The 105709-nt window shown below is 36.6% G+C and overlaps 12 protein-coding genes across 17 annotated transcripts; 4 read left to right on the forward strand and 8 right to left on the reverse strand.

Moving 5' to 3' along the window:
* Window positions 1-2307: 2307 nt before the first annotated feature.
* LOC113693580 (replication protein A 32 kDa subunit A) lies at window positions 2308-5435 on the reverse strand. 2 transcript variants are annotated; one of them, XM_027212116.2, is made up of 10 exons: window positions 5279-5435; window positions 5066-5176; window positions 4862-4959; window positions 4195-4236; window positions 4043-4120; window positions 3581-3656; window positions 3362-3451; window positions 3201-3280; window positions 2830-2898; window positions 2308-2718 (listed from the first exon to the last, which is right to left on the reverse strand). In XM_027212116.2, the coding sequence occupies exons 1-10, from the start codon at window positions 5360-5362 to the stop codon at window positions 2634-2636; spliced, it is 813 nt and encodes a 270-aa protein (XP_027067917.2). In that variant the 5' UTR covers window positions 5363-5435; the 3' UTR covers window positions 2308-2633. The 2 variants fall into 2 exon arrangements, with proteins under 2 accessions (XP_027067917.2, XP_027067918.2); XM_027212117.2 differs by having other exon boundaries at window positions 2308-2750.
* Window positions 5436-6018: 583 nt separating this feature from the next.
* On the reverse strand, window positions 6019-8554 carry LOC140008481 (uncharacterized). Of its 2 annotated transcripts, XM_072052937.1 has the most exons (3): window positions 8390-8554; window positions 7482-8217; window positions 6019-6731 (listed from the first exon to the last, which is right to left on the reverse strand). In XM_072052937.1, exons 2-3 carry the CDS (start codon window positions 8058-8060, stop codon window positions 6156-6158), a joined length of 1155 nt encoding a protein of 384 aa, XP_071909038.1. In that variant the 5' UTR covers window positions 8061-8217; window positions 8390-8554; the 3' UTR covers window positions 6019-6155. The 2 variants fall into 2 exon arrangements, with proteins under 2 accessions (XP_071909038.1, XP_071909036.1); XM_072052935.1 differs by having other exon boundaries at window positions 7482-8554.
* A 772-nt stretch (window positions 8555-9326) lies between these two features.
* LOC113693579 (uncharacterized) lies at window positions 9327-15588 on the reverse strand. Its single transcript, XM_027212115.2, has 17 exons — window positions 15221-15588; window positions 15096-15130; window positions 14755-14863; window positions 14532-14629; window positions 13456-13552; window positions 13270-13359; window positions 13111-13173; window positions 12908-12982; window positions 12764-12829; window positions 12613-12690; window positions 12040-12150; window positions 11886-11963; window positions 11661-11780; window positions 10661-10704; window positions 10507-10564; window positions 9777-9828; window positions 9327-9706 (listed from the first exon to the last, which is right to left on the reverse strand). Exons 1-16 carry the CDS (start codon window positions 15254-15256, stop codon window positions 9826-9828), a joined length of 1161 nt encoding a protein of 386 aa, XP_027067916.1. The 5' UTR covers window positions 15257-15588; the 3' UTR covers window positions 9327-9706; window positions 9777-9825.
* A 15221-nt stretch (window positions 15589-30809) lies between these two features.
* LOC113697310 (NADPH--cytochrome P450 reductase) lies at window positions 30810-36887 on the forward strand. The gene is made up of 18 exons (XM_027216885.2): window positions 30810-31483; window positions 31804-31863; window positions 32004-32080; window positions 32208-32265; window positions 32402-32485; window positions 32595-32631; window positions 33100-33169; window positions 33275-33469; window positions 33593-33685; window positions 33833-34058; window positions 34145-34228; window positions 34311-34462; window positions 34807-34903; window positions 35125-35274; window positions 35365-35442; window positions 35549-35671; window positions 35787-35900; window positions 36381-36887. The coding sequence occupies exons 1-18, from the start codon at window positions 31124-31126 to the stop codon at window positions 36459-36461; spliced, it is 2139 nt and encodes a 712-aa protein (XP_027072686.2). The 5' UTR covers window positions 30810-31123; the 3' UTR covers window positions 36462-36887.
* A 5681-nt stretch (window positions 36888-42568) lies between these two features.
* LOC113691892 (auxin-responsive protein IAA33-like) lies at window positions 42569-43740 on the forward strand. The gene is made up of 2 exons (XM_027210220.2): window positions 42569-43152; window positions 43453-43740. Exons 1-2 carry the CDS (start codon window positions 42692-42694, stop codon window positions 43529-43531), a joined length of 540 nt encoding a protein of 179 aa, XP_027066021.1. The 5' UTR covers window positions 42569-42691; the 3' UTR covers window positions 43532-43740.
* A 2857-nt stretch (window positions 43741-46597) lies between these two features.
* Window positions 46598-50517, reverse strand: LOC113691534 ((DL)-glycerol-3-phosphatase 2). 3 transcript variants are annotated; one of them, XM_072052938.1, is made up of 7 exons: window positions 50302-50517; window positions 49387-49446; window positions 48696-48920; window positions 47553-47613; window positions 47235-47382; window positions 47015-47094; window positions 46598-46897 (listed from the first exon to the last, which is right to left on the reverse strand). In XM_072052938.1, exons 1-7 carry the CDS (start codon window positions 50399-50401, stop codon window positions 46774-46776), a joined length of 798 nt encoding a protein of 265 aa, XP_071909039.1. In that variant the 5' UTR covers window positions 50402-50517; the 3' UTR covers window positions 46598-46773. The 3 variants fall into 3 exon arrangements, with proteins under 3 accessions (XP_071909039.1, XP_027065505.1, XP_027065506.1); XM_027209704.2 differs by lacking the exon at window positions 49387-49446 and having other exon boundaries at window positions 50302-50515; XM_027209705.2 differs by lacking the exon at window positions 50302-50517 and having other exon boundaries at window positions 48696-48930; window positions 49387-49404.
* A 1635-nt stretch (window positions 50518-52152) lies between these two features.
* On the reverse strand, window positions 52153-58340 carry LOC113693840 (beta-ketoacyl-[acyl-carrier-protein] synthase III A, chloroplastic). Its single transcript, XM_027212577.2, has 8 exons — window positions 57344-58340; window positions 56171-56319; window positions 55275-55411; window positions 54739-54844; window positions 54536-54654; window positions 53249-53313; window positions 52949-53171; window positions 52153-52587 (listed from the first exon to the last, which is right to left on the reverse strand). The coding sequence occupies exons 1-8, from the start codon at window positions 57529-57531 to the stop codon at window positions 52366-52368; spliced, it is 1209 nt and encodes a 402-aa protein (XP_027068378.1). The 5' UTR covers window positions 57532-58340; the 3' UTR covers window positions 52153-52365.
* Window positions 58341-68699: 10359 nt separating this feature from the next.
* On the forward strand, window positions 68700-69551 carry LOC113692932 (uncharacterized). Its single transcript, XM_027211533.1, has one exon. The coding sequence runs from the start codon at window positions 68700-68702 to the stop codon at window positions 69549-69551; it is 852 nt and encodes a 283-aa protein (XP_027067334.1).
* A 5709-nt stretch (window positions 69552-75260) lies between these two features.
* Window positions 75261-77684, reverse strand: LOC113693782 (uncharacterized). The gene has a single exon (XM_027212470.2). It carries the CDS (start codon window positions 77404-77406, stop codon window positions 75493-75495), a length of 1914 nt encoding a protein of 637 aa, XP_027068271.1. The 5' UTR covers window positions 77407-77684; the 3' UTR covers window positions 75261-75492.
* Window positions 77685-78334: 650 nt separating this feature from the next.
* On the forward strand, window positions 78335-79591 carry LOC113692834 (DNA repair protein XRCC3 homolog). Its single transcript, XM_027211413.2, has one exon. The coding sequence runs from the start codon at window positions 78469-78471 to the stop codon at window positions 79360-79362; it is 894 nt and encodes a 297-aa protein (XP_027067214.1). The 5' UTR covers window positions 78335-78468; the 3' UTR covers window positions 79363-79591.
* A 107-nt stretch (window positions 79592-79698) lies between these two features.
* Window positions 79699-85259, reverse strand: LOC113692833 (uncharacterized). Its single transcript, XM_027211412.2, has 6 exons — window positions 84867-85259; window positions 84281-84395; window positions 83333-84016; window positions 82980-83091; window positions 80884-80948; window positions 79699-80102 (listed from the first exon to the last, which is right to left on the reverse strand). The coding sequence occupies exons 1-5, from the start codon at window positions 84947-84949 to the stop codon at window positions 80923-80925; spliced, it is 1020 nt and encodes a 339-aa protein (XP_027067213.1). The 5' UTR covers window positions 84950-85259; the 3' UTR covers window positions 79699-80102; window positions 80884-80922.
* Window positions 85260-95204: 9945 nt separating this feature from the next.
* On the reverse strand, window positions 95205-100955 carry LOC113692933 (uncharacterized). 2 transcript variants are annotated; one of them, XM_072052941.1, is made up of 12 exons: window positions 100590-100955; window positions 99793-99885; window positions 99498-99636; window positions 98652-98952; window positions 98368-98486; window positions 97915-98047; window positions 97670-97746; window positions 96868-97065; window positions 96276-96465; window positions 95930-96111; window positions 95691-95785; window positions 95205-95608 (listed from the first exon to the last, which is right to left on the reverse strand). In XM_072052941.1, exons 3-12 carry the CDS (start codon window positions 99534-99536, stop codon window positions 95473-95475), a joined length of 1470 nt encoding a protein of 489 aa, XP_071909042.1. In that variant the 5' UTR covers window positions 99537-99636; window positions 99793-99885; window positions 100590-100955; the 3' UTR covers window positions 95205-95472. The 2 variants fall into 2 exon arrangements, with proteins under 2 accessions (XP_071909042.1, XP_071909041.1); XM_072052940.1 differs by having other exon boundaries at window positions 99498-99626; window positions 100590-100953.
* Window positions 100956-105709: the final 4754 nt, after the last annotated feature.

Below are 105709 nucleotides of genomic sequence, written 5' to 3' on the forward strand. Positions count from 1 at the left end.
AAATTTCCCTTATGACCTTCATTAATGATACATAAAGACAAATGTGATGTGATTGTTTTTTATTTTTTACTTTGACCAACAAGGTAAAAATGGAATAAAAGAAAATTTTTTTTTAGTGGAGTATACTATGTATAAAAAGTACATATCATCAAATATGACTAAATATATGAGACGGAGGAAGTAAGTGATAAAAATGAATAAATAATATAATTGTAAGCAAAAAAAGTTTCAATGGCGTAACAAAAAATACTTTCTAAAACATTACCTATTCGAACAAACTCTAATTTTTTTAATCATTTTCTCATCTGTACGCAGAAATGTACAATAATCATTTGAAATTGGGTAATTAGGAAATTAATTTTTTTAGAAAATATTTAATGAGGAACAAAAATGTTAAATATAGTGAAAAAGGGCTTTCATTTTTTTTTTTTTCAACAAACGGAAAAAGGGCTTTCATATTGCCTGTAAATTCTTTACGCCCTTCCACAGGAAGAGTTAAAAAAAAAAAACGGAAAAAAGAAAAGAAACTCATACTAGATGGGTGGGATGGGACCAAGAAGTCATTCAAGTAGGTCTAAGGTATTTTAACAAAAGCCCTTTTAGTCTGATGGGCAATGGTCCACGAATGTAGCCCAAAAAGGATCGAAGACCAGAATCAGCTCACCACCCAAAGCTGAGTTAGGAATATTTTTTACTGTCGAATTTTCTCCTGGTAATCTGCTAAGTAAAGCTTAGAGGGGAAGGGAAAAAGTGGGCGGTGGAGTGAAAATCACGTGACTTCTCTCTCACAGCCAAAGTCACATTACACGTGTGATCTCGCCTAGGAATGTGTACGTCCCTGATTTAATCTGCAGCTTCTTGTCCACTCATTGTTCAACCTGAGAAAAAAGAGATGCATGCATATTATTATTTTCACGAGTTTTACAGGCTATTGATTAATTAACAACAGACGGCAGCCGATAAAAAAAAAAAAAAAAGAACATAAATAAAACCCTCCCAATTCCAACACGAGAACAGAAACCAATAATAACCATTAGGCAACCCATTGCATGCTAGTATTGTTTCATCTAATGCTCTGTTTACTCTTTCGAAGAAAACAGGAGACTGCAAAAAGGATCGACAAAGAAATTAACGCTAAATGCAGTACAAATAACACGTACTAAGAAATAAAACTGCAACGTACCTAAACGTAAACTGAAGGAGTATCAGAAATTTATTAGTAGCCATGTGGCGTCGAAAATAAAGTGGTTCGATACTCGTGATCGTTCCATGGGTGCAGCCAGAAATCAGCAATTGCCTTTTGATTATATTTGTAGGATTCGCTTAGGTGTGGTTTGTGAAAATTCTTGCTAAAAGATACTTGTAATCGAATTCAACTCCATTAAAAGCACGTTCGTGGTTCATTGACTAGTCAAACCAAGTGGCCACGAGTAGCAATTTGTGTTCCCACATTTTGTCAAATGATTATTTTTGTCTCTCACTTCTAAAATGATGCTGATTTTACGTCCTTTACAAAATTAAGTCCACTAAAATTAAGTTTCCGACCACCCACTTGTTAATCTGAACCCACTATATAAATCACACATGGTTATAAATAAAAAATAAGAATAATTGGAAATAGGAAGCATCCGGGTTTTAACCATTTGGGCTGGGTATGGCCTGAAAAGTCTTTCAGCATTTTTAAAATGGTCCAAAAATGGGCCTAACAAAACCAGTCCGAGGAGGCCCAATTGATAGGCTGCAGTTGTAAGTCAAGGGCCATGACATTTGCACAAGAATCCAAACAAAAAATACCATATTCCTTCCATTCCTTTCCCTCCCGCTCCCTCAAGACAAACAAAGCCTCAGGTTATCACAAATCATTGGTTGCATTTCAATTTTATCATTGACATGAATAACTCTTTGAATATCTAATGCACTTTCACCAAGTAATAATTTGCCATTTTCTTCTCTTTTTTTTTTTTTGTCAAAATGTTATAATTTACCATTCACATAATAAACAAAGTAAAGGCTTTGGGTGTTTGATAATACCGCAATGCCACCTGCGGAACCAAATGTACTTAGCTAACAAAGGTTCCGACTTCCAACTTTCCACGTGAGGGAAGAAAAAGTTGCGTAACTTCTCACACTCGAATCAGATTGCACTTGCGAAGGATTATGAAGCAATATATGAATAATTGGTCTGGCTCTAGCATTTTGATTTAATGAAGGTGGAGCCCTTTAGCCGGGTTTAACTTTAACTTCTAAAGGACGACAGAATCTAATAATCCTTCGTCCTTTGAGACATCATATTGCGGCTGCAAAACAGAAGCTGCAACGGACTTTAAGTCTTTGATCAATCATTCACTGCAAAGTTTTCAAGGTGAAGTTCAATCCTAAGAGAGTACTAAGTTGTTTTACCCTTTACATCAGAACAGACAGAGCCAAAACACGGGCTATCTAAATAGGGTTGGAAACTTTTCGAGCGTACAAAAGTCTGCTGGATTTTACTTATCATGGAGCCGATGTTCCCTTTTCAACTCTACTACTAAGAAAATAGGACATCCAACCTAAGTAAATGAGTGCAAGCATGGGTGCATGATGATCTTGCTATCAATCCTCGCATTGATCTGGGGCATATGCATGTCATGACTTCAACCACAGGTAGTGGACTTGTAATGACATTCATCAATTGTTGAGTAAATCAGCCCTTCTGATTCTAGGGACTCAATAGTCTCCCTACAACATTGACAAAAGGGGGGGAAAGAAAACTGGTGAGTTGCTTTCATTACTATATCCGCACGCAAGCAGAGAGGCAGAGAGGCAGAGAGAGAGAGAGAGGATACGTACAAGATCTTTTCCAGAGGAATTTTGAGGTGCTGGGCAATTTCATTCCTGTGAACTCCCTTTTCCTGTGCCCTGGAACATGGGAAGAGCTCAAGTCAATAAGCATCAAAAAAGACCATGTATAAACTCAAATTGCAAATAAACGGACTCGGAAGATTATCAAGTATTTATTTAATTTTCAAATCGAAGATGAAGACAATCCATTTTCTAGTGAAAAACAAATTACGCTAGCCATTTCCCTGTTCCGTGCTGTTAGCAATACATTCCGCAGCAAATTACACCGGTCATGCAGCCCATCTAGACAAACTATTCCATTGACACTTATTTACGTTTCTATGCAGTGCAGCCCATTTGCATCAACTTTTATGACTTACACTGAGGAAGGTTGTTCTAAGTACTCTATCACCATTTTATCAATGCCCTTGAGTCCATCCGTGCTATATTCTCCATAGAACTGAGAAGTCCAGAAGAACGAATCAGAAACATTATAAAGATCAAGTAATCTAATGCTAGGCGAGTATTAATGTCAACTGACTTGATTTGAAGAAGAGCTCTTGTGTCCATTCACAGGAGTGCTAACTGCTGAAATTGGATTATGAACTTGAGAAGGGGCAATGACTCCATTCTGCGCCATGTATATTTGACAATATATTGTCTCAGTTAGAAGATGAAATAATTAACGAGTATAACCTATTCAGATAACTGCATGCTACGCACTGTTGAAACAGATAACAAGCAAAAGTTGTATTTATACCCGTCTGGTGTTAAAGCTGTGGTAATGTATGCAGGCGAGAAAGTGGCTTGAGAGCTCATCATAGTTATTCAGAGGCCTGAAATCAAGAAAAAATTCAACCATTGGTATACAAAAATGGCAAAATATTAGTCATCTATGGACACCCTATTAGCTAGCCTATGTGCAATTATGGCATGACAATAGAAAAAATGTAACATGAACATAAAGATTGATCTCCTCAGAAAATACGCAATCCAATTGAACAAATTTCCTCAAGTTTTCACCTCCGATTCCAGCAAAAGAAAAAGCATCCAACACCGAGTTGCTATTAATGCTACAATTAGATAGATGTCATTTTCAAATCGTTTAATAATCTTAAATGAGGACAATATAACTCAACTAGCAACAGCTCAAGCCAAGAATCTTTATTTCTCAGAAAAAAATTTGAATAAAGCTCATATTAAATTGCAAAATGATGCCTACCTGATGGCAAAGACCTGAAGTTGCTTTTTGCCTTGCAATGCTTTCAAAAGTCCATGCACTCGAACATACTTCCCATCCCTATAATTCAAACAAAAAACATGGTTTGAAGTTAAATGTAAATGAAGCAGAACTAACAAAGTCGGAGACCTTACTCTACTCTCCCGACTTCCTTGGTGTCCACGGCGTCATTGATCCTGCAATGTATAACATGAATACATACTTAGCCAAAGATGAACTTCAATATAAACTACACTTGCAGTAAACAACCAACAATGCCATTAGCCATCTGATTCCCCACACTGTCACAGCATTAATGCTTGGTTAGTAACAAACTAACAACCTCTAATACAGGTTGTCAAGATGATCAACTTGACGCAAGACTAACTTATCTAAGGTTAAGCGGTAGTAGAACCTAAGAAAACATAAAGCATATTGGTATATGTTTTTAACATTTCTACACACATAACAGGAATCAGGCATTCATGGTTTACATATCAAATGATGAAAACTGAGGATATTTGACCCTCTGATATAATTTCCTCCTTTTACTTCTGATTACCTTAATTTCCAAGATGCAAGTAATTTCTTGACAACGAAATCAAACATAAGATTCCATACGCCATGAATATTCTAGCTATTACTATTAATATGAAGCACGTCAAGGGCATCCAATTTCCCAAAAGAGTGAATGGCTGTCCACATCAAATTGGAATCTGAGTTAAAAAAATATCAAATGAACATTTGAATTTAGACATTGTCCTAACCCCCTTATACAAACTGACAGAGAGCTAAATGTGAAGTGAATGGTAAATAGTATACCATCTAAGGCAACCAATACGGCCAGTCCCATCATCAATCTCAAATTGGACATCCGTAACCTTTTCAGATTTGTTAAATGCCATTCCCACCAACATCACCTGAAACCCGATACAAATCAGGTATCTTCATATATTAAAACTCAAATCTTGTGAAAAAAAAAAGGTAAGAAAACAATTTTCAAAGGGATACAAAAAATAAACCCACATTTTTTACATCAACTCCGTCGATCTTAAAGCTTGATTTGTCATCAGTTGATAGTACTGCATCGCTTATTTGCTTCACCGTTACCGGAACCATCGGCTGTGCATCTCGACTCTTTTTTTTCAAATGTGTCCAAATATTCAAAAAAAAGAGTAAACAACAAAATAATAAAGGAAATTGTGAAATGAAAGAAAATGGGATAAAGTAGAATTTGACCTTGGCTGAGGAGCGGGATGAGTCAGTGGTTTGTGAAGAAGAAAAGCCGCCGCCGGCGACATCTATCTGGCTGCTGGAGAACATTTCTCCTTGTCTTCTTCTTCTTTGTTATTTTTTTCGTTATGGCAGATACGTCGGTGGACGAATGAAGAGGACTGATCAAAGTTATGGATAACATATTTACGTTCCCGCCATTTTCATTCTGCTTTCCCGCTAAAAATTGGTGGACATGTTTATGGGAGGAAGTGGTTAAACGAGGCCCACTGCTTCAATGGGTTGGCCGGATGAAACAGGCCCGTTTTGATTTGGATAGTGCACCAACACGTTTTGGAAATGATGAAAGTGAAGTTTACGATTAATTGATTGCCTTTTTGTTTGTCATAACTCACAAGAAGAAAGAACGAAAAGATTGCCCCATTCTTAATTTTAGGTACAATGGGATGAAAAAAGTTAGATTGAAGATAATCAAGCGGTAAATGATGTCAAAAGATTAACCGTTTTCTTTTGTACTTAATAGAAAGATCATCTAAATTGTAGAGCTAAGTAGAAACATGATTGAAAGAAATGAAAATATTTTTACTTAGTCAGTAAACACATAAGAAGTGGTAAATTTACAACTTTTTAACCAATTATAGTAAGAAGATTGTATGTACAATTGTGACATTAACCTAAATACATATGATATGACTTAACAAATGGTACAGAGATATTTTCAAAAAAAAAAAAAAAAAAACAAATGGTACAGAGAGACATCGTGGTATATAGCCTTATAAACTCAAAATGCGTTTAATACAATAAATCAAAGTGCAGTCCAAAGAACAAACGTGTACAGAATTTGTGACAGATTAATCTACATTCCGAGAATTGATATTTATGCTCATGGGTTCCGCGGATTGAAACAAAAATGCTTGCGACTGAAGAGATCTCTTCGAAGTTCTGACAATTTCATTAAGCTATGTGACCTGGGCACAACAACTGAGGATGCGGAAGATGACCGAGGAACTGAATCACCATCACTCCACTCAGGTCTCTGATCATCAGAGCAGCAAGATTCTGTTGCATTGAGATCACGTCTAAAGCTGACTTCTCCAACTTTTTCAGTTCTCCGCATTTTCTTCTTGTTGATCCAAAACCACCCCATTCTTGACAGTTTAAAGCCATTGGTAGTTTTCGCTGACTCCTCGTGAGAATTAAGCTTTGGGAGCGGTAGTCCCAAACTCTGAACTGCTGGTGGAGGACTGGGGGGTGGAATCAGCTCATTTTCTGGTGGATGTTTTGGTGTCCCTGGCTGCATTTCCCATCTGAAGGGAACCCCTTCAGAGCTTCGATAATACGAACGAAAAGATTGATCCACAGAAGAGACCCTGCAAAGAATTCTGTTGCCCGCCATAGAGCCATCATTTTCAGCTGTCTCGTGTACTCGACAGTAGTACACCTTCCTGTCCCCTTCATCCTACAATATACATTCCATAAAAGAGTCATATTAATCATAACGAGTAATTGTTGCCATCTCAAGTATTTATGATGCAAGGAATCATATTTTTGCATGGGAGTACGGCACATAATACGTAATTTTAAGTCTTCAACTCAAATTGTGAGGTGGGCTCAAAATATAAAGCAACCAGAACTAAGCGCCTGGTAGTGTCTGAGTTTCTGGTCAGGGAGACTCTAGATCTTACAAGGGCAAAGAGAAGGGGTTTCATGATATTTATGCGCCAAAAAAAATCAACACATGAATAACTAGTTAGAAAGTAGCTGAGCAAAGCTATCCAATTATCTTGTATTCCCAGCTTCCGTTGTGATTTTGGCTTTTGGGGATCACACATATTCTGTTTTCTGCCTGGTTCGCAATCAAATTTTGCAAAAATAAAACATTTCTGAACTTGACTTGGAGTTCAATATTGAAGTGACGAGTGAATTGACCATGCATAGCTGCATCCAGGTTATAAGCAAAATATGCATGAAATATTCTAGCACGCAAATAATAAAATGTATCGCTTAGCTTAGACAATGATTTGGTGAACTTACCTGTCTGTCCATTTGTGCTTCTAGCGCGTCTATACGAAGAAAATGCTAAATTCTACTCGGTCAAAACATGTAATTTACTTCAAACACATAAACACAGAAGAAGGATCAATTCACACAATCACCAAGTACCCCAAAAAAAAAGAAAGAAAAATCATATCCTTCTTGTGACACGAACCAGGATTGGTGAATTGTCGCACTGACTGCAGCAAAATGGACCTTCAACGGACTCCTTTCGATTGCTTGTTGACTCCATGGCTTGACTGTTTGAGGAATATGAAGATGAGGATGATGAAGTACATGACTTGTTAGATGACGCTACAAAATCTCCATCAGATTGATCACCAAGTTGAAATATCTGACCATTTTGGTTTAAACCGGGGACATCAGCGTCTGTCCCTACTGATGTTTGATTCTTAACCTTCCTACTTCTATTGATTATCTTGATTTTTCTCCAAAACCAGATCTTGGAGTGATCTGGATGTTTGGGTTGATCAACACAAGGCTTAGGCAGCCCCAAGCTTTGAACTAGTGGAGGGGGGCTAAGCGGTGGAAGCTCCTCATCTTCAGGAAGATTCTTTGGAGTCCCGGGCTGCATCTCCCATCTAAAGGGAACTCCCTCAGGTCTCCGGTAGTATATACGTGAAGATTGACCAACAGAAGACTCTCTTGACAGAATACGATTGAAGTAGACACCATCACTTTGAAGCACAGAACTTGGCTTCTTTTGCTGGTCATTTCGGATTTTGGAATTCATTCTTCCCTTCAAACTACAAATGCAAAACGCACAAATATATTCCGACCAAGTAGCAAGCTCCAATAGGTTCCTAGTCTTCCAGATGAATTTTTTTAGGTGCAAAAGGTTGTGATTGTTGAGTTGAAGCTTTGACCCCGCAGCTCTCTTGACAAAACTTCTGCAAAAATTCACGCATAATAGTTAGTTGAAGTAGCATCCCTGTTCAATGGCGAAAAATGGGAATTGGGGCACGTTATTTCGAGGTCTGTGAAGATGAATGATTGTTTGAAATCGGGGTTTTGTCAATAAATATCACGTTTTTGTTTATTTGCAAGTTACATGTTCCCTACCCCTATGACCTCTTCTGTTACTATATGTTTCTTTCGAGTGATTATTTCTCCTTTTCTCGTACACAAGCAAAGAGAACGCCTTTGCTCTCAAGGTTACGTTAGCCAAATTGACAATTGGTTTTAGGTTTGCTGCATGTGCCTATAACCCGAGCCTCAAGACAAGACCCACTTTACTAGTGCACAATGGAAAATCAACCGCGCTGGAAATCGACTCCAAAAAATCCTGGAGATGAACTCTTCCAATTAACATGTGCCACGAGGGGCTAAGCTTAGTCAAACTCGCTTTTTTCAAGTGCTCCAGTGACAGCATGAATAAAATATAAATGAATAAACCAGTACAGCACTTGCTTGCCTAAGTTGCCTTGTCAAGCCACCTTAGTAAAAGATTAAGATTTAAGCCCACCGCTTTCGGCTTCTAAACTGTCCATGGCAAAGAAATTCATGATACTTTTTTCTGCATCTCTTTGATTAAGCGGATACATGGGCATGGACGCAGACTAGCGTAGCGTGTGATTGACACCTGACACCGGTGGTGTATGTAAATTCTGTTCTTATGATAGTACTACTGTTTCTTTTCCAGGAAACTGATTGCACTAAAATCCAGGGATTCCATGCTCTCACACCGTTACGAAGGGTGAAGTCAAATTATTTAGGCACATTTTCCTACAAAGCTCTCCAGGTCGCCTGCACAATTCTCATTTCTTAATTTTGGGCAAATACATCCCTCCCGCACACAGCACATTCGCTGTAGCCCTCTTTACTTCCATCCCCCGTTTCCTTCCTTTCATTTTTTATTACAATCCCTCCCCTCGTGCCGATCATTTTTGGGTAAACAAATTACCTGTTGTTCCAAGTGTTATTCAGAGACCGAAAATAACCCCAGCTAGCAAGAAGCCATCATTAAGGAAAAAGCCACCCTTACAAAGAAAGCCAGAGGTGTCACAACAGATATCGTTGACATATATACCGGGTTTAGTGAAGGAGGGAGGCTCACAATGTTGTTGTTGCCAAGGAAATTTGCAATCAGAAAAACATCAATACGTGACAATACAGTAGGTTAAAGGGCACTATCGTAAAGCCCTGCATACGTCGAATAAGCAAATGCATACACAAAGCAAAGCTAGCTACGACGACGTTACAATTACTAGCCCGAAGTAAAACAATAGTTCTTTCAAGCAGCCTGAACAGGTAGCCCAGATGACTTGCGACCATCAATGCACATGTATGCATATGTTGACCCGCCCTAGATATTGTCAGCTTCACATCATTCAACCATAGATCATTGCACGTGACTTTCAGCAAGTTCAACTGTCATGACTTCAGACAGCCCCATATGTCAAACAAAAGATTTCAAAAAGATATACCAGACAACAATGAGCCATCATACCTGCCGCATGCACCTGGTTGCATCCATCATCAAATACTTGTCCTCTCCATTACTGCCAAAAAGTCGTTTTTGACTTGTTAAATTAAACAGAGGCATGCACTAAGTAACTGGGTGCCATAACCGAATAGATTAACTAGCATTTGCATCATTGCCCTCGTAGGGGCATGATAAGAACAAGTCCACCGATGCCAGAACATCAATATCAGCCTCACGATATTTGCTTATGTCAAAGTTCTTCAAAACCACACCCTTGACCATGTTCATCTATGATTATTGTTTTTCTTTTCTTTGGTGACATTTGATTATCAGTTGTATCGTCCAAAAAAATGAGTACAGCAATAGCACACAATAGCATGCCAGGAGAGAATGCATGACAGAGAAACTTAAAAGTCTATTTTCCATGTCGTCTAGAATGTGTAGAACATAAAGATTGCCGCCTTGGCTTGGATGGGATTCATCCAAAGCTAGCATAGCAACAGATGAAAGTTTTCAATACTGACAGAGTTGTAAACTTCAACTCTCATTGCTGTTTAGACCAGGTTAAGGTCTAAAATTCTTTCCATTTTCTCCAAGATTCTAATATGTGAAAAAAACATGGATAACAATGAAAATGATAAGCAAATGAATTTTCCAAGACCATTACAAGTCTATAACAGATGAGAAACATTAATCATCTCAACAGAAAAATAATTTAACTAGTGAAAGAAAGAAAGCTCATGACTGTTTATACCTCAGTTGGCGATGAAAGAATTAGTTCTCTGTCAGAATTTATATTACCACTCAATCTCCTGCATAAGTTTACTTAAAAAATAAGTATCAAGCCTTAGCTGCTTAGATTAGTTTGGGGGAGCTGTTACGTGTTGAGAAAGTTACTTCTTCATTACCTTGGACGTTCAGACTTTGTAAGATGCTTAGACATGATGGAAGCCTGCAGTCCAAAACAATACAGGGGTAAAAATTTCTCATACAGAGGACTATGATCATAGATATCAGAATTGTAAGACAGAATATCAATCTAGCAACAGAAGCACAATGAGAAGCTATATAGTGATGGAAATATGGTAATTTCAATCAAAATAAGGTCCATGGCTCGATCCCAGTTGGAGTTGGAGATTAGCAAATGAACACCAAGTACAAGATGCATTTGAAAATTTAAAACCAGAGGGCAAAAGACTATTCAACCACTACTTGAACAAGTCTACAAATATTTCTTATTGATTCTTCTGAATAATAAGAATCTCTTTTTAATTACAAAACATCATCACCTGCCTTAACATTACTGTTAACTTGCAACACTGCATAACATCTATTGGAAAAGGCACTAATGAATATTTGACCCAACATTTATTGCAGTAAAATGCAATGGGAATCCTGATCTAGAACCCTTCGTTCAACAACCTCGGGAAATTTCCAACCACATTTTCCTGTTCGTCACATGCACTAAAGAATTGATAGATTTTAGCTGCTTTTGGAAATAATTCGATTTCTGTCACCCATGGTCTAGTTTGTGCAAATTCAAGGCATATACAAAACCATTGTATTAATCAATTTACTATGAGCAATGCCTATGCAAACAAGCTATTCCACATTCTGAGAATCTTAATTTAGTTGAACGCGCAACAAGATGGATAAACTTCTTGACATAGAATTTCCCCTACTATAAATTCAATAAAAATTACTTGATTATAGGTTAATAGAGAGGTTCAATATCAGCACCATGCTGGTGTTAAAAATTAACACCCGGAAATACGGCAATTGAAAACAACTTTTGTGTTTGGTTTATCTATTCATTTACTGTTTTGCACATGTGCCATTCGGGAGAGAAGGAAGGGGGAAGCTGGAATCTAGGGTTCGTGGAAGGGGATTGTATTGAATCTTACATACCTGCTCCTGAATTATACTCCTGGCCTCAACAAGTTGAGCTTCCAGCTCAAGTTCTCTCTCTGTTGCTTCAGACGTGACTTCTGCACCTTGTTGTGCATCTTGTAGTTGAACCATGCGCTCCTTCAAGTTTCAGAACATAGAATAAAGACAGTGATTCCTTAGGGATTTAACCATCAGATCACAAAACAATTGTCTGCGTATAGCATGAAAATCTGCATATTCTACCTTAATAGAGGCCATTTTAGTTCGTAGACTTTCTTCAATTTGATCTCTAGCCATATGGAGAGGAAGGTCAAACATATCCTGCAAAACCATGAATGATGAAAAATGAAGTTCTACTTCTTCAAAAAAACATAATTTTGCAAACACTCTGCCATACCGTTCTCCCACCCAAAGGGGATTGCAAGTGGTCAATCTCTTGCCTTCCATTAACTAGAAAAGATTGATTGGATGTACCATTTGGTGCATTCAAAAAGTCGCGCATGTCCACCTGTAGGTAAAATATATCAGATAAGTTAGGCTCAATCAGAAAGAGCTTCTCATGATAGGCTCGAAAAGTTAAGCAATCACTTGGAAGATTATATATCAAATTTTCATCAACCAGATCCTTTCTAAGCAGGCGAATGAAAAGTAACAAAAACCATAAGTTCCTTCACTCTTGGATGTATCACATTGGTTATGAAAAATGAAACTAATTAAGCACCATTTATTTTGACACTTTCTTCAGCTTGATGAGCCTCAATTACACGTGGAATGGAATGCACCATGTAATACTGATTTCAAAGAATTTTGGCAGTCATGGCCATATTATTTTCGTTAGGTCTAGACAAGCCTTCATCTTAATCTTCATTAACTCTCTTTATTGTGAATCAGTTCAGCAAATAGAGCTACAAAAAGCAGTGTGTTTCCTCTTCTAGGAAAAGACAAAAAATTGCCATAATTGAGTGGTCACCTGCATTGAACGTAATAATGCTCTCAGATCAGCATTCTCTGCCACTAGTTCTTGGTTTTTTGCTTCATATGTGTCCACCTAGGAGGAGCATATGGTGAGAAACGAACCAAAAGGATGGAAAAAGTTCAAGAAACAAAACCAGGTGACTTACAATCTTTTTGTAGAAGTCATTGTCAGCTTTCTTTCCATTCCATGTACCACGCTGCCGCCCTTCTTTCTGTTTGCAATATGTTATGAATGACAATAAACAAACATTTTTATTAACTTGCATAAGATGCTCTGAATTTACAATTACCTGAAGCAAATTCATAATCTCCATTCCTGATCTAGATTCCTTCTTCTTCTCCATCAGAACTTGGTTTAGCCTTTCCTATGAAAAATAGAAAAGTAACAACTGTCTTACCATCTAGCTAGCCAATTACATGGCATCAATTACTGTAATGTATTGCATACACTTAGCATATCCAACTTCAAGACCAACAAAAATTCATATCATACCTGCAGTTTTATGTACTCTTTTTCCTTTTTCTTCATCTCATGTATTTGTTGAGTTTTAACTTGCTATTCAACAAAATACTAGATTTGTTAGCATCAAATTTTCTAGGCAAAATTAAAGAAATCCTGTAATGAACATCAGATGAACTGAAATGTCCTGACCTGATTCCCAATCACCATTCTTTGAAACTCATCTCGTTCTTGCTGCAACTTTTCAATTTGCGCTTTAAAAGCTGCAGAAGCTTTTGCTTCCTGGCCATAAACTCTTAGTTAAGCTCACAGAATAGCTCAATAGGATAAATTAACCAATACAAGACAAAGAATAATTCCATGTGGTAAAATACGAACTGTTCTAGTCATTGTTGCTATTTCTCTATCCTTGGATGCAAGTTGGGCTTCCAATCTCTCCACTTTAGCCTCGAATCTTGAAATGTCTGACAAAAACCTTGAGGAAAATAGGAAAAAAACTGCTGAGCGATTAAGATCCCTGGACAAAGCCCAAGAGTAATAACTGCCAATTCATTTCAAGAATTAGTGATTCATTTTAAGCATAACATTTTTCTAGCAATGACACTAGATAGAATTGATAATTCATTTCAAGCAGAACCATATTCTATCTACAATAAACTGAAAACTTCTTTGGGTCCTCAAAAACCTGAAGTAGAAAATTGACATATGTACTTAAAACTGACAATTAAATACCCAGCAGTTATATAGAAGCGAGCAACTCTAGTTCACTCAAATCCTCTCACAACTCTAGCCTCCAATTTCTTTCAGACCACATGTTTAAGTCAAAAAATTCCTCTTACTCCACTAGTCTCGTAATTAGTAGATTATACTAGGTCTTCCATCCATGAAACTTCTGATCAAGTTAACAAAATTCAAGAGCACTCAATTTAACCCTCGACATTATTATGGTAATTTCAACTCAAAAATGTCGAAACTTACATTTTAAACCAAAGTAATGTTAGTCCAATTACCAAAAACAAAAAAGAAAAGAGGAAATCACAAATAATTGTCTGCAAATGACAGTTAATTTCACAGAACGAGCCACTTCCTTTATCATGAAATTTGTGACTGTGGCGTGCCTGTAACCTTAGGCACAAATCCTGAAACCAAACACCACCGCTGCTCACCTCTCTCTCTCTCTCTCTCTCTCTCTCTCTCTCTCTTCGCATTTATTTTACTTTCTATGACTCCACAAACAAAAGAAAAAAAAACAAATTTATTTCTAAAAGTGTACATATAACCAGACAAACTAGACTTTGTGCACATACAAGTTAACCGCCACAATGCAGAATGACAACCCGTAAGAAAAATGTACACAGATTGAGAAACCATTTACATTTCCATTCTTCATTCATATTCATGTAACCACACAGTCCCCAAACAAGCAAAATTATATGGTAGAGGAAGGGCCATACCGTTGTCTCTGCTCATTAGCAGACTCTCTAAAATCAATGTCCCTCTGCCTCTGCTGTAACAGTGCATATATGCAATTGCAAGTCCTCGCGATTGAAACCTACTCAAATTGCACTCAGAAAACCAAACGAAGTAAATTCACTTGCCTGTGCGCGCGCACACGGGGGAAAAAAAGTTCATAAGTTACTGAAAAGGGGGAAGAAAATGGAAAATGCGATGACTCACTGGATCATTGGCGAAGAGATCAAGCGAAGCCGGAAATCCGAAGGTGACTAGGGTTTGATTCAAGTACTTGGCACAGTGCTCGAGGTTGTTAACGTCAGCAAATGCGTCACTGAAAACTCACATCACAGCCGGCCGAGGCCATCTTTTTTTATTATTAGCATATAAATCGGACCATATATCAACCAAAATTCAACACATTGTACGATAACCACAGAAATCAGAAACCTAAGACAACTAGTGCAAATATAGTTGTGCAAATATATAAATATATATATATATATATATATATATTCGAGGAATTAATAGTAGTTCTTTTCCATTTTTTCTTTTTTTAGTGGTACCTGATCCCCAAACTTCCAGGCGGCGTAGATGCTCGCTGCAAATGTAGTAAAAATGAGCAGAAATTACACAAAATTTTGAAATTTTAACCTCGGAAAGGGGGAAAAAAAAAAGAAGAAGTTCATACTCGGAGATCAAAATCAGAGTCAGTCGGAGGCGGCATTGTCAGCAAAAGCAGCTTCACTTTAATAACAACAGAAATCCACACCAATCTAAACGAACTCGATCAACCGGCAGCGGGCGTGTGTTTTAGGAGTAGGAGTTGAAGAGAGAATGCGTAGATCTAAGGGGAATGGGATCGTGCCAGGAATTTTTGAAATTTGGAGTGAATAGTGAAGTAAAAGCGGAGAGGAATGATGGCGCTTCAAGTAGATTCATTTCTCAATTACTACCAGAAGAGAAATAGAGAGACTTGTTGCTTTTTAGTACAACTCCCTCCACTTTTTCCTCTTTTTCTTTTTGTTGGTCTTCGTTGTTTGGATAAATAATAAATAGCAGCAGTGCTTGGAAAAAAGAAGTGGGTAGCAATAAATAAAAGGATTTAAAAGAAGAAGGGGACAATAACGGACAGATAGATTTTGCAGGTCTGACTTGTTTGGATTTGATTTGGAATTCGTGAGTGAAGTCGGGGGAGCGGTCTGACGAGTTCAAACTTGTGGTTGACCAATAGTACACGACTCTCTTTCACGAGCAAGCAAACAGGCGCAGGCGCGCATTTTTTAGAAGTAATACCCACTAACTGACTACTAATTCTTATGAACCTCAGATAATTTGCTTCACAGTAGTGCATTCGGAAATTAAAAAAGAAAGCAATGTGGAACAAAAAGTTTGCCACAAGAAAATTATTGGACTCAAACTATTTATTTAAAGCCTTATCTCCCAAGCACTTCCAGAAACAAGCAAACGTAGCCTTTAAACTCAATCAACCGTCTCGGGGAGATCAAGATTGGGCCAAAAGCAAGCAATTGATTTGCACCTACTAAAAGAAAAAAGAACAAAAAACGAAAGCAGCGATGAGCCTGAGGAGAGAGCTAGTGTCTCGTAGTTGTGTTTGGATTGCATTTTTCTAAGTTTTTTTTGTAAAAATTTACTGTAGCAATTTGATATATGTGATGTAAAAATGTGACTGAAAAATGAATTCACAAAAAAAAATAGTAATTTTTCTTTGAATCAAAATTGCTATCCAAACAAGAGGCCTAAACTCATATTATATAAAGATTGCAGTTAACACCTTCTAAAAAATATATGGGTAAAAGTCCCATCACTTTAGCCAGTCACTTGAACGAGAAAACTGGCTTCCTTCCACCTTGTAGGGCTGTACGCTTTGATGATGAAAGTTTGGTCATTATTAATTAAGTATACTAAAAGTGTCAACAATTCACATCCTGGCTGGCAATTACAATTACTAAATTTTGAAAGTCCAGGTAAACAAACTCAGATCCAGTTCCGCCCGCATCATTAACAATCACTAACATGCGTGAAACATAATGGTACGCAGCAATTCAACAATATATTGTTGGATTTTGGCACAATATTTTTTTTTGGTCCAAAACGGTAGAAATGTATTGCTTGAACCAAAAATATTTACAAACGAGCAAAAGCTTGATACATACATTGTGCCTGTTAGCACAGTAGATTAGGATTAACCCATTCTACGTCTTGATAACTGCTCAAGGCTTGAACACTAAAACAAATACTAAGATCATTACAATTATATATAACGTACCATTTTTTATAAACATAGTTCATCCCTAAATAAATGTTGTTTTGTCTGGACAAACTATTATGTATTTCAAAAAAAAATCTTTAGAAAAACGCTATAATCTTTTTCTTTATATATAAATATATATATATATAATTTGATATTTGTGAAATAAAAATGATAACAAGATGATAGAGGGAAATGCTTTTATGCAGCAACGTTCGAAGCTAATTGTTGATTTCATTCGTCGGCTCAAGTGCCTTGATCCACAAGGCTCTAAACAAAGAGACTCGACGAGCTTCTTCTTATAGCGAAGAGGCAAAAGTAGTTAAAGAATCTGATGATTTGCGCGATGCAATTAGGCTTTGCGAGTGACAACGTGTTGAAGCCATGATGATGATCATGGTAACAACCCAATAAAACCTCGTACAAACGTCCAAACCCCACACTCCCGAAACCGACAGAACAAGCTTCCTCTGCTTGATGTTGATGGTGCCCTGCCAGTCCAAGGGAGGGAACTCGTACAAAGTTATGTGTTTTTTTTGGTTTCCCCATCTAGAATGTCAAAAAACTTTCAACATTTTCCTTATAAACTAAAATCTTTTCTTTGGAAAAAAAATCATAAAGTTTTTATGTTGAATCCAGAGATAAATGTGCGCGAAATTCGCCCACCCAAGATAAACATTCTGCCAGTGCCTATTCCACCTCCCCAAAGTCCAAGCCCCAAACAACCAAGTAGAATTATTTGCAATGGTACGTTTCGGTGACTTTTCTCTCTCTATTATTTTGCTTTATTTCTCTTGTTCTTGTTGTCAATATTATTAGATGGTAATTGATGATCGTTTTCTTACAAAAAAAAAAAAAAAAAAGGGATAGAAAATGAGAGCTGCCATGCCATTCTAAAAATGGAGCCTCTTTGCCATAGAACTATTTTATATGTCATCAGAAATAGTAAATTTAATTGTAAAAATTAAGTTAAAAAAAAAAAAAAAACAAATACCATACTGTACGGTTTGTGAAGATGCCCTAGCCGAGAATCCGTCACGAAAAGGAACCCAATGAACTGGAGGGATGATTGTCATGTTGTGGGCTTTTCGTATTAATTCTGAGCCATAAATGGAGATACCAGTTGATACGGGCTTGGCATGCTTGTGGTTCGAGAAGTTGTCCCCCTGTCGAAGCAAACCATCCATTTGCCTTCTTGGAAGATTTGGGCCAAAAGCCCCATTTTGCTTAAAGCTGTTACCCTCTCCAGTCTCCAGGAAAAGAAAAATCTGTTCATCTTCCACCTCCCAAATCCCCACTGAAAAATATTATATGAAAATTTAAGTATGGGACTGTGGCTAAAAGAAAAAAGAATATTTTCATTTGTTGTTGACAAACTCAAGTAATGCAGCAATCAATCTATTAGCATACACAAAAGAAAAGGCCAGGAATCGCACAACGTCGGCTCCTGACTACTGGACCATCAGTGGGCCACGCAAAGGCGTTATTAGTTTTTTTTTTTTTTTTCTTTACGGCAACGGTAACATTATTATAATCTAATTTACAAGGAGACGAGTCTAAAGAAATCATGTATAAAGAATCTAACTAGATTAAAGGGGTACTCTAACGCCTCTTTTGAATTTTTTTTACTAGAAATGGGATTCGAATCCCGCAACGGATCTTTTGTCCCACATCTTGTGCCACTCTCTGTGCCACTTTTTATTATATTGGTATTTCTCCTACACAAACATCATATTTTAGTTCTTTTTTGTTTCCTTAAGACCCAATAACTATTAATTGAGTAAAAATAAATACAACAGCTTCAAAAAAGTAATATATAATAGAAAATTAAAAAATATAGCAGTAAATTCATAAAAAATCTCATTTTTTGTGCATTTTGATTTTTTGAGTTTGTTAAATTTTGTGTATTACTCAAATAATAGTTATTGCATCTTAAGGAGACAAAAAAGAACTAAAATATGATATTTATATAGGAAAAATAATAATATAATAAAAAAATGAGACAGATAATGACATAGAGCGTGAGATAGATGCGTTCGAATCCTTTTTAGTAGCCAGTGAGGCTCATGGTTGCAAAGGCTTTATTCGGTGGAAACGTCATTTTCAAATTTCAGCGCAGGAGCAAGTGAAGTCAAGAGGAAAGCTATCAGTAAATACAGGTCCCACGGCTGGGGTCTAAACTCTGAGGCCAGGCCGGGCGGCAATAGCATCGTCGTCTTATATTAAATCAATGAATGGATCCGAAGAAAAAGACGGTTGTGTTTAATATTTGTTGATGGCTTTGGAAGGTGGAAGTTTATACCCGTAGATTGTAGTTAACGCGGGCCTCGTGCGAAACTGAACTTTCTTTCTTCTGTTGTTCTTGTTGTTTTTTTCTTTTCTTTTCCTTTCTTTTAAGGTTCAAATGTCGAATGAATTTTTATCTACCCATATGTTCTTCCCAATTCTACCCCCCAGACTTCCTGGAGAATATTAGATGAAAATTGGTTGTGTACATGTCTGTGGTTACTAAACCAACTCAACACTCAACCTAGTTGAGTTGGCCGGTAGTGAGAGATTTAAACCATTCCTTCAGCGTAATTGAGTTGGCCACTATGGAGAGACTTAAATCTTTTTTTCCGGTGTAAGTTGATGGATCAAATCTTTTTGCTTGCATTCTTGTCCATTTTTAAAAAAAAAAAAATTTCACTAGTGAATGTCTATACACTCGTCTAGTCCAATGAAAGTTCAATTATCACCGGATTCCCTATTGACCACTTTGACTCCACTATTTTCCCCTAGTGCAGAGTATGAGCAGACGTATAATAAAAATTATCGCATCAACAATAAAAAAAAATGTTTCTGGTTATTGTGAGAGAAGTTTGTAGGGCTTGGTAGTGATTATTTGGAAGTTTCAATCATCGTTTGATTCTTAGTTATGATTATGCTTGATTCTGATGTTACAAGTTGTTGCTAGGAATCAAATTATGTAGAGTATTATTTGAAATATTATTTAGAATAATTATCATAATATTTTTTGTGATGTGATGTACACGAGATAAAAAAATGATTGAAAATATGAAAAAATGGATTGAAAATTTTGTTTATGATGCTAACAAAATATTATTTGAAAAATTTTGATATGACTGCCGTGTGTATATGAAGAGAAGACAGGAACACAGCCAGATACGACCCGTGTGTATATGAAGAGAACAACCTAAATTATAGTATTAGTAGAAAAAATAGAGACAAAATAGGAAGTACATACGATTCCATGTCTACTGAATACCCGAAGGAGAAGCTGTTGTACTTAAATGGACAACACGACATGCAAGTTATAGGTGGAGGATCCACGTCCAAAGGATTAAGGGAACCCTGCAGGCACGACACATTTGGTTAAATTGAAAAATGAAGTCTGGAATTTGAAAAGTATATGGCACAAATTGTTATTGAATATTTTATGTTTCTTTATTTTTGTCTCTAATCTTTTTGTTTATTATAATTCAAATGGTGGCGCGTATTTTCTCACTCAACTCATCAAAATATAGATTTTTTTGTCACTTAACTGACGAAAACGTGCATTTTTTCATTCAATAATGTAGGTTATAATTAGTTGAATGACCAGCATTTATGTTAAAGAAAAACTTTATTGACTACAAAAATAAAAGTTTAAACATTTTGGAACCATTTATGCCATTTCCTCAATTCTGAAAATTGAAACTTTGCTAAAGTCTTGTTGAATCCAAAAAGTTATATTTGTTTGATGATCAATGGAATTTGAGTATTAATTGGAAATCCAATTTCAAGTATATTACACAATTTAATATCAATGTTATAATTTATTTTTATATTGAATTAGGGTTCAAATATTGCTTTTCAGTATTTAAACTATATATTAATGCAAAAGTCTGCGTATGTAAGACATAGATTTTCATTTTTTGGGGTGTAAAAATGCGTTTATTTGATAGAAGAAAGAATCCTGTAGAAAGCATCATGTCTTTGTAAGATATGTGCAAAGTTGTTATATTGTCTTTGTAAGCATTTTTTTTTTTAAATTAGAGTAACTCTTTTTGAAATTTATAGGTATTGCTAACTATAAAGTTATATAAGCTAATTATGGCACGATTCTAATACTTTTGATTCCAATTAAGGGAAGAAAAAAAATCAAATTCTCTCAGTATTTCCAGGATAGACTATTAGATAGAATTGTCAATGAGATCGGTTCAACTCAAGCTTGGCTCATTCGACTTGAGAAAAATATCCGATGAGCCTGACCTTTCAATGAACAAGTTTGAGTTTGGGCCTAAAAAATAAGTCCGAATTAAATATGAATCGAGTTTGGGTCTCATTAGACTCAAATTCCATACAGGTCCGACCCTTTAATTACATATATGTATATAATATATATAATATGAGTAAATCTTATATATATTAATAGTGTATACACTATCACCATTTAATTCATGACACGTGTACAAAAATTGAATATCAAATTCAAATTTTGCATAGTTGTCATTCATCCAATGTTGACAGTGTATACACTGTCAGTGTAGGAAAGATTAATACATATAATATTTATATTTTGATATATATATATAATTATATATTCAGAAAATATTATTACTAAATACTAAATATATACAAATTACAAATTACAAAAATACATCCGAAAATTTCTTTACTATCTTTCTTGAGATTCAATATTGATAATGCATAAGTGAAATTCTAACTTTTCTTATTGGTCAAGTAAATTTTTATATTCGCATAATATTGGTTGATTTCTTTTTTATCTAGAAACACAAATCATCAAGTATGTTTGGATTTAAGTTACAAGGCTATGAGGAAATTTCAACCTTTAAAGATATATTAGTTTATGACAGCATGTTTTATTACTATTTTTCATGTATTTTGAACGAATTAAATATTGTTGAAAATTTTTTTATATATGTACTTTTTAAGAACTATTACTTGTTCATGTTTTATTTTAATGTTGTAGTCCTATGAATATTATATTAATTTTATAATTTAATAGTTATACTAATTATATTAAGAAAATTGATGAGTAATAATAAGTGAGTTTGGACTAAACCCGAATAAGGCTTAAAATCTAAATATTTTGTGAGTTGAGTATGATCTTCACATTTATTAAAGCTAAACTCATGATTTGAAACCCAAAAGTGTCACAAATTAAATGAACTAATCCTAAACGTATAAAAGTCTAGCCCATATGTCCTGATTGCCAGGCCTACTGTTAGATCCACTTTTGACAAAATTTTCCTTTGAAGCTCCGCAAGTCTAACCAGAAAATAATTTCAGGTGAAAAATTCCTTATGCATGTAAAGTCTGGTAAAGTTCAAAGTATCACTCTAAAGTTTGCATCGTCCTTGATCAATTTAGGCTAGCAACATACAGGGTTGATGCCGAGCTGGTCAATATAATGCATGTTCAATGCATTTCTTGAAAAATGGACCGGTGGTAAGACTACGTTAGACTTTACATTAAAAAATTACTCCTATCTATGGACCAAGCCAGACACTTTGACTCTGCCAAACTGGAAATTTCCCTAAGAACTGGCAACGAGAAGAGCCACCATCGTTTTCTGAAGAGCGATTACAATAATAATAAGGGAGCAAGAAACGTAGCATTGCAGCCGATTTACGTTCCTTAACTCAGGTACGTACCATGGTTGAAGAGCGAAAAAGAGGCAGCCAATTGTGATCATTAAACTGGTCAAACGAAAACGGAAGTCAGACGCGGCAATTGAACTAAGAAGATATGTTTTAGAGCCTTGAGATTTTTCTTCGTCTCCTTTTTTGACCCTGTTCACTGGATCTGCGCTTTTGCCTTTCATAAACTGTTATTTTCAAGCCCATTACCTCATTGTAATCTCAGATAATGACTCATAAAATACCAGCTACATTCTTTCGACTAAAAGGCAGCTGATTTTCAAGTCAAAATACAACAGAAGGACACATGGCATCCGATGCTGCATGGTTCTCTTTCTCTTGGCGAAAAGTATTTGGGCTGCATTTGTTTACTGGCCGTTATAACGTAAAAATTATTAGCAGTTAAAGTACTGCAAATTTAAAGCTAGGTTAAATTACTTTGATTGCAACCATAATACCCTTTTTTATTTATCAGGAAAAATTAAACTGCAGCAGATATTTAATCATCAGTAGAATTTGTTTTCTTAGTAATCACTTCCCGTTTATTAGGAGCACATGCAGTTTTTGGGCATAGCCCATCAAAAGAACAGAAGGCCTAGAAACAAATGGGGGAAAATAAATAATGTGAGTTTCTGACCAAAAAAAAAAAATCATCAATTGCAATAGGGAAAATAATATTAAAAATCATCCGGATCCGATTCATTTATTTACTCAAGAAAACCATTTTGAAATATTGGTGCGGTTCCGCGAGATCCATTCTGTTAATTTGACAGCCTGGATTAGAGATCAGAATATATGGTTGCAAGGGTATGGTGGAGTGGTTAATTATTCCTGCACATGGTCGCTCTGGGCTTTTCTGACCAAATACCGTTGGATTCTCAGAATTCCCAGCCACTCGCCCCACTAATTAATTGAGTCGTTCATTATTAAACATTTCTAATTATATTTTCCTCTTGTAATTTGCTTTACATTTTTTTTTCCTTTAAAATAACTATAACTATAACCAAACATTAACAGTACACGACTTGACTAATTTGCCATTGGATGATGCTGTGTTGTATATGCTTTACAAATTTGACATAAATTGCATCAGTACAATGGATGCATGGTCCGGGAAATGTCTCAATTCTTCGTAGTTTTCCATACAAACACGCTTAGATCTCCCATTATTATGTATTGTCGAAAGAATTATATTTTTTGAAAACAAAGGTTTATTATAATACTTTTTAATATGTGATGTATGTGAATTTCAAAAAAAATATTTTCGAAAAGCTCAAAATATTTTCTCAATAAAATGGCAATCCAAACAAGCTCAATTCTAGCTTCTTCTTTTTTTTTTTTTTTTTTAAGCATGCATAGCAACACTTAAACAGACGGAAGTGGGAAACAGAGGGACTACACAGCTGGGAAGTCAAGCTTGTTTGTCTTCGAGAACTTTAAGCCCCGTCTAGTGGCAGAGTGGCGGTTGCATGTCCAAAATTCTGAATTTTCTGGAGAAAACATAGTGAATTGGTTTTTTTTTTTTAATAATAATGGGAATAGCGGAGGCTCCTACCACTTGGCCCTAGACTGGTCACAGAATCATCGATTCCGATTTAAAAATCAATAATTCTGATTTTTTGAAGGTTACGATTATAATTCTTGAATCTTCGATTTTGATTACAGTTTCATTTTTTTTCCGATTATTTTTTTAATCATGCTTAAACACTTTGTTTGTTATAAAATTGATTCTAAGAAAAAATAACAATAAATGTTAATAAAAAAGGAAAGAAAGAACTTTATTGTATCATCGTGTACAAGGAAAAGAAAAATTGATGCAAATTTTATTTTAAAAAATTCTCATCGTCGATTAGATTTTGTTTGTTCTGGATTTAAATTAGTCATTTGATATAAACTTACTAATAGAATGGAATAATGGGTTGTTGGGCTAAAATTGGAGATGTTGGTATTATATACTAACCATTGATATGATATCGAATTCTAAATTGGTCAAATATATTTAAATAGCAAATATTTTTTTAGACGATTTGAACGGATCATAAATCATCGGTCATGATTCCGGTTCGAAAACCTAAATATAAATCTTTAATCATAATGATTATGGTTCCGATTTCAATTTTCAAAATATGTTTTCGATGCCAATTCAACAAATTGCTAAGTTAGTTTCAATCCAATCTCGATTTAAACCTACAACGTAGCCACCCTATTTGGCGGCCCACGTGTCCATGCAATTGGGGGTGAGTTCTATAATTTTGACCTGCGAGAAATCTTTGAACGCGTGAATTCAAAGATTCAATAGTTCTTGGATCGTATCAATGTGTGGTCAGCAGTATCAACAGAACCAGTTATCGTTTCCTTTTCATTTGACTTTATCATTAGATGCTACTTTTTTTTTTTTTTTAATTTCTCCCAGAAGAATTTGTGATATATCGAATATGGAATACGACTATTAGCATGAAAAATACCTTATTGAATAGAAATATGGAACATCTCTTGACCATCCATCAAGTCATATTTAATAATGAGATGAGAAAAACATTTCAACCAAAGTTAATTTCTGTTCCAGTATTAGGCATCCGAAGAAAGAAAGCCCTCAAGGCTCTACTTCCTCGACTCTTCTCCCTCTCCCTAACTAAAGCCGATGTAGAGCATATCCTCTGACGTACAACTACTTGACGAAATACTCCCTTCCTTTTTTTATAACTGACGTTTAAGGTTTTGCACACCAATTAAGAAAAGTTTTTCATTATTTAAATCTACACACTACTTTCCTTTTGTATCCTCATTAATTATCCAATTCACTCATGTTTTCTCTCACTATAGTATTAAATGGTGCTGTTTTACTAGGCCAAAAGCAAAGAGAGAAGTAAAAATTACTAGGAGTAGTAATTAAGAGCCCTGTATTGGTAGAAAGAGATAAAATGGTAAAATTGTGAAAAAATAATTAATGCTGCATGGGAATAATATAATGACAGATAAAAGTACTTAAGAGCAAATTTCTTGAACGTCAGTTATAAAAAAAGAGAGGGAGTATATAATATAACTGGATGCTTGGAACCTGCAGTTGCAATTATACATCTAGAGGTTAGTTGGAAGTTCGGAATACAAACGTAGGTGGATGTTGGCCGATAAGAATGTAAATGAAGAGTGCCCAACCAATTGGTTGATAGCAAGATGACAAAATATTGAGCGGTATATTTCACCGCCTTTGTGACCAACAAAAACGTTTGCCGTCTCCCAACGAATAAACAAGAAATAGTTCCTTTTTCTTTGAAGGAAATAAACAAGAAAAAAGTTGTTTTCAAGAATTTAGACTTGCGTGAACATCTATTAAAGATGCCCTTCTACGGGGGCACTCCTTTAACGTATGGCTGATAATGCTAAGGAATCCCGCGGGACAAGCAGCTCTGTATAATGCAAGACAAATGTTCCGGCAAGCATCACTATCAATTTCGAAAACCCATTTTTGATTTGAAGAAGCATAATAAAACTTTAAAATAATTCCTAGTAGTTAAGGGCCCAAGGTTATTGTTTTCACGCCCAAGAGAGCTAATTGGTTACCGTTCAGAAGAGGTTTTAGATTCAAATTTCTTTTCTTTTTTTTTCATTTTTTTAATTTTACCTCTTTTTTTTTTTTTCTTTGGTTGATAAAGGAATCTGCAGTCGTTACTCTAGAGTACGCGCCGGATAATTCCACCATTTATTTACAAGAAAAAAAGGAATTTTTAAAGATAGGTCACTGTATTCAAAAAGGTGAACACTTGTTCACCATTTTTTAAAGAAATGGTTGCATGTCAAGACGAAACCCTTTACCACGTAGTCTTACATTAATAACTAGACACTCTTGCCGTTCATGATTTTGATGAGCTTTATGGACTTGGAAGGATCTTTATGAACCGAAGACACAAGATGTTACTTACTCAATCAGCCAAAAGCAAACCCCAAGAAGAAACAAAAGATGGGGGTACTGGTTGCTGCTGGACGTTCTATCCAAGAAGTACGACTAAGAGTTAATATTGCTATTTTGCTGCGTTCCAAGCCAAATATTGAAAGCATCAAGCATATGAAAATATAAGAAAATTTGCAGCAGCAAAAGGCAGTTCAATCTTCCATTTTTTTGGTAAAAAAGAGAAAAAAAAAAAAAAAAGGAGACTTACGGAACTACGTAAACTTAATCAGAAATGGTAATTCGATGCATCTTAATAGAATGCACCAAAAGTTTAAAGAAGACAAATTTGGTTGTGTTTGGATTGCATTTTCCATGATTTTTCATGGAAAAAATACTGTAGCGATTTGATGTATGTGAGGGAAAAATGTAATAGATAAATTTGATCACGAAAAACAACGTAATTTTCCGACGAAAAACTGCAATTCAAACAAGGCCACATCATCCATTTTTATTGTCGCGATACAGGAATGCACTAAAACAGCGCAATTCCTGGTAGCAATCTTCGTCAATAGAATAATAATAGGATTTTAAGAACCATGGTGTCCAAGTATATATTCTTCTAAAATACAAAGCTCGTTAATTGATTTTTTTAGGTTTTGTTTCTGTTTGTTCCTCTGCGCTTCTCAAAACTAGTAGTCATACGCGGACCGAAAAATGGAGTTTAATCAAATTTCTAAAATAGCAGTAGATATTCCTTTATCAGCAGTTAATATCTGGCCGACATAATTGAAAATCGGCCAAACATGGGACAAATTATATCTGGCAATGCTCCAACCAGTGCTTCACCATCCATGTCCTCACAAAGAAGTTGGATAGAGCATTCTTCCGAGTTTTAAAATTTTCTAGAAGAAGAGTAGCCGTTCAAATTGGTGGTCTTGTGAGTTGTGGGGTCTTGTGGCTGATGGGATTCCACATTTTTCATATCATTTGCAACATGAATGCTGGCGGTTCTGCGCAATTAACCATCATGATATCGGGTTTGTTTGGATTGTGTTTTATTTCCCCAATTTTATCTGCTTACATCATCATTACAATTTTCAATACACCTTTTTATTTTTCTAATTATCTTTTTATCTCACACATATCACATCACAAAAAGTGCTACAATAAAAATATTCCAAATAAAACACAATCCAAACAAACTGATAATGGATGTGATTACAATTGTGTTTGGATTGGGTCATTATGTACAAATTCTCTTTCACCCTTCTAACGGGACAAGGGTGAGATTTAAGAAATCGAAAAGGAAAATGACGATTTTTATTTATCCTTATGTATAAATGTTATTCGATTCATGATATAAATGTATTTTTTAATTTTCTTTTATGTTTATCGTCGCCTTTATTTTTTTTTATATGACATACATCATATTATATAAAATAAAAAGCTACTCTACAGTGTTTTTTCTAAATAATTTCTATCCAAAAACATACTAGATGGACAAAAAAGGATGGGAGGGATAATTCTCATGAGTAAACTATTTCAGCCATCTTTGAATACACGAATTCACTCGTAACGCGTGATAATTGTAAATTTCTTCGGGGATTAGTTGAAGTGCTTCGTAATGGTTACATTATTATTATCTTTTAAGCTAAATTCAATTGAAGGGAAGACGAGACTTTCAACCCATTGCCCAGGCCATGTTAGCCATGCGCCCATTTAGGCATGTATTTCATAAGAGATGTGCAAGACAAAACCTTTTCATTTTTTCCTTGGGTTTGTTCAGCCAATAATAATATATGTTAGAAAAACCAAAGCTTTGGTTAAACTCCGGGACCACTATCCAAACGTTCAAGGCAATAATTAAAGAAAAAGAATCTAGGGTCCACTTAAATTGTTTATTTTTTGAGTAGTAATCTAAAATTTTATTAATTATTTTTATTAAAATATTGTTGTTTGTACAAATTTATTTATATTTTTCAAAGCAATCCCTTTGCCCCTTTCCCCTGCTACCGATCTCCACTATTGAACGTATTATTATTATATTTTTTTTTTGTATTTTCGAGTGTTATTCTAGATAGTATATTAAATAAAGTTTATTTTTGTTGAAACAAACCATATTAACAGATTTTTATTCTTTGTTTGCAAGGAAAAAAATGGAAAAGTGAAGAAAAGTTAATTATTTTGTCCTTTATATACGTTTAATTAGGAGGTAAAGTTGAAAAATTTTGTTGCAGGGTCTTACATTTTCATGTATTTTGTATCTTGCAAAATTTGCATAATTTTAAAGCAAAATAGTTAGTTCAATAAAAGAATTTGCTCCTAACTATTACTAACTTTCTAATTTCCCTTGAAATTTTTATGGATGACTAAATGCATAATGACAAATAAATTTTGTTTTCTTTACCTTGCTTTCGGATGCTTCACTTTCTCGCAAAAACTTTCCATCTATTCAAGTGACAACAAAAAATTAGACCCATGTAACCTTCGAGGTTCTTGTAAACCATAAAATATCAATTACTGTGCAGTACATTTTTCTTTATTGTACAAAGTTGACTTTGAATGGTTAAAAGCACAAAATTTCAATCTCAGTTCTTATTTTCATTCCTTAGTCTTGCTGATTATATGCAAGCACAAAACTGCTGAAAATGTTTGTTCCTTGAGTCCGACGTAGGATTGTACTAATTTCAAGACGCAATTCGCATCAAATTAAAATTAGCCTCGGGAACTCATATAGCGAATTCGTAATTAAAAAAAAAAAAAAAAAGTCTCTCATACACCAATTTTCTTGGTATCGTTTAGTCGTAAAACCACGTGTCCCAGAACGAGTGGTACGCAAACCACCGCCACCACCACGCGATCACGTATGACCGCACGAGATGCATGAGGGCATTTTCTGCCCATTATTCTTCAGTACAATGAGACAGAAAAGAGCATTTCTGAAAGAAAAAAAAAATAAAAAAGAAGACAGAAAAGGGCATTTCTGATATTCAACAACTTGAAAAAAAAATTGAAAGAGAGTAATCATAGTACTTAGCATACTTCTACTGCTGCTAAATAGTTGTCAAAATTGCGATGCAGATCGTAGGATCCTACGATCCGGATAATCAAAATCGATCCGGATCGTATTCAGAGTCGCAAATCATATTAATCTATGTAGAATCGCGTAGGATCGTAGTAGGATCGCTTAGGATAGTACGATCTTACAATTTTTTGTAAATTTGTGAAATACGAGACTCCATTTTGCAAGTAAATGAAAATATTTGTGATATATTTGTAAGGGGAAATGATCGATTCCATCATTCACATTTCACAAAAATATTCTTTTCGTCCCTCACTTTTAAAATGAAGCAATTTCATCATTGACATTTAAAAACTAAAATTATTACATCCCTGAACCCAAATTTCAATCTGAATCAAACCACCAATCAACCTGATTATAAATTTTGGGAGTGTAATTGGTAGATCACTTGGTTAACTCAACTTGATATTCATGTAAAATTTAATAAATCTAAAAATAAAAAAAAAATTATAATATAAAAAAGAAAGATTAATTTTTTCTACATTATCATTGTATACACTGACGGTTTTATATACCGCCATATCATTTTAATTTTAATTTAAACACCAAATTTTATATTTATGATACACATATAGATTCGCAAGCGGATATACTAATGGTGCAAGAAAAGATTTATAAAAAAAAAACTCTACTATTTCAAGACAAAGAATGGCCTTTTATGTTATAATTTTTTTTTGGGTTAATAAATGTCATGTGAATACGATGAAGTTGACCGAATGATCTATCAATTCTATTTTTGAAATTTATTAATAGGTTATTAGATGGTTTGACTCAGATTGAAAATTAAGTTCAGGAATGTAATAGCTTTAATTTTTAAATGTTAGGGACGAATTTGCTTCATTTTAAAAGTGAGGGACGAAAAGAATATTTTTGTAAAATGTGAGGGATGAAACATGTCATTTTCCCTATTTGTAATTTATCAAAGAATTACAGCCTTTAATTGCAATTAGGAGCTTTTGGTAGAATCCTACTATCCGATTCCGTGAAACTAATATCGATCCTACGTAGGATCCCGATTTTACAAACCTTGTGCTAAAATCCAAATAGAAAAAAAAACAATTTTTTAATTTTTAACCCAAAAAAAATCCATGCATTAATTAGTCAATCTAAAAATTATAAACAAAACAAACCCATCACCCGGTCCAGTCCCGAGGCAAGCAGGCAGGATTGAAATTTGGAAGTCTTCGTCTTGCAGTTCCTCCTTCGTCCTCCCCCTTCCCTTTCCCTTTCATTAATTTCATTTAACCATGGTTAAGATGTGTTAGGTGGGTTTGACCAGTCTGGTTTGGCAGGCTGTTTAATTTTTTTTTTAATTTTCTTTTATTTTCCCCATTGCTTGTCTCTCGCTTGCGTTGGTTGTCCATATAAAGTCAGCTCCCTTTCTCATTTCCCACATTATTAGATAGTAGTAATTTGGACGGGCAGTTCTCGCCAAACCTCACCAATTTTCACCAACCCCCCTAAAGCAATCTGACCTGCGAGAAAATTTAGCAAAAGCAGCTTGATTTTTTCAGCTAAGCATTCAAAATTTTGATATATTCGTCGATTTAACTCCTACCCAGTTGAGAAAATTCCAGTTTCGGTGGGGAAAACTCAAGTTTTCCTCACTTTTGTAGCATTTCTTGAACTGGGTCTGCCTGGCCGGCGAAAAAGTTGGAATTTTTTTCTTTTAAAGTTAGTTTTAGCTTCCACCCAGTCGAGAGGAGATGGATTCTAGCCCAGAGAAGTTGTCACCTTTCGATTTGATGGCTGCGATCTTTAATGGAGCTAAATTTGACGGGTCTAATTCGTCGGAGTCCGGTGGTCCGTTGCCGCCGGCGGTGGTGGCGATGCTGATGGAGAATAGACAGTTGATGATGATACTGACGACCTCGGTTGCTGTGCTGATCGGATGCGTTGTTGCATTGGTCTGGCGGCGGTCGTCGGCCTCTACCAAGAAAGTGGCGGAGCCGCCGAAACTTATTATGACAAAATCCGTGGAGGAGCCGGAGGAAATTGATGATGGAAGGACAAAAGTTACCATCTTTTTTGGAACCCAGACTGGTACAGCTGAAGGCTTTGCTAAGGTGTGTTGTCACCTGAAAAATCCACCTTATTATTTTATGAACTCCATTTGATTTGATTCTCCGGAATATTCAAAAATAAGGGCAAAAAGAAGAAATAGAGTGTCATAATCAAATCAATTCTGATGCCTAGACAAAAATTTGGATGGACAAAATTGGCCTGCTGAATATGTCAAATTTGGTTAGTTGGGATAAACTTCCCGTAGGAATTTGTGAATTGCGAAGGGTAATTTGGTCATCTCAATTGTATAAAAAAAGTAGAAGTGGGAATGCTCTGCCTTTTTCTTTAGTTTGGGTAATTGAATCGTTGATCCCTTTTTTAGGCACTTGCCGACGAAGCTAAAGCTAGATATGAAAAGGCTGTTTTCAAAGTAACTGATTTGGTAAGCTATTCTTCTGTTTCCTTCCTTCATTTATTTTTCTTACCTCATGTTCTTTCTGGTGGCAAGCTTTTACTGCCATGTTTCTGTGTTTGACATGATATTGGCTTCGTCTAAATGACTGAGTGGCTGATGCTTGATAGGATGATTATGCTGCTGATGATGAGGAATACGAGGAGAAGTTGAAAAAAGAGACTTTGGCTTTTTTCTTCTTGGCCACGTGAGTTATAGTAATTGGTTGTTACTGATCACTGCCGAACTGCCTCTTTATTGCTTAAATATATCACCTTTTTGGGAGAGGCTTTTTTTTTTTTCACATTTTACTAATTGAGTATGGTTGATTTCAGATATGGAGATGGCGAGCCAACTGACAATGCGGCGAGATTCTACAAATGGTTTGCCGAGGTAAGAAAAAGGGGAAAAAAAGAAAAATTAGATTGTTGAGATGTATATATGCTCATTTTCTACACTTAGTGCTATTTTGGAAACTGAGTTGGGATATGATCTTCCCGTTGATCTTTTAAAATGTGGTTGTGCGCAGGGAAAAGAAAGAGGGGACTGGCTTAAGAACCTTAGTTATGGAGTTTTTGGTCTTGGCAACAGACAATACGAGCATTTCAACAAGGTCTGGACTGGTTCTCTATATCCCTGCTCTGTGAAGGACTTGTATTGTGCACTTATGTTGTATATAATCTTTTACTGACGGTTATCTATCTTTGATAACTTGGGAACAGATTGCAAAAGTGGTTGATGATCTTTGTGTTGAGCAAGGTAATTTATATTCTATGGACTTACACTTTTGAGTAATGTAATGGGGGATGTTGGGACTGCTGTTATGATCCTTGAATAGGGAGAGTTTAACCCATTGACTGCCATGAACTTTTGATGATTCCAGTTGTGCTTTTGTGCTCCGTATCTTACCATTGTGTAAATGGTATAGAAATTAAAATCCTGGCCACGCCATCCTATTTTCTGCTACAGTATTCGCTGCACTGTGTGTTAAGTTGAAGATTAGGCTGTTAAAAATGCTGCTCTTTACATGTACGACCACAGAATGTATGACGAGAGAGCATGGCTGTTCGCCGCTTTTTTTCAGTGAACTTTGCATGTTGTGTCAAATATGTCTTTGTTTTCCTCTCTGTTACAACTAATTGTGATAGTCCGTTCTTTACTTTTCAAAACATTAATCATGTCAGGAATTTTCCACCTCCATAATTTCCTCTCCTTACAACTTTGCAGGTGCTAAGAGGCTTGTTCCTGTTGGTCTTGGAGATGATGACCAGTGCATTGAAGATGACTTTGCTGCATGGTATGACTGTACAAAGAATCTGCATGAACACAAAATTCAGTATATCATGCCTTGCATTTGTGCTCGTACAAACTTAAACCATGTTTCTTAATTTTGCTTATCCAGGCGTGAAAATGTGTGGCCTGAGTTGGATAAACTACTAAGGGATGGTGATGAAGCATCTGTTGCTACTCCTTACACTGCTGCTATTTTGGAATATCGGGTTGTGTTCCACGACAGATCAGATTCACCAGTTTTAGATGATAGAGCAAATGGACACGCTAATGGTCATGCTGTTATTGATGCACAGCATCCTTGCAGGTATAGATAGTGCTTCCAAGATCTTTTGAAGATGAAAAATAAAAAAGGAGTAGGCTTGTATGACGTTACCAAAATCATGCTTTTCTTGTCACAATCTAATATATCTGCATTTCGTGGTTGAAGATCTAATATTGCTGTAAGGAAGGAACTTCATACTCCTGCTTCTGATCGTTCATGCACACATCTGGAGTTTGACATTTCTTGCACTGGAATTAAGTGAGTTGATATTTCCTTTGCAACTTAGCTTCTGTTTTCATGTTTCTGAAGTTCCTAGACAGCTGTTACATTGACCATTGCAGCAATAAGGCTATTATTCTCTATTTCTGTGCTAGTGTTGTTCACTGATGTGTCTGTTGTATCTAGGTACGAAACTGGAGATCATGTTGGTGTGTATTGTGAAAATCTAAGTGAAACTGTGGAGGAGGCTGAAAGGTTACTGAATTTGCTGCCAGAGACGTACTTCTCCATTCACACTGATAAAGAAGATGGCACACCACTTGGTGGAAGCTCCTTGCCACCTCCCTTCCCACCCTGTACATTACGAACTGCTCTGACTAAATATGCTGATCTTTTAGGTTCTCCTAAGAAGGTATGTCAATAATTATGTTAGTATCTTGGGCATTTGAGAGTCACATTGAACTATGATGTGTTAATGCTCAATCCCATGCTATGCAGTCCGCTTTGCTAGCTCTGGCAGCTTATGCATCTGATCCTAGTGAGGCTGATCAGTTAAGGCATCTTGCATCCCCAGGTGGAAAGGTATCAACCTGTTTCCTTGTAACTTTTATTCCCAATGTGATTTTAATTGCTCCTCATGGAGATGCATCATATCATTTTCCAGGATGAATATGCACAATGGGTTGTTGCAAACCAGAGAAGCCTCCTCGAGGTGATGGCTGAATTTCCATCAGCAAAACCTCCACTCGGAGTTTTCTTTGCTGCAGTTGCCCCACGTTTGCAGCCTAGATTCTATTCTATATCATCCTCGCCAAGGTATGGTGGGTTATTTTTCTACTCACAATTGCAGCATCACGTATTGGTGAATTTGTGTTAGAAAGGCTGTCACTTGTAAATGTGGTTGGAATCTTCTTTCTTGTCCTTGGTGGACTTTGTAAATTGCCACATCTCCTTTCGTCATACGTCTAATTTCTTTCTGTACCTTTTTCCAATGGTACTAAAGCTAATTTAAATCAGTTTCCACTTAAGCATTGTAAATGGGAATTGTCCTTGAAGAGTTAATTACCTTCTTGAGTTGCTTTTTATTCTTATTTTTATTTTTGTTTTATTTAAAAAATGGATGGCCTGATGGCCTCATTGTTTGCATGATTGTCATGCAGGATGGCACCCTCTAGAATTCATGTCACTTGTGCCCTTGTTTATGATAAAACACCAACAGGAAGAATCCACAAGGGTGTATGTTCAACATGGATGAAGGTATTGGTTATTTTAGTTTAGCATTTTTGAAATTTCGGGCCCTTCTTCTTGCATCTAAGAGTGTGTTATGTTTATGTGATTTGGAGATAATTTCATATAGCTGAAATATCGAGCTCACTAAAAGTATAATTTTTGGCATTGTTTTGTCTTTGGCATGTATTTTTCAATCGTTGTAGCTCTGCATTCTTCTCACTTCTCTATTGCCCTATTTGTTTGCCCAGAATTCCATTCCTTCGGAGGACAGCTATGACTGCAGCTGGGCTCCTATTTTCGTCAGGACATCTAACTTCAGACTTCCTTCTGATCCTAAAGTACCCGTTATAATGATTGGCCCTGGTACTGGTTTGGCTCCTTTTAGAGGTTTCCTTCAGGTTTGTCTCAAAGCACCTAATGTTTCATGTACCTGGTTGGTATATAGCACTGTCAAGTTTAACACATGGTGTATTTGAATTGTATTTCAGGAAAGATTAGCTCTGAAGGAAGAAGGAACTGAACTTGGTCCTGCAGTCTTCTTTTTTGGATGCAGGAATCGCCAAATGGTCAGTGACTCATTTATTGAATTGCTACAATATCTGAAACTGTATTTGCATGGTTTCCTTGTATACCAGTTTCTAAGTGTTCTGACTTTTATCACCAATCTTGCAGGACTACATCTATGAAGATGAGTTAAACCACTTTGCTAAAAGTGGTGCACTCTCTGAGCTAATTGTTGCCTTCTCCCGCGAGGGGCCCACTAAGCAATATGTACAACATAAAATGGCAGAGAAGGTAGTAGAAGAGTGTTGCATGCTACATACTGTGTTTTTCAGATTTTGTGTGTTCAGAGAGTTTTTGAGTACTATTTTTTGAGATGTTAATCCTAAATTTTCATTGGGTGTTGTAGGCTTCCGATATCTGGAGCATGCTTTCTGAGGGAGCCTATGTGTACGTCTGTGGTGATGCCAAAGGCATGGCCAGGGATGTCCACCGAACTCTCCATACCATTGTGCAAGAACAGGTATCCTAATAGGATTAGCTGCTATTATTTGGTTGAAACTCTTGGCTGGAGTATTCCTTCGTACCTACCACCTATTTGGTGAATCTTGCACTAATGCACCCACCAACCATTTGTGCTCCCATATGGCTGGAAAACCGTTCACAACTTCTTTTTCCACGTGTTGGCATGCATTCGTGGTCGTGGAGGCTTCTGAAACTTTGAAAAGAAGAGACATCAATTATGTAGTAATGTCAAATGACATTTTCTTGAGATTGTGCCCCGCCTACAAAGTTGGGCCTCCCCTTCCCCACTTAAAATATATGAAAAGCTAAACTAATAACACAAGGAATGATGGATGCCCTTCATGTATTTTACTGTAAAGTGCATGTTTTTCCATTTTAAACCAGGAGGCATAGGGATTATAAGCTGACCCCTACAACCATGTCAAAAGTTACAGTGTGACACAGAGCTAACGGGTCTGCCGATTTTTTTTTGTTTCAGGGATCTATGGACAGCTCCAAGGCTGAGAGCTTTGTAAAGAATCTGCAAATGAGCGGAAGATACTTGCGCGATGTATGGTGATCAGCCCCTAAAAGATAGTAGGGAAAATGACAAAAAAAGATGGCGATGCTTTTATAGGTTAATTAAGGGGAGGCATTGTGCAAAAGGTATCCCCGCCTTCCTCCGCCAGCGTGAAAATGGAAGTGTCCTTGTCGTGTTATTGTAGCAATTCTTCTTTTGTTTTTGGAGGATTTTTTGGTTCATGTAAGTTATAAATACAGTAGTAATACATGCCATATTTATGTTGAACATATATACACACACATATATATATATATATATGTGCCAATAATGGTTGGTAGCAACTTTTTAGAGGCAGGCATAGCTGCCGGAGACTGGGGAGTCTGTATTATTACTAATGAGACAGGGAGATGGTTTTGACCGACCCACCGACATGGATTGATTTTGAACTCGTATATATTTAAAGTTTTTATTTCCAGTGTTAAACGTATTTTGTCAGGTCAGTCTTCTCTACCGTATTTTTTCTTTCTTGAATCTGCTATTCTTCCTCTGCAAAGGTAAACAACTAAAGTATGAAGGCGAAGTTATTGGCTTGTCCCTATGGAGCATACTTCAGAAAATGTCTGGGAGGAAAAGAGAGGACTAGGACATTGCAGTTTCTGTAGCAACTAGCAAGGCACATGTTTGTCTTTGGACATGACTTGATACTGAGGAATTTGGTTCGTAATTTCGAACCACCAAAAAAAAAAAAAATAATAAAAATAATAATAAAGGGATGCTATTAAATGGAAATAACTATGGGAGTCGGTAATGAAAAGAACAGATGAGCCCAGCTGTCAACTGTTGCGTGAATCGCTGTCTACTTAATGTGTCGAATGCATGAGAAAGTTAACACCATCATGCATGATTTGCTTTTGCAGAATGTGTTTTTTGGACAGTCATTGGCTCAAAAATGATGGGTGCCACATTTTGGGACAACCCCCAGTTGAGTTATTTCTCCCATCTGCCAGGAATTGATAGTTGGTGAGTTCATGATGCTCAATTGTCCATTTAATTGAGTAGGCCTATTTAAGGGTACGTTTGATAACATAAAAAAGTGCTGAATTTGAATTTTTTCATACATTCAGATGTTTTGAATGTTTGATAAATGAAAATCTATTTGCTGAATTTGTTAAGCAATGCTGAACCTGTGTGTATTTTTTTCAATACAAGAATCCTAACTGAATGCTTAATTCTGATAAGAATTAATAGAATTACTTCAGCTACTTTATCTTATCTACCAAATCTACCATTGTTTGTTAATTATGTTCAAAATTCTTATCTAATTAAACAATATAATATTCTCTATCTAACGATTTTTAGTTTCTCTTTTCTCCCTTTCTAATGACTTTCACATCTTCTCCATACTCCTCATATAATATATTTCACATTTTATATTAATTTGATTTAAAAATAAATATCGTCATTTTCATACCTAACAATTTTAAACCAATTAAATCATAGATTCTATTTCTTTTTTGAATGAAAGGATATAAGGGTAAAATTATCAAATTAAACTTATTAAGCATTCAGCTATAAATATTTATCAAACAGTATAAATAGATTTAACATTAAAATTCAGACATTCATATATTTTTTTCAGTGCTTAAAATTCAACAAATTAATTATTTTAGTATTCAAATTTCAAAATTCAGACTTCAGAATTCAGATTCAATTTTATCAAACGGAACCTAAGTCTTGTCAAATTCTAGACATCATCATATAGAAGATGCAGTAATCTTCCAAAAAAGGAACAGAAATGATTGAGGACGAAAAATGAAGTCTGCGTTTCAGCTTGGCCTGCTAATCAACATCCTTACCCTTCTATCCTTTTTTTGGAGAGGAGGTTGGGGGGTCACGTAACGTAATCATCACAGTATGGAACTCGAGCTTTAGCCACACAAGATAAGTAATATACTAAGCAAAAAGTTAAATTTCCATTCCTAAGTAACTTAAATTTGTTGTGTTTTAAGGCTCAATACCAAAATATCTCCTTACTTCAATAGCAGCACGTTGCCTCCCTTATTCATGAAACATGCAAATTGCCCTCTCTAAATTATGAAAAGACAGTCATGCCTGTATACTTTTTTTTCTTTTTAGTTTTAACCTTTTGGCAACAAAAAACTAAATTTGTTTATTAAAATTTAACCTTTTGGTTCCAAAATTAATTTTTTTTTAAGCAGAGAACTGTTATATTAATAAGGGTAAAGTCTCATGAATGATTAATTAAGATGCCCAAAACATCTTATAGTTTCTTTTGTTAAAAAAAAAAAGCTTATTGTAATTGTAATCTTAACAAAATTTGTTCCTGCTTTCTCATACTCAAAACTCAAGTAAAATCATGAAATTTAGATTGAAACTTTAGTTGGGAAATGTTTCTTTCAGTTTTTGCTTAAAAAAGAACTATTTTTGGCATCTAACTGCATCATTCATGAGACTTTACCTTTACTAATCCAACAATTTTTCATAAAAGAATAAAAATAACATAATTTTGGAGCCAAAAAGTTAAATTTGGTGTACAAATTTAGTTTTTTTTTAGTGCCAAAAGTTTAAAACTATTAAAGCAATAAGTATATGAGAGTATGACTGTCTTTTCATAATTTAATTTAGAGGGGGCAATTTATGTGTTTTGTGAACATTAGGGTAATTCACTGCTGAAATAACATTACAGGGGCACATTTTGGAATGAAGCTTTGTTTCACCTACCCAAAAAGATCCTTGATCAAAGACAGCACGTGACTTTAAGACAAAGGCCAGATGTCAGTGATGCACTTAAAGGCCGAATTTCTGTTGGGCCGCGCAAATATGAGTCTGGTTGTGATCCTTCCTTGCTTAAGGGTTACAAACGCACAAACAATTCTAGTTGTTAATCTTTCTTAGTGAGAAGTCTTATCCTGGTCAGACTACTATTTAGTGAAATAAAATTGTGAAGTCCATTAATTCTACATAAATTAAAATTTAATAAAATAATAAGGTCCTTATTTATCTAATTAGTACTTTCTGGTTTGTCAAAGACCAACTATCATGCTTGTCAAGTAGTTTGTATGGACCAAGATAAAATTTCTTTTTTGTTGGTTGAGATTTAAGTAAACCACGCAAGTGTATATAAGCTAAGAATAGATATATGTAAAATTTACAAATAAGGTAAAAAAATAACGTCAAATTTGAGAGGTTAAGGGAGCAATTTAATCATTTTGAAAAACAATTAACAGTTAATAAACATTTATAACTTTCAAAACAATAGCGTTATAACTTCACCATTTAAAAAAAAAAAAAAAAAACAAGCCATGGCCCTAGAGCTAGAGGTGGTAATGCCTATAAGTTGTTCAATAATCACCACAATAATCTGTGATACCTTTTCCCTATTAGCAAGCACGAGCAAATTGGAACAAGCTCGTTAGAGAAATAACCAGCCAAATGACCCTCGTGCAAGCACAAGGAAATTGGAACAAGAAGCTCATCCTAAAGCTACTTCCCTGTTCATCATGTGAGATTTTCTAGCATCTTTTCGTTCGGTTTTTCTCCCCCCCTATCGTACGATATACTCCCAAATAGAGGCTAAATCGATGGTTTTCATTGCTTGATGTCTGTACTTGGGATTGTAGCTCATTAACCATGCATGCACGTTTTCGTTAATTTTCCTCTCAGCGACCGTTATGCTGATAATGGCTCGGTTATTATTATAGATGCCCACATGTTAAAGTTTTTCACCAGCGCTTGGTACGTACGGCAACCAGAGTGCAATTTGTGCCATATTCTTTTGCATCGAGTATGCCAATATATATATAGCCATGGCACGTAACTTTTCCGATCTATTCATTTGCCCAAATGAAATTTAGTGTGCTAATTGCTGTTGTACTAATTAGAAAGGATTTAATCCACAAAATAAAGAAGCAAAACTTCATGAGTTCTATTTTCTGATTTTATCAGAAATAAAATGTCATAGGAAAAGACCGAGAAAGGTACTAGCCTAAGGTGTTTTTGTAGAGCTGTGCTGTATGTAAAAATCTTAGAAGGCACTAGACTTGAACTTCATCAAATTAAGTGCTTCAACTGAAAAGCTGTCTCAATATATAGTTGACATAATGAAGTTGCTGATAAGCGAGTAGTTCCTTCGTTTTGTCAGTTTTTCATCACACAAAAGTTTCAAACACATAATCAAATATTAACTGCGTACGTAAACGTTATTAATTAGGCACCCTGGTGCCTAGCAGAAGTTTGCCAAACGCCTGACACGGCCGCACAAGTTAATTGATTACCTGCCAAATCATATTTAAGGAGCTGCCCGAAGTTGCAAGTTCTAAAGTTAAATACAGGTCCCAAGCTTCCTAGACCATCTCCTCCTCTAGTTTAGTAGTACAACCTAATAAGTTTCCTACAAAAAAAAAAAAAAAAAAAAGGGGTCCCAATCTGATTAAATCAGTGCCATCCTACTCATACAAATTATAATTCTCAGCAACAAAGCATCAGACTGTTATTAGGACGAGGATCATAAGGTTATTGTCATTTAATTAGTGCTAGTTAATTAACTTACTAGAGAAAAGCTGAATGGTAGCTAGCTAGGGAAGGATAAGTTATTCTGCCATCTAAAATTTATATAATTATTTAAATCCCATGTATGCTCTCGATATTCTCTTATAACAAATGCAGACCAAATGTGTATCTTAGCGTACATTCCTTCAAAAAAAAAAAAAAAAAAGCTCATTTTACTGTACGTGGTGAAATGTAAACTTACATGCATGCAGGAGTTCCTCAATTAAAGATTGTCTTTCTCGTCTAATCCAATTTTTAGTTGACTAAATGATTGTCGTACTCCCTGCATTCAGATCCAATTGAAAGACAAATTAAAACGACTCTTCATTTAGCCATTTTATGCTTTTCTCCTAAATTGTTAAATTGACAAGAGCCCTAAAATATATATATTGGACGTCCATGCTGCTTGCCGGACAATTATGGGTTCAAATGGCAATAATTATGACCCATAAACGTCCATCATATACTAAAGCAAACGACAAGGAAGAATACCTTGAAGGAAGAAAAAAAAATGAAGTTAAAAAGAGAGAAGTGGTTTTGCTCCAAAATCACATAATAAGCTAGGACATGGATGTCCCCGACCGTCAAGGAGTCAAACTAGCGAACCCTTCGCCGACTGCAGCGCGGTCGTCTCCACAGTCCATGCAGCTCCAATTTACAAGACTTTCCCCCCATTTATATAAGTTTTGTAAGAAGTTTTTGATGCGTTAAACCACACTTTGTTTATGTTCAAACTTCCCCATCTTGCTTTTTCTTGACGCATCATACAAATTTACAGTCACATTCCCAATACAATATTACTCGAGGACATGCGTGCCTCAGCGTACCTGATGCAATGTGTCTCTATATTTATGTGTCATAAGAAAATAGTTAAGATGAAAAAGGGACAACCCCCAACCTCTTTTTCACTCACAAGCAAACATCCCCTTGCTTTCTCTCATACCACAAAGTCTAGTGATCATGTGGCAAAAATTTTCTAACAATTGCAAGGTTTGAGTTCGATCTTCTCTTCTGTACAAAATCAGTTGCGCCATATAGGAAACTGTACAAAATCAGCTATGATACTAATAAAAGAGGATAAGAATAGCTAGTTCTGAGCTCTGATTTTAAAATATGAGGGAGGCCTAGACGTCCACACTAATGATGCTTTCAATTCCTCGGCCCCGGATCCTATAAGCGGCCAACTGTTACAATTTATGATTCTTAGCTACCAGAAGAGTAGAAAACTTCATACGGAGCTGGACATACAAACACATAACTACATCGTACTTATAAAATGTTTGCCTAAAATCTTTTACAAGATCCAATCAGATCAGGGTCTGAAAATCTAGTTGATACTTGCATCATAGCTGTCTTCATAATGTATTTTATACATGTCGTTGTGGAAGACTTGAATCAGATTTCCAGTGAATTGATTGATTTCACAGCCAATTAATAGCAACAGCTTCGAAATTTGAAATGCGTAGCTAGAGTTTAGGGCCGTTTCAGACACCTTACTGACCATCACCCGACATTTGTGCTCGCAATCTTCTATATATAATTATATATACACATTACTGATTACACACACACACACACACACACACACACTCATGCCTCATCACAACTTCAACAAACGCGAACTCTACTTCTACTCAAACTCTCTCTTTTTATGCCACCTCTAGCTTTAGGCTGAACCCTTTTCTTCATTTTGTCTACAAGCTTAAAAGCTTGAGAAAATGAGCAATCTTGATTCTCAAAGACAAGAGTCTTTGAAAATGAGGTGGCAAGAGAGGAGACTCAAGGCAATAGAAGAAAACCAAAAGATTAATCCCACGGCCTCTCCCAACTTCTATACCAGACTACTTGGTGGTGGTGCAAATCCATCACCATTAAGGGCAAACCCTAAAAACAATATCCAAATGTTTCCTGGTGGTTTTGATGATGATCTTGTTTCGGCATTGGTGCCACCACTGACTGTTGTTCTTGAAGGCCGTTCCATTTGCCATCGGATTAGCCTTGACAAGCACACAAGCTACCAAAGCTTAGCTAGGGCCCTGAGACAAATGTTTGTTGATGGGGATGCTACTGGAGTCCCATCAGATGGTGAACTTGATCTTTCCAATGCGATTCCTGGTCATCTCATTGCTTATGAAGACATGGAAAATGATCTACTTCTTGTTGGTGACCTCAACTGGAGGTGAGTCTCTCTACAACCAGATCCTATCAAACTACTGTACATAGATGAATCTTGAAAACTATCTTAAACTATACTAATATTTTTTCACATTCATCCTTGAGATCCCACAATTTTTTTTGCAATGCGAAGTTTTTTTTTTGCTTGGATAAATGCAATGCTGAAGTTAGCTTTCCTAGGATTCTTGCAGTGAGTAAGAGAATCCTAAAATGCACTATACCTATTGGGTCTAAGTTTCTAACCGTATTATATTTTTCTTTATTTATATGTTTAAATCGTTTCTTTCCTCTGGGTATTGTGCAGTGACTTCGTTAGGGTGGCAAAAAGGATCAGAATACTGCCAATAAAAGCAAATTCAAGAAAGGGAAAGGTAGAGAACTAGCCATTGCGGGTTTTGAGAATTTTGCTTATGTTTTGGGTGTTAAAATCATTTTGATTTTGCAACGCACCAAAAAAAAAAAAAACAATTTCTCTATGCTTCTACCGACTCTGGTAACGTGGAGTGAGGATGAAACGCTGTTGTGGTCAAATATAGTACTGCGTGTTCCTCAAAATTAACTGAAAGACATAGTACTATGTACTTTTTCTGCTGTCAAGCTATGTTTTCAGAACCGGACCGGATAGCGACTCGGCCGAGGTCAGGGGTCAGGGGTCAATGGGTTCGACCGGGGGTCGATAGGGGTCGAACCGGATGACGTCATAAATAAAAATTATTTTAAAATTAAAATGTTATATATATAATATCTAATAATATATTGATATTAATAAAGGCATATTCATATATATTTGATGTTTCAAATATATTTAACAAGAAAATACAAAGAAATTAGAACAATCAAGTAGCAATTTATATTATTTAATAAATATTAACAAGTTTAGAATTAAAATTATGAATTTAATTGAAAAATAACATCAAATTTTAGGACAATATTTATAAAGTATCAAATATTTGAGGTATATCAATAAGTTTTAACAATTTAGGGGGTCAAAACATAATATTAAAAAGTTTGAATTTTTTTTTTAAAAAAATACTGTTGAACCGGAAAAACCGGTTTTTTCCCGGTCAAACCCGGTCAAACCCGATTTTTGACCGGCTTTGACCGGGTTTTAAATTTCCGGTTTTCTAATGTGACTCGGACCGGCTACCTGGCCGGTTCCCGGTTCAACCGGTTCGACCGGCCGGTCCGGTCCGAGTTTGAAAACAGAGCTGTCAAGTCCATGAATAAGATGATCTTTGCCCTAAACTTAGCTGCTAGAAGGAAAGTTCATGATTTCCATGCACGGCTCAAAATTCTTTTTTATTTTTAATTTTTTTTGGCTTATCCAAGGAGAGAAATAGCAAGGCCACTAAGACAGAGATGATTTCTGACAAGTACGTTTTGGTGATCTATTACACGGAAAATTATAGTCCATTCACATGCTGACTCGGGATGAAGAATGGAGAAAAACAACCACCAAAGGCTTAATAATAATTGAATCCCAGAAAGAGAAGAAAAGAAATTGCAAATAAAAGAATATCAAAGCCTTAGATATCATATATGTTTCCCTTGATATATGCTGTTGCTTCTTCTTGCCTACCGGAATGGACAATATTTATTGATCGGTACAACCTGAAAGGATATTTAAGGACAGATCATCTCCAAACCTTTTTTGTTCCATTCCACAAGAAAGTTTGACTGTGGTAATTACTAAAACAAAAACAACAAAAGCAAAAAATGGGGCCGCCACTAATAAAAGAACCTTGAAAGATGTGATAAAACAAGTGGAGGAGCAAGAGTTACTAGCAACCTTCGTGAGTTAATTAACCGGAATTAATTTGAAGTATAGAACATGTGAGGTCACCTTACTACGTTAAACAATAACGTTTCAGAATTAGTCTTTTTTTTTTTCTGCAAAATCTAGCAAAGAAGACACCGGAATTGCCACGATTCCAGAGTCCAGAAACCGGAAAAGAAATTTCTTCATTTGTATCGAACCAGAGTGTATATATGCTTTTTCTTCCTTGATAGCTTATTGGCTTACTTGTCTAGCCTCAAAGAGATTGCATTCGATGATGACTGGTGTTGTACAGAAAACTACCCCATGCCTTACATGTTTACGAACCATCTAATTATATCATACAATCATAGTGACCTATCTGTACATGCTCAATTATAAATGAACTTGCAACGACTTTAACAGCAATAATAAATTGAAAAATGTGTCAAATTCAAGTATACATATGATCCTGACCGCTGCTCATGAATCATCATAACAAGCAAGTGCATTGGAGATTCTCTACTTGGTACGTCTTGGCTTTAGAATAGAAATTTCTGAACATTTTTACGGAACTCTTTTGTGATCTTTTAATAATAACATTCAAGATTAATTGATAACTTTCTGAATATCTAACCCTGGTATACTTTTCCATCCTTATATTGGTATTAGCTAGTGGACAATATTGTACGTACAGTCATGGGTAAAATGGCTTAATTAGTTCCATTTCACCATGGTTGCAGTTTAGCCAGAAGGCAGGCATCGCGTAGAAAACATTAGAGATTTGTATCGTTTTGGTTTCTATAGTATACATTCTTTTTTCGAACGATTTCCCTCGCTTGAGTAAGCTCACTTTGAATCAGGTGACTTGACAATTTGTTACTTATCGAGATCGAACTGGACTGATCTGAAATCACGCATTTGAAACTAGGGAAGAAAGAGAAAGAAAAGGAAAAAGATGCCTTCGAATTTTACAATTCAGGTAGACCCACATCAATGCAGGCGGAATTAAACCGCAGATCCGTTGTTTGACAATAAAGACGGCTAAAAAGGGTGGCGTTGGGTGGTCGGGAGCAGATATGCATGCATGTCGCGGCTTGCTATGAACCAGGAATGTCGGCTAATACATTATTGCAATTGCATTCCCAAATTGGTCAGAGAAGATTCCAGCTTGACGTCTAGAGTGAGGGCAGGCATTTATTTTCCTATGCCAGTCCTCCTGCTCCTGTCGTTAGGGCATAGGACCTAGTAGTTCAAATACTAGGACTTTAGATTAGACATTTAAAAGACTTGGGAGTAATATTATTCAGGCCTCTTCTGCTTTCTAGTCCTCTAATTTAGTGCCAATCTTACCAGTTTTTCCAGCCGGGCATTTATGTCTAGAGCATTAGTTTTTTACGCTAGGCCACGACACTCATCCTAGCTCTACCAAGCCCGCCACTGCTGCTTCACTCTTTCTTGCAAGGTTGCCTAGCTTTTATTCTGTGCTCGAATCTTCATTGGTTTTAGATGGCCTAGTAATTTTCAAAATTTTTTTTAAAAAAAATTTCTGTAGTTTGGGGGAATGAGCAATTCTTATATTATTTACTTGAGTTGCAATTCCGTTAATTTATTTGTGAGAAGATTGTCGAGAGAGAGATGCCTTTGATTAAACATGGAGATGCTTTAGACTCGTGGTTGCAATATCTGGACGTATTGCAAAATTTTCAATAATATTTAGACGCCAACAACTGCATTAGTTAATTCTCATGACATGATCATCACAAACACAAAAGAATTCCTATAGCAATTAGAAGTGATACCAATAACCAAAAACTTCTCTTTTCTATGACAATCAATCATTGCTCAACTTGACAGTGTGTGAATCCTTCAGTTTTCAAATGGAGGCAGCCCCCAATCTTTGGGGTTGAAATCCAGTAGGGAACTCAGAACCTGATCAGCAATTTCATGATATGAGTTGTCCAACCTAGGATCAGGAACCATAACAACAGACCTGCAATGATTTGTAAACAAACTTAACCCACAGAATCTCATGCCATGTTGTACAAGCATTATTCCAACTTTTGTTTACTACATCCACAGATTATAGGGGGAAGTAATGAGGACTTACATCCCAGCATTTTTAGCTGCAAGGACACCAGAAGGAGCATCTTCAAAGACGAGTATGTTATGAGGATCAATAGGTCCGCCCTGTCCATATGCAAATTGATGATCCAATTACAACACTTTCTTGTTGCAACATAAGAAAGCAGTGACAGAAATTCACCAACACAGGATGCAACCTTAGCTTTTGCCTTTTAGGTACTAACTAAAATTTTGTCTCACAGTACCTCAAATCTTCTAGCTGCAGCAAGGAATCCATCAGGTGAGGGTTTGCCTTGTTTTACTTCAGGATCGTCACCAAGAACAATATGATGCATCAGTGAAAAAAGTTCACCATGCCTTCGTGTTTTCAACTCAAAATGCCGTCTGTGAGAACTGTAACCAGATTCAAGAGGATTGCTGAGTCTCCACATTTTAACACTTGAAATTGCAGATTATAATGCATAAAGACAACATCCAAAGATCTAAAAGCTTAGATCATCAGTTATGTGAATGTGACTCAAAATCTGAACAAGACAAGAAGAATGAAGGTCAAAGTATTGTACCCTGTTGCAACACATATTGGTACTCCATTTGCATGGAGGTGCCTAATCAAGCGGCTGGCTCCTAAGATCATACGAAAGAAAAAGTTAAAACAATGAAATAAGAGCATGTAACTGAAAGCTTTAGAACAATAAACTAATTATTACCCAAAGAAAAAGTAACTAAAAAAAAAAAAGAGGAAGACTCCAAGATGACAAAACCATTCTTGAACTATTTAAAAAGGTCAGCTGCCAATTCACTTCCCAGTTTGGAAAGTAACCAACATCCAGAACCCAATAGAACTACATTCAATAAAATTCCAAGGTGGAAGGAGGAGAATTTAAGAAGAAGAATGAGCAGACTCCAAGATAAAGGGTGTACTCCACCATCTACTAAACAAATACAGAATAGCAAGCACAGGAACCAAATTTCGGAACCTGAAACTTGAAATTTCCATTTTAAGATTAAAAAGGGTAAAAATGGACAATCCCTTCAGGAAAAAAGCTACAATCACACACAGCAAAATGACCTGAGTATTAGAAATGCAAAGGAGATTTGCAATTAAATTGGTGTTAGGACGTTTCATCATTTTATCTGCAATTCTCAGGATCATTCCATAAACTAACGAATCACCAAATAAGAAACTCAGAAAACATGATTTTGTACATTTTTTTTCATCTTGACATGAATATTTCGTTGAAGTTCAGTAGACATCTTTTTACTTATTTTGCAGATCTATCTCAGAACATACTCTCAAAATCCATTAGAAACTTTGGCACACAACAGACTTGTATTTCCATGTCAAAAGGAATGGAAACAGCTATTGATGAGAATCACATCAAACTGCTGTCAACGGTCGCTAAAATAACTTTATCTCATGATTTCCTCGGTAAGTGCTTTCAAACTGACATGTAGGAAGGCTTTCCACAGATTCGAGTGTCCCATGTAAGGGAGTAGTACTCCCCTTCTTCTTGATCTTTTCATGATACTCTCTCGTATGTGTTTCCCTCTAAAAAAAAAAAAACTGACATGTAGGAACCCAGATGCAAGATTCTCATGCCGACTCTGACATCTAGCATATGAGAGCAAGAACCAGGAGTATACAGGGAAAAAGTTTAGGTGCAAAATAATGTAGAGTATATTACGTGTTGGAAATACAAAAATACCTGGCATGAGTTCGCTAGTTGGAAACATGTCCCGCAGCATATCCTCTCTTTGCACAAGGAAATCTTCAGCTGTCAGCTTATCGTTAATACCAGTCTCTTCAACAAATACTCGAGCAGCTTCAATTGCCTTCTTACCCATCATTTTTGCCTTCAAAGACCAATCAAAAGTCTTGTTGTATCTTGCAAGTATAGTCTCCTGCACCTCTGTATAGAATTTTTCTGTATCTGTAGCAATCTAGAAACTGAATAAGTTTGTTTCTTCACCAATTAAATATCTCTAAGTACCCATTAAGACAAAGATCACTACAATCATCCTCAGATCTAAGAATGGAAAGTAAAAAGATCCAAGGAAACTAAATCTTCCTGACCTAAGATCCTTTCAGATATTTCAGCACCAGCTTCCAATGCATAAATAAGCACCAATTCAAGGAAGACATATTCAGGTCTTATTTTATATAAAATTGGACATAATCAGTATTATCAGGGAAAATTAAAAAAAAAATGCTTAAAGTATCATAAAAGAAGAAATAAATCCAAAGCCCTGATCCACCGGAGTATGCTAGGGATTTTGATTGCTATGGCTTGCAAAAGTCTGTTCTTGGTGAAGGATTGAAAATATAAATATCAATAACAATTGTTAACAATACATCATGAGGCTAAAAAGAAAGGGACAAGTTAGTATTTTAAATACCATCTAAAAGTTCTGTGCAAGTGTGCTTCAAATCCTCTCCTTCAATATTTTGATAAGCAACTGCACAAATCCACCTCAAGACATTTTCAGAAAGAAATTGCATATTAAAAGGTACACGAGGCATAGAAGAGCACCCAAGGATGTAAAAAGACACAGATTCAATAGTTTGTGAACTGAAATTAACACACTGCAAAGTGGGATAGATCCGCACACTACTCCAATCCACAGGAAGATTGCTAAACCAACACTCTGTTCCTCTCCTATAATTTTTAGGCTTCACAAAGTACCACAATATATGGACTATAGAAAATCAGGTGGTCCATACATGTGTATCTGCCAATCAAACTTGCAAAATTCATTGTATCTTTCACGAGAATGCTTTTGCAAAACCTCAGTCTCAATCCTTTTCCCATGAAAGTCCTAAGCTACAAGAACCACAGGCGTTATAATGAATTTTAAGAACAAGCCAACAGCTATTGATCCCAAGTATTTGTCAATTATTTGCTTACTCCTCCAAGGAGAAAAAGTGTCACCCCAAACTTACCCTGCCAGCATCAATTGTCATATAGGACCCACATTGGTAAAATTACAACAGCTAAGTATACAGCATTAAGTATGATTTTGGTCCAAAAACATATAAACTTAACGAACAATTAAGCTTCTCCACCAGTTATGGAGAGTATTAACGTTAAGCTACTCAAGAAATTATCTTTTTGCTGTTTATTTCGCGCGTTAATTGACGAACAAACCAACGAAAAAAGGCAATTCAATTACAGGGCATGAACAGTTTAAGGCTTTAAGCCAAAAGCTCAGGATGCTAGGACAAATCTGTCCAAAAAAAACTTATGGGATTCAATACTTAATCGCATTAAACTCTATACAAGTAGTGACTTTGTCAGCGAGAAATAAATATACCTAGTAAAAGGCCATCCATGTCGAAGATGACATGAGTTACTGAGCCTTTTCTTTGAGAGCTAGAAGAGTCAACTTCACTGCCTCCATTGATATTCACCATTGTCAGATTTGCTTGTTTGCTTTGACCCCAACCACAGATCTTGAGAGCACACAGGCAGTGTCAGTATGCCGTTTTTCTGGGGGCTTTTACAGCCTTAGATGAAAATTGCTGCTGATTTTTTCTGTTCGTTTTCCGTTTTCAATTGGCTATTTTCATATTGTGAATTTACAATAATGTCCCCATAAGGCAACTTATTTGCCCCCCTCAATGTTTGGAGTTAACAAATCTTTTTCTACAGTATCCACAATGGTTTAAACTCTTTAGAGTGTAATTCACATGCCACGTTAATATTCTACTTTCTCCTTTTTTATTACACTTTCACTCATAATGGATTACACTCCACAAGCTGTAATAGCATGGGTTCACAACTAAATCAAATATTTATTTTAATAATGCATAACTCATATCCCATAAATAAATAAAGTAATTTTTAAAAATAATTTTGTTATTTTTAAAAAATAAAGTATTAACTTTCATTAAATTTGGAAAATTTTGGGGGATTTGATTTTGTGAGGATGATGAATTTTCTATATACTGAGCATTTAACATATTTGTAAAACTACTAAAATTTTCATCCATAATCACAAAATATTGAAATTTTAAAAAATTGTGCACAAAGGTTGAGGAAAATGAGTGAGAGAGTAAAAGAAATAATAGAGTAGAATAGTGGGAAATGAAAAAAAAAGAGTGTGTTGTGTGTTTATATAGAGAATTAAAAATTTAAAATATGACTGTTGGAAAAAATGAACGTTGAAACCTTCAAGTTTGCTGGGCAAAATTTTGTCAGACTGCTAAATTTTGTAATGGGTGGCCTATCCATTACACGCATCATTCTGATGATGCGTGTAATGGGTATTACACGGTCACAATGGATGGCAGTATAATGAACCTATATTTTGTCATGCATTGCACTCCTTATTATCCTCCGTTGGAGATGCTCTAATGGTAAGTTTTTAGAGAACTGGTGAGATTTATATAACAAAATAAAAAACTTTAAAAAGCTTATTCATTTTGTTATATGTTAATATGAGGTTCTCTTGCATTAATATAAATCTTCATTTTTAGATACAAATTTTCAGCTAGTCATAATTGGTCATATGCTGATACGAAATTCTCTTACAAAATAAATGTCATTCGTATTTTGTTGTAATACAAAACACAGGAGTTCAAATTCTTGAAGTTTCAATATTAATCACTAAATCAAGACTTCATCGGCTTTTGCTATGTAGTTATGAGTTATCTTTGAAGCAAAAGATCTATCCTCGTAATTCTCAGTTTCAGAAAGAAAACTTTGCATTTGGTTCATGGGCTTTTTTTAAAAAAAATTTTTATTTTGGTCATTTGGATGCCGTTATGTGAACTTCTAAGGAAACTTTCATGTGGAGATCAAGGCTCAACACCATTCCCGGCCATATTGAAAGGGAATCCTTGTGATATATCAGGTTTCAACCAACGATTCTTCCTTTATTCCTCAGCGTTAGGAAGAACATGAGTGCATTCTACACCTGAATGAAGCATTAGGAAGAAGAATATGTTATCTGCCACGAAGGCAAAGGCCCCAGCAAAGCCGTACAAAAGCTGGGTCATTTGAATTTTGAGGTCGAGTTCAGTTCACTTATTTTGAGGTGGGTCAAGTTCAAACTTCAACCGTGTCAACTCCACTGCACCACCGGGGAAAAAAAAAAGGTCGGATAGTTCCTGCAGTCTAGTACTTGCCTAAGAGTTGAATATTACCAAACTGGATCAAAGGGGGAAAAAAGTCAAAATTTATTGATGGTGTTGAAATTTAATACTAACAAAAAGAGGACAAGGGGGAGCTGAAGGAGATTATGCCATTGCATATTTGCATCTCCCAGTAACTGCACCGCATTACAAAATTTGGAAGTAACAATTCTAGTATCACAGTATCAAGCAAACTCTACTACTTCTCCTCCTGCTTATACTCGGTATAATTAGTAGCCTTTTCATCCCCATCTCACAATAGCAGAACCCCAGGTAAGGCCAGCCCCAAACCCAGCAGCTGCAATTGTATGGCCAGCCTGCACCTTGCCGCTTCGAACGGCTTCATCTAATGCTAATGGAATGGATGCAGCACTTGTGTTGCCATAGTTGCACAAATTGGATATGACACGTTCAGATGGCATCTCTAAACGTGATGCAACTGCGTCAATAATCCTTTGGTTTGCCTGCACATAAAACAGTACCACTTCAAGGAGTTACACGGTTAGCCTCCATGAGAGATGGACCTTGAGGATCCATTTACTTGCGCTAATCGGGAAAAAGATGAACCTTCATCAAGATTTCTACTCCAAATATGATGATGCTTATTCGAACTGTATGAAAGTGACACCACAATCAAGACTGCTAAACGTATACAAACGCCAAGCTGTTTCTGAAGCTACTATGTACTCAACCAGACAACTGCTGGAATCTAAGAAGATGAAGTTATGACTTTCTTGTAATAGTGGGGACATCATACGAAAGATTCAAAGATCAGTGAGAAGGACATCCACTTTAATGACATCTTTTGTATCTTATATTCCATACCTGATGAAGCAACAACCAGTCAATGCTGGATCCTGAGAGACCTGCTTTCTCCAGTGCGGATTCAATTGACTGTGGCACAGCGCGACAAGCAAATCGGAATACTTCTTTGCCATTCATTTGGATACAGGAATATGAGGAAATTTTGGGGGAAAATCCTAGGACTGAACCATTTGAACCCAATGCATGATCCACTTCATTTCCTTTGATCGAAGCATTTAAGTGCCTGCAAAAGGCAGATTCTATTAAATGCTCATTAAGAATTGAAATGGGATATATTTCTCAAATAGAAGATATACACACCTTTGACCATCACCATCACTATGCATGTCGAAGGCAAATAAACCATCTTCTTCACCATCACAGGCCTACAAATATGTGTCAACATTAACATGGATGCAAAAGTTTAAGCCAGTACATCACTGACAAACAGTTTTTAAAGCAGTAACGGTTTTGATAGAAGTATATTTTAAAACAAAAAAAAAAAAGTCGAAGAAGAAGAAGAAAAAGAGGTGCAGAATTGCTGCTTCTGGATAGCAAAAGCATCTCACACTCATGAAGGCACATAGCTTAGCTTGAGAGGGTCTGATCTAAATTTCATCTTCCCAAACCCACAGTACAAGAAAAAAAAGGTAGAGAAGCAGAATAAATAGCTAAGAGAACATCCACAGAGTCAAACTTCCTTCACTCAATTATGTCAGACGGTGGCACTAAGTCCGATCATATATACTGTCTCCTTGATGCAAGTTTGTGCACAAGCCTGACAACAGGCAAGACGCAAAAAATCATGTTGACCATTGTACGATTTGGTTGAAGAAAAGGAACACACGGCAACCACAATTATATGCCTGCCAAGTTCCATGATGGAGAGAAAGGAAAATGGCCAAAAAGGATACAGGATCAGCAGCATACTGAAACAAATTCTCCAGGAAGGTTGTGAGGTGGTTTTCCTATATTTGAAGAGTCTCTGGTGTGTATTCTCCCGCTCAAGAGTAATAGCAAGCTACTGCTTGTGTTTTCCTTTATAGATCGCACATCTTGTGTTGCAAGGGCATAGATACCACTAAACGAACAATTGCTAAACTCTTGCTTATGTTTGAACAGACAAGGACATCTACAGCTCAAAAATCCCAAGGTCAACTAAACCATCAGTACATATCATATATTTGTTTCCTAAGTACATCCTCAAAATTTTCTCACAGGCCCAGAAAGGTTATGGTCTGTTTGCAATTCTTTAGGTGGAACAAACTAAGGTTAACTATGACATTAGGCAGTTCAGGTAAAATAATTGATGACTTACCTTGAGCATAACACTACCAAAACAATTGCTTCTCAATTATTTTAGAAGTTACCATAGTGTCTCTCTGTCAAGACAGCCAAGTTAGAACTTCTAGACCATCAGTTTAGATCATATTCATGCCCTAAGCAGCTCTCAACAATCTCTAAATAGTCCCAGAAAAATTAGGGTTTGTTTGCATTTCACTTAGGTGGAAATAACTAAAATCAAGATTGGCATTTAAAAGAAATCCGGTAAGATCTTTCCAAATTCACCTTTCATGGTACCTAGTTCCAGAAACATTAAATCACTACCTGTACTAACACGGCACCAGCAGCATCACCAAAGAGAATACAAGTCCCTCTGTCAGTCCAGTCAACATACCGAGAAAGAGCATCAGCTCCAATGACAAGAACGTTGTTAAAGCCTCCACCTGTGCGATAATGGAGCAGTGTCAAATATCAAATAATGTCTCTGCAAACAACATACTCCGGTACAAAAATTAAATTGTATTCACCTCTAATGTAGCAAGCGGCTGAAACAAGGCCCAGCACAAATCCACTACATGCAGCCGTGATATCATAAGCCAACGGATTATTTTTGCAGCCAAGTGCTTTTTGGATCTGATAAATAAAAGCAATCATCAATTAGCTTTCAGACTTCATTTGCTAATGGGAATGTATGTGTATAATCATAAACGTCATAATCAAAGTTGGAAGCAGGATGAGAAAAGTTTATTCTGGTGAAAGATAAACCAAAGTCTTTTATATTTGAGAAGTCAAATTGATGCCAATTGCAACAAAAATGCTACACAGCTCAAATCTTAAGAACACAAAAAATAAGATACCTCAGACTGGGAATCCCAATGTTGCATTATGCATTTAATGTAAAATTAGATATTTACAAGGCCATACTCAGTGGTCTCAGTGGTGTTCTGCAGACTAGAATTTTTCAAGATCATTATGTTTTCAGAGACCACTGCAATCATTTTCCCCATTTTGGAAGATGCTACACCAGAAATTATTTAGAAATTAGTTTTTTTCAAACTCATACCTGTGGAGCACTGCCAAAGAGATCCTCTGGAGTTGATGTGCAAAGAAGCACAAGGTCTACATCAATGGGATCAACCTCAGCCATCTCAAGAGCTTTTCTTGCTGCATCTACAGCCAGAGCATTCAAACTATCTTTCCCTAAAAAGGATGACAAAAGACCAATTAACCACTCATGCACAGGTTCCTTCCACTGGTCAAAACAGCACGCAGTCCACAATGCCAAAACCAAACAAATGAAAGGCAAATAAGGTTGATAGGCATTCTAAGACATGCCCTGACAATGATGACTACGTTCTAAGAAGCAGGACACTTGTTTAGGCTCCAGTGATCTATTACCAAATTGCAACTTCAAATTGTATATGGGAGGAACTCAAACATTTGATTTAAGCACAGAATAAGAACTTTTGCTGAAATGACAATCAAATGTTTTAAAAAAAAGGGTAAAAACAGACTTCTACAGCTACATGGGGAGAAAATCCAATCACTGAAAGTATTGAAGCCAGCAATAGCGATCCATGATAATAGAGTGCAATGCAATGTAAGCATCAAAAAGAAAAATAAGAATTTGCTTAATGCAGGTTGCTGGGCTTATAAATTTCGAAAAGTAATTTAATGCAGCCTCTTGGAATTAAATGTTTCAGTCCTTAGAGAATATACAACAATACCATTAGCTGGAAGACCATGATCGCCACAGATATCAAAGGCACTCATAAGATTTACAGAGTCAGCCAACAAAAGACTTAAAGGTAAGGCTCAAGAAAATATTTAAGCAGTTTCCTCCAGTATAGTTCTATATTTGTTCCTGCATTCATGTATAGTGTGAGCTTCCAAAAAGGACCAACTAACTCCTCATAGCAACAAAAAATATGGTATCTTTCAATGGAAGCAAGAAATCACCTGAAAGAACTCTTCGATTACGAATTCCAGTCCGAACAGATATCCATTCATCTGAAGTATCAACAATTTTTGCAAGGTCATCGTTTGAAATCTGAAGACTTGGAACTGCAGACCCACATCCAACTAGCTTGCAACCTCTGTTAGAAAGCCTGCAAATTAAGCTAGTGTTGAGAGTGTAGTAGGCCTTTCAAAAGGATACTTTTATTCCATTAACACCAAGCAATTATGTTCTAAGAAACCAAAACCAATGGGAAAAATATCAATTATCAAGACTCCATTGACAAAAACGAAGGGAAGGGGAATGCTGTACAAGCCTTTCACTACATAAAAGGAATACTTCTCTTACCTGGTAACTTTTACATGAAGTTTGGTGCTTCTTACATGATGCCCATAGGGCAAAAGGTAGAACAAATGCATGGTGATGATAATCATTTAACTGAATGGACAAACCTTGAATAGCAAAGTTGATTTATACTGCTCTCACATGATGAACATGCAAAACATTAATTCCGAAAGTATTCTTTCATGCGTACTAATAATCATTTAATTGAATAGACAAACCTTGAAAAAGGTATACTAAACATTGGAAGTCCTACATTCCATTTTTTCCTACCTTTCCCATGTCATCCAACAAAAACGTATGCCCCATTAATTTTCTGGTAACTCAAACTATAGCACCTTTATGATTATTTTATTTTGCTAACTTCAGTTACTGTATTTCTCAACCTTAAGCTAAAAACCCACTCCAAAATGAAGCACTTCTTGATCTATAATCAATATCACAAAGAAACCTTAAAATCTGTACCGCTCAAATCTCTGTCTGCAAATTCTCAGATGCTAATTTGACCATGCGACGGTCGTCTACTCACGTTGCAGCTCAACGAGAATGACCCAAAAGATTCATCAATTTCAAGTGAAATATGTTCCAGGAAAGGTACACGGCATTCACACCAATCCTATCAAACGCATATAAAGATCCTCATCCATAAATAAATTGACAGAAAGAAAACAATCATCTATACGGCCATTCCAGCGAACATAAGTAACTTAATTCCAACAAATTGCATTAAGAAATCATTTAACTAAAAGAAGAACGTAACTGCCCTTCACCGCTCAAAAAATTAAACAGAAACCCACAAAAATTGCGGAATGAAAACTAAATGAATACATTACCTGGGCACTCGAGATTGAGACGGGGAAATGTTCTCTGCACCTTCAACGGTGCTGGCACAGAGGACCCTTCTCGTGGAGACTCCCTCAGAAAACCAAAACCCAGATCGATGTATCCCTATAGATGCAGAAAATCTACTCCTTATACCACTAGGCACTACAGGTGTAAACAGCCCAGATGCATTTGCCATCTAATTTGAATAGAACCCAAAAGGGTTATCAAGAAAACTTGCAAGTACCAATAAAAACGAGATCTTTAGCTTATGATGCAAAGCCAAAAAATGAAAATATGGAGCTTCCTCTATAGAGCAGCGAAAGATTACTACTTTAGTATCAAAAGAAAAGAATGAAATTCAATTTGAATTGAATAAGAGACAACTAAATTAGGTTGGAATCGTTGGGGGGTCCGAAGATGAAATTTGGTTTTGAGTGTCAGGGGGCGATCTTAGCAACCCAATTTGGAGAAAATTCCAATGCAAACAGCAACCAGCAAAACTCCCTCTCTTTCAGACAGTGTTACGAACACATGCAATGCAAGATTCAAAATTCTTGCACAGAGCAGCACCCACTAGGATTATCCTATAAATCTATTTTTTCTTTTTCCTCTTTATTGAAATGAATTGGTCATATTTAACCAAGAAATTTACTCACGAAACAACGACATTTCCATTCTCGAGATTTGATCATTGCCCAGTCTACCTATAGACTATTATAGTCTCTAAACATTTCTGACTTCTGATGTATTGGGGGAATTTTATTTTTAAGTATTGGACATTTGACACGTATCAGATGAATATCTCAGTACTGTGAAATGACAAGAATGCCATAGGAGTAGTGTAGCGGGTATCATGCGAATGGGTGGAGGAGAAAAGAGTAAAAACGCAGAAGCTCTTGTGGCATCACCTGTGACCTGTATATACTAGTGTGTTTTAATGCCAATTATTTGTTTGCCTCTTTGGTGGTGGGTGACTTTTTACTTAAACTTTCTTCTAACCTAAAAAAAGGACGTGTTTAACGTTTGTTTAACTAGATTGCTTTAATAAATGATGAATGTACACTTAATCCTGGCATTTTCGCCTGGAAGCCTATGGGCTATCACCAGGTTTGCCTTGTCACCACAATCATCAATTTTTGACTTCCGTTCTTTTCTTGTTTGTGAACAAGAACACAAGCCATGGGTGCTTGGACCGTAGTTTTCTATCAAAAAACATTTTATATTTTTTATGATTATTTTTTAAAATTATTTTTTTATTTTACAAATATCAAATTGATACGGTGCATCTTTCTATAAAAATTGTAGAAAGTAGCATCCAAACGGAATGAACTGCATGAATTCTATTTGTGAATAAAAGTTTAATTCTGAATATTTGACTATGTTAATTTTTTTTTATATATATAATTTAAAGCATGTAACTTGTTCTATAATCATGGAAGTGGGATGAAAAAGAAGCATCCTAATACTATGTGATTATGAGATGTGGTCCTGTGCATTAAATGCGTTTAGAGCTCCCGTAGTGTTGCTTTTCTCCCATGAAGAAGAAGCAAGTTTTGGTACTTAAGCCTTAAATTAAATGGCATTCCTTAAAAAGTCTTAAATTAAATGTCTAGATACATACAAACCGACACAATATTTGAGTTGGGGAGAATAGGGTTGGACAGGCAGGTGGAGTTGGGCGGAAACTTTGGCAATGGATGGCAGGTAGGGATGGCAATGGGGGCGGGTGCCCGCGGGGGGCTCACGGGGCGGGGGGGAATTTTTTCTCCCCGCCCCGTCACCCGCAAAACAAAAAAAAATGTATATATATAAATATATATATAAATGACTATATATTATATGTAAGTTAATTAGTTATAAACTTATGATAATGATATTATTAGTTAGATGTATTATATAATGTATATTAGTTTATGTAATATAATTGATATTATCAATTATATGAATAATTATATATGTCTACTAATAGAATTTATTAATTAGTTATACTAAATTTACTAATACATTTATACTAAATTTCTAATTGTCGCGCCCCATTTTTCGCGATGGAAAAGAAAAATAAAGTGTGAGGTTTATAAAAGATATGATTTTATTTTTAAACAAGTTAAAAGGGACCTAGAATGGGACTTAAAAAGAATGCGACAATTTGGGTCCAAAATTTAGTCTAAAAGGGTTTTTAAGAAAAAACAGGAGTCGCCACTTGGTATGGAGTTTTGGTGTACCAAGTCACCCAAAAAATAAAGTAAAACAAAATAAAACCCTTTTTGACAACTCCAGGTCTTTGAAAACAAGAGAAAATGGATTCGGGAGTCACGGTTGAAGAAAGGGAAGGCAAAGATTCGATTAACTCAAATCTAAGGCACCCTTTCAACCTAGTCTAAGCTAGTTGCGAGGTTTAGTCAAAATTTTCCTAATCTAACCCTTAATTTATCACATTTGGATGTTTTCTATATGAATGCAAATCTAAAAAATATCGCAAGGGACAACATGTTCATTCAAGGGTTTAATTGAACCAATCGCATTAATTGCGAAGGTCAAAATAAATCCTCGAAGGTGTCACAAGGATGCAAATGATGAAAAAGAAAAGAAAATAAAAGAAAAGAAATTAAATTATATACATATATATAAGTGATCAAAGAAAAAGGGAATGCAACATAAAGGGTACGGGAGGCAAAAAAATTCGTGACATAATTTTCTTATACATGGATTAATAGGGTATTTAAACTAGAAAGTTATAATCACCCATTTCCCATGTTTGAAAAATAATTATCCTAACATGAACAAGCAAATGAACTAGCTTAAATGGGATGCAATTCTAAATGACATGATTAGCACCTATAGCGAGTAGGGGATAATAAAATAGGGAATATCATGCAAATGAGAAAAGATGAAAATATGCATGAAAATGTGGTGAATAGCATACAATGATGAATCTAGCGCAAGATGACCTAAAGGGTCTAGCGTTGGACTAGCCCATTTCTAAAAATCCTTGCTAGCGTTGGACTAGCAAGTAAGCGGAGGGAGAAACCACAACTAGCGTTGGACTAGTGTGGTGACGTCATGCATTAACAATTCATAGCGAAACAAATAAAACATAAATTAAAACAAATAAACACATAAGAGCACGTAGCACATAACACGTAAACATAATATCTAGATGCCAAAATCCTAAGAAAAGCGGACAAAACACATAACACATAAGCCACATAAACACGCAACATATCTATTACATCGGGGGCGCCTAACTACAATCTAGAAGGGAAAAATATAATAAAACAAATCTAATTATCCTATCTATTACATTTTTGAGGTATTTAAATGCCTCTTGAATCATTATAAAAATTAACCAAAACATATATAAGAAAATTTGAATGAATATTTAAATCAAGTAAATAAAGCATATAAAAATATATAAACACATAGGAACAAATAGGAGCACATAAGAGCACGTAATTGACATTGAAATAATAAAATAGGGGTACCTACCGTTTGAAGTGGTGACTAAATGGAGTCAAATTGTCCTATTTATACTCACAATGAACAAAAGAATCATGGCACCACTTTAATTGAAAATAATAAAAATGTTAAAATACTAAATTCACATTAACATGTCAAACGCAAAGAAATTTAAGAACATCTAAAAATTGCAAGTTGAATATGTTCAAAAATAACATAATTAGTTATTAAAGAAAAGAAACAATCATAATAAAGAGAGTCAAAATTCATCAGGGACTGAATTGCAAAGATTGAAAACTTTTAGGGACAGAAGTTATATTTTTCCAAAGTTTAAGGGTCAAAATTAAATGAAAGATAAAATTCAAGGACCAAAGTGCAATTAAATTAAGTACCTAAGTGAAAGGAATTTAAAATATTCTGGGCCGAAGTGAACTACTCCAGAGATCAGGGGCTAAAGTGCAAAATTTGATTTCTGATTGGGGAGAAAAAGGCCATTGGGCCATTATTTATTTCTTTGGGCCGAAAACTGCCTAAGCCCAACCGAAAATCCATAGAAACGAGCAGGCCAGCCCGTCATTTTATCACTCAAACCCGACCCAGAAATGCATGGGCTCCAGCCTCCTAGCCCATCCGAAACCCAAAAGAAAAATAAACCAAAGCCCATTTCCAAAACCCAACCAAAACTAACTCCTGGCCCAACCGAAGAAAAAACATTAGCCCAAACCGTTTTCTTTCTTTTCTTTTCTTTCTTTTTTTTTTTTCTTCTTCTTCTTTCTTTTCTTTCTTCCCCGTTCGTTCCGTCTCTTCTTCTTCCCAGGCGAGCTGAAGCTTCAGCTGGCGGCCATGGTGGTCGCCGGTGGCGCCGCCGCCGCCGACCGCTACCGCCGGTGACCTCTTCGGTTACCAAAAATCCTCAAAATACACCCCCTCACTCGATTTTTCGCGTAGGTTCCATTTCCGGAGTTAGTTTTTACAAAAGATGATCTGAAAGTGGCTAAAAAGTCAAAATACAGTCCAGTTTTTATTTTTAAAACACCCAAATCTTTCACCAAAAATCATAAAAAATATATTACAATACTCCTTATAACCTCTATAATACAACTATGATTTTAACTAACCAGAAAACAATAACAAAAGACTACATTAAGGCAAAACAGTCCCTAAAAATCTTTTTTGGCATTTTTTCAAACAATTAATATGCATTCACAGACATCATTTCCTTTTCCTTCATCTAGTTCATGCCATTTCCCAATTTTCAGCAATGCAACAACAACAATACGAGGCAGCCAGCAGAAATGAGAGAAAACTAAACAATGAAGCATTGATTTAATGTGCTAGACAAAAACTAAAAAAAATACCTCAATGTAGGTGTGTGTGAGGTTGAGATGGAACCGAGAGGAGTTGGGGAAGATTTTTTTTTTCTGTTCTGTTTGTTTCCTCAGCCCAAGTCCGAGAGAGGGAGAGTGAGGGGTCAGGCTGCAAAATTCCGAGAGCTTCCCTTCCTCCTCTCTCGTGCGTTTCTTTTTTTCTGCCTCTGCCAAGTGAGTCCAGAGGGATTGGAGTGCTTTTTTTCTTTTTGTGGCTTGTCTTTTTGGTCTCCTGAAACTAGAGAGAGCCGAGGGATGTCTTTTTTGGGGGAGGAAGAGTGGAGTGTTTTTGTGTGAGTTGGCCTGTCCGATTTTTCAGAGAGAGCCGAGTGAGGAAATTTTTGTAGCCAAAGTAGCTTTTTTTGTCTGTTTTCTCCTCTGCACAAAATGTTGAGTGTTGGCAGAGCCGAAAGAGTACATATTTTGAGCCCCAAAGCGCCGTTCCCCCTTTTTTTGTCAGTCCCCCGAGAATCAGGAGAGAACCAAGGGATTTTGTCAAATGGGTTTAGTTGTGTTTGTTTTTTTCTTTTTTTCTTTTTTTTTTTTTCAAATCATGGCTTCTCTCTCTCTCTCTTTTTTTTTTTTTAATCTGCAAAAATGAGACAAAAACATACTTAAAAATGCAAGAAAATAAATTGCTCATCAAATAGAAAATATTCGAAAAAACACAAAATTTGACAAAAATTTGGTGTCTACACTAATTACACTTAATAGAATAACACTTTTTTCTCAAAAAAAAGGACAAACACAATGATGAATTAGTGATTGCATTTGTACTAAAAGTGAAAATTTGACTATTTTAGTTATATTTATTTCATCATATTGGATTGTAGTCAAATAACTTCTGTTTGATTGTTTTTATGAGTTTCAATTGTAAAATTATAATGAATAATAATTTGGTGATGTGTTGATATTTTAGTACTTGATTATTTATTAAAATTTAATTATAATAAAATTTTATTAACCCCGCGGGGACACCCGCGGGGGAAGCGGGGGAAGGTGGGGCGGGACGGGGGGAGCAGGAGGCGGGGGACGGGGGGAACTAATAGGCAACAGGGCGGGGGACGGGTCCCCCGCCCCAACCCCGCCCCGTTGCCATCCCTAATGGCAGGCATGGCTCCAACTCCAAGCGTGCCTCAACGACGAAACTCCAGTATGCATCCTACCTTGTCTGGTGTAGCGTACGCGTCAGGAGTCGGGTATTAATCGTTATTATCTATGAACGGTATATTATGCCAGTAATCACTTCCATCTAGGTCCTAATTTCTAAAGCACTCTTTTGTAGGTATTTATTTGCTTAACTTGTTCTTTGTGGGATCCTAAAACATCCTCCTCGGCACTAGGTAGCAGGGGCATCTCCTGCTACTCTCCCCCTTTCTTGCTTCTTAACAGTTCGAATGTTACGTGATAAGATTGACGGGACAAAAACTGTTTAATGTGATCTTTAACATGCTTATCTGACATTCGTCGTCTTATAAGGACAGATCGGCTCGCATAGAGTGTTCGGATGTGAACGAATCATACCCTATTTCATCCTTTAAAGGTGGTTGAATCTATTTTAAACTTACTAACGATTGCTCCCAAACTCTTTTATCTTCTATTTTGATAGCTAATTAAAGCATCAAAGTTGCATTAGGGTATCGGCCAAGTCTGTGACCCCGGTCTCTGTTGTTGGCAAAGCAACCGTATCGAGGCCTTTGCATAAACTAGGGAAAAGGCTGAACCGTGTCTACACATTTTTCTTGTATAATCTCTTTGTTTGTGTGCCCGTTGATTTCAGTGTTATTGACGGGTACGTATCTTCCTGTTAATAGAAAGCAAGAGCGCAAAGTGACATTGGCTGAGCCACATGTTTATAAGTGGCGGTGGGGATCACCAACGCCAAGAACAATTAAAGAAAACTTTGCTGCATTTGGATTAACAGATTTGATGAAAGATTTAAAATCTTCTTAAAATTCTTTTTTGTTAATTGGATTACTTGATTGGTATTTGGTTTATAATCCATCAATTATTTGATGAATTATAAAATCAAATGCCTCCCAAATCATTCACGCTATCGAAAATTTGAAAATTTTTCATCAAAGCCCTCAAATCAAACCTCTAGCCTGAAAGAATTTCTTGGAAAGTTTTAGAATTTATAATTTCTTCTAATGCTATACCCCTTAAATTATGTACTACAATTTTTTCCCCCTTGCCACTGGCTCCTAACCGCTTCCAAGTGTCAGAATTGTCTTCTGTTATAACAATGATGAATTACCTACCATTAAGGAAACAAACAAGTTTGTGAAACTTCTGTGCCAAGAACAACTGTTGGGCTAGAGGCTGTGCTAATTAAGCTTGGGATCCATTACTGTGATAGTATTTCTGATCCATCTAGACAATTGTCACTAACACCCTACCGTCTGGAATGATCGACCATGGATGTCTCAGAAAACTATATGAGGCTTAAAAAAAATTCTGCATGATTAAGGGTTCAAATTTCTTTCCATAGTTTTGGATATGCGGAATTGTACAGATTCTTGAGCAATCCTACTTGCTTTCGGAGAGATCCATTGTAGACTCCGCAGAGTTATGTGAGATTGTATTACAGGGGTCACATCCCTGTAGGTTTGTGCTGAGTCCTTAGAATTGGGCCAAAAATGGCACTGCATTGTGCCCAATTATGGTAGAATTTGATGGTGTAAGGGCCAAGAACTAACCTTGCCACGCCTCAACTGTCAGCATGTGTTAGGACTTGGCTATGGTTAGGGACATATATATACAAGGTATAGTTATGCCCTATAAACTACTACATTTGCTCCATGCTCTTTAAAAAAAAGAAAAAAGAAAAAAAGGTTAGTCCTTGTTTAAATTTGGTTCATGAGATTGGTACAACAATAAACGGCATATTGGGCCTCTCTAACAGCCCAAAATCAGATTTAGTGCTTTCTATGATATGATAATTAAAGTATCGTTTTGCTTGGAGTTTCTTGGACTAATAAATTATCATATATCAGCACGTACCAGCATATCATTCGTAAAATCGAACTAGAATTACGAATCTGAAATACATAGGAAGGTCCGAAATGAGCAAGCTTTACTACTTGAATCAGCTCACATTGGTGACACCCGTACGCATGCACTTGTCATTGTTCAACAATTTCTAGGCATGCACTTTGATCGTAGATTTGGAAAGAGCTTTATTTGCCAACTATCTTTTTTTCAATCACTTTTTTTTTTATTTTCTCAATTATTTTTTTTTATTTTACATACATACATACGTCAAATCACAAAAGGTGCTATCTTGTTTATCTAATCTAGTCCAGATAATTACGGCTCTTGTTCGCCACAAAAAATCGTCAGGTTTTGACCTTGTATTTTTTTAGCAGAACCATCATTTTATTCGTAACCAGTGTCCCATATTGATTTTCTGCGGGTTCGAAAGAATGTACGTAGGCAACTATAATTAGAGGTTCGTGCAGTTGTGATTATTTTGCTATAGGTTTTCATGTCCAATAATCTAATATTGTTATTTTTGTGCAAAAAATGGTGCACAGAAAATAATATATTAAACATATTTTGAGTGCCACAATACATATTATTATATGTAAATAAACCAACTGCACACAACCTAGCCATTAACAAATGTACCTTGCTTACCCAAGTCCTGCTACTGCTATACACGTGATGTAGTTTAATTGCAGTATATATATATATATATATATATATATATATATTTTAGTTTACGAAATATAATATTCCAAACAAATTCAGTCGCAGTGCACATTTCTATTCAATTAAAATATGTTGGAGGTGGGTAGGTCTAAACTGACATCCATAATTAATTTTTCCGTTAAGCGATTCTTATCAATCTTCGGCCGCCTCGTTTCTTTCAAAGATGATGCGATTTTTGGTCTTAAAGCAACGGTGGTGCCATTTGTACGGTAAATGGTTGATCTGACGATTTCAGACTACTTTTTGTCGGATCATGCGAAAGGAAAGGACAGAGGACAGTATGACAAAGTTGGGAAAATTTAGAAACAAGAACAAAAGACAGGAACGATGTTTGTGAAGGATAAAAAGAGACAGCAAAGATTGACTGGGATAGTGCACATTAACAATGATAGGTCTATATCCTCCAAAATTCATAGATCTTGATCCCATTCCCAGGTGACATTTGACAAAGCAAGATGCAAAACCAAGCCCGGGAGATTGCTTGGGCTTGGAGTCTGAGAATTTGTGTTTTGTATAATTTCGTACAAGTTGACCCTCCGTATGAAGCAGTAGGATTTTGGTACAAATTAGGTTCAGGTGCGGTTTGACGTGTGTTGATTGTTATCCTTTGGTGTAAATCAGGTATAGTTCGATTTCCAAATTGGAAAATGATCATGGCAACCACTTGAACTGACACAAGATTGCAGAATGCAAGCATTTCTGATGTATTGCCAAATGAGATCACAATTCACAACAGAACAACTTCCTCTGGACAGCTGCATGTAAAATTCCAAGTCTGGATTGCCCTCATCTTTATCACTTAAAATTCCTTTGTCATTCCTGACAATTTTTTTTTTTTTTTTTTTTTTTTGTTGTCATTCCTGCCTAAAGATGTTATCGTTCTTTACTAAAGAATTGTCAAAGTAGGGTAAACCGTGGGTGTCCTTTTGTCAGCATTTCTGGATTAACAACAATATAGGTGAGCATGGACGGATACACCCACAGACGCATTTGTAGAAACGTGTATATCCAAATATGGGAGTGCAGGAGATCCATCTATATGTTTCTTTTGTAACTTTGCTTTTAACTTTTGACTTGGCTACAAAAGTACAAAATGGTAAAGCATTAGGTACTTTTTTTTTTTTTTTTTTTTAATTTTGGAAACGTAGTCCTAATGTTATTAGTATAAAATAGTGGCAACTAGCGAGGTGTTTATAGCTAGGAAAAATTGAACTAAAAGAAAAATGAACGACTTGGGGTGAAAACGAGTCTATGAACAAAGATGAGAAGATCCAACTACCTATATTTCTTGTAGTTTTTTCTTTCATGGCCATATTATTTTAAGTTCCCTCGACTATCTTAAAACGTAGCAATTACAAATTTTCAAAGCTATTCAGAAACTTGTACTGAATAGAAACTGTTCATAATTGTTCTTTGCTGCACCAACTTGCTCCATCGAGCAATTGAGTTTTATTGGGGACTAGTAACAGTACAACAGTGTAATGGTCAATACCCAAATGAAAGTAAAACAATAATACCAAAACTGATCCACATAGCTGAAAAGCTAGGCATAGATAAAGTTAGTGAAAAAACATGGAGGCAAAAAACTTCCTTTATACCTTTAAGAATAGAATTCTGCCAATCGATCCGACCTCAAGATACAAGACAGACTTACCAGCAGCTAACAGATAATCCCTTGTGTATAAAGCCAAAATGATTATTGATTTGTGGGTACTTATCAGATGGGGACTTCAAACGCGACATCTGTTGATTATCTTTGAGGTGTAAAAAAAAAAAATAAGAATCCTCTTTTGTAATTTTACTGTCCTATCCCTTTCCTTTAATCCAGAATGAGGTATGTCATCTTGTTTACAATCTTTAGTAGTTCTCCAAAATAGCTGATTTGTGGAATCAATCTCCATTGTGTGTGTGTGCGTGTGTTTTTTTTTTTAAGTTAGATAACAAAAAATGAAAAAAAAATTGGTTTAAATAAGTAAAGTTGAATTAAACATTCAGCTTCATAAAAAGTTAACTGCCAATTTTCTCTCCTTAACTTTTTTACTCCTTTATATACATGAAAAATTGATCAATCTTCTACTAATGTTTATCCAGAGCCGGCCTGAACTAAAACTTTCCATATGCTTTCTGCAGACTGCCTTCTAATTTTTTTTTTTTAAAAAAAAGACCCTCCTAACACGGTTAATGGTTTCCCCCCACACCCCCCCCCTCCTCCTCGCTAGTTATATTAGAAGCAGGATTTCCTTTTTCTAAAACTGCACAAGCTAAGTTTTGCTACTGTTCTAGAAGACTAGGAACTTATGCGTGTGTCTTATTCGTCCCATCCGTTTGCTCTTTCTTGTTAATTCTAGAAGACATTGACGTGAAACAAAAGTAGCACTTAGTATAGTAAGTAATCACGCACTTCACTCTTATATTAGGTTTCACACTATAAATACAAACATTGACATTTATTGACCCCCAAATAAATGCAAATACAGTTATTTACACAAACCCTTTTTTTTGCATGCATATCCACCAACTTTTCCCCTAGATTCTTTTCTGACAGGACATACAATAAATATATCTAACTGAAACACATTTTTTCTTTCTTTATTAAAATGTTCTTGATATCATCTTGCTCTAGAAGCATTTGATCCAGCCATTGTCCTGACCTCTTGTTCTTTCCCTTCTTTTCCCCCAGTTGACTAATACGCGGCTTAAATACCTACCCGTCGTCTAGACATGCATATTTATTAAATCCTCCCCAACAAGAAAATCATCATTTGCGTCCACCAAGCATTTTATCCTTCTCCTTTCTTATTACACTACTCTCCAATTCTCAACCAAAATGGATGATGATACCAAGAACAAAACTCCTCATCTCCAAGATGATCACCATCAGCTAGCTGCGGCAGAAACAGAAGAAGCAGATGAAGCCCTTTCCCTTAGCGGGCTTATCTTAAACTCGGATGAAATCGAGGTCCAAGATCGAAGAAGATCATCCTTTTCTGATCCATCAGAGCTTTTCGAGTTCTTGAGCGACAAAAACTCCCAGATGTCGCATGCAGAAGATATCATTTTCTGCGGTAAGCTTATGCCATACCAAGAAAACCCCTCTCGTCTGCCCAATGCTCACAATTTCCACAAGCATCATCAACTCACCAGACATGAGAAACAACAAAGCTTCCATCGTAGAAGATCCGAGTCGTTAAGTGACCTAAAAACCAGCCTGTCCAACAGTGCTAGAAGAAACCAGCATCAGTTCATGAGGGCTAGCCGGTCTTTAGACTGCCGAAAGTTGTATGGAAACAAGTACAACTCCCCCTCGGCAGCGGGCGGTTTCGCCAGGGCTGAAAAAGTAGAGATTGAGCGGAGCTCGTCGACGAGAAGTTCGAACAAGGGTTTTAATGCCACTGGGATGAAAGAAAAGACTGCAAGACCAAGGTGGTACATGATGTTTGGGCCTGTGAGGTTTCCACCGGAGATGGCTTATCAAGATATAAAGAGCCGGCAAGTGCGGCAGAGTCCCGGAAGTTTGTTTACGTCATTGGAGTCCCGCGAGAAGGCCATTGTGAACCGGCCGCAAGATCGGAGATGGTCGGGCTCTTGGGATTTGCTTAGGGTATTAAGCTGCAAGGGCCATGCAAGTGTAGCTGTAACGGCGTCGTTTGGCTGCCTGCAGGCGCAGCACAGTATTTGAATAGTTGACATTGCCTCTGTCATGTGCGTACCTCACGTGACTACTAATACTTTGACATAATTGTCCATGGGGGACGTGGATGGAACTGGCTGATTGGGCTGTGAAGAGGAAGGGCAAAATGGGGTGTCTAGAAAGAGACATCACGTAGAAGAGAAGATAGTGTACTGTGAGACCACATGGTTAATGATGATCATGACGCCTCAGATGTAATGAAGAAGGGTAGAATATTTTGTCCTCCAATTTGTGTAGGGCCATTTGAAAAAATTAATGGGGATCACGGGGTCCCAATGACGACATGAATTTGGTATTTATTTTGGGGAGTACAATTTTTAAATTTCTAACTTATTAGGGGAATTTTTCCAGCCTTGGCAGTTTGTTATTTGGAATGTTTGTGTGTTCTTGAAGTCGGCCATTTTTTTTAAAAAAAAAAAATCTATTGTGTATGGATGTAATTTGTCCTTCAAGTACAGTACTACAAAAATTATAGAGATAAACGTTCTCATCTCAATTCCAACTTGAGATAGGAAAACAAGTAGCAGCAGTAGAATATTTAAATAACGAGGTTGCTGTATATTGCCATGCGCTATATGGTGATTGTTGAGCCTTTACGCATTCTTGCGATAAAATTATACCTCTGATTTGAGCACTAATGTTTCAGTGAGGTCCAGAAAGGCAAAGGTAATATTTGTCGAAAACCATGATTTAGAAAAGGAGCTTATAGTACATCATATAAACCGACAACTACAGAAAAAACTACAAAGATGTCCCCGAAGACGGATATTCACAAGGACATAAGTGAAAATTTCTAGTGTTTGAAGGGGATAAAAGGTACTTTCAAAATCTTGGGACGCAGAAACTAATTCCTACAAGAACATATGAATAATATTTACAGTTAATTTCTTAAGAAATATAGAACTGCTGCTGATGATGATGCAAGTAAAATAAAAAGATAGTTGAAAAACGTGCTGATGATGCAAGTAAATAAAACTCGGTAAATAATTCATTAATTGTTACTTTGACAGTGGCCTTCATATTATTGTCTTCCTTGATCAAGTAATATGTGATCCTCGATCGTTTATCTCATGCAAAATGTCTAGGGCTGGTGGGGTGAGTGGTGATGGGTATACGGGTGATGCCTGTGAACACTTTAACAGAAAAATCTCTGTTCAGCACGAAAATGAACCCATTCATTTCATTGTCAATGGATCTGCATTAGCAGCCTACCCCTTCATAATTCACCATTGACGTCAGTGCTGTTATCCTATTATCTTCGTCATGAAGATAGACAGAATAAAGGTCGAAATCCCTAAAAGTTAATTAAATAGCACTAGATTTAACTTACATAATAAACTGTTGTTTTCATTCTAAGTATTTTTCACGTAATTTTGAAATGTCACATGTTTCACCATTTTCAGGAATTATGTATAAGAAACGTATGGTGATCATATAGATCGTAGGACCAAATATGAGTACTACAAACAACGTGCAAGGAACATATTTTAGACCCCCGTCCTACGTTAATTGGCCAAGTTAATTAGATCCATTTGAGTAACAATACTCTCTGGCAATATTGTTAGACTTCATATTCTGAAGTTTTATTCATGAAAATTTGGATCGAAGTTTATTTCCAAGATATTATTTGCTTCCATTTAGAAACATGTTTTTCAATCAATCAATTTATTTTTTCAACTACTTTTTTATCTTGTACACATCACATCATAAAAAATATTACAGTAATTATTTTACATATATAATCTCATATCCAAACAAATGTTGTCATAGGGTTTTAATATCTCCAATTTTAGTGACTTAACTTTTGTATTTGGGTGAAAAGTCTGGAGTTGAGTAGCTGGGACATGTGCATAATCGCGTGCACTAGAAGTTTTTGTACCACATTAAACAGTTTGGATGCCTTCTTCAGTTTGAAATTCTACAGCAAACCAATTTGATAGTGATTGGATAGCCAATCAACCAACGAGACTTCTTATGATGTAATGTATGCGAGATAAAACGGTAGTTGAAAAATATATTAAGTGAATACGAGGTCTCCACAATATCCAGAAAAAGTTTTCCACAAAACTAACAATCAAAACAAGCAAAGTGGGAAAAAACAAAAAATTTTTGTTACTAAAAGTTTATAAAAACCAATTCAAGAGCATTATGTAGAAAGCTAACAGTAAGGTGCGTGGCGTACTTTTCTCTTGCGGTTGAAACATCCATGATTTCCTTTTTGCTGGCTTAATTTGCTTCAATGAGTAACCGAGCATTATGTTTTGCTTCACATTGAAGCTTGTTCTCCGTTGATATTTCTCTCTTCATCTCTTTTATTGCATTACAGCTCAACTACCCTAGTAATTAAAGTGTCGTGCATCTTTATAATGACGGGACAAAGAAAAACATCGGAAGTGATAAACTAAATAGTACGCTCTATGTCAATTGTCATGAAAAAAAAAAAATCAAGACATTCGTTACTACACTTCACTTATCTGCATTGTTTGGATTGTAGTTTTCTATCAAAATTCTTTTTCATAAATATATTTTTCAATCATCTTTTTATTCCACGCTCTATGTAGTATATGTATGTATGCTTTTGACAAGATTTATATATTGGAACTTCATTTAAATATGCACAAGATTTTAACACTCTCTTAATTTTTGTTTGAAAACTAAAATTTTTTTAATAAACATGTTTACTTTTTTATTATACAATCAATCTTTTTAGCTTTCAAACTGACAATATTTGAATAGTTAGAAAACTATTTTGTTCTAAAACATAAATAAAATAGTGATAAATAATGCTATATTTTTAAAACCAGTGACATATTTTTGTTTTATATTTGACTATATTATTTATTTATGTAAAAGTAAGATAAAATTAAATTAAATCTTCGATTAATACCTATATAATCATTATATATCTTTCTAAGTGCAATAATTACAGTCTAAAAGCATTTTATTAGATATTTTATGTATATTAAAATTACTATCTTATATTTATAAATATTAAATTAATACTTACCGATTCATTCACTAATTGAACCAGTGACCAATTGACTCAATTCCTTCGTGGGAGCCCTTGTCCCACCAAATTTAATAACTATGGTTTTAGCAACCCTAGCCAGCCCACATTCCTTTTTTTTTTTCGGGCTAGACTAATTCCACTCCGGCCTGGAAAAGGAGGTCCCACTCCACTCCAAGCACAGTAACAAGGGGGCTCGAATCTTGATTGTCCAGATAAATCTATCATATTCTAAAGAGAGAAAGCTGACCGCTCGAGCTGATCCTCGTGTACGTTAATTTTGTAGTATGACATATGGAATGCGCAGAAGACTCAGAACGGATAGGATGTCACGCGATTTGCATGAAATGAGGGTCTGCTAACGTTAAATGTGAACAGATAGCGTCCATTTGACGGACTTGTCAGCTGGGGACAAGTCAAGGAGGTCAGCTTAATTTGGCACCGGTACTTTTGGTTTAATTCTAGTGTGGACAGATGCAATACTACAAAAAATGAGGTCATTTTTTCATTTTGACCTAGCTCCAATCCATCAGTCTTAAGAGCAACAATGGCGTATGTTAAAAGAGAATTTAAGAATTCACCTAGTACTTAAATGGAAAAATTCATATCATTAGATTTCAAAGTGAATAAATTTACTCATTAAGCTGTTATAACATAATTTTTGTGTTTTTTTTTTCTAACAACTGAATGAGGTTCAACTCTGATCTGTGCATCTAAGAAAACTCTAAGAATTAACTCATAAGGATACTTGCCAGTGTTGGGTGCGTTGGGTTAATTTCATTTTGTACCCTTGAACAATATCCGAATTTTCACTTTGATTTCTAAATTTCAAAATGGGACGCATTAGTTTAATCCCTATATTATAAAATTTGTCATATTTAATCCGTAAAGTATAGTACTTTTGCCCAATTTAGTCCCCAAAGTATACCCGCTAAGGTATAAAATCTGTCCCACTTCCTTGAGTAAGACAAATTTTATAGTGTAAGAACTAAAGTGTCTTATTTTAAAGTTTAGGAATTAAAATGAAAATTTGGAAACAGTTGAAGGGGTGCAAAATGGAATTAACCCGGGTACGCTTGATTGATTAGTTATCCATCCTTAAGAATGGAGGGGCTTTCATGCCTGCATCATTCACGTCAAACTTCATGAGAGCCGGACTGGGTTTGTATTATTTGGGGCTTCCAATAGTTATGACCAATAACAAAATTACCCAATTAGAGACTCCATCTTCTTCCTATATTGCCTAAAAAATGAAAGGAAACAAGAGTACAGTGGTAAAAGAGCATGAAACTCAACAACTAGAAGCACAAGATAACCATCTAGAATGCCAGGCATCCAATTTAGAAAGGGAGCATGCAGCAAGTTAAAGGTAAAACAAGTAAAAGCATGTGGTATTTCAAAATAATGCAGCATATACCATCCACAGAATTTGTTTACTAGAGATGAGCTAAAATATCTACCATGAAAATACACCAAGATTAAGGAGCTAATTCAATACAATGCAAGAAAAGTAGCAATGTGTCCATATAAAACACTAATGGAGACAATAACACCTCTTTTACAGGCAAAAAGTGGCCAAGAGTCCAAGATTCGACATAAACTTTAACAGGTTCCTTTACTCAAAGTCTCCTACACAGAAACTGTGTTCTCATGTTGACCAGTTATATCATACAGTGCTAAATATAAATCATTGGTGCAGAAAAGTCGGTTTTTGGGCTCATACTCCCATTGAGAGCCATCACGGGACATGACTCCTATACCAGTATGTGATATACATAAATGTAAGTACCATTCAATGCTGAGACAACTAATACAAAATTTAGACTAACTTGGATGCACCACTTGACCAGTATATATCTCCACAAACAATAAAAGAATTTAAGTAGCTGCAGATATCCTAAGAAAAACCCAGAAACTTGGATTGCCATTGGAAAAAAAGAAGTCAACAACTTCAAGATAAATGGCATATCTCTGATTACATAAAGAAGCAAGAATCAGGGAAAATCAAGTCAAAGGGTGGTTCCTTGGTTTCTCATCATCATCTTCTTCTTCCTCCTTTTTTCACTTCTCAGAAGAAAATTTTGGACACTCAAATGACAGTAGAAACTACTACGGGAAGCATACACATCTTATCAAATGGACCGAGCTATGGCTCTAACATTTCAAACATTAAAGATGAAAAATTGAAATCCTGAAAAATTAGATCAGCAGCAAAATAAATCTTTCTTTAGGGTGATTAAAATTAAAATCTTTCCTAAGATGAGGGAGTACAAAGTAATCAACTGTTTAAGAATAAGTAGCAAATAGATCTCTAGATTTTCTCCCTACTTTGAGAAGAGTTTAATTAGCACATTCATTTGTAAGCTTGAAACCATCTTAAGAGTTATTCTATTGGCATTATGTCACCTCATAATCTTCAAGTATTCATTTCATTGACTCACATGGAGCATGTACAACATAAAAGCAACTGCCGCATATTTTCCAAAAATGCATCGGATATAAAAGCATAGCAGCAATGCAAGAACAAACATGTGATGGCTAATCGAGGTCCAATTCAACAAGAAACTTATATTGATAGCGATTTTCTATCTACGTTCAGTAATTTAATTTTTCCGTCATGTTCCTTGTACATATTTACTATTTGCAGGTGTTAAGATCCAGATAGCATGTATTTTAATTGGAAAAGCACGTGAAACAGTATGTATACGCTCAATTACACAAAGCAAGTGCCTTAACAATGTTTGAACAGAATATTTCCTGTCAGAATGGTGAATCAAGGTTACAGGCAACTGATCAGGAAATGCTATAGGGTAAAACATCATAAACTACATATCTCAGCAAACATACAGGAATGTAAAAGAATTAATTTTCTGCCGACCAGAAAAATAAAAACCTGAAAAAGAAAAACAACCAGTTTCATGCTTAATTGCACATGTAAACCCCACTTGCAAACCTGTCATCCACCTCATAAAAATCTGTCTTACCCTCAGAAGCAGGACGCAGAGAAATTCCAGACAAAGATTTACTTCCTTGTCCTGAAAATTTAACATGGCAAACCACTTCAAAATCTATATCATCATCTTCATCACCAATATCCACAGGCATCCTCACTCTTAATCTACCAGGATTGCCCTTAAGGGGAATCTCAGGAACATGCCATTTGATTTCCTTCTCAGACCTATTCAAGACTGCTTTTGGTGAAACCTTCAACAGTGTTGGGTCTACAGGCAGTTTCAGGACAAATGTCACATCGTTCAGCGGTGCTGGTAAATCTGGATTTGACACATATTGTATCATTACAGAAAGTAAAGTCCCACTGAGACGTTTGACAAGTCTAACCCTCAAAGGCAATGGAGTCAAACGTGGTAACAAACTATACTTGACAATTGGAATAGGTTCTCCTGATGGAGCAGTCCTAACATGGAACAAACCATTTCCAAGGCTACTTACACGTGAGCTTTGCAGTACAAACCTCTTAACACTGCCTGTATTCTCAACTTTAAATGAAAACTCAGTCTCTCTATCATCAGAAGGCTTTGGAGGTAATGTCCTCAAGTAAACAACACCCGTCAATCCAACTCTAGCAAGCAATGATTCCCTGAACTCTGCACTAATCTCTTCTGCAATGTACATTTCCGGACCCTTCATTTCAGTTTTCTTTACCAACACATCCTCGAGATTCTTACCAGCACCGTCAGCAGCAGCTGCAGCAGTCTTGACTGGCGGATCACTAGTTTCTAACAATTCAAGCCCACCAAGCCCCTCATGTTTCTTGACCTTCTTTGACTCCACATAATCAGAAGCATCCAATCCCCCACCCCAAGCATCACTAAACCCTTCGAAGTCTTCGCGTAACGTTGACCCGTCATTGCTAAACTCAATTCCGCCATAGTTCCCTTCAAAGCCTTCAACACCTATATGCGTGGACTCAGTAGCCGCAGCAGGTGGCAGTGTAGTAACCTCAAGCCCCGCCAATGCCTTAGTCAAATCTGAACTCTGATCCTTGTCCTTCTTAAACCCTTCCACAAGAGACGCAGGCTGGTTAATCTTCTCACTGGCTGCAAAAGGATCCTTCTCTTCCTCCTCCTCCTCTACCTCACCTTCTTCCTTCTCATCACCCTGACCACCACTGAACGCCATCGTGGCAGCCACTTCATCCCCAGCCTCCAAAGTCTCCTGAGGCAATTCAAACACAGCCTTGGAGAATGCTTCCAAGCCACCCTCATGTTCCACAGAATGCACCTCTAAATTAACCCAACTATCCGCCCCACGGATTTTATTCTCCGTATTGATAGCAGAATGCACCATTTTAGCAATGCTATCACCGTGCATGGTGGCAAGCATTGCCGCAAGCCTAATGCTACTCACACCCCTCAAAACTATATCCAAAGCCATATAAATTTCAGCATATTTCTTACTTAACTTCTCAGGGGTAACATCTACACCCCGGCAAGCCGTGACAACAACACTAACAGCCTGATTAACAATACTAATGCATTCAAAAACATTATTATTGGTCTCATCAGCAGTAGTAATTCCCAAAACATAAATTGAATTAACTAAACGGTAAACGACCCGATACCGGCTTTCGACGCCCACAATCACTTGACCGCTCGAGGCGGCAAGTGGGTCGTCACCGAGGGATGAAGGGTCGGCGGAGGAGTTGTCAGAATTGGAGGCGACGGCAGCGGATTGTTGTTTAGAGGAAAATGCTAAGCGGGTTTTGCGGAATGCTGAAAGGGCCATCAGGGCCCGAGATGGGGGAAACCATTCACGGGTTTGGAGCAAAACGTCGGGCCCATTTGTGGGTTGAAGGGATAGTGCTAAACAGGACATCGGGGTTTAATCTGGATTGGATCAGATCTTACGAGGTTTTTCCTTTGTATAATTCTTTTTGAGTTTGGAAATGAAATCAAAGGTAATGGGGATTGAATACTTACTTGAATGAGAATTTGAGCTGGGTATCGATGATTTTGGAGCTTCCTGTGATGATTGTTTGTTTATTACAGAGATCGGAGCTCTGGTGCGTATGAGAGAGAGAGAGAGAGAGAGGTGAAAGAGGAAAGGCAGAAGGAATGGACCCGGGTAGACGAACCTCAAAGAAGGTTTGGGCTGGGCTGAAAGTTGGATCTTTGGGTGGGTTGGGGTAAATTTAGGTTATACAATCATTGGCTGATTTTCTCCCCTTTTTTTTTTTGTGATATAATTGAATCAATTCTTTTCACCTTATTATTCAATCCAACCCTTCTTCTTATTTAATCCAACCCTTCTTCGATTTTCTTCCTTTTATAATGTCGTTTTTCTTTAAAAGTTGATAATTTGGTTAATTTATTTTACTCGTCTTCCTTTTGTTCAAATGAACCGCAAAGAGACTTTTTTTTGGTTGAAAAAAAAAAAGAAATTACAAGAACGTGTTTTTTGGTACAAAAAGTATTGGTTGAAAAAATTTTGAACGATTTTGGCTCTAGTCATAAGTAGATTCTAGTTAGTGACCATTGAAGTGTGCTTAATCTACTCTCTCTTTCTTTTTTTACTCGTCTCGGGCATGCGAGTTTTTGTGAAAAAATAGTCCGATCTTACCAACTATAAAGCATGTTAAAGGTACAAAATGTCTCTATGCACTTTGAATTCAGTCCTTTTTGTGCATTTTCAATTATGGAACTTAGATCATGGGTTTGGGCCAAGTTAGTGAAACCTTGAACTACTTTGCCTTAATTGGCCTTCAGGGTCAGTGGATCTATTTCCGGCGCAACAGTACATTTGAAAGAGACTGGTGTACTCTCTGTACAAATAATTGTACATCTCAAGAAACTTTTCCCGAGCTGGAAAGCCAGTACTAAATGATTTACGAACCCTTTGGCGCCTTGCCTATTCAAAATTCCAAATGCGGTACCACCAATGAACCCAGCAGCCCTCCTGCAACACCCTCTTCCCACCCGCACCACGAAATGCACCACCGGTTGCCCAATCCTCGACAGCTTCTTACACGGCGGCATCCCTTGCAACTCAATTACAGAGATAGTCGCCGAGAGCGGCTGCGGCAAAACCCAAATCTCCCTCCAACTCCTCCTCTCTGCTCAACTTCCGACCTCCCTCGGTGGTCTCTCCGCCTCCTCGCTTTACCTCCACTCCGAGTTCCCCTTTCCCTTCCGCCGCCTCCACCAGCTTGCCCTCTCAAACCCCACTCTCCAAAATCCGTTAGACAATATACTAATCCATCCTTTACATTCTGCGGACCACCTGCTCGACTTATTGTCCCGCCTGGATCCCCTCCTTGTACACCCACCACCGCAGACCCGTCTCCCTATTAAACTCATTGTTATTGATTCCATTGCTGCTTTGTTTCGTTCTGAATTTGATAATAACCCGAGTGATTTGAAGAGGAGGTCGGGTTTATTCTTTAAGATTTCGAGCAAGCTCAAGGCACAGGCAATGCGGTTTGGACTGGCTGCGGTGGTTACTAATCAGGTTACGGATAGTGTCGATTCTTCGGATGGATTGAGGATTGGGAACTCTTGGTTTCTTTATTCTTCTGGGAGGAGGGTCTGTGCTGCACTTGGGTTATCTTGGGCTAATTGTGTGAATACAAGGCTCTTCTTATCGCGAGATGAGGAAAATGTTAAAGACGATGATGGTGACATTGTCAATACAAGAACGAGGACAAGGAGATTCATCAGCGTTGTATTTGCGCCGCATTTGCCTCATTCATCATGTGAGTTTTTTATTGCAAAAGAAGGGGTTTTGGGGTTTGATAGTTGCAATGACTTCCATTTAGAAAATAGAGAGCTCTAATGATGCAAAAGGTGATGATAAAAGAGGCAAATCTGGGTTTTCTTCCCTTGTCTTTTTTACTTTAATTTTTCTCTGTTTTGTAATTAATGCGATCGGGCTGAAGAAAAATGTAAGAGAAGTTTTGCAATAGACTGGGGAAAATTTCCCACTGTTGTGGGTTTTGTACAGCATGTAAAATTTCATTTAATTTGTGAGACATCATTCCTCTTTGCTCGAGGTATTCTCTGAATCTGTGAATTTCTGTAATGCATTGACAAATAACATGGAATTTTTTTTTTAAGACCCCGAAAATGGTAGTTTTCCTAACGATAATCAATAAATATTCACAGAGAACACTGAAGTGAGAGGCACTTGATTACATTCAATTTACCAACTGAAGAACTGCATTCGATCTGCTGAACCAGTATGTTGCATACAATGTGAAAACCTCTATTATAAGGACTAAAACAACCACATGACTTAAATTCTATCGATATTACGCCTCATATTTGAAGCTCAGACTGAATGGCTGTACTTTGTCCATGCCCCATACTCGTTCAACATTTTGGAACTTGTGTTGAAGTCCCCAGGATCTCTGCTAGTTCATTTCTCCCTGACAAATAACTGTGAATGCAGCAACTGATGTTCAGCATGCTTCATGGTAGGTGGCCCTCTTTAAACTGGAAAACTCTTGGTAACTAAATGGAACGTCTTTTGAGTAATATATGATGAATACTTGCAATACTCGTATCAAGGTCGCCCTGTTTAAGTTTCTCATCGGATTAATGAAATAAAAGGTAAATTGTAAAATCAGGGATCAAACTGAAAGTATAACACGGCAGGAAAGAATTTTTAAGAAGTCTTTCTTTGCTTGCAAGTTGCAATCGTTAATTTATTGAACTTCGTTTCCGGCCAAATTCTATTTTCCTTTTTAGTACATGGCCGAGTTACTCAAACCTGTCACCAATGCAGGCAATCAGTAGATTTTTTGTGCTTGGGTTCTTTGGAGACTGGCTAATTTCAAAAAATGTCCCATCAAAGTTTGATGCATAACAGCAAGCTTGATTATTAACTTCAGCCAGTTAACACGAGATCCTAAAGAATTTGAAAAGAGTGAAGACAAGTGCCAGAGTTGCCCGTGGTCACATCTCCAATTATCTAAGAGATGCAAACCCCACCCCCACCCCTCACCTAAAAGGAATATATAATTATGTTTTTCTGTGTAATGACGCGCAAAGACAAGATACTGAAACAATTAGAACAAGGGAGAACAGGCAGGAAGAGAAGCTATGGTCATAAAACATTTCTGTGAGTAGGGAAAGATTAGGTAAACCCCCACTATTTTTTATTTCCAAACAACAAATTTCATTACTGAACAGCAAAATACATCCTACACCAAGAAGGAAAATATTCTCCAAGAGGGAATCTTTTTAGCAGGTGCCTGATTTGTACTTCTAAAAATAGCAGTGTGTGAAATGATCACATGCTAGTAGCCCAATAACGGAGAAACACAGACTACTGTCGATAAAGTCACAAGCTTACCTGTTTTCATGCTCATTATCAATAAGCTACAACTTGGTCTCAGTTTGAGTAGAACAGGAAAGGAACTGCAAAAATATAAAGACAATTAGCCAAATAAAAATAAAGCAACAACAACAACAACATTCAAAATGATCCAAAGCTGAAATTTTTACTCTTTCCTTTCTCCACCTAACAGTATGCAGCCTCCTCAATCAGCAAGCAGAACAACAAGGCTATAACATCAAGTTACCATTTACCAAAATTCATTTCCAATAAAGAAGTTATCATCTTCCTAACTTTATAATTATCTTGACCTAAAAGTGGTGAACCTATTCCCAAACCCCAAAACAGGTAGCAAAACCAGCAAATAAGCAATGCACAGAGCCTCAACAAACTAATATAGTCAAATTCTGCAAACCCACAAATAAGCGATGAACAAAGAGGTTCTATAAACAACTACAGTCGAATTCTGTACATCTACCTGCCAAAAGCTTAACAGGTAAACAGTATTGCATATCACTATGTTTACAGCAATTCAAGGTACGGATTGCCTAGACTTCCTATGCTTTGGAGGAAAATTGTTATGTACCTAGTTTGTAGAATGTTTGATATACTTGGTAAGTACTCAAGAGAGTACAAAAAGAAGTAACTAATGCCAACACCACTTCACAATGATAATGATGCAAATTCAACATTTTGGCCTTCCTATAGGTAAAGCAGGTCTTGGAGAAGGATGCCAATCATGTCCACGATGTTTTAGATTGTTACGATAATAGAAGATATCCTTTAAGCAACACAAAACTTGAAAGTTAACCAGACCAGTTTGTAAAGAAGTTTGAGAGGTAACTACAATAAAACATGGGATAATTTCAGAAACCTCCCCTGAGGTTTCTGACAGTCTCACTCACCTCCCCTGAACTTTGCAAAATATCAGATACCTCCCCTGTCAGGTTATTGGGCCCTATTTGTGATATCATTGATGATGAATTGACAGATATACCCTTATAACTTATGATATATTTCGAAACTATGTTGACAGAATTAGTTAAATGAGTAATACGAATGATTAACCAACTTAACTACAATTTAGATGCAAAACTAATAGCGAATGATTAACCAACTTAACTATTATTTGCTCTTTATCGTTGGTTTAGCTGTGCACAAAGAGCTATTGGCTTCTACCTTCCAAAATGCAATAGGCACCTTGCCTTTTCCATCAATTTCAGATTTCATTGTTGTTAGATGGTTTGTACTGTTCAACAAAAATTAAAAGTCACTAATGATAATCTTGAGGGCAGATGTGGGATGAAGTGTTTTTCTCTCTCCTGATATATATTTAAAATTGTTTGTGCATTTGAATTGGGTGAGATTTGATACACTCTACTTAGTTTTAGGGGAGGTGAGTGAAACTGTCAGAAGCCTCAGGGGAGGTTTCTGAAATTATCCCATAAAACATTTAGAAAACATGTAGCAGCCAGAGAATGGTATAATGTTATATTAGCATTTGTGCAGATTTTAAGGTAATTACAAACTAGATGGGGTTAAAAAAGAGTATCCACAAGTTAAGCAATTCTCTTCTTATATGCTAATCCTAACCAGCATCTGTGGCTGATAGTAGAAATCATAATTGTCCGTAAAGCAGTGTGGTTGAATAACATGCCAATATCCTTAGCAGATATACAGTTGAAATCCAAGACAACAAAGTCAACTTCCTGACTTAAGAACAAAAATCAATTAGCAGAGAATCCTGTCACCATAAATATTCGCCCCTCCTCACATTCATTTAGTCAGTTTACAAGAGTCCAGGGCAGGAGTAATATTAATTTGATTTACAGTGACATTTTACAATCTCATTAAGAACTACTCAATTGAAATGTCTTCTATCACCTTGCAAGGTTCTTGGTTTTAATCAGAATCCCTGAGTTCTATGGGGTTTTTTAGCTACTTATGGTCACCCTATCTGGTTTTTTAATGTTTCCCACCACTTAATAAGAGAGATAACTGCACAAAATCTTACTATTTTACTGAATGATGGAAAATTATACTGAATCAGTTGCAATGGACCTGGAAACGGGTTCATTGATGATACTTGAATGTGGAGCAGAATGAGAACTCACCAATTAGAAAAACAGCCAACATGAAAACAAGTGTGAATCGGATAGAACAATTGAATGGCACCATTTGATGGGTTTGTGATTGTCTCTGAATTCTAGGCAATCGTCCAAAGAGCTACAAAACAATGAACTCTTATCAGATTTTTCAACACAAAACAAACCTAGTGAACCCATTAAAAACTCTTCCTGACTCTAACAGTATTAATACTTTAAAAGACAAACAACAATTGCAAATTGATGGTAGTGCATTTGTGTGGATGCATCTCAAAACATATAAACAGCAATAGACAGGTAAATTGTTTCCACAATAGTTATTAACTGATTATAACAATCCATCTGTGAAGACATAAATTAACCTGATTCATCCATTGGATCCTCCTCCACATACTGTTGCTTAACACTCCTCCCTTTGCTTGAGGATGATCTTCACCCTTTGGCCTCCAAAAAGCTGGTTTGAACCCTTTCTCTTTTGGTGTCGCCTCAATGTTCAGTGCTTTTGTTTCCATTTGCCCATCCCTGTGGTCAATCACAATCTCCAGTTTGCTCGAATCCGGTGAACTCCTTATTCTCTCAGCATTAAGCATCATATCTTGCTGATGACTCATACTATCTCCAGTTCCAGGGCTTCCTTTCATATCTAGTTCAACAACACTGCCCAAATCAACAATACACCGAGAACTTGCCGTATTTGGTTTTTCTCCTTCCACGCCAATATCAGCATTAGTATTAAAGTTCTTTCTAGTCCTCTTCTGGGGAGATCCAGTCTTGTTTGTTCCAAGCTTGTCGGCCCCATCACTCATGCTTTGAGAGTTCCAAAGGGGCCCCGAAAGAAACAATGCTAAGTCATCACGTTCTTTTTCATCTAAGTTTACCCATCGAAGGGACTGCTTACCATCCACATCAAATGATTCACTTAATGCTGCTTCAACACGGGAAATTTGGTTTTCTATAGCAGAAACAAATTGCCTATGCCTAGTCATTGTTACTTCATCAGAACTTCTTCTGTAGCTCAAAGTAACAGCCTTTTCAAACTCTTCCAACTAATCAGGGAACCACAGTACAATAAAACAAAAGGTTACTGAATGACCATTAAAGCCACTAGAAACTTTAACAGGATGCACAATCTATGAAACTAGAAAAAGTAGCAGAGAAAGCATAAATCCACGTAAACTAACAAAGCTATAAGCAACCAAATATTGCTACAGTAATGTCTTTATAGCTAACTTTACAGCATTAGATAATAGTCACTTGAGTGGAAAAGATCATTTTTTTTCTTATTTTCTTTGTTTCAAGCATCAACTAACCTGCCATTTTGCAGTGCCCAAAGCCATCTGAAGTTCCCTGGAAAGATCATCCCAAATTTGAGGTCTCATTCCTTCTTTCCTCTCTCTCAGCCATGTCCTGTAAGCCGATTCCATTCTGGCAACCAAAAAATAAATCATATATACTTGAACACAAACTGAAGAGGATGCAATCTTCGGACATTGTTTTAATAACAGAACAACTATACAGTGTCAACAAATTGTCCAAAATATGGCCTTCCACAACAAAATACTGAAATAATAATAATAATAAAGAAACTTAAGAAATTTCTTATGAGCATTTCCCGGAATTCTAAAAAGCACCAAGTAAAACTCCCGTACTTTATGCAATCAAAACCAGCTTCTTAACACCCTTCGTCATATTAAGAATATTAAGACAAACATTTGAATCATCCGCATCAAAAACGACAGAGAAAAGGACAAGTATGACTGAAGCAAAAGGTGAATTTTCTACCAAATGGACAAAAAGGGAGGAAAAAAAAAGCAAATCAAACCCCAGAAAATTAAGTACAAGAAAAATAGAGTAACCAACAGAAAAAAGAAAGGATAATTAAGTTGATGAACATACATATCGGCTGAATGTTGAACTTCTTCAGCTGCAGAGAAAAAGGTGTCCCTTTGCCACAGATCAAAACTGTTGGCAACCAACATCTTTTCTTCAAATTCTTTCCTTTCTCAGCAAACAAAATACAATCAATAACTTCAAATATAAATGGGCTTTTCTCTAATTTGTATAAATATTGATAAACTAAAAAAAATGATGAATTGATGGAAAAGAAAATGGCATGAAAAAAAAAGTTTTCTGCCTTCACTTCTTTGCAGAAGGGGTGAAGCAAAGAAGGAAGAGAGAAAAAGAAAGTTAGGCAATAGAAAGAGAGAGGGAGAAGAGAGAGACGTAGGAGCGAATCCCTTCTTCCTCACTCCCTCTTTCTTTTGTTTTCTGAAAATTCGTGTCCGCTTCAAAGAAAGGTTTCTATGCTTGGTTTCCCAATTTTTAGCTCTTCTTCGGTTTTCTGTTGGCCGCAAATGTGAGTTTCTATCTGGTGTTATGGGTGTATTACGTCAAGTAGTGAGTCAACCACTTAAATAGGCGGCAGTACAATGGCCTCATGAAGACATATACAATAAAATTCCTAATAATAAGCAAAGGAATATTAGTACTGCTCCAGCTTAAGTATTAAACTGGTACAGGACTTGAATGAATGCTTAATTGAGATAATGAGTAAATTAATCAAGGTTGGATTAGTTTTTTTTTCATTCAACTAGAAGGTATGGAGACGGCCTTTTTGCTTTTATATCTATTTGTTTCGATTAGTGAGATTTGTGTACTCAAAAACATGTTCGTTTTAAACATATGAATTTAAACTACTTAAATTAATCTTTTGCTACATATTTTGGCACTTATCCAACCTTACCGGTGCATGCATTATTTGTGTAGGTAGGAGTAGGTTATTTTTAATTTGAAGATTTGTTGGACCAATTTCATATTGTTATTCTTTTTTAAGGTCAAATGCCTCTCTATATACTCTAACATGTTCCCCCCCCCCCCCCCCCCCCCCAATTTTTTTTAAATAATTGGCAGCTTTTATGGTATCTTACATTTATGAGGAGGAACCAAACCAACTTGTATAAGAAATCGGAGAATATTTCCATTTAGATCAAGGAGCACACTGGTATATTTTCTGTACATTTTTATTTTATTTTATTTTAAGTGCAGAGATTTGAACTATCGACTTACATCTCAATATGAGTGGTTTTAAATTTTTTTTTTTTTTGGTGATCAATGGATTTTTTAATCACGTTTTTCTGCTCTTGAACTTGATTACACATTAAAATTTTCTTTCTAAGGGTAAAAATTAGCCTTATATCTTTTCTTTTTCTTTGTTGCAGTTTAGTTGTTATTGAGTATTAAATTCATAAAAGGAAACCATAAGTAGATTCCAAGGTAGACGAAATTAGAATAGACTTTTGAGCTCTCACTGAAGAATATCATCATTGAAGAATTGAACCATAAGTAGGAGGTTAGGCACCGAGTTTTGATCATGACAGGTTCACAAGTTTGGACTTTGGGTTGGACGTGTTGCATTGCCACTGGCACAGCTGAGGTCGGTCGTGAGCTGCGTTGGACTCGATCACAACCCTGATTAATATTACTACTAAGTAGGGAGACCGTTTATTTGATACTAGTATATAGTAAATAATACCGAGGTCCTAAAAAGGCGTCGTCGGTTAATGAGGACAAAAGATGGTGAGTTGGGAATTGTTTTTTGTGGGAAATGAGGAGTCGGAGGTTGCCCATTACCAAAAAGCATAGCACTTGCTCTTGATCCTCATCATTATTAACCATACACTACTTTGGAAGAAAGAAAAAAAAATTTTAAAAAAAAGAAGGGCATATAGTAGAAGAAAGCTGAGTGGGTTTGATGGTGTTGGCCACAGGGCCACAGGCAGGCCAGCCAACCACTCTCCGTGCGTGGGAGGGTCCATTCAGCCACCGTAAGCCGGAAAGCCAACCGGGAACACATGGACCTCAAATTCCCCAAAATGTTGGCTGTGAGCCATCATTGCTGCTATTCAGCTTGTGAGGTTTTTGATTCCCAATTTAGGTCACATTTGGAGTTGCGGTGCATTTATAGAAAAAAAAATTATTTTTAAGCACTAACTAAAATTATTTTTAGGATATTTAGCAATTAATTTTTCGTAACTTAAATATTCCAATTTTTGGTAACCTGAAAGTAAGGGTGTATTTTGATTGAAATGTTTTGGAATAAAATAATTTGTTTCATAAATTTCAATCACCTTGTTACCTTTCCAATCACATTTTTATCTCATATACATCATCATATCATAAAAAGTGCTACAGTAATTATTTCAAATAAATCATCCAGATAAGCAAGATTTTGCAGAGCATTTCGCTATATTTTTCTTGGTATAACTCACTAATTAAACATTTATCAGTTGATTATCTACATTCATCTCGTGTTCCGAACCATAATCTTATTAATTAAACAAGGTTGGTGCAATGGTGTATATCCATATAAAATTTCATTTAGTCTTTCCTGCGAAAGGAAGAATGTAAACGCATGCTTGATCCATGATTTGTTTTTGATAAATAATTTCTTATTATTACAATGATGCAAACAACAAAAAAAAAAAAACTATTGTTTGTAGATTATAGATGTCAATTAAGCATAATTGCGAATGTGGATGGTAGAGTATGGGACGACAAAAGTTTAAATGGTAGTACTAATTATTGAGCCCTTATAATTCCGTGATAAGTGACAGTATTTTAATTTTAATTAAGGCGTGGTTGATTGCCTTGACGCTTTGACGGGTATTTTATGTTGTCGGATTGCAAGTGGATGATGATGAGAAAGAATTTTGCTCTGTCACGCGGTCCAACTCATCCAGTCAGCAGCCACCAGCCACCAGCCACAACCAAATGTACCAACCCAGTCAGAAGTCATAACCATAAGTGACAACCTCTGTTTAACCACCAAATACAAACAGGAGAGTATGCCCTCTCACTTTAGAGCAAATGTCACATATTTTTGCCACTAAACCTGTTATTTAGCCAAAACGATCATTCAACTAATTAAAATATACATTTTGTCACCAAAAAAGTATGTGTTGTCATTAGTTGAGTGATTAAAAGGAAAAACTTTTAATAGTCGGGGTGATCAAAAATATACTTTTTAATTTGTTAAATGACTATTTTGACTAAACAAAAAGTCTAATGACTAAAATAGAAAATTCTAAATAGTTCAGAGGCTTTTTTGCCCACTTATTCCTTTCTTTATTTAACTGTTCTATCCTACCTAAAGAAGGCAGAAGGATCATCTTACTAAGTCCAAACTAAACACTGCAATTGTACTAATAATAATGTAGCATTTCTCCACTTTGCCAAACCGAAGAATCACACTAATGATACTAGTAATGTAATGAAAATTTTGAAAGAAGACAAAAGAAAAGAAAAGAAAATCTTTGCACGTACCTTTCTCCAGTTGTAGAGTTTTTTTTTTCGTTTTTTTTTGGGTAGAGGGAGATATATAGTCAAATTGTTCTTCATAATGGTATTCATAGCTCAAAAAATTACAAAAATATGTACATGATGCTTTTCTTTTTAGTAACTTTTTGGATAAGTAAAATGGGCGACGTTCTTCAATGCGTTATCGACCGGAAGGTTGGGCAAGAAAAAATTCCGTTCACTTTCACAAGGCCAATATTTAGATCCCTTGTTAACACCGGAATTGTAATACTTATACCAAATAGTAGGGTGTCAACGGGTCGGGTTCTGATTAGAATTGAAATTTTCGGATTCGAATCCGTTTTTTATGTAGTTGACTCAAATCCGACCTATACATCCGACGGGTATTGATTTTAGAATTTTGGAACCGGATTTGATGGGCTCCAGGTCGGATCCAGATCTACCCAGAAAAGAAGATGTCCAAATTTAAATATTCCAAAATTAAATCCAAAATCAATCACAAATCCAATTTCCAAACTTAAACAAATCAAATTACAAAACTAAATCACAAATAACTTGCAACAATCAATTTGAAACTAATCACAAATCAATCTACAAAATCATTACTAAATTATTAATTTGGTAAAAGAATGTATTTACAAATATTTATATTTTATAATTATTAATTTATTGTTCGGGTCAGAATCAGATACGGGTCAGAATCCTATATTCCATATCTGACTGACCCTTTTTTTTGGTTAGAGTAAACGAGTCTAGATCTGGGTTCGGTACCGAAATTATTTTTTAACCAAAATTTGAAAAAAAAAATTATCGGATCCGGATCGGTTTCGGATCCAAATCCGAGATGTTGACACCCCTACCAGATATGCATCATATTTACTGTTAGTCAAAGATGTCCCTGGTTTTTTGCACATTTGTTTACATACTGTTACGATTCAAGGTTTTTCTGAGGGACGCTTCAAGGTTAAATGTTGTTGGCTTTTAACATTAATCAAGATGGAATATGTTTCACCTTATCGCCGCCTAGAAGTTTTTCCGAGCCGAAACCTCTTAGTACATGCGTTTTGGTCAATTCACTGTGCACCTGATGTTTTTTAATTGTTAAACAATGATGTCTTCCTTTGCAGAAAATTTTGCTGGTTTAAGTTGTAAAAGCCCCCACATAAAGGTAGCTTAGCTACTCACGGACTAAGGTGACTACGTGCTCTAATGATGATCGATAAAGAAGAAGCATCCTTGTCTGACTTTTGGGGCATGCATGGATTGCCAATCAGCCATGCTTCTCATATTGTAGCAAGCAAGAGGCATGATAATTAATCACAACTGTATTTGTTGATTTTTCAAAACCTCCTCCGGCCACAGCCCTTGCTCAACAGCCACCACCATGCCGCCTCAGCCCCGCCCCTGCTACCCTCGCGATGCATGTCCGGCGTCTCTTTTTATGGTCTATGATCTTCCATTAGCACGAGGAAACCTTTATCGCAGTTGATATGTAATTTATATATCTATATTATGATTGACAAAATGTCCACTGCTGCCAGCCTCTTCCTTGCTCCATATCTCTATCAGGACGGGTGTCCGTCTCCATTGTCATCTTTATTACGTCGCAAGAGTCCCTACTTTTCTTCACCAAAGACTTCATGCTAGAAATGAATGACACCACGGATTTCCCGTCCTCCAAGATTAATGAATAGCACCACAGATTTTGGATTATGACAATTTTACAAGACTTTCAGCATTTACTAACATTCTATTCAATACTTTACCCTGTCCCAACGACATCCTTGCCTAAACAAGATTACGGTACCTTGCTTACCCAATCTACGCCACCCACAACAAACATATGTACACTCGAAAGCAAAACGAGTTGCATTATGACATAAATTTGTGTCACTATTGGGGGTTGTACTCCTTCGAGAAGTTGAAATTCACGGGGTAGCTCGAGCGGTCCGCTCCTATTTTTTAGGGTAGGCGACCTTCCTGGCAACCAGGGTTCGAGTCTCGCTGTTAATGCGCTTGGGAGATGGGCCCTCTCCACCCGGGTCAGAGTGGGATTAGTCAGATCCCGTAAGAATTGACCCGGACACCCACTCCGTCAGAAAAAAAAAAAAAAAAAAAGAGAAGTTGAAATCCGTACCGAATCGACGAGTTCAATTGGTTGAACTGGAAACCAAATGGGTAAAACCGCTAAACAAAAACCCGATCAAAAAATGAGTTTGACCGAAAACCAAAAGAATCGCTTCGAATCGGATTTTTTTCATCTTTTTTTTTTAAATCTTTTTTTGAACTACTCCTAAGTCTCTTCACATATCCTACCATCAATCTCTCTCAAACAACTCCAATGGAAGATCTAAGTTCAAAAAGAGATTAAAAAAAAAATGGAAAAACAAAGAAAGTAAAAAATTCACCTAGAAACATATTATTAATTTTATGATTTGACCCCTAGAGTACAAGAAAACTATTATTACACCTAGAAACATATTAGAACTTATAGCTAAAGCCCTAAATTCTTGTATTACTTTTCAAATAAGCCCTCCAATTTGGTTATAAACTTGTTGAATATGCATTAAATGGTAAATTGCATAAATTGCTACTTAATTATACTACTTTATTTGTATTTTCTTGTAAAGTATCTTAGAAACATCAAACATACATCGAACTTACCTGTTTTAATATTAATATTTTAAAAAAAATTTACATAATGTATTCATTTTTAAAATTAAATATATTTATGATATAATGATAATATCATCCGATTCTTGGATAGATACCCGTTAACTCCTGATCTCGATCGAGTCGATGGCCGATCTGAGTTTCAAAACATTGGAAATAACCATAAAAAATTATGTATAAGATTATCAATTTCTCGAACTAGTCACTAACCATGGATCAAAGTCATCATAATCAGGAAGGAGAGACAAGATTAAACACTAAAATAATCGCCCAAAAAAACATCACCCACTGACCCGTACGATCACAACTCGTAGGGTCAACACCGACGGAGGCTCTCTTCTAATGGCCACCAGTCATCAGGACCTAAAACAGTTTTTATCGACACAAAATCGATTCTGAGGGTGCTCACCTCGGCCACCCCGCGTGTCCGAGGTGAAGTCACCTCGTCCCTCATCAGAGTCCATCCAGGTCTGGGGCATCGTCCCAGACCCCGGCCGGATCCGCAGTCAACCGTGTAGGTGACCTCGGCACCTCCACCTCGGCTGCACGCTGATGAGGTCAACCCATCTGACATCATCCAGGACCAGTACTTTATCTGAAAAGCACTGGGAGCACTTAATGGCACCTGCACCATGTCCTCCGTCATCACTCCCAGGCGGCTACAGTGTCAGAGTCAGACTCCCTGACAGGAGACAGAGCCGTAATGTCAGAGTGGGTCCCACTAACATAAGTCCAGAGCCTCGCCTCTACTCTCCTATAAATACCTCACTCACACTCCCACCAAGTAAGCGGACACTGTTCATTAACTCATTCTCATTATTCTCGTTCTCATACTAACTTGATCGTCGGAGTGATACCAGGGGAAAAGCCCCGCCACTCACTTCGGACAAGGAGGTTCACTTCGGACACAGGAGTTCACCTCACTTCATCTCAGAGAGGACTGATCCAGGTCGGTCTAGTTACCAACCAAAAATCACCTCCTCAATTGGCGCCGTCTATGGGAACGAGACTACTATTACTAAAATGAGATCCACGCGCTCCAGAAGTGGTCGAGTTCCCTCAACTGAGGCTGGGCAGACCTCGGGAGCCCAGCAAGATCGCATTTCTGAAGAGCAAGGGTCCCCGAGCACCCAGCCTAACAGCGAGGAGGCCATCGCCAAGATGGCCGAGTTCGTATCATACAACCCTACCATTTTTGAGGAGCTAGGAAGGTACCTCAAAAGACAAGGGAAAGAAAAGGCCGAGTCCTCCAAGAGGAGGCCGACGAAGTCCCCTGAGGTACCTTCAGGTGAAGACTCAGATGAGGGGCGACTCTCTCGGAGTACCTCCAGGCGCGCCTCCTCCAAGGCAACGTCTAAACTTGCCTCCATCTCCCGGGCGCTGTCTCGGAGACTGATGGGGAAACGAGCTGAGGACCCACCTCGGCGCCCCGGGGGCCTGGCTTCTGACTACATGAGGGCTCCGCCCTTTACTGATGACATCAATGGGGAGATGGTACCCCCGAATTTCAAGCTTCCAAACTTGCCCACCTATGACGGCCGAGGTGATCCCGAGAATCACCTCCGCGCCTTCATCTCCGCATTCCGACTCTATTGCGTCCCCGACGCCGTGATTTGTCGGGCTTTCCCCATTTTCCTACATGGGACTGCCCGGAAGTGGTTCTGGAGTTTGGAACCGGGGAGCATTTCCTCCCTGGATGAGCTGATAGACCGGTTCATCCACCGCTTCGTGTCGTCTCGACCAATCACGAAAACTTCAGCTTATCTCTTGAACCTTCAACAGGGTCAGGGCGAGTCTCTTCGCTCGTATGCTCAAAGGTTCAACGAGGAGAATGTGCAAATACCTGATCAGAATGAGCAGGTAACTCTCGCGGCCTTTACCAACGGGTTGGTGGCCGGACTCTTCAACACCGAAATCCATCGGGATTACCCCCGTACACTTCACGAACTCTGGGAAAGAGTGGACCAGGGAATCCGAAGTGAAGATGTTAATCGCATAAAGCGAGAAGCCCAAGCCTCTCGTACGGGACAAGATACCCGGAGAAGGAAAGACATCGGCCGAGGTGAACCCGGCCCAAGTGGCACTTCAAATCCACCCCGGGACCGCCGGAGTGTCTTCGACCGGATCGTAAAAGGAAGATCATCCACCTCGGACGCTGAGCTGACACCACTCAATTCTAGTCGGTCTCACGTCTTGGCGGTGATGAGGCAAAATCACCTCGGCCGAACACCTCCTGAGATCCCTGGGAGAAGAGATAAGAGGAACTCCAACCTCTACTGCGCCTACCACCGAGACGTTGGGCACGAGACTGAAGATTGCAACGATCTGAAGCGAGAGATCGAAAACCTGATCCGACAAGGATACCTGAAGCAGTTCATCCGCAAAGACGGAAGCTTCAACCGAAGTGCCTCCCACCGGGAGAGCCGAGGTCCTCGCCGAGAGGACAGGCGGGACACCAAGCTTAATTGCCGAGGTCCTGAGAACCACAAGGGGGATCAGAGGCCTCCACGTGACGGATCACCAGGCTACGGCCCAAACATAGTCGGGGTGATCAACACCATCTCAGGTGGCCCCACGGGAGGAGACAGCCAGAACTCCCGAAAGCAGACACTGTTCATTAACTCATTCTCATTATTCTCGTTCTCATACTAACTTGATCGTCGGAGTGATACCAGGGGAGAAGCCCCGCCACTCACTTCGGACAAGGAGGTTCACTTCGGACACAGGAGTTCACCTCACTTCATCTCAGAGAGGACTGATCCAGGTCGGTCTAGTTACCAACCAAAAATCACCTCCTCAGATTCAAATTCACTAAGCCAAAATGATGATGATTCAGGAGAAACAACTCGAAAATTTACCTTAATCACGAAAACTCACCACATTATCATGACCTGCAGCCGCCTGACCATCATCATCATCAAGATTACTCCCTCGGATTGGATTCAACACTTGATCAACCTCCCGGAAAGATACAGTCAGACTGCTCAATTTTTCATCAATAGCATCAAGCTGGTTAAGAATAGACGGTGACGGGAGATCACCATTGACGACCCCGGAACATTGATCAAATATATCTTTCTTACTTTGGAAAGAATCCTTCGCGGCGTTGTAGAATTCCATCTTTTCTTCGATCTTTGCAACTACTCCGTCCACATAATCCACAGCCTTGCTCATGCTGTCCAGTTTTTGCTGCGTTGTACAGAGGTAGTTCATCTTATCAAAATTTTGCATGACATCTTGGGCGATCTCCGACAGAACCTGAATTTCAGCACTGACTTGATCCATTAGTGGGATAAATGCTGGCAGCTCGACATGAACGGCATTGCGGAAATGTTGCTCGGCAGCCCTGAAGCCATCAAGCATCTCTTCCAGAAGTAATCGGCATTCCGACGTGGCTACTCCGATGGCCATTGACGGAGTAGACAACTCAGATTTTTTTTTTTTCCCTTTTTAAATTCTCGCAGGAAACCTAGCATTGACAATACTACTAACTGCTAACTGGAATAGACTCCTCAAGTTAAATAGCGTACAGCCCATGGAATCCATTTTCTTGATAACTTTTACATTACCCAACCATGTTGAGGAAGTATTGATAATCCAATATTCTTCACACACATAATATATATCTATAAAATGAGAATTTCAAGTTTTCCCTCTAAATTCTAAATTAAAAAATAAATTGCAGATTTTGACATTTATTTGATTATACTCTTGCAAACAAACGAGATAGGGATTTGTTTCTCAAAATTCAACAACGACTTGATATAGTGGCAATGGATGCTTCAGAAAGTATATAATAATTCCCTTCCTTTAAATTCCAATGATAAGGTGGTTTCCCTCACGGAGAAAACTGCAACCTGGGCCTCTTTTTTCTATCTGTTACATACACGATACAGGGTAGATCCCATGAATTCTAATTGACCTACATTTTTCTCCTGGATTCATCACCAGTACAATAAACAATGCTACATAAAAATGCGTATTATAGCAAAATACACGGCATTAGGCATTACGAAAACACTCTTTCCATTTGATGATTTGGTAAAAACCAAAGTAGCATTTTATGTGATCAACGAATTGCTTAACAAACACACCTTGCAAGTTCCAAGAAAGCGTGAATCATTCGGAAGTTTATTTTATTTTCGAAAATGTAATGCTGTCAAGAAAATTCAAATGTAAACCACAGTGAACAGTGTTGCGAGAACAATTAAGGATTCATGCACACAATCAACCCGACTCGACTCGTGCAGCCAATTTCAGAGATTTTTCCTGTTTAAAGGGGGGAAAAAATAATTGATGACTAGGCCATGAAGGACAACTGACAAGCTAGTGAAACCTTTTCCTACAGTTTCGCAGGTATCAGAAAAGGCCATTTGAAGGACCAACTGGAACATCATCACCCATGCATTTACAGCCTCGGTTCCACAACTTTTGTTTGAAAACTAACCAAATGCAAGGTTATAGATGATGCCCTCCTACCTGCTACAAGTTTTTTTCCCATTACACATCCTTGCTATTCTGAGCATCTGCTCAGTTCGTATTCCAACAACTTGCAACCAGCGTCACATGAAGTTATGATTGAGGAGACAATTCTCCTCTGTAAGTCTTTGAAATCCATTGCAAGCTTTACATCCCAACTGCAACTGTCCCTGAGAAGTGGTGAGACCTTCAGAAATTTGAAATGCATTTCAACTTCTGGAGGTTGCATATTACAAGCTGACTGCTACTTACCTGTCATCAAGCTCTTCTCCACCGAGGGACTCCATCATACCTTCAAAGGTAGAGCGAAGGTCGTTGAGTATTTCAACTTCAATTTCCAGGCTATCCTGCATGGAGAGATAATGATGCAGAGCCAAGGATCAGGCTTACACGCTGACAAGGGTCATGCAAAGAGCTAGAGGAGGACCATTTGACAATTACAAAGTGGAAATGCAGATGAAAAATGAAGGACACTTTTGGCTTGGAATTACGTGGGTCTTTGTTCGTGAGATAGGCCCCCGAGCCCTTCGAAAGTGATCAAGCAATGGAGGTGCCAAACCATAATTGAAAATCCCATTGTTCCTTGAGAACCAGGTGCCCCGCACCATGTGACTGTCCCAATCAGACATGCGCCCTGCATCCTCACAATCTTCATCTTGGGCAATATCAATATCTGTCACATACAAGGAACTAAGTATAAAAGGAGGATAATCTATATGCGCTTCCAAGATATATGTTTATCTCAAGTCAAAATGAACAGCAAATTGTATGTTCATACAAGATTTCTGAAATGCAAGGAAATGCACAAAAGTAAACTCAATTATCTTATGGCCTTACCAAGCGGAATAACATCATAAGGATTTTTTTGTCGTGGCAAAAAGCCATAAAAAGTAAGTAAATGTGAGCTGGAGAAATTTCCATAGGTAAGAAAGCATTGCTCTCCTGCATTGCAAGGCCTTGACAAAGGAAATTTTACAGAATCTGTCAATGGATCTACTTTCCCATAGTGCGTTATGTGTGGACACGTCTGTCACAGAAAGAAACACAGGTATAAGCAGAAAAATAAGATAATCAATGAAAAGCAAAGCATTGTGTCTGGGCACCAAAAGCCAGTGGCTACTGCTTTTGAGAGAGTATCTGAGCAGGCAATAAAAACACATTTTTGGGGAAAGCATATTAAATGAGGGGAAGGAGTAGATTGTCGAGTCCATCCAGGGAATGCTAGAAGCAGAAACCCGCCCCCCCCCCCCCCCCAAAAACAAAAAAAAAACACTTTTTCTTTGGCGGTGCTACAGCTGAATTTGTAGGTTCTCTTTCTATGGCCTTCTTTTTCTAATAAGATGTATTATGTTCTTGGTTGCCAAATCTAAATTAATATACTCAAGTAAAAGAGAGGAAGAAAAGCAGGAAAACTAAAATTCTGACAGACTGAGTGGTTCAGGAATCCAGCAACAGGAATTAAGCAGGTCCTTAGCTTTCCATCACTGAACATAATCTTCATGCTGTTGGAGTACCAGAGCTCACAAGCCCAGAGAAACTGCTCCCATGTATAAAGCTCTGGTGGAAATACGTCAGGATAATTCTCATATAGGACAGGAAATAACTGTTCATATTGGTTACGTAAGTGCTGCAAGGACATAGGAAACAAACAGAAATCATTCACAAAAACGTAACAAGAAATGCTTACTGACAATTCAAATTCATGGAGGTCAGTGTTGCAATATTCTCGCCTATATGCCACAATGAAACACTTTCATTCAAAATTTCTGTAACTTCATCCTAAGACACAGATTAATGCCATTTTTCATTACTGAAATAACAACAGAGGTAACAGTGTTAGTTCAATGAATCAAGTCCAGAAGTTAGAGAGACTTCACAAAGACTAAAGTTAACTTGGGATAGATAGAGGTTTCATATGAACATTGTACTGGAGAAATTTGAAGAAAAGGCTTTGCACAAGAAAGTTTAGTGCATGATAGTTTCAATTCCACATATTTTTTCCATTCTTTTTTAAATGTGATTTATGCTTGGGTTCACTTGTGCATGCAACGAAGCAATCATCAAATAAATCTCCATAGAAGAATCAACTACATGCATTAATCTAAAGAACTCCATAAAATTCTAAAAGTGATTATGCTGTTTAATCAATATGCATGTAGAATTAGTTATCAAGAAACACACTAAGCAAGCCTAAAAGTTTGCTGACTGAAATAGATTGCAAGGGAGATAACCTCTTTTGCTTGTACTATCTCTTCCAATAAGATAGTTCCATCTAAAGCCATGATGGCATTGACCCCAAAGCTCAATCCTGTACATGTAGATGCATTATGAGAATCATGTCAATGAAAGGGTGAAATTGAATGCATAGTTGAAATTAGGACTTGAATTCTATAGCCAGAAAACTTTAGGCAATTATGTAGTTCAAGAAACTTAATAAAGTAGACATGAATACAGAAGTTTATAAAGAAAAGGAAACCTGTATTAAACACTGCAGGCAACGTATCGAAATATAACTTGAAATTGGAATTGCTGTTGTGTTTCTCCTTCATGCTCCATAACAATAGCATTGTCTCTGAAGAAATCCCCTCAATTTTCTCCAATATTGGAAACTGCCTTAAAAGTACAAATGACTAATGACATCACTACATATTTTAGATTCTGGCTGCAAAGTTTAAAAAGTAGTTAATAGCTCAACTGGAATAAAATGTGAAGTTGACAAAGAGAACTTAAGCAGAATGGCTTCTACTCTGTTGACAGAAAAGTTGCCGTAGCACCATATGATGCATTAGTTTTTGCAGAAAGAAAATTCAAGCACATACAAGTCCATCAGGCAAGAGAAATTATGTTTCACAAGATGCATATTTAAGAGAAGAAAAAGCTTCTGCTAAAGATGCACATCAACAATAGGGCTTAAAAGTGCAAAATGTACCATGTCAGTTTCAAAAACCAGGTTCTCGGAAATGACCAAAGACACAGGGACCTCTAGAGCAATGTCCCCAATTTTCAGATCTTCTTTAGCGATAGCTCCTCTTCCAGCTCCTTCAACATCTGTACCGTCAATAAAAAAGTGAAAATAAATAACCCTATATAAAATTTTCAACTTCCTAACTTCCATGATATATACAACAAAATTCTAGCTGTGAAACACAGTGTTCCAAAGATGATTCGATAATGTTGGAAAAAATTCAATGGCTAATTATGGCAAAACCTTACAAGCTATCTCCAATTTTGTGTGGAGACCATTACTTTTGCCCCACTGCAGTAGACATTGCTCTTTTTCACAACTGGAGTCTTGAACAACTTTAGTTTCCTCTCCATACTTGTGCCCAAGTTCATCTATCATATTAACTGTTGCATTGCGTATCTCTTGCAGTGAATTTTTATTCTTGACTTTACCATTGGAAATTGAACAATCAATGAGTCTAAGAACAGAATGTAGAGCTTCCAACTCATTCCTTGGACTATTAAAATCCACCAGATTAGAGAAATCTGCTCCCCCAAAATACAGTTCAATCTGCAATATAACATGTACATTGATATAGTGTCAATTGCTTGCACTTAGAAAATGCATTTGGGGTAGTGTGTAGTATGATGTTGCTCAAGAGAAGGCTTGGTCACATAATTTGATGAAACAAAATTGACAGATGACAGTTACTGAATTTCCAAAGATGACTTCACACACAAAAATGGACTTTAGACTATACCAAGTTTCGAATTGAAAAAAATTAAATATTTGCTTCATCCTTAATGCAATCCTAATAAAATATTCATAAATGACATTCAAATAAGCAGCTGCTCTAAGACATTTCTGGATAGGGGATTATCTACCCATATTACAATCACCTTGAATGTCTAAGGCAAAAGCTTGGTAAGTGCATCAAGTACTGAAAAAGTTATAGTTTCCACCACAAGATTGAAAAATCAACCAGGATGACAGTTCATAGCAGAGCATTTCAGTGGTTGACTCCTGGAAGCTAAGGCAAAAGTGCTAACTTGTAGATACATAAAATATAGTTGCTTGTGATAGAGTCCTGTGAAGGAAATAGCACAAAAGATTACCTCATTCAAGTTTATGACTCTGGCACACTTAAGCATCATGTCCAGGACATGCTTCAAGTGATCAGGATTGGAGGCAATATTCAAGGCAACACTTCCCTTTGGATCAAAGCCTACGTCTTCCAGTAATTTCTGTCACATGCTAAGAGTAAAATTAAAAAGAAAAGGAGAAAAATCATAATCATTAACCAAACACTCATTATGAAGTTCTTTTTTTTTTTCTTTCTTTTTTTCTTGGGCAAGGGCGGGGGTGCCTATTTATAAGGGTGGGAAATGTGCTACAAAAAAAAATGCAAACCTTTTTCTTCTGGAACAAAGGATCATTCTCAGAAAGATCAAGAACAAATGAGATCTCATCATCAGTCTCTGCAGTATTGGGGGATATATACGCCTTCACAATAAAAGAACAGTAGAAAAGTAAGTTAATTTCCAACCTAAGCAACAGCAAAGACACCCACTTCACATGTAAGAAGTAATTAATTCACACCTATTGGTTAAAAACAGAAAAAAAAAAATAAGGGATGAAGGGAGAGATGGAATTGCAGAATAGCCCTATTTACTCCTTTTCCATGATGGAAATCTGTTTTTATCACTTTTTCTCTCATCATTAGCGTTCTGGCACTTCCCTTGCACTCCACTTCATCTTTCAATACAATCAAAACAAATTCTGGATTCATTACATATGCACACTTGTATTTGTAAGTTACCAAAAAATGGCACATTTACTTAAGGCTTCACTAACTAGATGCACCATATAATTCAGCTTCCACTTTGTTATAAGGAAACGAATAAGGTTAAACAGGGAAGATATTAGATTAATAAGAAAGGATGACTATCTTTAGGGGAAAAAAAAACAAGGATGATTTCACCGTAGCATACCCTCTGGGCCATCATTCAATGAACATCTATACTGGACTACAACCAAGAAATCCCCCATAACTTCTGAAGAAGCTTTTTTACAGTTAGCCCGTTTGAAAATAATTCACGAGGTCAAAGAGGCAGCTCTACTTTTTCCCATTTTATGAACTATTGGATACTGGATATGTCTATATTGAATCAAGAATTAAAGGGATGAATTTAGGTGCTGAAGTTTACCTGGTTAACCTCCATTAACGCCAATTGGATGGATTAGTCCAGCGAATGGAATTGATGACTGGTAAGCCAGCAAAACTGAAGAGGCTGTGGCCGGAAACTGGGGAGCTGGGGTTTTAGCGAGGTTTCTGAGTAGGCAACTTGTTTGAGTACTCCCTCCCGAGAAAACAACCCGTTTCCAGTTTTTTTTTTTTTTTTTTTCTTTTTGGGTACGGTCGGTAATAATTTATCCTACACCTGCGATCGGTACGATGGGTAGCTCATTCTAGGGGCTCAACTGAGCCAATGAAGAGATCGAACCCAAAAACTAAATTACCATCAAATCAAATCTACTTTTATTTCTATTCTAACCTATTTTAAAGGGTTCAACTGAGTCAATAAGAAGAATCGATGAAAACTGAATCATCGAATCAATCGAATTGTACTATATACTTGTTTGAATTTTTAAGATAATTACGTAACGTGACAATTGGTGGTGACCTCTAGCTGGTGGTTAACTGTTTCCAGTACTAGGAATGTAAGAACTAAAAGTTAATAGAGATTGGAAAAACAGGAAATTATAAAAGCAACGACATTGGATATATTATGGAGTTTGTTCTCATTGTATCAAACGTCTTGTTAACTTTTGTTTCCCCTTACGTCTTAAGATTTCAAGTTTAATCATCAGTCTCCAAAATCGTTGTTAGCTTATTATCCAATAGTGAAATTTTTTCACTTCAATTAGATGATGCTTATTCCTTTATATATATATATATATTTTTTTTTTGAGGGAGTGCTTATTCTAGTTCAATTCATTGACCAAACGAAGTAATATATACATATATGTGTGTGTAGATATAGATATATGTATTATATGTATACGTGTGTGTGTGTATTGTGAATCTACTTTGCAATTTGGGAATTCAGTTTTGTTAGCATTTTTTTTTTATGGTAACATTTTTCTTCTTCGTAAATAGTTTTTGGTGACAGTAGATAGATTACGACAAAATAGAAATGCAATGGTTCGCTACATCCTCAAAGGCAAGCCATCGGGATTCTAATGGGCTCATGTCTTTGTAAAATGCGGATGTGTTGTTTAACTTTCAGTTGGGCCATTCAAAAAAAGTAATCCAGCGCATGGGCTGAGCAAACAGTTTTAAAATTAGTGCTTACCCAAAATTCTCAGCCATTCTGTAGCTTTTCTTCATAAGCCAATTGCAAATTTCTCTTCTTTTTTTTCCCCTTTTTGAGCTTGAGTCCAGACCTCGTAATTATTCCTTTGAGCCTCCAGCACAATCGATCTGTTCCGAACTAGAACCCAACTGAGTCCCCTTTTTTTTCCCTTCAAGTTCAAAGGAATGCTCAAACCTTACACAAGAGAAGAGGAGAGTGGAAAACAAAAAAAAAAAAAAAAAAAAAGAATGTTTGAAAGTCGAACCAAGAACCTCACAATTATCAAAATAATATTCCTACGAGTTAAATTTGGTCACAAGGACAACTTTGCTAAGGCCCTTCTTGTTATTCCACTTCCATGACAAAGTTGAGGAAGTCCAATAGTCACAACCAATGGAGCAGTATGGTGCTCTAGAAGTGGCTCTAACTCTGTTCGACGTAATATTTGTTTGCCCACGCAAATTTGGATTGTTATTTTTTGCAAAAAAAAAATTTATACTTTTCAATTATTTTTTCCACCTCACATACATTACATTAAGTCGTTACGGTACATATATATTTTTTAATAAAAACTTTAGAAAATAGCTATGCAAAGGGGTCTTAGTTTCAGCTGATAATCACTCAGATAGGGATGGTCCATGCCAGATGTAAGGAAAAATTGGTACATGCACCAGCCTAACCCCTTCTGAACTAAAATGCATGCTTAGATGTAAAGTGTAGTCGAAGTGGAATTACATTCCGTATTTATCACTGTTATTAACAATTATATTACTATCAGTATCCAGTCAAAAATCTTTCTCAGCAAGCGAAGAACCTCCAATGTAATTGGAGATCCAGGACCATTCAATCATCAATTAGCTCCAAGAAATAGTTGGGGTAATTGAAATACATATATATATATATATATATATATAGCCTAAGTATATGCTTAACATAATTGTACTGATTTTCATGCTGGTGAATCCAATAGCTTTGCTGACTTATCAACATATTCTTTCTAGTCAAAGATCCTTGTCTCCAACTTCAAAAAGCAGCCTTGCCATTTGCACGAGAGATACAAAGGGCACCAGCTAAAAGCTTCTAGCGATGCATGAAAAATGGGGGTGGCCACTTTTCAATTCAAAGCGTGATCAAACTTGGTAATTTTTAGTAATGGATGATGGAACCATAAGACCCATATACCCAATCGACTCTTCTTGGTTTTAATGTTAGTTGGGCCTGTACTCGGTTGCTTCCTTGTTTGGAAAGCCATTTTTCACCAAAAAAAAAAAAAAAAAGTTTTATGTTTTTCGTAAACACGTTTTTCAATCACCTTTTTAACTTACATACATCAAAAATCACATTTTCTGTAAAAACTCTAGAAAATTGCAACCCAAATAGGTTTTTTTCGGTTATGTCAAATTGACCATCAAGAAATCTGATGAAAAACAAGATCTTGAGAATACATCAGATTAATTTTTTGAAGAGCAAGGGGTTGCGTACCTTGTAATCATTTATTTCTTCCTTTGTTGTTCTTTTAGTACAGTTCCATTTGGATTAACTATTTTTTGAGTGTTTTGAAATATTTTACTGTAGTAAAGTAGATTGAAAATTTTTACTGTATATGAGATTGTTTTTAAGCTTGTTTTTTGATATTTCTGAGGTTGTTTTTTTTTTTAAATTTTTTGGTGCTTTTGAGGCTGTTTTTGGTGTTTCTTAAATTATTTTTGTTTGTGTATTATTGTCGCATTATATATAAAAATTTTGTTTTTAAAAAAATGACCTATCCAAACGGAGCAGCAGATGAAACAAGCTTAAATTGAAGCACAAGTCGCAAGCAAACAAGAATATTTTAAAATAGTGTTTCACTTTAAAAAAAAAAAAAGCTATAATTATATTAGGATGATAAATAATTGGGAAAGAAAAAAGGTCGTCCAACGTCTATAAAAGTAAAGTATCAATTACCTTTCTCTAGAAATTTACTCCAATAGTTTTTGGACAAATATTTAATTTCATGATCTTTGGAGAGTTAAACATCTGAATATTTGTGAGGTGGGTACTGAGGAGTGAGAAAGGATTTGTCTATTCAATAGGTGCTTTTCTCAGGTGGCTCACTGGACTCAGAAAAAGAACCAGACAATCAATTTATACTATTGTAAAGAATATTTATCTTTCGTCCAAAAAGCAAATAGAGACAAGTATTTCAAAAGGGTGGATTATAAATAAAACGTAAAGTATCCGAGTGAAAATGTGGCAAATACATTGTTTGGTTCAGAAAAGGATGTTTTCTGTCTTTAGCAAGTCAAGGCTATCTTAGGCCATCGCAGAAAGTGATTACTATGACCTCCTCACATGGATAAAAATACGACGTACGGAGTTGGGATTACGACACCGTTGTTTGGTTCAAAATGTATTTCGATTGGTCGGAATTTATTCTTCAGTCTTTAAGCATTACACGACCCGGAACAAAAGATCAAGAAAAAGACAACAACAGCAACAATTTTGCATAAACTAAAATATCAGAGCTACCCTCTTTTGTGGACTTTCTAAAAGTTCCAAGAAGAAAGCAACTGATAAATTGGATCTTGACTATTCGTTCAAATGAACAACAGTTTTGTTTTATTCCTTATATCTCTTGGTGCTATAACTTTTCTTTTTTTTTCCCTTCACAAAACAAAACAAAAAAAAAAACAACTTTTTAAAAGTTGATGATTAATATACAATTATCTAGAAAAAGGATGGATTAGATGATATGGAAGAAGGGAGTGTAACCGAGAGGTCTTAAATTTAAAATCTCATATATATAGAAGAAAGTCTATATATGGAAGAAAGTTTATATGGAAGAAAATCGAACCACATAATAGAAGCAAATTTAAATCACTTTCTTCCATATATAGAAGCAAATTTATATGAGGTCTTAAATCAATTGAGAGTTTTTTTTCTTTGATTTTATTCTTTTTGAAGAAAAGAAAATTTGATCGCCATTGACTGTCTTTGAGAATACCATTGATTAAACAAGTGAAGAGAAGTGGTGCCCTTTCTTTGCCATATTTTATGCAGCTGTTACTTATCTTAGGTCTTTCTTTACCATAATAAACGTATTAAATACTTTCCATCGATTGGGGAACTTTCGTACACGAATCAAATTTTGCAATTGAATGGCCAGCATCGCATAAAATCGAACCTTTTTGTTGCATGGATTCTCACCCTCTTGACGGGCTGTTGATTGGTTTCCACTGAAAGTGGAATGATTTCCAACTTTGTTGACTAGAAAATATTAACATCAGGAATCGAAGAACATTAAGGTTAGAATGTGGAGACCGAAAAGAAATCTGGTGGGAGGAACAGAAAAAAAAAAAAAAAAAAAAAAAACTCTCAACCAAAGAGAGCTAAACTTTGAGTGGAACCGTGCAAGCTCTTACGTTAATTTCATGGCTTAACATGCATGGTTAGTGCTGGACAAGATCAAGCAACGAAATCTAACCAACAATCAATGGATGTCTACCACATTGCCTTGCCCTGGGGATTCCTCCCTAGTCCCTAGTCCCTACCACCAAAGAAGTTGCTAAAAAGTCATAACGTACGTATCTTATTAGAGAGGTCCGACTATTGGGATAATAGAGATTGAATGGTTTGAAAACCAAAACATCGTGTTTTCATTCTTTGATATATATTTAACCTCCTTTTTTTTTTCCCCCTTTATGGGTGTTTTCAAAAGCTTACTGAATTTTCTTCTGTGTGTCTTGCATCACAGTATTGAGGAGGTCTGGTCTGATAGTCGAAAAAGTTACAATAGCATGCACAATATCTTACAGCAACTTTATATCTCTTAACACACAAAACTAATTAAAGCATCAACATCATTTAACATGTTTTTTAAACTCAATCATCAAATCCAATTTACAATTATTGAACTTAATAACTACTCAATCTAAATTAGAGAGCAATCCACAATTCACAATCGATAACTACTCTACCGGCATGGGGTTGGG

This window comes from Coffea arabica, chromosome 6c (assembly GCF_036785885.1).
Source record: "Coffea arabica cultivar ET-39 chromosome 6c, Coffea Arabica ET-39 HiFi, whole genome shotgun sequence".
Classification (NCBI taxonomy): Eukaryota; Viridiplantae; Streptophyta; class Magnoliopsida; order Gentianales; family Rubiaceae; genus Coffea; species Coffea arabica.

Coding starts and splice junctions, on each gene's coding strand:
- LOC113693580 (XM_027212116.2), bottom strand. CDS start 5,362: ATGTTCTCCAGCAGCCAGATAGATGTCGCCGGCGGCGGCTTTTCTTCT. Junction 3,452..3,580: donor ACAGCTTTAACACCAGACGG/GTATAAATACAA, acceptor TACATGGCGCAG/AATGGAGTCATTGCCCCTTC. Junction 2,719..2,829: donor ATTCCTCTGGAAAAGATCTT/GTACGTATCCTC, acceptor TCAATGTTGTAG/GGAGACTATTGAGTCCCTAG.
- LOC140008481 (XM_072052937.1), bottom strand. CDS start 8,060: ATGAATTCCAAAATCCGAAATGACCAGCAAAAGAAGCCAAGTTCTGTG. Junction 6,732..7,481: donor GCGACAATTCACCAATCCTG/GTTCGTGTCACA, acceptor TGTATATTGTAG/GATGAAGGGGACAGGAAGGT.
- LOC113693579 (XM_027212115.2), bottom strand. CDS start 15,256: ATGCCGCCTCCGACTGACTCTGATTTTGATCTCCGA. Junction 14,864..15,095: donor CCTGGAAGTTTGGGGATCAG/GTACCACTAAAA, acceptor GTGAGTTTTCAG/TGACGCATTTGCTGACGTTA. Junction 12,830..12,907: donor AGATTATGAATTTGCTTCAG/GTAATTGTAAAT, acceptor TATTGCAAACAG/AAAGAAGGGCGGCAGCGTGG.
- LOC113697310 (XM_027216885.2), top strand. CDS start 31,124: ATGGATTCTAGCCCAGAGAAGTTGTCACCTTTCGATTTGATGGCTGCG. Junction 31,864..32,003: donor TTTTCAAAGTAACTGATTTG/GTAAGCTATTCT, acceptor GATGCTTGATAG/GATGATTATGCTGCTGATGA. Junction 35,672..35,786: donor AACATAAAATGGCAGAGAAG/GTAGTAGAAGAG, acceptor TGGGTGTTGTAG/GCTTCCGATATCTGGAGCAT.
- LOC113691892 (XM_027210220.2), top strand. CDS start 42,692: ATGAGCAATCTTGATTCTCAAAGACAAGAGTCTTTGAAAATGAGGTGG. Junction 43,153..43,452: donor GTTGGTGACCTCAACTGGAG/GTGAGTCTCTCT, acceptor GGTATTGTGCAG/TGACTTCGTTAGGGTGGCAA.
- LOC113691534 (XM_072052938.1), bottom strand. CDS start 50,401: ATGGTGAATATCAATGGAGGCAGTGAAGTTGACTCTTCTAGCTCTCAA. Junction 49,447..50,301: donor CATGGATGGCCTTTTACTAG/GTATATTTATTT, acceptor GGATTTGTGCAG/TTGCTTATCAAAATATTGAA. Junction 46,898..47,014: donor GCAGCTAAAAATGCTGGGAT/GTAAGTCCTCAT, acceptor AAATCATTGCAG/GTCTGTTGTTATGGTTCCTG.
- LOC113693840 (XM_027212577.2), bottom strand. CDS start 57,531: ATGGCAAATGCATCTGGGCTGTTTACACCTGTAGTGCCTAGTGGTATA. Junction 56,320..57,343: donor TCTCAATCTCGAGTGCCCAG/GTAATGTATTCA, acceptor CTTAATTTGCAG/GCTTTCTAACAGAGGTTGCA. Junction 52,588..52,948: donor ACTGGTTGTTGCTTCATCAG/GTATGGAATATA, acceptor TTTTATGTGCAG/GCAAACCAAAGGATTATTGA.
- LOC113692932 (XM_027211533.1), top strand. CDS start 68,700: ATGGATGATGATACCAAGAACAAAACTCCTCATCTCCAAGATGATCAC.
- LOC113693782 (XM_027212470.2), bottom strand. CDS start 77,406: ATGTCCTGTTTAGCACTATCCCTTCAACCCACAAATGGGCCCGACGTT.
- LOC113692834 (XM_027211413.2), top strand. CDS start 78,469: ATGAACCCAGCAGCCCTCCTGCAACACCCTCTTCCCACCCGCACCACG.
- LOC113692833 (XM_027211412.2), bottom strand. CDS start 84,949: ATGTTGGTTGCCAACAGTTTTGATCTGTGGCAAAGGGACACCTTTTTC. Junction 84,017..84,280: donor TGGGCACTGCAAAATGGCAG/GTTAGTTGATGC, acceptor TTCCCTGATTAG/TTGGAAGAGTTTGAAAAGGC. Junction 80,949..82,979: donor GTTGGCTGTTTTTCTAATTG/GTGAGTTCTCAT, acceptor ATATTTTTGCAG/TTCCTTTCCTGTTCTACTCA.
- LOC113692933 (XM_072052940.1), bottom strand. Junction 98,048..98,367: donor TGGTTTTTGAAACTGACATG/GTACATTTTGCA, acceptor CTTTTAAGGCAG/TTTCCAATATTGGAGAAAAT. Junction 96,466..96,867: donor CTGGATTCCTGAACCACTCA/GTCTGTCAGAAT, acceptor TTTCTGTGACAG/ACGTGTCCACACATAACGCA.